The sequence below is a fragment of the Nyctereutes procyonoides genome, unplaced genomic scaffold (genome assembly GCF_905146905.1).
Source record: "Nyctereutes procyonoides isolate TBG_1078 unplaced genomic scaffold, NYPRO_anot_genome, whole genome shotgun sequence".
In the NCBI taxonomy this organism is placed as follows: domain Eukaryota; kingdom Metazoa; phylum Chordata; class Mammalia; order Carnivora; family Canidae; genus Nyctereutes; species Nyctereutes procyonoides.
The window spans coordinates 88,752,375-88,891,916 of record NW_026575140.1 but is presented as its reverse complement, the minus strand read 5'-3'; the positions used below and the strand labels follow the sequence as shown (position 1 = coordinate 88,891,916).

General features: G+C 44.2%; 2 protein-coding genes across 5 annotated transcripts; both read right to left on the bottom strand.

Annotated features, from left to right (window-relative positions):
- Positions 1-902: 902 nt before the first annotated feature.
- Positions 903-44,203, bottom strand: LOC129496589 (beta-galactosidase-1-like protein 3). Of its 2 annotated transcripts, XM_055304687.1 has the most exons (20): positions 44,081-44,203; positions 43,518-43,649; positions 43,202-43,417; positions 40,831-40,899; positions 40,179-40,274; positions 38,907-39,015; positions 34,896-34,988; positions 33,400-33,481; positions 32,523-32,587; positions 15,753-15,837; positions 13,953-14,090; positions 13,286-13,366; positions 12,519-12,625; positions 11,529-11,669; positions 11,119-11,190; positions 10,499-10,577; positions 10,031-10,118; positions 9,610-9,721; positions 1,385-1,501; positions 903-1,242 (listed from the first exon to the last, which is right to left on the bottom strand). In XM_055304687.1, the coding sequence occupies exons 1-20, from the start codon at positions 44,101-44,103 to the stop codon at positions 1,177-1,179; spliced, it is 1,971 nt and encodes a 656-aa protein (XP_055160662.1). In that variant the 5' UTR covers positions 44,104-44,203; the 3' UTR covers positions 903-1,176. The 2 variants fall into 2 exon arrangements, with proteins under 2 accessions (XP_055160662.1, XP_055160663.1); XM_055304688.1 differs by lacking the exon at positions 34,896-34,988.
- A 27,634-nt stretch (positions 44,204-71,837) lies between these two features.
- Positions 71,838-135,590, bottom strand: LOC129497083 (beta-galactosidase-1-like protein 2). Of its 3 annotated transcripts, XM_055305573.1 has the most exons (21): positions 135,182-135,590; positions 134,976-135,045; positions 133,993-134,237; positions 133,657-133,854; positions 121,284-121,352; positions 118,870-118,965; positions 117,514-117,622; positions 115,502-115,594; positions 99,814-99,895; positions 98,658-98,722; positions 87,293-87,377; positions 86,626-86,763; positions 85,970-86,050; positions 85,207-85,313; positions 78,263-78,409; positions 76,039-76,110; positions 75,467-75,554; positions 74,495-74,582; positions 74,013-74,124; positions 73,232-73,348; positions 71,838-73,120 (listed from the first exon to the last, which is right to left on the bottom strand). In XM_055305573.1, exons 3-21 carry the CDS (start codon positions 134,079-134,081, stop codon positions 73,022-73,024), a joined length of 1,935 nt encoding a protein of 644 aa, XP_055161548.1. In that variant the 5' UTR covers positions 134,082-134,237; positions 134,976-135,045; positions 135,182-135,590; the 3' UTR covers positions 71,838-73,021. The 3 variants fall into 3 exon arrangements, with proteins under 3 accessions (XP_055161548.1, XP_055161550.1, XP_055161549.1); XM_055305575.1 differs by lacking the exons at positions 121,284-121,352; positions 133,657-133,854; positions 133,993-134,237; positions 134,976-135,045; positions 135,182-135,590 and adding exons at positions 119,330-119,454; positions 119,771-120,039 and having other exon boundaries at positions 115,502-115,690; XM_055305574.1 differs by lacking the exons at positions 121,284-121,352; positions 133,657-133,854; positions 133,993-134,237; positions 134,976-135,045; positions 135,182-135,590 and adding an exon at positions 119,330-120,039 and having other exon boundaries at positions 115,502-115,690.
- Positions 135,591-139,542: the final 3,952 nt, after the last annotated feature.

The following is a 139,542-nucleotide window of genomic DNA, read 5'->3' as shown; positions in this document are numbered from 1 at the left end:
TCTTTGAGCCTTGGTTTCTCCATCAACAAGGTGGAAAAGCCACATGGTTGCTAAGATTAAAAATACCCTATACATTACCTGAAATATAATACATATATATGATCTTCAGGATTATTATTTCTGTTTCTCTCCTTTGGTCTATAGTTTATCCATAGATTTTATGGGTTTGAGTCTATAACCCCAGAGAATAGTTTTACATAGAAATTGTGTGGATGCATGATAAAATTCGCTTTCAATGAGCCAACCATTCAGATTATTGGGAGAGAAGATCATCTAACTCCTCAGCCCTCATCCCAAGCAGGAAGGTTCCTTCTTTTCTTTTAACACCAGATCATTTGCTAAATTTGTTGAAGCTCCTAGGCACCGTATCTAACTGGGTGATAAGATTTTGTTATAGTGCAATGGTTTGAATTTAGGTCAAGTCCTGTAACTTGATTATAAAAATGTAATTCATTTCCAATGGTGTCATTTGAGGAAATTTGTTTGACTAATATTTGTCCACTATCAGTAGGAGCCTTGACTATATCCAGATAGCTGAGGAGTAGTAAGACATAGAGTGCTCTATGACAGGCTGTGCTGTCATACTTGTCGGAACCAAGCAACCAAATTGCTACACCTTCTCTGATTGGATATGACCCACAAGGTCACCTTGGAGATACACAGGCTGTAGGGAAGTCCCTGAAGACATTGTTCATGGCACCTTGTATTCCTCCCTCCTACACACACACACACACACAGACATCCCAGAAATCTGCCAATCAGCATCTACAGTATTTTCTCTGGCATACAGCGAGCAGTAATTCTTATTCTCTCTTAAGCCAGAGACTCTTTTCTTCCTTCCAACTGAGTATGAAGAGTCAGAAATAAAATTTGTTATTATTTTATTTGTATCTCCCTAAAGGCACATTTGATTAGAGAATACAGATATGCTAAAGATTAGGCACTTAACTAGGTAAATCAGCCATTAAAGCCTTTGAAGACTTTTTAAAGCCTAAAAACAGGCATCATATAGATATACTATAATATTCATAACAATTTATTCGTTGATTTTTTAGGTTATTTTTACATTTATGCTATTGTAAGCAACACTGATATTCTCGACATAAATCTGCCTACTAAAAAAAAAATGCTTGTAGATGAACTCTAACGATCCAAGGAATGCGTTATGACACCGTCTCACAGTACGGGTTCATTTGTAGTTTGGATGTATGAACCACACTTCCTTTTCTCAAACAGGATGATCTAGGGAGAAAAGAAAAGTTGACAGTAAGAAGGAGGGTAAGCCTATTCAGGACAGGATGAGAAGGACACTAGGTTGCATTCTGGGGATGAAGGCAGATCTCAATGTTTATGAAACATGAAAGCAGGGGTAGGGGTGACTCACCTCATTGTCTTCTGGATGAAGCCAAGCACCAGGAAGGTAAAGTGTTCCCTGAGGTCCCATAATTGAATACCGCCCAAGGTTATGTCCATTGATAAACACAAATCCAGAATTCCAGGTCTGGAAGGAATGAAGTCTTGAGATATAGTAACAGACTCACACTGGCGATGTCTAATCTAAGGCACTCTGGGGAGTGAGTTTAAGACTCAATGCTTTGTGGCACTGAAAGCAGCAGAGTTTAGGACGGGATATGTTCTAGAAACTCGGCCAAGCTGGTCTAGGGATGACAGAGAAAAACATGAACCAAACCTTTAATGCTAACGCTACTGTTGTTCCTGCCCCATGATATGTAATGCTGTGGCTTTTTAAAAAGCAGTTGTTCTACTTCCAGAGAGAAGTACCATGTAATAAAGATGAATGCTAATGCTAAGAGCAGTTATAAAAGTTACACAGTTTTAAAACTCTGCTCACAATACAATGATGAGTGATAGACAGGACCAAGATCTAAGCAAAGAAAACTGAGAGGTAAGAAGACACTGAGACAGTTTTTCCCCTAGAGGCATCGCTTATTCAGGAAGAGGTGGCTGAGAAGCTTAGCAGAACCTTTTATAGCCTCACAAGTTTAGGGAACACAAATTGGATACCAAGGAAACTTATTAAATAATTTACACCCTGGGCTGTGATCCTGAGGGCCTATACCCAAAGAGAAGAGTAAACTAGAAATAGCCCCACCATTGGATGGAAGCCTGAATCAAATCATTTCCATCCTTATAATTATAGTAAGAGGATTACTAGTGTACCTAAGCCACTCCAGAGGTTGATGTACATTCTCTGACATCATCTTAGGCTTTAAGTTATCTCTAGCGGGGATCCCTGGGTGGCCCAGCGGTTTAGCGCCTGCTTCAGCCCAGGGCCTGGTCCTGGAGACCCGGGATCGAGTCCCACGTCGGGCTCCCTGCATGGAGCCTGTGTCTCTGCCTCTCTCTGTCTCTCTGTCTCTCTCTGTGTCTCTCATGAATAAATAAAATATTTTTTTAAAAAAGGGGGATCCCTGGGTGACTCAGCAGTTTGGCGCCTGCCTTCAGACCAGGGCATGATCCTGGGGTCCCGGGATCGAGTCCCGCATCGGACTTCCTGGATGGAGCCTGCTTCTCCTCTGTGTCTCTGCCTCTCTCTCTCTCTCTCTCTCTCTCTCATGAATAAATAAATAAATAACTTTTTAAAAAATAAATTATCTCTAGCATTTTTTATATATAATTTCTGGAACTCAAAAAAAATCAAGCAGATGGGGATGGGGAAGACAATATAATAAAAAAAAGTACAAGGAACAACAGACAATAAAAATAGATGCACAGGTGATGCAGATAATGAATTTATAAGTCCCAGGCTTTAACAGAATTATGCCTATTAAATTCGTATTTAATAGGTATCAAAGACAAGAGCTAGAATTTTGACAGAGAAATGGAAATTATTAATAAGGTTAAAGTTATAGAATGAAAATTCTAAAATGAAAAAACGTAGTAATTTTTTTAAAGATTTTATTTATTTATTGGGAGAGACAGAGAGCAACAGAGGCAGAGACACAGGCAGAGGGAGCAGCTCCATGCAGGGAGCCCGATGTGGGACTCGATCCCGGGTCTCCAGGATCATGCCCTGGGCTGAAGGCAGCACTAAACTGCTGAGCCACCCAGGCGGCCCAAAAAAAATGTAATAATTGAAATTAAGAATTTAACAGATGTTTTGAGTAGGAGATTAGATATAGCTAACTAGAGAATATAGCTAAATATAAACTAATAGGAAATAATAGGATTAATTAAATAGGATTAATAAACTGAATAATAGGAAATAAAGTTTTCAAAATTAAGCTCCATAGAAAGAAGAATGAGAAACACACAAGACAGGAAGACACAAAAGGAGATATAACAAAATGATTCTAACATATAAAATTGGAACCTCTGAAATGCTCCAGTTAAAAAATAAAGATTGCTGGACTGCATATTAAATAGAGCATTGATATTTATAAGAAAACCATCTAAAATATAAATGAATTGAAAAAAATAAAAGAATAACAGAAAAAATAAAATAGATAAACCTTAAGCAAAAAGAATTTGCTATAGCTCTATTAATATCAGAAAAATTTGACATTAAGGAAAGAAGCACTATGACAGATAGAAACATCTCCTGATGATAATATTCTTAATCTACTGTGAGTGATAATGACATATAGAGAAGCTAAAAGTAAGCAAAACTGATGAAATAACAGGAGAAATAAAATTCACAACGATAATGGAAAATTTTCAAATGTTTCAACAGCTAATAGATAAAGCAAACAGGAATCAGTAAAGACATAAAACATTTAAAATAAGGTGATTAACAAAGTGTAACTAATTGACATATATAGAACATTGATCTACTACATGCAGAACATACCTATTCTTTCAAGTATACATAATAATCTTTATAACTTGGCCTTATGTTGGACTAAGCAAATGTATTTTTTTAAGATTTTATTTATCCATTAATGAAAGAGAGAGAGAGAGAGAGAGAGAGAGAAAGAGAGAGAGAGAGAGAGGCAGAGACACCGGCAGAGGGAGAAGCAGGCTCCATGCAAGAAGCTCGACGTGGGACCCGATCCCGGGTCTCCAGGATCAGGCCCTGGGCCGAAGGCGCACTAAACTGCTGAGCCACACAGGCTGCCCAATATTTTAAAGTTCTCAGACCACAGTGCAACTAAACAAGAAATTGATAACAAAAAGATTACTATAAAGTATCCCAAAATTTGAAAATTAAACATGTACACTTCTAAATAATGCAGAGGCCAAAGCAAAAATCACGCAGAAAGTTAGAACATATTTGAGTTGATCGGTGATGAAAATAAAACATATAAGGACTTATGGAATATATATCCAGAGTAGGAAATTCCATAAACACAGGGAGAAAATTGTTTGTCAGGAGCTGAGGAGAAGGGAAATTGGGGAAGTAAAGTGCTTAATGGGTACAGGTTTTCCTGTAAGAGTCCTAAAAGTGTTTTGGATCTACATAGAAGGAATAGTTGCATTCATTGTAAATGTACCTAATGCCTCTGGATTGTTCACTTTAAAATGATTAATTTTATGTTAATGTAAATTTTACCTCAATAAATGTTTTAAACTTATGGGATACAACCAAATTCATACTTGAACAAAAAATTGTCTTAACTCATAAAGAAGAATAAAGACTAAAAGTCAGCTACATAAGCACTCATCTCAAGAAATTATAAAAAGAAAGAACATAACTTCTAAGGTTAAAAGTAGAATAGACAAAACACGGTATACCTTCAGAATGACTTGTATCAAAAGAATAAATAAATAAACAAGAAATAGCAAGTGTGGGCAAGGATGTGGATCAAAAGGTATCCGCACTGTTGGTGGGAATGCAAACTGGCACAGCCACTGTGGAAAACCGTATGGAGGTTCCTCAAAAAATTTAAAATAGGATTACCACATGATCCAGTAATTCCACTACTAGGTATTTACTCAAAAGAAAACAAAAACAATTCAAAAAGATATATGCACCTCTATATTTATTACAGTAATACTTTCATTAGCCAATATGGAAGAAACCCAAGTGTCCATGGAAAAGTAAATGGATAAAGATTATATATAATACATAGAATATTACTCAGCCACAAAAAAAGAATGAAATCTTGCCATTTGCAGCAGTATGGATGGAACTAGAGGGTATATTGCTAAGTGAAATAAGTCAGACAGAAAGACAAATACTATACAATTTCAGTCTTTGTGGAATTTAAGAAACAAACCAACAAATAAAAAAAGAGACAAGTGAAAAAATAGACTCTTACATACAGAGACGAAGCTAATGGTTGCCAGAGGGGAGCTGGGTGGAGGGATGGGTGAAATAGATAAAGGAGATTCTGAGTACTCTTATCTTAATGAGCACTGAGAAATGGATACAATTGCTGAATCACTATGTTGTATACCTAAAACTAATATAATACTCGATATTAATTATACTTGAATAAAAAATTTTAGAATGCAAAATAATAGGACTAGGTGATAGAGGAAATTATTAGTATTTAAGAGTTGTGGGGCACCTGGGTGGCTCAATCGGTTAAGTATCTTCCTTTGGCTCAGGTCATGATCTCGGGATCCTGGGACGGAGCCCCACATCAGGCTCCCTGATCCGCAGAGAGTCCGCTTGTCTCTCTCCTCTACCCCTCCACCTCACTTGTGTTTTATTTCTCTGTCTCTCAAACACATAAATAAAATCTTTTTTAAAAAGTTGAACAACTAAAATAGTGTGTTAGAAAAATACTAAAATGTCTAATATATTTCATATTTTAAAATAGTTCCAGATCTATTAACAATTTGCAAAGATAGTGCAGGATTTCACAAAAGAACAAAATAAAAATGATAATAATAATAAAGAAAATGGGAGAAATGAAACAGAAGATAACTATAAAATATGCTAAAAATTACAGCCAACCATTGATTGTTTGAAAGATTCATACACCGGAAATGTACAAAACGTATCAAGGAAAAAAGAGACGTTATCACAGATGATCTAGACATTAAAAATAAACAATTTAAACATAAAACATTGAAAATTCAGAGGAAATGGGAAAATCTCCCAGAAAAGTAAATTTTATGAAAACTAACTTTTAAAGAAACAAAATCTGACAAATACTTTAATCTTGAAGAAATTTAATCCACACCTACCAATTTTCCCACAGTGAAAATGTCAGCCCTACGTGGCTCCAGAAATCTACCAAACACGTAAGAAGTAATACCAGGCTTACACAGGCTACTTCCCAAATCGTTTATGGGGGTCCTAAAACTTAGGACCAAAACAGGACCAAAACAGATGTCTCAGTCACAAACATAAACACAAAAGAAGTCTTAATATCTATAACAGCCAAACACTGGAAATAATAAAAATACCTATCAACAGTAGGCGGGTTAAATATAGTATGGTATTTTATAAAGTGGGACCCCATACAATAGTGAAAATGAATAAATCACAGCCTCACTTAATGGTTGAATCTTAGCAACAAAAGAAACCCCATGGAAAAAGAAGGCACGCTATGCAATTCAATTTACATGAAGTCAAAAGAGGAAGCACTGACTTGGAGCATTAGAAGCCAAGATAGTGGTTCCCTTTTAGGGACAAGGAGGGACACAGATTGGGAGGGATACTGACAATATTTTATTTTTTTCATCTCAAAATAATTACAAGGCGTTCACTTGGCGATGATTTATTGCACTGTGCATTTATGTCACTATGTGTGTTCATACGTACAGAGCTATATATACCAGGTATAGTATTTTTGAAAAGGCAAGTTGCAAAATATAATTTAGGGAGTGAACCCATTAGTGATAAAAGTAATTAGTGCATATGTTTAGGCAAGGTTATATATGAAATCCCACAAACTCTTGGTGTCACCAGCCTGACCCCCTGACCTCAGGAAATTTCTAGTAGAAGCCTCTGTCAATGTTATCCCGTAGGAGCGGAACTAGAGGCTTTTGTCAACTGTTAATTTTAGCTTTTAGAAAGAAACTAACGGATTGCTAGAATAGAAAAAAAAAAATTTGAGGGCCACACCTGTGCAGATGAACCAGAAAGTGCCAGAAGTGACTGTAGCCTCACGACGATGTTAAAATCCCCTTCTGAATATTCACCCCAAGCCCTACTAAAAAGGTCTGCTTTCAAAAAAAAAAAAAGTGTTCCCTTTTCTCCGCATCCTCTCCAACATTTATTGTTTCCTGCCTTGTTAATGTTCCCCATTCTCACTGGTGTGAGGTGGTACCTCATTGTGGTTTTGATTTGTATTTCCCTGATGGCAAGTGATGCAGAGCATTTTCTCATGTGCTTGTTGGCCATGTCTATGTCTTCCTCTGTGAGATTTCTCTTCATGTCCTTTGCCCATTTCATGATTGGATTGTTTGTTTCTTTGCTGTTGAGTTTAATAAGTTCTTTATAGATTTTGAAAACTAGCCCTTTATCTGATATGTTATTTGCAAATATCTTCTCCCATTCTGTAGGTTGTCTTTGAGTTTTGTTGACTGTATCCTTTGCTGTGCAAAAGCTTCTTATCTTGATGAAGTCCCAATAGTTCATTTTTGCTTTTGTTTCTTTTGCTTTCGTGGATGTATCTTGCAAGAAGTTACTGTGGCCAAGTTCAAAAAGGGTGTTGCCTGTGTTCTCCTCTAGGATTTTGATGGAATCTTGTCTCACATTTAGATCTTTCATCCATTTTGAGTTTATCTTTGTGTATGGTGCAAGAGAGTGGTCCAGTTTCATTCTTCTGCATGTGGATGTCCAATTTTCCCAGCACCATTTATTGAAGAGACTGTCTTTCTTCCAGTGGATCCTCTTTCCTCCTTTATCGAATATTAGTTGACCATAAAGTTCAGGGTCCACTTCTGGGTTCTCTCTTCTGTTCCATTGATCTATGTGTCTGTTTTTGTGCCAGTACCACACTGTCTTGATGACCACAGCTTTGTAGTACAACCTGAAATCTGGCATTGTGATGCCCCCAGAAATGGTTTTCTTTTTTAAAATTCCCCTGGCTACTCGGGGTCTTTTCTGATTCCACACAAATCTTAAAATAATTTGTTCTAAGTCTCTGAAGAAAGTCCATGGTATTTTGATAGGGATTGCATTAAACGTGTAAATTGCCCTGGGTAACATTGACATTTTCACAGTATTAATTCTGCCAATCCATGAGCATGGAATATTTTTCCATCTCTTTTTGTCTTCCTCAATTTCTTTCAGAAGTGTTCTATAGTTTTGAGGGTATAGATCCTTTACCTCTTTGGTTAGGTTTATTCCTAGGTATCTTATGCTTTTGGGTGCAATTGTAAATGGGATTGACTCCTTAATTTCTCTTTCTTCAGTCCATTGTTAGTGTATAGGAATGCCATTGATTTCTGGGCACTGATTTTGCATCCTGCCACACTGCCAAATTGCTGTATGAGTTCTAGCAATCTTGGGGTGGAGGCTTTGGGTTTTCTATGTAGAATATCATGTCATCGGCGAAGAGGGAGAGTTTGACTTCTTTGCCAATTGGAATGCCTTTAATGTCTTTTTGTTGTCTGATTGCTGAGGCTAGGACTTCCTGGTGCAGCCACTCTGGAAAACTGTGTGGAGGTTCCTCAAAGAGTTAAAAATAGACCTGCCCTACGACCCAGCAATTGCACTGTTAGGGATTTACCCCAAAGATTCAGATGCAACGAAACGCCGGGACACCTGCACCCCGATGTTTCTAGCAGCCATGTCCACAATAGCCAAACTGTGGAAGGAGCCTCGGTGCCCATCGAAAGATGAATGGATAAAGAAGATGTGGTTTATGTATACAATGGAATATTACTCAGCCATTAGAAACGACAAATACCCACCATTTGCTTCAACGTGGATGGAACTGGAGGGTATTATGCTGAGTGAAGTAAGTCAATCGGAGAAGGACAAACAGTGTATGTTCTCATTCATTTGGGGAATATGAATAATAGTGAAGGGGAATATAAGGGAAGGGAGAAGAAATGTGTGGGAGATATCAGAAAGGGACACAGAACATAAAGACTTCTAACTCTGGGAAATGAACTAGGGGTGGTGGAAGGGGAGGAGGGCGGGGGGTGGGGGTGAATGGGTGATGGGCACTGAGGGGGACACTTGACGGGATGAGCACTGGGTGGTATTCTGTATGTTGGTAAATTGAACACCAATAAAAATCAATTTATTAAAAAAATAAATAAAAATAAATAAAAAAATAAAAAAAAAGGTCTGCTTTCCCATCTTCAGGGAGACAGACCTTTGGAAATTATTCCCCACAATCTCCTGGTTTGTACAAATAGAGGACTTATGAGGGAACTCCATTTGGTGTAGTCTGTCTACAATGCACCAAGAAGCGGCCCACTTTGGTCCAATGACACGGGCGGTGTTTAGTTCTGAAAAGTAGAAAGGAATCGGAATGCAGAGTGGGTTGGAAGGAGAAATTCCTTCATTTGCTCTCTGTACCTTATTATTTCTGGTTTTCCATTGTGTTTTACTATTTTTAAAATAACGATCAATTAGGAAGATTGAGAAATGTTGGAAGACTTGTTATAAAGAGGATGAGAAAAACAGAGAAAAACAGAAGTATCCCTGCCAGGAACACCATGGCTTTGCTTCCAAACTCTTCTGAAAAGAAGCGGTGATTGGGACACCAGAACTGAGGGGGGCAGCTCACCTACCCGTAGCCTCAGGAAGGTGTCCTTGGGCGAAGAGTCCACCTTTAAGGTACCGAGGTAGAAGGCGGGGCCCAAACAGGCCTTTGGGACAGGCCTCCAGGTGGCAGAGCGGAGCCTGGAGGAAGAGCAGAGCCTTGAAGAGGAGGAAGACCCTTCCCCACTCTGCTGCCAACACTGACCCTAGACTCCCCCACTCAGGAATTAAGATTCTGATCCAGGAAGACGTATTAGAGTAGAAGCATTAAAATCAAGAGTCAGGAGACTTGTTCTGGAGTTCTAGTCCTGACCCCAAAGCACTCTATAATCCTGGGTAAATCACGTCAGTTCTCGGAGTATTAGCTCTTCATCTGCAAAGTGAAGAGCTTGACCATCTGCAAGCCCCCCCGTCCCTCAGAGTGTCTCCCGGGTATAAGGAGGGATGTACCTTTCAAAGAAGCTCATTGTCATTTCCAGAGAATAGATAGCGAAACCCTGCAGGGGCGTGTTATTGATGGTAACTGATCCAGTTAGTCCTGCAGGGAAGGGGTAGGAGAAAGTACGGACAAGGACTGGACACTCTCCAGGGTCCCCAAAGATCATGCAGACTATAGACACCTATGATAAGGAATCAGCCAGGACGGGAGACGCTGGTCTGACCTGCTAGGACCCAAAGTTTCCTACCGTGTGGCTCCATATTGCCAAGAAAGCATCCCACTTAGTATCAGAACTTTCTCTGAAATTCCCAGTGGGGGACTGGGCCCCACTCCACAATAGGCCAGGGCCCAAACTAAATGTTCTGCTTTAACCTCGGTATCTCACTGCTCAAGGGGTTCATTTGTTCCCCCCAAATGCCACATTGCTCCAACCGTAGGATCCAAGTAACCACAAAGAGGGATTACAGCCTGTTTCCCACCTTTCCGTTGGTCTTGAATTTTCCATGAAAAATTGACTCGTCCTTGATTCTCTACCAGGATCCTCAGAAGTTGACATCTCTAAGAACAAACAAACAAGCAAAAGAATTCGGCGTTCCTCCTCGGGATAGACCAGCTCACAGAGACCACATGGTCTCACAGAGCTTTCACTCTAGAACTCATTCTTTTCTCCAAGTCCCAGATGGACAGACAAGCACATGGGAGACAAAGGGGCCCCAGAGTCTAGCAGTCCTCCTCTCTCATGAGGACTCTGTGCTCCTGTTCTCAACTCACTCTTCCCTTCCACTTGCTGGTCTGCCTTAGGAAAGGCAGAGAGATTCTGCTGTGGGCCTCTGATCAGGGACCCAGCCAGGGGCTGATGACTGACTCAGGGCCTAACGGGGAGATCCCATTCACACCGAAGCATGTGCGCTACACTCCACTACACTGGGGCCTGGGAGATGCAGTTCCGCTTACAGACCTAAGCCCTTGCTGCTGGGACCCCGAGTGGGAAGCAATTAAGGGCAGTGGCAGAGAAAGGAGGTGGTCTACCTCCGAACTGGTCCACGGGTACATTAGAGTCAGAGGTCTAAGGTAGCGCCCAGACTCTTGGATCACATACCGTCATTGTAGGAACAGTCAGTGTCTTCGCATGATCGTGCAGATGTCCTATATTTACCTCATTCAAAAACACCTGCAAACGAAGAGCCAGCATCAGACTGATCAGCCCACCCACCCGAAGAAAGGAGGCGAGAGGCTCTGGTTGAGGAGCAGGTCACCATGACGGAAGAGACCACCCTCGGCGGTCACAGATGCTGGAAGCGGAACAGAGGCCTTCACAGACTTAAGCTGCGGTGAAGCGGAAAGCAAGTCTCTCTGGTTTGACTTTATATTCCCAATGCCTCCCAAATAGCAGGTGCTTGAAAAATGCCACCTAATAGTACAGCGGACCGGTGACTCCCCGCCCCCCGCCCCATAACAGAGTCAGGCTAAATGTTCTCTTACCTCCACAGTCAGCCTGCGGACACCTACCTGTGCTGTATCGTGAACGTCCGCACGCAGAGAACCTCCGGAGCAGATCGAAGTCTCATAAAGCACGAATCCATAGGACTGGCCGTTCCCACCGTTTATAGGGAGGTTCTCCATGTTGACTGGTGTGTTAGACATAACTGGCTATGAGAGACACGGCAGAGACAGGAGCCAGGGTGACAAGAAGTTGGGATCCTTCTTCCTCAGGCCCTTGGCATTTTTTGTTGACCCTCCTAAGGGTCCCCAACAGTTCTCTGGATAAGAAGTACTAAAACCAGTGCTGTATGATGATGTGCATCATCCCCACATCTCCACTCTCCAGAAAGCTCCGGAGATGGTAGAAACATGGTAGAGAGAACAACTGCTGTCATCATGGGAATCAATGGAATGAACAAGTCTAATTTTAATGTAACTGAAGTTGAACAGGAATTATGCACTAAAGCAAACGTTTAGTTAGCATCTACAACATGCCAATCACTATATTTATCTAAAACAGTGATAGCAGGTGTGAACCTGCTATGAATTCGAGTTAACGTTTTTCCGAACAATTTTATCTCTTCTTCAAAATAGGACAGATAGTCTAATTTGAAAGGGACAGTATGGACCCATAAAAGTTTAGTGATTTGGCCTTTTTGATGGTGAAGAAGGTTCAGAAACTCAGTTTTACAGGTTCCCGATTCTCCGCCTTTCCAGTATGGATCATGTAGTCCCATCCAAGAGCAATGGTTCATCTAAGCTGAGAAACCGGATCCTCTAACATCCCCCTTCTCCCCCTAGGCCGACTCATTCTTTAAGTTCAAACCCTTTTACAGTCTATCCAGAAAGAGTTTGTGGTTTTTGCCTCATCATTCTAAATTTGGACAAAATCTAAAATATTTATTTTTACATTTCCCAATAAAAAGTCCTTGAAGGCATCTCTACTCTGTGGCCAAAAGCCCTCTCCCCCAAGCCCCCAGGAGCCAACCCCCCATTCCAGTGCCAGGGAGTACTCACTTCATTTAAGTACTGGAGGACATCCCACAGCGGCAAGTAGAGAGAGGGCTTCACAGAAGGATACTCAGCCTTGGGAGTGAGCTCGGGTAAAGGCGGCAGAGGTATTGCTGAAAGAAAACAGGCCATGGGGTGAGAAGCGTCCGAAAGAACTACTGCCCTCTCCCAACCTTCCCACCCCTCCCATGAACTCTCATACACCAGAGCCAGCAACAGAAGTGGGTCCTATCCTCGCGATGGGTTTACTTCCCCAAGAGTAAGGAGAAACTGGAAATAACGGAGTTGGAACCATTTTCTACGCCTGGAGAGCTGACAGATGGAGACCTCTGCAGAGCAGGGCCGGCCGTACAGACCCAGGGCTCCCGGGGGCAAGAACTCTGCCTTGGGCCCTCTGGCGACGCCAGCGCTCACCGTCTAGCACACAGATGATTTACTTTATTTAAATAAATAAAACTAAATAGGGTGGCTTTTGCTCTTGGATGTGAGGGTACTACGCCTTCATACTAAGAGCTCTACAAATAGTAACTTATGCAAATCTTCCCAGTCATTACGGGACATGCAGATCACTGTCTTCATCTTTCAGTGAAGAAACGGGCCTCAAGGGCTTGAAATACTCGTGCAAAGCCACTCAACTTTTAAGTGGGAAAACCGGGATTTGTTACCCTTGCCATTAAGGCTCCAAGTTTCTACCCAAAGGGGAACCTTCTCTTTCCTCATCCTTCCACTTTATGAGAAGAGCCATCCCTCAAATGGAAATGACTGCTGAGTACCTGAGACAGATCCAAAGAGTCTTCGAAGCTTGAAATATTTTTCTGTGTAATCCCCGGCCTCTGTGAGCACAGCATCATAGTCTGCAAGACACCGGGTATTGTTGCCAGCCAGGCAGTCGTCCACAACAGACCTTGTTGCAGCACTGCTGACATGACACAGGCCAGGGCTACCAGAGGCAATGGGAAGACACATCTTCCCCACCCCTCCGACTAGGCCATCCCAGGCTGGGCATGTGCATGTGTGCCGGGGGTCATGCCACCCTGGAAACACTCCCCACAACCCTTCCTAGGGGTCTGAGGCTGCCAAGATACTGGATTCGTTCTCTGTCTTACTTTCTAATGGACTCCTCTTCTCCCCTGGATTGCCCGGGTGTGCTGATCAAGCAATCACCATTGTGTATCTTAGAAGGTTCAAGTCAAGGGGTCAGTATATATGATGAATGAAGCAGGACTCTAGGTCTGAGGTGCCCCATCTGCTGCGATGGCAGCCTGTCTGGGGGTGTTACGAACATCACAGAAGAAAGCAAAAATAGGTAGGAATACCCTGAAAGCTCAGCACAGACTGTAGGTCAAGAATCCAGTGATGCTCAGAACATGCTTTTGGAGCCTCCTCTGTAAAGCTCCGTAGCACTTCTGCTGCGAGGTAACCATACCAGCAAGGACTTGCCATAGCTAGTGACAACACCTCGGTGTATCCCAAAATCTGTGGCCCCATTCATGAAACCGAAGTTGGTTCCACCGTGGAACATATATACATTGAAGGAGATCTCAGATGCAATAAATTTGGTCACAGTCTCCTCAACATCTGTAGGTGAGGAAGACAAAAACACAGGGAAAATTAAAAAGACAGAAGTCTCTGGTGAAATCTTATTCTCAACCCCACCCGTGATCAACTTAACTGTTCTTTCAACCCCCACTAAGATTCTAACCAGAAAATAGGTGAAATTGGCCACAACTCCTCCAGGAAACCAAGTCTTACCAATTCCAAGTGCCTTTTTAAAAATTGTTTTTCCCGGAATACGGACGTAATTTGGCTCCATGTTATACCTATTAAATAATAGCCTAAGAACCCTTATGTCACTTAAATATCTAATGTTCATTGAATTTTTTTGAAATTGTACAAATAATTAGTATAATCTCATTACTCCCTTCTAAGGTAAGATCTCTTTGTTTTGTTGTTTTTTTTTTTACAAGAGACTCGTTTTATTTTATTTTTTTATAAATTAATTTTTTATTGGTGTTCAATTTATAAGGTAAGATCTCTTTGGACGCTAGTTTAAAACCACTGCAATAGTCCACAGTAGCACAGTCCCAATCTTTAGCCACAGGAACTCTTATTTTGTCACCATGATTTTACCAGGTGTGAGCAACCTCCTACTGGCATCATAGGGAGTTAGTTAAAGGGTAGTTACGTGTGGGAGTCCACCCTGGCTGTGCTCTTTACTACTTGCATTGACTTGGAGAGCCCATTTTTCTCTTAGGGCCTCTGCTGCTTTATCTGCTAAATGAAAGTCCTAACTCCTACTACCTCATCGGGTTGATGAGAGAACATATGTAAGAAACATCCCATCATTGTGCCCGACGTGAAGGCGATCAGAAAACTTGTTTGTTAGTGGTGGGTTTTGTTTTGTTTTGTTTCAGCTCAAGCAGGCTTTCCTCAGTTACCTGGAATTTTTCATTGGTTTATTTCTGGTACAAGTGAGCTTGGTTTTGTTTTTTGTTTTTTTTTTTTTGTTTGTTTGTTTTTTAAGTGAGCTTGTTTTCGTAGTATCAATGGCAAAATATCTTTAGTAGCAAAATACTTCTATTAAGTCAACCTCTGCCAGGCACTGTTCTGAGTCGTTTATCACATTTAATCCTCACAACAACCCTATGAGGCAGGTTACATGATAATTCCTGTTTTAGGTGAGGACACAGGCTTAGCAAACAAGGAAAACTAGTCATGCAGACGAGCAGAGCTGAGATTGAAATCCTGATCTCTTTGGCACCAGGATCCATGCTGTCAACCATCATTGCATGTTGCCTCCTGATAACCACTACCACTTTGTTGACATTGCCATAGCAATGGCCTGCACATTTAGCAGAGATTATTCAGACTTTTAGCAAATGCATTCCCTTCTTCAGAGATGTTGCCTTTCAAGACCCTTTCCATGACCACCTTGCCTTACCTCTGCAGGCCTGCCCCTGTCTCTTCTATCACTGCACCTGTTTCTTTGCTTCAAAGTACTTGTCAGATATGGAACCCTTGATTTACTTAATTATCTGTCAATTCTACTAAGTAACAAGCTCTAGGAACCAAGTCGTTTTTATTCATCAGTGCACTCTCAACCTTAGCCAAGTCCTTGCACATACAGGTGTTGAATGAAGAGTTATGGTTGAGTGAGCTAATTAATTAGCAAAGAAATGTGTGAATGATCCATGACTCAGGCCCACCTCTATTTGGGGTCAAACACTGCAAAACACTTACCCTTAGGATTTTTAACCTTATGTTCACTTCCCCATGTGTCAAACCAGCCGACCCAGAATTCCATGACCATAATGGGCTTATTGCTCTAGAAACAAATCAAATCAAATACCAAGTCTGAGAAAATGTAAAAAGAAGATAAGAAAAACTAAGCACAACTGATGAGAATTTAAGGAACTCACGCTGTTCACTTTTTCAAAATTCAGCATTTTATTCTCCCTCCTTTCCCATCACCCATTAGACCTTTGCCATCATCCATAGCTTTGGTTCTCCACACCCCCACCCCCAACCCCCAAACATTCACATTCCTTATGCTTTATGTGCCTTCCTGCTGTACTTGGATAGCATCACCAATGATTCCAACTTTGTCATAAGTGAGGCTGGTTTTGAAAGAACTGGCTTTGGACCAAGGACCTGACTGAAATTCCTGACACGGAAACTGAGGCTCACATATACCAAAGGCCCACGGCTAATATCATCCTGAGGGCTTTTCCTCTATGGTCAGGAACAAGACAGGAATGTCCATTCTCACCATTACTATTTAATAGAGTACTGGAAGTCTTAGCCTCAGCAATCACACAACAAAAAGAAATAAAAGTCAGTCAGATTGGCAAGGAAAAAGCCATACTTTCATTATTTGCAGACACGATACTCTATGTAGAAAATCCAAAAGACTCCACCAAAAAATTGCTAGAACTAATATATGAATTCAGCAAAGTCACAGGGTATAAAATCAACATGCAGAAAGCTGTTGCATTTCTATACACCAATAATGAAGCAGCTGGAAGAAATATTAAAGAATCAGACTAATTTATAATTACACCAAAAATCATAAGATACCCAGGGATAAACCTAAACAAAGAAGTAAGAGATCTGTATGTCAAAACTATAGAATACCTATGAAAGAAATTGAAGAGGAAAAAGAAATGGAAAAACATTCCAGGTTCATGGAGTAGAAGAACAAACATTGTTAAAATCTCCATACTACCCAAAGTAATCTACATATTCAATCCAATCCCTATCAAAATACTACCAGCATTTTTCATAGAGCTAGAACAAACAATCCTAAAACTTGTGTAGAACCACAAAAGACCCCAAATAGCCAAAAACAATCCTAAAAAAGAAAATTAAGATGGGAGGCATCATAATTCCAGATTTCAAGCTCTATTACAAACCTGTAATCATCAAGACAGTATGATATGGCACAAAAACAGACACATAGATCAATGGAAGAAAAGAAGAGACCCAGAATGGACCTACTAATAATCTTTGACAAAGCAAGAAAGAATATCCAATGGAAAAAGGACAGTCTCCTCATCAGGTGGTGTTGGGAAAACTGGACAGCCACAAGCAGAAGAATAAACTGGACCACTTTCTTACACCACACACAAAAATTAATTCAACATGGAGAAACACCTAGATGTGAGATAGGAAATCAAAATCCTAGAGGAGAACACAGGCAACAACCTCTTTGACCTCTGTGGCTGTAACTTCTTACTAGACACATTGCCAGAGGCAAGGGAAACAAAAGCAAAAATGAACTATTGGGACTTCATCAAGATAAAAAGCTTCTATACAGCAAAGGAAACAACCAACAAAACTAAAATGCAGTCTACAGCCTGGAAGAGGATATTTGCAATTATCTGATAAAGGTTTAGTATCCAAAATACATAAAGAATTTACCAAACTCAACACCCAAAAAACAAATAATCCACTTAAGAAATGGGGAGAAGACACAAATAAATATTTTTCCAAAGAAGACATCCAGATGGCCAACAGACACATGAAAAGATGTTCAGGGGATCCCTGGGTGCCTCAGCGGTTTAGCGCCTGCCTTCAGCCCAGGGCGTGATCCGAGAGTCCTGGGATCGAGTCCCACATCGGGCTTCCGGCATGGAACCTGCTTCTCCCTCTGTCTGTGTCTCTGTGTCTCTCATGAATAAATAAATAAAATATTAAAAAAAAAGATGTTCAGCATCACTCATCATCAGGGAAATGCAAATCAAAACTACAATGAGATCCCACCTCACATCTATCAGAATGGCTAAAATTAACAAGTCAGGAAACAACAGATGTTAGTGAGGATGTGGAGAAAGCTAAACTGTCTTATACTGTTGATGGGAATGCAAACTGGTGCAGCCACTCTGGAAAAGCATAGAAGTTCCTCAAAAAGATAAAAATAGAATTACCCTATGATCCAACAATTGCATTACTAGGTATTCATCCAAAGGATACAAAAGTAAATATTCCAAGGGATATGTGCACCATGATGTTTATAGCAGAATGATCAACAATAGCCAAATTATGGAAACCCAAATGTCCATCAACTGATGAATGGATAAAGATGTGGTGTGTAAATACACACACACACACACACACACACACACACACACACACAGGAATATTACTCAGCCATCAAAAAGAATGAAATCTTGCTATTTGCAACAATGTGGATGGAGCTAGAGTTTGTTATGCTAAGTGAAATAAGTCAGAGAAAGACAAATACCATATGATTTCAGTCATACGTGGGATTTAAAAAACAAAACAGATAACCATATGGGAGGGGAAAGAGACAGGGAAGCAAATCATCAGACTCTTAATGTTAAAGAACAAAATGTGGGTTGATGGAGGGAAGTGGGTGGGGGTAGGCTAAACAGGTGATGGGTATCAAGGAGGGCACTTGTTATGATGAGCTCTGGGTATTATAGTAAGGGATGAGTCACTAAATTCTACTCTTGAAACCAAGATAACATTATATCTTAACTAACTAGAATTTTTAAAAAAGATTTAATTTATTTATTCATGAGAGACAGAGAGAGAGAGAGAGAGAGAGAGAGAGGCAGAAACACAGGCAGAGGGAGAAGCAGGTTCCATGCAGGAGCCTGATGTGGGACTTGATCCCGGGACCCCAGGATCATGCCCCAGGCTGAAGGTGGTGCTAAACCGCTGAGCCACCAGGGCTGCCCAAGTAACTAGAATTTAAATAAAAATCTGAAAAAAACAAACAGAATTTCAGTGGTCACATTGCTGGTTAAGGGGAGACAGAGCTATACCTCAAATCCAGGTCTAAGCCCAACTATCAGCTACTAAGTTATATTACCTAATAAATATTTCATTCCTTCTCTCCCTATCTTTATCTAAATTTTAGCCTACCTCATCTGGGTTGAAGGATCCATGTAATTCTGATGATCACACTCTATCTGCTGACTACTATTCAAAGTACTTGACTTACTTTGTTCTGCATAACAAACTATAAGGTAGATATTAGGAGTCTTTATTTTACAAATAAAGAAAATGAGGTTAGATAACCCATCCACGTTCACTCAGCTAGGAAGTGCTACAACCTGGACTTGAACTCAGCTAGACTAGCTCCAGACTCCACACTCTTAACCATTTACACCATACTGCATCTGGAATGTAAACGACTTATCACCTAGAACTGGAGGATATAACCAAAGCTATTCCATTTCTCAAAACTTCTGAATGACTCTTGCATAAAAGCACAGGCATCTCTTTGAACATTCGTATTATGGGCAACCTAAACTGTCCGATGCTATAGGCTTTTAGTCTGATACCTGCATTCCACTTCCAGCCTAAACTTTTCAATGCTGCTGAATAATGCAGGTTCTTTTTTAAAAAGCTGACATCTTCACCACAGCAGGACTGACAGTTGCTGTCCCTTATAAATTACCAAAGAAAATTACGGTGGGCCCCTCTTGGGGAATATGCCAGACATTCATAGTATGCATTCTCAGTTCTACTCCTGCTGGCCTCCAGCCTCTTGCCATGACCAAAAACCGTCACACTGTAAGCCCGAAGACCTGTCCTTCAAGGCCTTTTCTTCGCTGATCCCTGAAGATGATGTTTTCTGGATCCTATGTGTTCTTCTGTCTTGGTTTAATCCCTTATTTCTGCATCCTTCAAACATTTCCATAAAAAGGGTGAATAGAAAACAGGTAACCTGAGCCCTTAAGTATCTGAAAATATCTTTTTTTTAAAAATTTTATTTATTCATGAGAGACATAGAGAGAGGCAGAGACACAGGCAGAGGGAGGAGAAGCAGGTTTCCATGAAGGAGCCCGATGTGGGACTCAATCCAGCAATTTCAGAGGCAAAGGCAGATGCTCAACCACTGAGCCACCCAGGCATCTCTAAAAATATCTTTATTTTGCAATACACTTCCTTCATAGTTACACTGAGTATAAAATTCGAGGTGAAATTCATTTATCCTTAGAATTTTAAAAGTATATTTCATTGCTTTGTATCATCCAATGTCAATACTTTAAAATCCTGATTGTTAACTTATTCTCATTTTTTAATCACATTTTTATTTAGCCAAAAGACCCATGTAAATATATTAATATCTATGTAAATATATATAATGTGTATATGTGTCTGTGCAAACATATATTTTTATATATTCTGCACACACATTTAAACCAGAAAAGGATAACTGATACACAACGGACATATACGTCTAATAAAGACAGACGTCATAATCAGAAGAAAAAAATCAGCGTGACTAAAGCTGATTCTAAATGTCTACTGATAAACTGGCCACCAAAAAAGAATTAAATATGCCAAAGTTTCATGCAGTCAGCTTGTCATTGGCCTTTACTGATGTGACATTGTCTGATTCTTATCTTATTCTCATTGATTGGTATGTAGTAAGCCTATGGTTTTTCTCTCTGACGAATGTTAATTTTACAATGCAGGTCTTTTTAAAAATCATTTATTGTGTTGAACACTTGAGGGGCATTTTTCAATCTAGAGATACATACTCTTAAGGTAAAGGAAGTTTTCTTACATTAGTTATTTGTAATTTCCTTTTCTCTGTGTTCTTTGTTCTCTTTTCATAACTTCTAGTAGTTAGGGGTTGGGCCTCCTAAATTGATCTTATGAAACATTTATGTTGTCTCATATTTTATATCCTGTTGACTAGTACTATTTCTAGGAAATTTCCTCAACTTTACCTCCAACTCATATTTAACTTCTAATTTAAATTTTAGATTTTAGGGACACTTGGGTGGCTCAGTTAGTTGAGTCTGCCTTTGGCTCAGGTCATGATCCCAGGGTCCTGGGATGGAGCAGAAATCTGCTTCTTCCACTCTCTCTGCTCCTCCCCACCCACTCATGATCATTCTCTTTCAAATAAATGATATAATCTTTTAAAAATAAATAAATATTAGATTTTAATGCCCAAGAGTTCTTTTGGTTCTCTGAGTATCCATATACAAAACATTCCATCCAAGAGCAACAGAATATGCATCCTTCTCAAGTGTAAGTGGAACATTCTCAGGATAGATCAGGGCATAAAATAAGTCTTAATAAATTAAGAAGATTGAAATCACATCAAGCTCTTTTTCAACTATAATAGTATAAAACTAGAAATAAACTACAGGAAGAAAACTGGAAGATTCAAAGATTAAACATGCTACTGAACAATCAATGGGTCAAAAAAGAAATCTAAAGGGAAATTAAGGAATCTTGAAACAAATGAAAATAGTACAACATACCAAAACGTAAGGGATGCAGCAAAAGCTGTTCTAAAAAAGTAAGTTCGTGTGATAAATGCCTACATTAAAAAACAAGAAAGATCTCAAATAACCTAACTTTACACCTCAAGGAACTAAAAAAAGAACAAAGACCAAAGTTAATAGAAGAAAGGAAATAATAAAGGTCAGAGTAGGAATACATGAGAGACTAAAAATACAATAGAAAAGATCAATGAAACTAAGAGCAGATTTTTTGAAAAGATAAACAAAATAAAGAAACCTTTGTCCAAACTTAACAGGAAAAAGAAGACTCACAGAAATAAAATCAGAAATGAAAGAGGATATATTACAATTGATACCACATTAATATACAGAAAGAGACTGCAATGAACAATTATATGCTAAAATATTGGACAACCAAGATGAAATACATAAATTTCTAGAAACTTACAATCTGCCAAGACTGAATCATGAAAATATACAGAATCAAAAAATCCCAATAAATGAAAGTCCAGGTCCAGATGGATTAACTGGTGAATTCTGTCAAATATTTAAAGAATTAATGCCAATGCCTTTCAAACTCTTCCAAAAAATAGGAGGAACTATTTCTAAACTCATTTTCCAAGGCCAACATTACCCTGATACCAAAACCAGCCCAAGCATGCTGCAAGCATAGAAAATATCAGACCAATATACTTGATGAACATACATGCAAAAATCTTCAACAAAATATTAGCAAACTGAGTTCAACAATACAATAAAAGAATCATTCACCATGAACAAGTGGGATTTATCCTGGTAATGCAAGAGTGGTTTAACACCCACAAATCAAACAATGTACAACAGAACCGAAAGCCCAGAAATAAACCCACATGTATATGGTCAATTAATTTACAAAAAGGAACCAAGAATATAAAATGTGGAAAGGACAGACCCTTCAATAAATGGTGCTAGAAAAACAGGGACAGCCACGTGTGAAACAATGAAACTGAACCCCCATCTTTCACTTTACATAAAGATTAATTCATGGGGCACCCGGGTGGCTCAGCAGTTGAGTGTCTGCCTTTAGCCCAGGCTGTGGTGGTCCACGGGTCCCGTGATCGAGTCCCACATCGGGCTCTCTGCATGGAGCCTACTTCTCCCTCTGCCTGTGTCTCTGCCTCTCTCTGTGTCTCTTGTGAGTAAATAAACAAAATCTTTTTTTAAAAAATTAACTCATAATAAATGAAATACTTGGATGTAAGATCTGAAACTAGAATCCCTAAAGGAAACATAGGCAGTAAGCTCCTTGATATTGGTCTTGAGTCTACGGCCATACCACCCTGAACGCGCCCAATCTTGTCTGATATTGGTCTTGGCAATGATTTTTTAATCTGACATCAAAAGCAAAGGCAAAAAAAAAAGAAAAACAACAAACAAAAAAAAACAAAAAATTTTTTTAAAAAGCAAAGGCAAAAAACACAAAAATAAACAGTTGGGGCTACATCAAACTAAAAAGGTTCTGTTCAGCAAAAGAAATCAAAATGGAAAGGCTACCTATTGAATATGAGAAAATATTTGCATATAATCTGATAACCAGTTAATATCCAAAATACATAAAGAACTCATACAACTCAGTAGCAAAAAACAAAAACACCAAAATAACCTGATTAAAAAATGGGCAGAAGATCTGAATAGTTTTCTAAAGAAGAAATACCGATAGCCAACCCGTACATAAAAAGATGTTCAACATTACTAATAATTCAAGGAAATGTGAATTAAAACCACAATGGCATATAACCTCACACTTTTGTAAGAATGGCTCTTACCAAAAGGAGAAGAAACAACAAGTGTTGGTGAGAATGTAGAGAGAAAGGAACCCATTGTTGGAAATGTAAATTTGTGGAACCACCATGCAGAATAGTACAGAGGCTCCTCAAACGGTAATAAGAGAAATACCATATGATCCAGCAATTCCACATCTGGGTATTTACCCGAAAAAAATTAAAGCACTAACTCAAAAAGACATCCACACCTCCGTGTTCACTGCAGCATTACACAATAGCCAATGTATGAAATCAAACCAAGTGTTCATAGATGGATGAATGGATGAAAAAGATGTGATATATATATAAGAGAAATGAAATATTTCACCCATAAAGAAAAATAAAATACTGGCATTTGTGACAACATGAATGGACCTGTGGACATTACAAAAAGTGAAATAAATCAGAGATAGATAAATACCACATAGTCTCACTTGTATGTGGAATCTTAAAAAAAAAAAAAAGGTTAATAATTAACAAAAGTTAGACCTTGGAGAATCAGAACAGACTGCTGGTTGCCAGGCGGAGGAGAGAAGGGAAGAAGCAGGTATTGGGTGAAATGGGTGAAAGAGGTCAAAAGGCACAAACTTCTAGTTATAAAACAAGTAAGTCACGGGGGTGTAATGCACAGCATGGGGACTATAGTTAATAACACTGTATTCAAATTTGACCACTGCTGAGAGTAGATCTTAAAAGTGCTCATCACAAGAAAAATAATTTTTATTACGTGTGGTGATGGTTGTTAACTAAATTTATTGTAGGGATTATTTCACAACATATACAAATGTCAAATCATTATGTTATATGCTTGGAACTAATATAATGCTTTATGTCAATTATACCTCAGTAAAAAAATAAAAATCATAAAGAAAAAAAAGCCTTAGGAAAAAAAAAGAAGGGTAGAGGAATCTACTGAACACCCCTAAATGAGTGAATCCGAAACAGTTACAAACGATAGTCTTATCCTGAGTGTGGGTTATTCTCTTATCTTCCTTCATTTCTCTTTATTAAAGATGTGGGAAAGAGCACATAGGAAGACACATGGGGCGAGTGGGGGATGTGGGAATGGGAATTTCCCTGCGGCCCGGGTGTGCTGGCTCTTACACCTGTGTGCAGACTTTACTTCCACAGATCCCACCACATGTCCTGTGGAAAGACTGGGGAGAGTCCTCAGTAACTTTCTGTTCCAAGTGAATTGGGTCCCCTTCCTCAAAAAAAATCATATATTGAGTTCCTAACTCCCAGGACCTCAGAATGGGACTATATTTGGAGACAGGGCCACCAAAATGAGTGGTGCCCTTCTAAAAGACGAAATTTGAATGTAGACAAGCACGAGGGAAGACCATGTGAAGACAGGAGGAGGAGATGGCCGTCTACAGGCCAAGGAGAGAACCTCCGATAACAAGCGCCCTGTTGATACCTTGATCTTGGACTCTACGCCTCTAAAATCGTGAGAAGATAAATGTCTGCTCTAAGTACCCCGTCCGCGGTGTTCTGTTATGGCAGCCTAAGAAAACTAATACATTCATTTGGGGAATATAAATAATTGTGAAAGGGAATAGAAGGGAAGGGAGAAGAAATGGGTAGGAAATATCAGAGAGGGAGACAGAACATAAAGACTCCTAACTCTGGGAAACGAACTGGGGGTGGTGGAAGGGGAGGAGGGCGGGGGGTGAGGGTGACTGGGTGATGGGCACTGAGGGGGGCACTTGACAGGATGAGCACTGGGTGTTATTCTGTATGTTGGCAAATTGAACACTAATAAAAAATAAATTTATTATTAAAAAATAAAAAAGAAAACTAATACAGATTTTGGTGCCAAGAAGTAGGGTCCTGGGGTGATTTATTATTTGTTAACAAATACCTAAACGTGGAAGTGGCTTTGGAACGGAACGGGGTAATGGGGGGAGGCTAGATGAACCTTGAAGTCCTTGCTAAAAATAAGCCCACATTTCCTTGAGGGCACTGTTAATAGAAATACAGGATTAAAGGCAATTCTAGTGAGAGCTCTGAAAAAGAAGAGAAGCTGGAGAGCTTGTATCATCTTAGAGAATACAAACGTTATCATAAACATTGCTGTTAGAAATATCAATGTCAAAGGTGCTTCTGATGAGATGTCAGGTGGAAATTAGTAACTGTGGGCACCTGGGTGGCTCAGTGGTGGAGCATCTGCCCTCGGCCCAGGATGTGATCCTGGGGTCCAGGGATCAAGTCCCACATCGGGCTCCCTGCATGGAGCCTGCTTCTCCCTCTGCCTGTCTCTGCCTCTCTCTCTCTCTCTCTCTCTCTCTCTCTGTCTATAATGAATGAATAAATAAAATCTCTTTTTTTAAAAAAAAAAAAGAAAAATAGTAAATGTTATTGGAAACTGAAAGGGGAAGTTGATCCTTGTAAAATGGCAAATTTTTCCTTTTTGTGGAAAGCAGAACTTGGAACTGATGAACTTCAATATTTAGATGAGGGGATTCCTAAGAAAATGTTGAAGCATGGTCTGGTTCTCCTTGTTCCTTATAGTGAAATATAAGAGGAAAGAGATAAATTGAACAAAGAATTGTTAAGCAAAAAAGAACTTGAAGATTTGTAAAATTCTCAGCCTGTCTATATTGTAAAAAATAAGAAAAATGAGAAAGCATGTTTAGAGAGTATCTAAGATGTGGCGGGGCAATCATTTGCTAGAGGTTGCTAGAGGTGTGACTTATGGTTCCATTCAGCCATCTCAGCAGAGGCCAGGAATAGAGATTGGGCTATCTAGGAAAGATGTAAGGAGGACCCCCTTGTCTAATGGTGTGGGCTCCCATGAATTATATGGGAGGCCAATAGGTTTTTTAAAAATTTCATACAAGCAGAAATGCTACCGGCTCGTACTGAAGGAGACAGAGCTGAGACAAAATGAAGGAAAGCTATCTGAGCACTGGGATTCTAGGGGATGGGCCAACAGAGCTCTCCGGCTGCAAACATGCATTATCCCTCAACAAAGAAGGATGACTCTGAAGGTGGTTGAGAGGTCAGCAGCTGCCGCTACTACTGTGGGCACAAAGGCCCAGTGGACGGGGCTGTCTTATCTTTTTCTTGGTTCCAGGGGAGTCAGAGCCAATGCCCGGGGCTGAGGGCATGGGGCTATCATCCTGGTGAGTCTGGCAGGGAGGCCCACCCTGGTAGAAACAGAGAATAGAGAATTATTATTAAGCCTTAAAATCTAAGTATTATTCTGAAGCCTGAAATCTAATGGAATTTGCCCTACGAGATTCTGGACTTGCTTCCCATTGACAAACCCTTTCTTTCTTTTGAATTTCTCCCTTTTTGAATGAGATTGTCTATCCTGTGCCTAGCCTATGTCGTATTTTGGAAGCAGATAACTTATTGCCTGGTTTCACAGGTTCATAGCTAGAGAAGCATTTTGCCTAGGATGAATCATACCTGGGTCTCATGTCTACCTGTACTAGATGGGGTTTTGGATTCAAAGTTGATGCTGGAATTTTAAAAAAAAAAAGTTGGACTTTGAGGCTGCAGGCATGGAGTTAATATAGTTTGCATGCAAGAAAGACCTAAATTTGGGTGGAAAGCTATGGGCTGAAATGTGCCCCCCCTCACATTTATACTGAAGTCCTAACCTCTGATATCTCAAGAATATGACTATATTTTGGGAAACGGTATTTAAGCAGTTAATTAAGGTTAAATGAGATTACTAGGGTGGACCCTAATCCAATAGCACTAGTATCCTTATAAGAAGAGGTTATACACACACACACACACACACACACACACACACACACAGAGGGAAAACCTTGTGAAGATGCCCAGAGAGGTCAGCCACCTACAGGCCGAGGAGAGGAGCCTCGGAAGGAACAACCCTTTTTGACTCCTCGATCTCAGATTCTAGCCTCCAGAACTGAGAAGAGAAGTACTGTTTAAGCCAACAAGCCTGCAGACACTCTGGCTTCCTTCCTAATACTGGCTGGGGAAGGAAAGCCACAGCCATAGCCAAATCTCCCCTATCCTTCTTTTTTTTTACTATTTTTTTTAGTATGAAATATTATTTATTTATTTATTTATTTTTATTGGAGTTCAATTTGCCAACATATAGCATATCACCCAGTGCTCATCCGTCAAGTGCCCCCCCTCAATGCCCGTCACCCCAACCCCCCGCCCATCTCCCTTTCCACTACCCCTTGTCCCCTACCCTTCTCCTCTAGGGAACAAAAGACTTAACCTACAGAGATAAGAGCAACAAAAGCTGTCACTTTAAGGGCACAGGTGAAAACCTGAGATTGGAGGAGGGAAAAAAACAACAAAACAAAACACTCCAGTTAGGAGAGGAGCAAGAACCTGTGCTAGGCCTGGAACTAGAGTGAGGGGAGAAGCAGGAGCACTTGGAAAGGCCATACCCCTCAGACCCAGGCACATAGTGCCTGCTGGAGACTGAGGCTTAACTGGAGCATCAGGAGGTGCATTTCCTGCCTCACCATCAGGCTAACCAGGATCCTGGGGAGAGCAGGAAGAGACAGACCTTCTCTGAGGTGCAATGCAAAGGGAAGAACCAAAGCCAAGGGAAAATACCTCTGACAAACTAGCCCTCACACCAGACAAGAGATGTTACTAGAGGACTTTGAAGCCTATGATTCAAGAAGGATAACCTTAGCAACAAGAAACCTCAAATTCAGCCCAACTCCTTACTTGATTAACATAAAACCCCCATATTAAAAGCCTAGCAGAAAGAAAGATGTGCTTATCTCTAAGGTAGTATCTATGTCCCACACTGGATGTTCAGTTCTCATTAAAAACAACAGCAACAAAAACAACTATGAGCCCTACAAAAAGGCAAGGAAAAAAACACACTTTGCAGAGACACAGCAATAATCAAGAAACAGTCTCAGATATGACAGATATAATTAAACACAGAATTTAAAATAACTATGATTAATACAATAAAGGTTTCAATAGAAAAGGTGGACACCATGCAAAATCAGATGGGTAGTTTTAGCTGAGAGATGGAAGCTACAGGAATTGCATGGAAAAACTAGAAATCAAAAAACACGGGAGTAGAAATGAAGAAGTCCTTCATGGAACTCACCAGTAGACTCAATGGAGGAGAGGAATGAATCACTATACTTAAAGAGAAGCCAGTAGAAATTAACCAAACTGAACTGAAAAATAAAAAGAGTAGAAATAAAAACAGCATCTAAGCAATGTGAGACAATATCAAATGATCTTATGTACATATAATTGGACCTGCAAAAGAAGAGAGAAGAGAGGAAATATTTGAATAAGTAATGGCTGAGAATTTTCTAAAATTAATTACAGACACCAAACCACAGATCCAATCTGTAAGAACATCAAGCAGGATAAACTCTAAGAAACAAACCACACCTAAGTATATTATACTCAAGCTTCTGAAAACCAAAGACACAATGAAAAAATTCTGAAGCCAGTCGGAGAAAAAAAGACAAATCACCTACAAAAGCCACAGATAAGAATTAATATGGACTCTTCATCAGAAACGATGAAGGCGAGAAAACAAAACAAAAACCTCCCACAGTAGAATGGTATCTTTAAAATGAGGACTTAGGAATATTCTGTTATAAGATATTAACACTACATGTGAAGCAGTTCAGTATTTGAAGGTACATTCAGATTAATTTAACATGTATATTATAAATCTTTGGGCAACAGCTAAAACTTTAAAACCTGAGAAAAGGGATCCCTGGGTGGCGCAGCGGTTTGGTGCCTGCCTTTGGCCCAGGGCGCGATCCTAGAGACCCGGGATCGAATCCCACGTCGGGCTCCCGGTGCATGGGGCCTGCTTCTCTCTCTGCCTGTGTCTCTGCCTCTCTCTCTCTCTCTCTGTGACTATCATAAATAAATAAATAAATATTTAAAAAATAAATAAATAAAAATAAAACCTGAGAAAAGTAGTATAGATGAAATAAAATGTAATCACAAAAATAATTAATTCAAGAAGAGAGGAAGAGAGGAGAAAAAAGAAACATAAAAAGTAGAACAAATAGAAAAGAATTAGCAAGATGCTAGATTTTACTTCAACTGTATCAATAAGCATTTTAATTTGAATTATCTAACCACATCAGTTAAGAGACAAAACATACTGAATCTTTAAAAAAGTAAAAAACAATTATATAGGCTGTCTACAAGAAATCCATTTTAAATATAAATACTTTTTTACGGTTATTTATTTATTTGAGAGAGAGTGAGAATGCACTAGTGGAGGAGGGAGGCAGAGACAGGGAGAAGCAGGCTCCCCACTGAACAGGGGGCCTGACGTGGGGCTCCATCCCAGGACCCTGATATCATGACCTGAGCTGAAGGCAGACACTTAAGCGACTGAGCTACCAGGCACCCCTTAAATATAAATACTTAAAGAAAGGTAAAAAGTGCGGTGCCTGATAGCTCAGTTGGTTACCTGTGTGCCTTCAGCTCAGGTCAGAATCCCAGCGTCAGGCTGAGCAGGAAGACTGCTTCTCCCTCTTTCTCTGACCATCCACCCCAACTTGTGCTTTCTCTCTCTCTCTCAAATAAATAAATAAAATATTTTTTAAAAAGTAAAAAGTAAAAGGATAAGAAATACATCATGCAAACCACTAACCAAAAGAAAGCTGGAGTAGCTCTATTTATATCAAAGTAGACTTCAAAACAAGGAAGATGGTCATTACATAATGATAAAGGGATGAATTCTCCAAGAAAATATAACCATTCTAAATGTGTATATACCTAAAAACAGAGCTTCAAAACACGCAAGACAAAAAATGGATAGATCTGAAAGGACAAGTAAATAAATCCACAATTATATTTCGAGATATCAACACTCAGTTCTTAATAGTTGATACAAGAAGTAGGTAGAAAATTAGTAAGAATAGAGATTACCTGAACAGTATCATCAATCAATGTAAGCTAATGGAAATTCATAAACTAATGCAAAATTCACATTCTTCTCAAGCGTACATGGAACATTCACCAAAATGAGCATATTATGAACATTAAGACAAATCATAACAAATGTAAAAGAACAGAAAACATACAAACTATATTCTTGGATTTTAACAGTATTAAACTAGAAATCAACAACAGAATAATACCTAGAAAATCCCCAAGGACTCAAAAATTAAGCAACATACTTCTGATACATAGAATAAAGATGAAGTCTCAAGGGAAATTTTTTAATGTTTTGAAACATTTTTGAAAGTGAAAATACAGGATATTAAACAGTGCATTCAGGGAAACTTGCAGCCATAAATGCTCGTATTAGATAAGAAGAACGTTTCAAATCAGTAATCTAAGCTTACACACACACACACACACACACACACACACACAAGACAGAAAAAGTAGAGACGATTCAGTCCAAAGGAAGCAAAATGGAAACTGCTAAAGATCAGAGAAGAAATCAATGAAACAGAAAACAGGAAGACTATGAAGAAAAAAAAAAGCCAAAAGCTAGTTATCTGAAAAGATAACTGATAAACTGATAAACTCCTAGTCACACAGACTGAGAAAAAGAGAGAAGACACAAACTTACCAGTATCAGGAATGAGAGAAGGGCCACCCCCACTGACAACAAGGATATCGACAGAATCTTACCAACAACTCTGTGCCTATGAATTCATAAACTTAGGTGAAATAGAATAAATCCTTAAAAGACACAAACTACTAAAACTTGCTCAAGAAGAAATAACCTAAATTATGCTACATCTATTAGAGAATGAAATTTCTAGTTAAAAGTTTTTTTTAAAAAGAAACTTCAGGTCCCGATGGTTTCACTGGTGAATTTTACCAAACATTAAGTGAGAAATCCTATGGATTCTATACAACCTCTTCCAGAAAATAGAAAAGGAGGGAGTATTTCCAAACTCATTTTATGAGACCAACATTACCCTGATTCTAAAATAAAGACATTTCAAGAAAAGAAAACCAAAGATCAATATCCCTCATGACCATGAAAGCAAAACTTCTCAATAAGACATGAACAAATTGAAATCCACAGAATATAAAACAACACATCACAATCGAGTGGGATTAATCCCAGGAATACGAGACTGCATCAACTTTCAAACCCATGTTAACCATCCTGGTGTAGGAAAGAAGAAGGACATCTGAGGAGAACCTGCATGATCCTTGGCTTTGGCTATGACTTTAGACGTAGGACACAAGGACACAGTCCACCCGGCTCTCAGAAGGAAGGAAGTACTGATCCCAGCTAGAACACAGAGGAACCTCAAAAACATCAAGCTGCATGAAAGAAACCAGACACAAAAGACTAGATACTGTATGATTCCATTTATATGAAATGTCTAGAAAAGACACATTTATGGAGATGGAAAGCAGGTGAGAGTGCCTAGGGCTGGAGATGGGAGCAGGGGATTCACCACAATTGAGCATGGGGAAACTCTTTAGATTGTGGGGATGGTTGTAAAACTCTACATATTGAATTGTTTACTTCTAATTGGTGAGTTTAATCATGTATGAATTACACTTCAACAAAGCTTCTTTAAAAAAAAAAAGTGAGAAGAGAAAAAAAGAACCAATACCAAAAAAAGACACTTTCAGCCATTAAAAACTAGACAGCCATGGATCCAGCCCCCACAGAGTCCCTTCCATTTCCTAGGCCAGAAGATGTGCAGAAATTAGTGAGAAGAGGAAATAAGACTAATTTATTCTTTAAAACTCTGTGTAGAAGGGCGTAAGGCCCTGGGAGAAGCGCCCCAGGAGGCTCGGGCCAGCGAGCAGTGAGCCCCGTACTTTGCAGGGCTGAAGGCAGCCTCCGGGCCTCCAGGAGAGGAGCAGGGTGGGCCGCGCCGGGAAAGGGTACCGCGTCGGATCCCAGCCCGGGCATGGGGGGCCCCACAGAAGGGTCTTAAGCAGAGGAAAGCTTAACGACATTGGGTCTATAAGACCCCAATCCAGCTGTTCTGTGAAGAAAGGATATACCCCCAGAGGCACGGACTCCGGTTTGTCCATCTTTGAAACTATCACAGGGACCCCTGACGGGGAGGAGACAGGAGCTACTCAATCCACGGTCGTCAGTGAATCATGTACAACAGCTATTCACGCCCATGCTTTACAGAGTCTGGGTAAATAGGCCGACTCGGCGCAGCGAGGTAGGGGCCCTCAGCGAGGTAGGGGCCCTCTTCAGCAACGGCTATGGCCCATTTCTGAGCGCTGGCCTCTTGGAGGAAAATGAACCTCATCTGCCTTTGATGTACCTTAGAAAACCCTCTCACCTTCCCTCTAATCACTTCCAGGAGGTGCTTCGCTGACTGCCGTGATAGGAGCAGGACTTCCTTCTCTCTCACCATGACAAAAGGCAAAGACTCCCCACATTGCTTTGGAACTCGGCTGAGGCCCTAGGTGGGCGGTGGCAGGGGAACGGGGTGTTCTTGCCAAGCCCGTTCTCACAGCCCCACAGCGAGGGAGGCTGGGGCAGGCAAAGGAGCAAAGACTCCTCACCTCCGAGACATCCTTACCTGCACATAGGAAAGCAGCTTGAAATCACTCTCCTGAAAACTGTTCATGTTGATGGTGGCCAGAACTATAGAGAGAAGACACAGGCGTTGCGTGAGGGGCCGCGGCAGTGCCACTGGGGTGGGTGGGGGCCACAACTTGCACACAGAAGGAAGGGGTGCCAGGTAGTGAGGATGAGGAGGCGCTACTCATATTCCACTCCGCAAAGTACAAAGAGCTGCCACAGGTGTCCTCACATCACTGGACACTTGCGAGGACAATGCAAGATAAGGGCAGTTAAAATTAACCAACTTTGGTAGAGAAGCCGAACAGGCCAGGATCACACAACTTGCCCCAAGTTCAGCGCACTTCCCGCTGCAGCACTGCGGGGAGGAGCCACATTATACATGCGAGTCCTTGAACTCAGGACAGATGCTCCCTGGACTCAAAGGGCTGCGGACGACACCTTGGTCGTTTCCCTCACTCTCATCGCCTCAGGATCTGGTCTCAGCTGCCCTGTTACTTCACTCTCTAGAATGAACTCTACTCGGAGTCCGCAGGAGCCTCCCGCTGCAAGATCCCAGGACTGGAACTTGGCTTCGGCCGGCCTCCTGATGCGTGGCTCTCCACGCGGGTGGGGAGACCTGCCTTCTAAGCCCCGCCCGGCACCAATCTCTTAGCCCACGGGAAAATTATGCAGGATGCAAAAGTGTACTGAGGTCAGAAGAGCTCAAGCACAGTTCTGTTTACAGACAACATGAGTGAGGGAAGGAGACGGGGTTGGCGGAGTCCTCATCAACGTACATGGGAAAGAGAGACAGCAGAGACATACTTGGTTCAAAACTCAGAGTGGCTAATGAAAAGCTTCAGTTCTTCCTTAAAATAAGTCTAAATCTGTACCTCCTTTTATGTGGCCTTTCAGCAAATTTTCTGCATCATCTGAGGTCACGAGCAGTTCCACGATCCCTCTTTCCAGCAGGGCCTGTTGAGCAAACTGGACAAAATGAACCCACTTCCCTTGCTCGCATGAGAAGAAGAAAATACAAGGAAATTAGGGGGAAAAACAGAGCTTGGGCTCACTTGGGCATCATGGGAACTAGAGAGAAAGGTTTGGATTTAGAGTCTGACCATCTGCAATTCAGTACATCAGGGGAACACCGGTCTCTGCTGCAGGCTGGTCATTCCCAGGGTGACCACGGAGCAGCTGAGTAGGGACTCACAGCCTCGAGGGGAAAAACACGAGGCTGAGTGTTAGAGGAGGCACTTGGGGGAAGCTCTAAATGCAAGGGAAAGAGAGAAGGCCTCGGAGTACTTTGTGCTTGACGGGAAGAGGCCATGGCTGTGGGGATCCCAGAAAAACTCCATGAAACCTGGGTCCTGCCTGGTCACCCAAAGGAAGCAAGGAAGCCTGCCTTGGCTTCAGGGAAGGGGGAATCTAATTTGCAAATTGCCTTTACTCAGGGCTGAGGAGCAGAAAGACAGCCAGGGGGCGAGTGGACCCGGTCCGTGGGTCTTATTTGTTCACTGAGCCATGGCTGGGCCTGGCAAGGGAGCCGAGTAGTAAATTCTGAAAATCAAGGGAAAACAAGGCTACCCAAATGAGATTGAGTTGAGGGTGTCCGACGTGATGCGCCTGAGAAAAGTTAGAGAGGGGCGACCCTACAGACCTTGTCCAGGCCCAGAGGCCACAGCTGTAAGGCAGGAGGCGGGAGGTCCACCGAGCCCAGCCCTGCCCTTTCTCCCCCTCCTGTCACCACCGCCCCCTTCCCTACCCAGCCAGCAGCTCCTCCCCACTGCCTTCCAAGTCATGCCACCCAGGTGTCTGTGTGGGGACAGAGCTAACGTGACCCCTGTGTCCCGCTTAGCAGCCTGCGCAGGCGGTCAGTTCACCCTGGACCTCATCAGCTCCTTCGCTGCGGGGAAGCAGGGACGGGAAGGGGCCTGACCCGTCAGCAGGGCCACTAGGCAGGCCTGCAGTTGCTCCCTGGCCTGAGACCTCCCCTGACCCCCCGCAACCCCCCCCACCCATGGAGCAGCCAAGCAATGAAGGGAAGAGCGTTAACACTACGGGTCAGAAAGCTGCAAGATGAGAGCCACTGTCATCAAGCTCGTGAGTCATCACAGGCTGCGGCCCTAAAGTCAGCAGCCCCCAGGTTTAAGGGCAAGTGCGGGTCACAGCCCCGGCAACCGAGAGGAATGATCTTCCCGTGGCACGTTTCATCTCCCAATAGACCTGAGCGCCTCCCGACCACTCCACTCCGCCTTCGGAGGCGCTGCCCTGCGTCTCACAGATTCCCCCGCCCACAGCACCTGCCGCAGGGCCCCGGGCAGCAGGCGCGGGAAGTGATAGCGACGCCCCAAGCAGGTACCCATGCGGCAAGGCCAGCGCCTCCTACCTTTTGAAGGTAAGGCATGTAGCCTCTGTCCTCGGCGAACGAGCCGTACTCATTCTCCACCTGCACCGCGATGATGGGGCCTCCCCTGCGGTACTGAGACAAGTACCGAGTGGAGGCTGGGGAGTGGAGGCCGGGGAGTGGAGGCCGGGCAGAGGAGGCCGGGGAGTGGAGGCCGGGTGAGTGGAGGCCGGGCAGAGGAGGCCGGGGAGTGGAGGCCGGGGAGAGGAGGCCGGGCGAGTGGAGGCCGGGGAGAGGAGGCCAGGGAGAGGAGGCCGGGCGAGTGGAGGCCGGGGAGAGGAGGCCGGAGAGAGGAGGCCGGGCGAGTGGAGGCCAGGGAGAGGAGGCCGGGCGAGTGGAGGCCGGGGAGAGGAGGCCGGAGAGAGGAGGCCGGGCGAGTGGAGGCCAGGGAGAGGAGGCCGGGCGAGTGGAGGCCAGGGAGAGGAGGCCGGGGAGTGGAGGCCGGGCCTGCGGCCACCACACGCCCAGCACCAGCTGTAGTATGGGCAGTGCCCCACGCACCCCATGCTCCCCGTGCTCCTTGTGCACCACGTGCTCCCCGTGCGCTCCATGCTCCCCATGCTCCCGTGCTGCCTGTGCACCCGTGTGCCCCGTGTCCCCGTGCTGCCCATGCTCCCCGTGCCCCAGTGCACCCCATGTCCCCGTGCTCCCGTGCGCCCCGTGCACCACGTGCTCCCGTAAGCCCCCTCCTCCCGGCCCCACTCACCTCCTCCAGGGCCCGGGCACTCACACAGAGTCCCGCCTTCCCCCCCGGTGGGCGGCCCTCCACTGTCTCCCTGCCATCTCTCATACTAATTATCTGCTCACGGGCCATCGCCAACCGTCGGGCTCCCTCTGCGCCGGGCCACCGTGTCCAGCAGACAGAGGCACCCCGTCCTCCCGCCGCAGCACGCCTCGCCACCGCCCTGTCCCCTCCACCTCCTGTACTTCAGCCTGTCGTTCCAGGCCACCTGATGTCCACAGAGACCCGTTGGGAACCGTGGCATCAGGGAGGGGGGCACACATGGCGGGACCGCTGCCCTCCCAGCCTCGGGGGCTCCTGCCCAGCAGCCCTCTCCCCTGGTGCACGGCCACTGTCCCCTGCCCTCTCACTCTGCTGCTCTGTCTGCTTGTTTTGCTTTGTCACGCTGGCCCTGCCGCTCAGCCCCGCAGTGGTCCCCCAGTGCCCAGCCGCCACCGTCCCTAATGGCCACCTCGCGGGACGCACGGAGCCCTAAGCATCCAGCTTGATCCTCCAGTGTCCTCCCACGAAGGCACAGCGGCCCGGGGCAGCCCCACCACTTCACCGCCCACCCAACACGGGCTCCCATGGCCTATAGAGCAAGTGCCCACGTGGGTCAGGGCGAGGTACCCCCTCGGACACGGGGACAGAAGAGGACGAGCACTGCGGTGGGTTTTCCTCCCCAGCCTCCCCGCCTCTTTCCCACCTCATATCTATGCTCCACACAGAGCTGAGCTACTTCGAGCTCTTCAAGTGCCTCATCCTACCCCTGCTCCCTGGTCCCCACCCACAGACTCCCGGCCATTGCTAGTGCCCACCCACCCTTCACCTCACTGTTCCGGTTACTTTTTCTAGAAAGCCAGGCCCTGAACCTCCCTTTCTCCCTGGCCGCTACCCCTAGGAAGGGTGCCCTGCACTTGGTCCACTGCAGCAGATGTTCCTTATACTGTAAGTGGTCATCTGTCCCCCTGGGGAGGGACCACGTCTGCCCTTCTCACCATGGGAAGCTTAGCGCCCACCCAGCACCTGGCACACAGCAGGTGCTCAATAATTACTTGTTGAATTTCATTTGCACTTATAATTCCTTGCTTCTTTTTTTTAAGATTTTATTTGTTCATTCATAAAAGACAGAGAGAGAGAGAGAGGGAGGGAGAGACACAGGCAGAGGGAGAAGCAGGCTCCATGCAAACAGCCCGATGTGGGACTCGATCTCGGGTCTCCAGGATCACGCCCTGAGCTGAAGGCGGCACTAAACTGCTGCACCACCCGGGCTGCCCTAATTCCTTGCTTCTTAAAAAATTCCTAGGATTTCCTATCTCATGATTTCAGTAGATGCCTATAAATTCGCTTTGCTTGCTGCACCTGTACGAGTGATATGTGGCATTTGTACTCGTGCCTGAACTCCCAGCCAAACATTCAAACTCTTTCTAGTTTTAAGGCTCAGAGATTTTTGCTCCCACATCTGGTCCCACTTAGCTGGCAGAAATGCAGCCAGAAATAAATGGTTTTCAGGCCTTCTTATGAAGGATGCACCTCGATTCCGCCTAACAGACCCACAATTTAATCCTAAAGGTGATGCCCTCTTCCCGTCAGCATTGTTCATCTCTCCTAAAGCTGTACTGCCGAGACCTTACTCCTAATCTGTCTTCCCCTTTATCTCCACTCCTAATCTCCAGTTTCTTTTCTTTAAAAATTAGTCTAGGAGTAACTCACAGTTCATAATTGAGAATTAGTTACAAAGGGCTAGATCTGCATCATATTTCCCCCTCCCCCAAAAAAGAGTCTAAGATAATAAGCTATTGGTCTACTGCCTAAGAATGGTTTTTCCCCCCTCTCAAGTTTTACCAAGAGATATGCTCTTAATATAAGATTTATTTTTTTTTAAGATTTTATTTTACTTAGTTATTAGAGACACAGAGAGGGAGAGAGAGAGAGAGAGGCAGAGACCCAGGCAGAGGGTGAAGCAGGCTCCATGCAAAGAGCCCAACATGGGACTCAATCCCGGGTCTCCAGGATCAGGGTCTGGGCCGAAGGCGGCGCTAAACTGCTGAGCCACCGGGGCTGCCCCATAAGATTTATTTTTATTTAAATAATGACCATGTGCCTCCTCTTGTTTGGAAGAGAGGTGTATTTTAAAAATCAAACATAATAATTGAATAATTGCTGCCTTGTAGAGTGTAGGGTGTAATGTTCTTTTTCATCATAGACTGGTCTGTGTGCTGTGGGTACCCTGCCTAAGATCTGGAGACTCCATGAAGAAAGAAAAATGCATGGTGTCTGTGCTCTGTGCATTTATGAAACTAAAACAAACTGGAATGTAAGCAATAGCAAATATACTCACACAGGTACAAAATGACATGTGAACCAAGCTATGCATCACAGCATAAACTTGAAAAATCAAATGTCCATGATGAGATATTAGTTACATTAATTATGATATATCTGTATTGTGGAATACTATGCAGCCATGAAAAAGAATGGGCTTCAAAAATATATTTTTTAAGTGACAAAAAAAGCTCTGTAGGAATTGTGTATTTTTTATTAAAAAGTATGCATACAGATACACATGCGTGAATAATTCGCTTCTATATGTGTAGAAAATCTGGAAAGACACACAAAAAATCTGGCAAAATTGTTTATCTTCTGAAAAGGCATTTGAATGGCTTTAGCTCAGGGTAAGAGGGGAGACTTACTTCACCAGAAACCCCTTTGTCCTCTTTTGGGTTTTATCACCAAGGGCTTATGTTAACTACTTAAAACAACAAAGACAATTTAAGAGTAAAAATAAGCAGTATGAACATCAGTGAGTTTAATGAACGCTGAGGACATTCAGAACAATGATGACCACAAATAAATACCCTTTGTCATCCTTAGTATGATGTGTGTCTTTCTAGAAACCCTGGGGTAAAGGTCGCACTTAATACGAGGACCTAGAATTGAAAATTGCAAGAACGTCAGCTTCAATCCTCATAGAGACTGAGCACAGCCTGTTCTGTGAACAAGATGGAATAACTATTTTCCTAAAGCAAAGATAAGAAAGAAGGAACAGGGATCCCTGGGTGGCACAGCGGTTTAGCGCCTGCCTTTGGCCCAGGGCGCAATCCTGGAGACTCGGGATCGAATCCCGTGTCGGGCTCCCGGTGCATGGAGCCTGTCTCTGTCTCTCTCTCTCTCTCTCTCTCTCTCTCTCTCTCTCCCCCTCTGTGTGACTATCATAAATAAATAAAAATATTTTTTAAAAAAAGAAAGAAGGAACAGGAAATTTGCTTTACCTGGAGAGGAACAACTCTGGAAATCAGGTGGTCAAAATACTTATCCACTGCTTCAACAAAGCCACTGTAGGTCGTTCTCAACACCATCTTGGGGTCTTGCAGCAGCCAGCTGGGGGCAGAGAGGGACAAGCTCAGTGCCCGAGGTGGGAGGGCACAGGTGAGGGTAGGCCAGGGCGGGGCTGGACACGACCGCCTGCCCCTTCCCCGAGGCCTCTTGGGCAGCTCCACACCCTTTGATCTCACATCCATAGTCCTGGAGCACCAGGGGTCCTGAAGGAATGTGCCCAGGTCAGCCTTTCCAACCTTTCTCACAGATTTAGAAGAAAAAACACCAATTCCATTGACATGACACTTTACAATGTACTATCGGGGCTTGTACTCCCACATCTTAACCTTTCGTGGAATACTCTCCTCTATTCTTGTTCAGTTCATTTAAAGCATTTTTTCTTTTTAGCACAGCGTATACATGCTAGGCAGAGGGTTACATTTCCTCTAAGAGCTAAGGCTTCCAGCGCAGAGTAAGCACGTCCCTGGATCACCTGTAAAGTAAGCTGTGCCCTGAGCTGCTTCTCTAAAGCACCGTCTTCCTGCAAGGTCAGGTGATTTCTGCTCCTGAGCTGGAAGGGGAGAACAGGCTCATCTTGGTGAAAAGCAATGCCTTTACCTGACAAAGGGGAGTAGACGTGCTCCCCTGGAGGCAGAGCCCTGGACTAAACGGGCAGTCCTGCCAGCTTGCGACAATAACGGAAGCGCATTCTTGACATCTCACCCTGATCCTTAGGTGTTTGGATTGAGGACAAGCATCACAGATGAGAGCACAAAGAAAAATGAAGGGGTAAGGAAGGGATCTGAGGGCGGTTAGAACTTGGTCTTCCACTGACCAAATAAGAAAAATCCGGCATCGTCAGAACAAGCCCACCCTCCACTGCCTGAAACTTCCCTTCCCGTTCTTCCCACCAGAGGACACAGCTGGGCACAGGTCCCTCCAGTGGGGGGAGAAGATATTACCATCCCAACGCTTCCTCTCTCCCGGCACACTCATGGCCTCACGCCCAGAGCACCAGGAACACATCTCATCTATAAACCGGGGACCACAGGAGCATCCACACCTCAACATATTACAGAAACCACGGCCTGACACGACGTATATAAAGCACATACCAGTGCAAGACCCAGAGGATGTGCTCGTTTGTTATTAGACTGAAGCTTTACATTTAATAAAAGTCAATGACTTTACTACAACCACAACTCTGGCCTCACGGCCCGGCTCACCTGGGCAAGCCCCCGAGGTCGATCTCGCTGCAGATGTAGGGGCCTGGACGCAGGATCACCCACAGCCCCATCTCCGCAGCCAGCAGCACGAAGGCCCTGGGGAGGTCAGTGTCAGCAGCTCTCAGGACCTCAGGGGGGTGCAGCACAAGGGGGTGGGGCCGCCCAGCCCCTCTCCCCCCTCCCTCCCTCCCTCCCTCCCTCCCTCCCTCCACAGGCCCTGGGAGCTGGGTTCCCACCCTCCCCTAGCCCACGACCTTCTGCAAGCCCCACCGGGGGCATGAGGCCCAAGGCCATCAGACAGGGGGCAGGGGGCCCTACAGTGAACCTCACTCCCACGGCCCAGCTACCCTAGAGGGCCAAGCCCTGTGCCAGCCCAGGTGGCTGGACCGCACTGCAGAGTGGAGCCGACCCTGGGGATTGGGCCCCTCTGGGCTGCGGTGAAGAGGCCTGGGCTCAGGACGCAGACCCCGACCCCGCGAGCAACAGGGTCACGGCTGCCCGCGCCTGGTCCTGAGAACGAGGCTCCTGAGCCCAGCCTCTCTCTGCCCCTTCAAGCAGAACCACGACGGCCCCGTGGTCGTCATCAACCCCAAGGAGCCACCGCTCTGCCTCCCCACCCCGGGCAAGGCCGAGAAGCAGCAAGAGCACTTACTCCATGTCCAGGTTCCCGGAGAAGTCGAATTTGCCTCTTTCTGGCTCGTGCAGGTTCCATGGAACATAACTGTAATCGGGAAGGGGGAAACACAAGAAACATCTTCTGATTTCTGCCCCTAAATTCCTATATCAACTCCAAAATCATGACAACACCTGAGATAGCTCTATTTTGAAACAAACTGAAGTGGCTTAGCACTGCCTTCAGCCCAGGGCCTGATCTTAGAGACCCGAGATCGAGTCCCATGTCGGGCTCCCTGCAGGGAGCCTGCTTCTCCCTCTGCCTGTGTCTCTGCCTCTCTCTCTGTCTCCCATGAATAAATAAATAAATTTTTTAAAAAAATAAAAGATATAGAGAATATTAATAAGGCTACAAGGTAGTTCTTTGAAAAGACTCAACATTTAGGTAAGAAAATAAAGGTTAAATACACAATATGATGTACAAGTTCCAAGAAAGAATTTTTCAAAGTCCTGTCCATCCAAAAGAAGAAAGAAAAGGAAAAAAGATCTACCGATTAAAAATTGTCTATACTCTAGAAGAAAAAGCAATGAGCATTCAAGAAACTCACACTGTCCCCAAATCTTCACCTCTCAATACCGCCAACGGTAGTGACAGGGCTTTTCCAGGTGACTTTAGCAAACACTCTGAGTTAAGAGGATTCTATTGCAAGACAGTTTCAGAGAACAGGAAAACATTTATAGTCACTTGATACCAAAACTGGACAAGACAGTAACAGAAATACAGTTTTATTCTCTTTAAAATCTTGTATATTTATTCATGAGACAGAAAGACAAAGAGAGAGAGAGTCAGAGGGGGAGGGAGAAGCAGGCTCCTAATGGAGCAGGGGCCCGATGCAGGACTCGATCCCAGGACCCCGGGATCACGACTGGAGGGAAGGCAGACGCTCAATCACTGAGCTCCCCGGGGGCCCAGAAATACAATTTTAAATCAATCCCAGTTAAGATCATAAACATCTGTATCTGAACTAAGACACTAGTAAATCAAGTCCAGCGATCTATGGTGTGTGTGTGAGTGTGAGTGTGAGTGTGTGTGTGTGTGTGTGTGTGCGCGCGCGCCTTCCTGCGTGCAGGCCTCGGAGTCCAGCCGATTTATCCCAGAGCCCTGCATTTATCGAACATCAGAAAAACCATCAGTAAGATTTCCTACTTGCCTAGAGGGGCGAAGAAGAACCCTGTCATTTCCTCCGGAAGTGGAGTAGGAAAGGCTCTCCTCTTGACTCCGGGATTATTTATCATGAAATTCTTCGTAGCGTGGATGAGCCGGGGGTAGTGGGGGGTGACTGCCTCCAGCCTCCAGCCAGGGTACTGGCCCTGGGAGCACGTGTCCCCTGCCGCCCGAGGGCTGACCCACACGGGGGGGGGGGGCCTCGGGGGCTGTGCTGACCCACACGAGGAGGGGGTGGTGGCCTCTGAGTCCAGGGAAGGTTTGCACGACTCAGGTCTGGGCCCCAGGAGGTTAGGGCCTGTTGTGAGTACTGGGGCGCCTCAGGACGAGGGTGCAATTCCCCCAGAGGCGGAGAACTCAGCTACTTTTGAATTAACATCGTTTACTAACCGATGTAAACTTTACACTAGATGGGGATCCCCGGGTGGCTCAGCGGTTTAGCGCCTGCCTTTGGCCCAGAGTGTGATCCTGGAGACCCAGGATCGAGTCCCACATCGGGCTCCCTGCAGGGAGCCTGCTTCTCCCTCTGCCTGTGTCTCTGCCTCTCTCTCTCTCTCTCTCTGTAACTATCATAAATAAATAAATTTTTAAAAAATTAAAAAAAAAAAAGAAACTTTACATTAGACGCCCCAGGGCGGGAGGCCTGCGGGGCTCAGGGGTTGGGCGCCTGCCTTCAGCTCAGGGCGTGACCCCGGGGTCCTGGGATCGATTCCCGCCTGGGGCCCCACAGGGAGCCTGCTGCTCCCTCTCCCTGCCTCTCTCTCTGGGTCTCCCATGGATGAATAAATAAACTCTTAAATAGAAAACCAAGCCAGCATGTAATTATCTGTAAATATATCTGGGGCCTTTGTCATTGAACGAAGAGCTCCTAAAGACCCAAGGACTCTCCCATTAGAGAGGTTGGTTGTGTTTTTTGTTTTTGTTTTTGTTTTTTAAGATTTTATTTATTCATCCATGAGACACACAGAGTGAGGAGAGACCCAGGCCGACGGAGCAGCAGGCTCCCTGCAGGGACCCGCCGCGGGACTCGATCCCGGGACCCGGGGTCACGGCCTGAGCCCCGGCGGCCCCTGAACCAGCCAGCCGCCGGGGGCCGGGTTGGCGCCGTTCTCCGGCTCGCTCGGCGGCCCCGGCCTGCGGGGGGGGGGGGGGGGGAGGGCAGAGGTCGGAGCGCGGCCGCACTCACGTGGTGACCGTGTTGAAGCCGCAGGCCTTCAGCTTCCGCAGGCGGTCCCCCCAGTACGCCCTGGGCACTCGGAAGTAGTGGATGGAGCCCCCGAAGACCTGGAACTTGTGCCCCCCCAGCGTGAAGCACGGCTTGCGGCCGCCGGGGCTCTGCGGCTCCAGGCCCGCGGCTCGGTCCTCCAGCTCCAGGGGCGTCAGGTGGGACCAGTTGAAGAGGCTGCGGACGGCGAGGGGGCCCGCTGCAGGCTCGGGGGCAGGTCCGGGGGAGCCCGGGGAGCCCCCCCGCCCCGCCCGCCCCCCCCCCGCCCCGGGCCCACCTGGACGGCGCGGGCCGCGGCTGCGCACTGGCGCCCGGGAGACCCAGCTTCTGTCTCGGGCGGGGCGCGAACCCCGAGAAGATGAGCGGCAGGAACGCGACGGCCAAGGCCCTGGTCCAGCGACGGCGCCGGCTGCGGGGGGCGCGGTGAGCCGGCGTGCGCGGGGGCGGGAAGGGGCGGGGCCCCGGGATGGAGGCAGACCCTGCGGGGTGGCTCCGGGATGGGGGCAGACCCTGGGGGGCTCCGGGATGGGGGGCAGACCCTGGGGGGGCTCTGGGATGGGGGGCAGACCCTGGGGGGCTCCGGGATGGGGGGCAGACCCTGGGGGGGCTCCGGGATGAGGGGCAGACCCTGGGGGGCTCCGGGATGGGGGGCAGACCCTGGGGGGCTCCGGGATGGGGGGCAGACCCTGGGGGGCTCCGGGATGAGGGGCAGACCCTGGGGGCTCCGGGATGGGGCCCCCGGGTTGGCGCGCTCGGGCCACCCGGCAGCCGGGCCGGGCGGGGCGGGGTTGGGGCGCCTGGACGCGGCGGCCGGCTGCGGGGTGACGCCGGCGACCTCACCTGCTTTGCGCCCGAGGGCCCATGGTTGGCGCCCGCTGCCGCCGGGGTCCCGCGCGGAGGTGTCGGGGGCGCGGGAGGCACGGGCGGCGCCGGCCGAGTCCAGCCGCCGCGTGCGCAGGTGCCTTAGAGCCCTTCGGGGAGTCACGTGGGAGGGTGTGGCGCGGCCGGTCCGGGTTAGACGCGGGGCCCCCTGCGGACGGCGGGCGGGGTGCGGGGTGCGGGGCGAGCCGAGGAGGGCGCTCGGGTCGGTGCAGCCGCGGGGGTGGCAGGGGCAGGCCCTGGAGAGCCGCGGGCGGGCGGCGAGACGCGACACCGCGGGGCCAGCGCCCCCAGCCGGTGAGCCCAGGACGCGGGCCGCAGCCGCCCCGGGCCGCGATGCCGCGACGCCGCGACGCCGGGCAAAGGGCCAGTCGACGCAAGGGCGTTGGGGGAGGGAAAGCCGGTAGCTCCCGGCGACCGCCCGCGGGGGCAGATGCTACAGGAAGAGCCTGAAAGACGCGGGTCCAGCCAGGCGACTGCAGGAGATGCAGATGCGCTCAGGGAGCTGCGCGGCCTAGAGGCCTCAGGTGGGGCCTCGCGAGGAACCTGCTGGGTTGGAACCCCCAGGGATGAAGACGGCTCCTCCCGATTTTCCCCTTCAAAGCCTCTGCCTCTTCTCTCCCATCTGTAAGGACACAGCGTGTGGCATCAGGTTGAAATCAGGACCATAGTTTACAGGAAACATTACGGGTTTCCTTCTCTTGGCTCACTCAGGGCAGGTGTACTTTTGTCAGCAACTTCCAGGTTATCCATCTTTTTTCTCATTCTCACGTCGGAAGCGATGGGCTTTGGGACTTTCCACACCTTATGCAGAAGAAGCAGGGTGTGCTTCTAACTTCTTTGTGCTGTTTAACTTCTTTGAATATATATACCCTATTTTATAAATTTGGTTTAAACACCTACAGACCTTGGGATCCCTGGGTGGCTCAGCGGTTTAGCACCTGCCTTTGGCCCAGGGTGTGGTCCTGGAGCCCTGGGATTGAGTCCCACATCCTAGGTCCCATGTCGGGCTCCCTGCAGGGAGCCTGCTTCTCCCTCCTCCTGTATCTCTGCCTCTCTCTCTCTCTCTCTCTCTCTCTCTCTCTCTCTATATATATATATATATATATATATATATATATATATATATATCATATAAATAAATAAACAAATCTTAAAAAAATAAACACCTACAGACTTGGGATCCCCAGGGTAGCTCAGCAGTTTAGCACCTGCCTTTGGCCCAGGGGCGATCCTGGGGTCCTGGGATCAAGTCCCACATCAGGCTCCTGCCATGGAGCCTGCTTCTCCCTCCTCCTGTGTCTCTGCCTCTCTCTCTCTATGTCTATCATAAATAAATAAATAAGTAAATAAATAAATAAATAAATAAATAAATAAATCTTAAAAAAAAATAAACACCTACAGACCTTTATTCTTTGTCAAGATTTTAAAAACTATTCTATGGCCCGCACCTTTCTATATAAAATGTAGAACAGGCTTGTCTCTTTCTACAAAAAGCCATGCTAAAAGTCTGGATAGGAATTGCAGTCGGCCCACAGATCCAAGGGTGCAGAGCTGACATCTTGACTATGTAGAGTCCACAAATCCACGCACACACTATGTATCTCCATTTCTTTTGGTCTTCTTCCACTTTTTTATATCAGATTGTTGCGATTTTTTTTCCCCACACAGATCTTATGCATGTTTTGTCAGCTTTATACCTCACCATTGCAATTTCTTTTTTTTTTTAATTTTTTTTTATTTATTTATGATAGTCACATAGAATGAGAGAGAGAAAGGCAGAGACACAGGCAGAGGGAGAAGCAGGCTCCATGCACCGGGAGCCCGACGTGGGATTCGATCCCGGGTCTCCAGGATCGCGCCCTGGGCCAAAGGCAGGCGCCAAACCGCTGTGCCACCCAGGGATCCCCACCATTGCAATTTCTTTTGAGTGATTTTAAATGGTATTATATTTTTAAGTTTGGTTTCAGCATATTCAGTCTTAGCATTTAGAGATGCCATTCAGTTTCTTGTATTGATGCTGGATTCTGTGAGCTTGGTAAACTCACTTAATTCTAAGAGGTTGTTGTAGGAATTGAAAATCCAATTCCTTGAGATCTTCTACAGAGGCAATCTTGTCTTCTACAAATACAGTTTTATTTCTTTCTTTATGTCTTTTATTTCTTTTTCTTATCTTATTGTGGCAGCTAAAATTTCTAGTGCTATATTGAATAAGAGTGGTAAGAGCTGACATCCTTACTTTGTTCCTACACTTAGGTAAAAAGATATTCAGTCTTTCACCATGAAGTATGATGTTGGATGTAGGGCTTGTATATATGTTGTCAAGTTGACGTAGTTCTCTGTACTCCTAATTTGCTGAGAGTTATTTTATTTATTTATTTTTTTTTTTATTTTTAAAATATATTTTATTTGTTCATGGGAGACACAGAGAGAGAGAGAGGCAGAGACACAGGCAGAGGGAGAAGCAGGCTCCAGGCAGGGAGTCCGACCTGGGACTCCATCCCAGGTCTCCAGGATCACGTCCTGGGCTGAAGGCGGCGCTAAACCACTGAGCCACCAGGGCTGCCCCTGCTGAGAGTTTTTTAATGACTAGTGTGGGATTTTGTCAAATACTTGAATCCTATCTCCATTTTCTATAACATTACTCTCCTGATTTTCTTCCTGAAACATACTTTTGCCATGTACGGAATTTGCAGGCTATGTGATACAATGAGAAATATATATTTGGTCTTCATTCCCAGTTCCTGCTGCACGGCTCCTAAAATACTTGGAATTTCCTGAGTGAAAGAGATAAGAAGAACAGTTTTTATTATTCATAACAAGCCTTTTTCAAACACGTCTGAATTTATGTTAATGACATAACTTTTGGAAAGCCCTCTGGATGAGGAACTGGTTACCAGGGGACTGAACCACTGGTTAGAAGGTTGGAACTTTCAGCACCTGGTTCCCAACTCTGACCTCGGAGGAAGGGAGAGGGGCCGAAGGTTGAATTAATCACCAGTGGCCGATGATTTCATCAATTGTGTCCGCATGATGAAGCCTCCATAAAAACTCTAACTAAAGCAGTTCAGAGAGCTTCCACTGATGAGCATGTGATGAGGTGCTGGGAGGGTGGTAGGCCCAGAGAAGGTGCAGAAGCTTCATTCTCCTTCCTCATATCTGGGCCTAGGCATCTCTTCCACCTGGCTGGTTTTGAGTTTTATCCTTTATAATAAACTGCTAAACCTCAGTGTTTCCCAGAGACCTGTGAGCAGTTGTAGCAAATTATCCAACCTGAGGAGGGAGTCATGAAAAACTGATTTGTAGCCAATCAGAAGCGCCAAGTGACATCCTGGGCCTGGAATCAAATGGGGTAGGTAGGGGACAGTCAGGTGAGACTGAGCCCTTAACCTGTGGGGTTTGTCCCTTGGATGATTGCTTCAAAAACTTTGAACCCAACTCTCTTTCTCCTCAGCTGCTCAGACTGCAATGATCTAAATGTTAGATTTTTTTTTATTATTTGTTACTTTCCCACAGGTCCTGAGTTTCTGGATGATGATGATGATTATTATTATTATTATTTTGGCCTATTTGCTCTCTGCTGTTCAGATTGGGAATTCTATAATTCTCAAGTTCTTGGCCTTTCCCTCTATCCCCTGCTGTGATTATAGCCCTGCCTGCCCTGGTGTTTTTGGACGTGGGGGGAGTGTCTCAGGACTGCAAAGAGAGAGAGGGACTCCCCAGAGTGGCCGCTGCTGTTGCTGGAAGCTCTTCCTACTGTGCTTCCCTTGGTGTCACTGGATGGGGAAAGGGAGTCCATACTCTAAATGACTACTTGGTATTTTATTTGAAGTATTAGTATTGAAACCGAAGCCTAAAAGAAATGTGTACACCGTCTGTCACATTTTCAATTTTGGAAGAACTGCCCTACATATAGAAATTTAAAAAGTATTTATTTATTTATTAAAGATTTTATTTATTTATTCATGAGAGAGAGGCAGAGACACAGGCAGAGGGAGAAGCAGGCTCCCTGCAGGGAGCCCGACGTGGGACTCGATCCCGGGACTCCAAGATCATGCCCTGGGCCGAAGGCAGGCACAAAACCACTGAGCCATCCAGGGATCCCCAGAAATTAAAAAGTATTTACACTAAGATATAAGCAAGGATAAACTAAAAATATTTAAAGCCGTAACTGCTAGAACAGGTCATATCGGGTGATGCCTCAAAATTGAAATTCATGTATTTGAAGAAAAGAAAGTAGATTTTTTTAGCTTTTTTTGGATTGTATTCAAAAGGAAAACTTGTCAGATGGAAGGAATAAAATGCTATAATGACCTTAAGAAATAAGAAATGGAAATAATCTGTAATAGCAAATGTGTCAGATGCCTTTATATTACTGGGAAAATATTAGGACAGAATAACTGTAATGCATCTAGGATATAGTTCTCTCACTATTCTTCTAATACCTTCAAGAAAAAAGTTTAAATAAAGGATCGTGGTATTTGTTTTTGTGGGTAAAAATACACTAGCTGAAGCATCAAAATCATAGGCAAGAAATTATATTACATTATATATGTTATATTGATTATGTTGATCTTGTAATTCTTATTTAATTGTTCAGATTTAACAGGGGATCCCTGGGTGGCTCAGCGGTTTGGCGCCTGCCTTTGGCCCAGGGCGTGATCCTGGGGTCCCAGGATCAAGTCCCGCGTCAGGCTGCCTGCGTGGAGCCTGCTTCTCCCTCTGCCTGTGTCTCTGCCTCTCTCTCTCTCTCTCTCTCTCTCTCTGTTTATAATAAATAAATAAATAATAAATAAATAAATAAATCTTTTAAAAAATAGTTAAGATTTAATACTTAAGATTCTTAAAAAATCAGGCTTCTTGCCTGGCTCTCATATTTATACATTTTTTCTAATTTTTGAAAATTCTTATAAATTAATCCAGCACTCTTAATTATCCCTACCATAGCAAACTGTTTATAATTCAGTTTCTCATATTTATCATTCAGTAAATTTAGCCATTTAAATAAGATGAAAATTACAGCAGTTTCCATAGTCTTAAAATCTAGAGCTTGATCCAATCAAGATGTAATGTGTCACATCTAAAAAAATGGAACATATTTATACTTTTGCATAAACAGCTTGAAAACAGACCAGACAAAAATATTTAAAACCGTATTTTTCAGACATTGGACAGAAGGCAGCACAGGACTGTGATCCTTGAGATAAGGGATGCCACCCAGACAAGCCCTATGATTGCATGAGTCTACTGCTTGGGAGCAGGTTCCAGGTGCCGCCCAGGGAGAGGAATCCAAATAGGGGCCAGCATTCTTGCCAAATTGAGGAGATAGAGATTCGAATGCAGGAGGAGGAAGTCAGCTAAATTGTACTGAAGCAGCTACTTTGTAGAACAAAGTACCCAAGAGAAATCTGCACAGGAAGCTTCCGAGATCTTCAGAGAGGCTCCCAGGAGTCTTTGGCTGAGTTCTGAACTGGGCCTGCTTGTGAGATAACTACCAAGGCCAGGGAAAGAACAACTAAAAAGGATTTTAAGCAGAAAAAAACCTTAACCCTTTTAAGCTCACACAGGGTAAGGAGGAGACAGTGAGGAGACAATCCCCCAATGCCTGGAGAACCCAGTAGAGTCCAAATAAGGATACTGCAATATACACTCCCTCTAACAAAGCTGCAGACAATCCCCGAAATGATCAAATTAATTCCAAGTGACAGTGACAACCCAGAGCAAAACCCAAAAATACATAAAGAATGACGGCAAATCCAGCAAACCACGTGATATTCGCGATGTCCAGGATGCAATAAAAAATAACCAGGGAGGGGAGCCTGAGTGACTCAGTCAGTTGAACACCTGATTCATGATTTCAGCTCAGGTCATGATCCCGGGGTCCTGCGATAGAGCCCTGCATCAGGGTCCGTGCTCCGTGGGGAGTCTACTTGAGGATTCCCTCTCCCTCCCCCACCACCCCCTCCTTGCTCATCCTCTCTCTCTCTTCCAAATAAATCTTTTTAAAAAATTACAAGGGAAGTTATGATGCATAACCTGGAGAAAATTTAATCCATAGAAAAATACAAGTGAAGGAATTAGAAAAGAATGTTAAAAATAGCTCATGCTCCACGTGGTCAAGAAGGTTGAGGAAAACATGAGCATGATAAAGAGAAAACTGAAGATTTTGAATAGGTCTGAATGTAACGTTCAGCAATCAGAAACACAAGGCACTGTCCTAAGTACATCACATTCATTATGGCTTAACCCTCACAATCTTGTAAAGCAAATGCCAGCGTGGTCCCTGGTTCATCAGCGAGGAAGCTGGGCACAGAGGTGTCAGCGACCTGCGTAATGTCACCCAGCAGGCTGGGGACAGAACTGGGGTTCAGATGGCCTTTGGGGGGGGGTCTGCTTCCGTGCTGCCCGGGTGCCCACAATGCAGAGCTGGCCCGCTGCATGGGCTCAGCAGGTGCTGGGAAGAGCTGGAGGGAGTCACCCACAGGGAGTATGTGCATGATTACCAGGAGAGCATGGTTATGGGACTAGGGAAAGGGGCAGTGGAGTGGTTATGGGACTAGGGAAAGGGCAGTGGAGTGGTAATGGGACTAGGGAAAGGGGCAATGGAGTGGTTATGGGACTAGGGAAAGGGACAGTGGAGTGGTTATGGGACTAGGGAAAGGGACAGTGGAGTGGTTATGGGATTAGGGAAAGAGGCAGTGGAGTGGTTACGCGACTAGGGAAAGGGCAGTGGAGTGCTCCTAACTAGCAGACCTTCAGGACCAGTCACTGCGAATCTGGAAAGCTCTGTTAGCAACTGAGAGGCCTTGGAAGTTTCCCGCCTCCTTCCCTGGGCTCACCCTACTGCTCCCCTGGGCTCACCCTACTCCTTCCCTGGGCTCACCCTACTGCTCCCTTGGGCTCACCCTACTGCCGGCAGGAGGCAGTTGCAAGAGCTGATAACGGGAGAGCGTTTAAAGAACCCTACTTGGGTCACCGTGCGGTTAGCAGGCCTGTCTCGGGCGCCACCTGAACTGGCTGTGGTCATTGACCAGCATGTAACGTTTTGTTTCTGGACGAAGCTGGAAAATGCCAGAAACCAGCTCCAAGCATTCTGGTGTTGGCACCGCTTCCTTGCCCGCCATGGACCCCGTTTGGGAACTTTCTCCGAAAACAAAATTCAGGGTGCTTGTGGCAGTGAGTGTTCAGTAACGGGGTGTATTCAGCCACAGTCTCACGGAGCATCCTTGACGGGAGGGAACCAGGAGAGAGACTGACAGAACCCGCGGCCCTAACCGTCCCTCCCCTTCCCTCGACCCCTCGTCCGCCCGTTCTTGCCTGCAGTCACCTGCACACTCACCTTGCCTGCTTATCACACCTGCTGGCTGCTTAGGCCCCCCCCCCCCCAGCCCTCCTCAAACTCCGCTTGGCCGCGGTGGCCGAGGCCTCCACATTGCTCCTGATTACCAGCGTCTTGTGGGTCTCCCTGAGGGAGGAGAAATCAAAGGGCTTCTTCACCTGGCACGTAGGACCCTCTAAATCCAAGCTCAAGGTAGCTTCGGCCTTGCCTCTCCTGCCCACACGCTCCCGGGCCACGGGCAGCTGGAGAGTGAGCGGCCCCCTTGAACACAAGCTGCCCCCCCCCGCCGGGCACCCTGCGCGCGGGGAGGTGTCGCCTGAATCCATGCCCCCGCGTGAATTCCTCCCCCCTGGAATTTCCTTCCAGGTTCCTCCGGTCTGAAACGCTTTCTCCCTTTAACACAGGTTAATCACGAACATTGCAGCTCAATGTCTTATAATTTCCCTATTCAATTATCAGCCTTTGGAAGGCCGAAAACATGTTCTAAATCTGCCTTTTATCCTGTCCCCTTCCAGCATCTGAGTTCCTTAAATGGAGAATTCGCTCAAAATAAGACTTGGTGCAGTTAAAAAGCCGATTTTGATGTCCAAGTGCTCCTATGCGATACCACCCAAAAGATGCTCATTTTTATGAATGAAATTGTTCAGAAAGAGGTTTCTCAAGGTCTCTCCCAAGAACTTGCCAAAGGCTTAAATCAATCTAAATGATAAAAGAAAAGAACGACTGCAGAGATTGGATTAACATATAAAATAAGGGGAATTTGCATTGTTTAAATGGTAGAGCAAAGGCTGTGCTTTCCCCTTCTCCCCTTGCAAATAACCCCAAATGACAAGAAAATGAAGGCAAAAAAAAAAAATGCAAATTTGCATGTTCTTTGAAACTAAAAGATATCAAACGGACAACAGGCCCAAAATGGAGGCACTTAAACCAAGCCTCATGTCACCAAACTGAGACTTAGTTATAGCTTCAGCTTCAGTTCTCCCAGAATTGGAATCTTAAACCGCTCAATGACCCCAATCCCATCCCCTGTGGTTATGTGTAATCCCAACCCCTTCGCTCAATGAGGAATCAGCGACCAGCAGTGAGATGGTCTCTAGGATACGCCCTGCCTTCCCCTAAAGAAAAGAAACTTTGCATAAAGCAACCCAGCCTTTTGCCAGAATAATTTCCTTAAACGCCCTCCTTTCGGCCTATTAACAGTCTTTTATTTTGTGCGGCTCCTCAGAGCTGCTTTCTATCTGCAAGCCTGGGATGCTACCCAATTCGAACTTTTGCTCAAATAAGCAAAAAATGTTTAATATGACTCAGTCTATCCATTAACATCCTATGTCATGGTTCATGAAGTAGGACATACGGGAGTGACGCTGCCAACGACTGCACTGCTGTCTCCACGGGGACCTGGGCCTGATAGGATTCTAGGCTGTGAACAAGTAACACCCCATATCCCTTCCCGAAGTAGGGAGCCCAAGACCCCCTTTAGCTTATACTCCCCCAGGAGCTCACACCTTCTCCTTATGGCGGTGGCCAAATCCGCCTCATTTTAGTGTTAAATCTCCAGCCCACAGTGAACACCCGGAGTGTTACGTATGTGCTTGTTCAGTGCCCTGCTCCATCTTCCCTCGTGAATAATCCTAAATTTCCCTGCCCTTTCATCAATATGTGTGTAATCTCACCCCCTGTGGTTATTAAGACCTGAGGAGCTATTACTATTCAAGCTAGTCTCCGTCCCCTCCTTCGGGTGCCTCTAGCAGAGCCTTTCCTTGCTGCACGCTCTGCCTCGGCACTTGGCGCTGCTGCGCACCGGACGAACTTGGGTTTGGTTCCATAACTATCACCTGAAATGCTGTGTCCTAAAATCCCAAAGTTACGTTTGGCCAAAAATATGGTTTAGAAGGTGTTTTGAGATACGGTCTCCAAAGTCACTGTCCGGCTGCCACTCCACTCTGCCCACCCCGACATGGACAGTTCTTCGGTGCAGCTCATGTCCTATTATCTTGTTCTTTTACATTGTATTTTTAGCCACAGCATTTACTTTGCATTTTTCCAATAATTTTGTATTTTGGGTTTACATCAAGATAAGACTCATATATAAAGCCGCTCAGACTCACCAGCCTGATTGTTATTTTGCTTTTAACATAAATAAAAAGCCAATTTTTATGAGTGTCACTGAATGCAGGAACGTTTACACGTTTTGATTGTGTTCTTTTCTCTTTGTAATCAGAAGTAGCAAGTTTCAAGGCAACTGATGATTTTAACTAAAGCTGTTACATGAAAAGTGTGGGTAGCGGAGGCCCGTGAAACAAGTACAAATAAGTAAACATTAGCTGCTCTAATTAGATAATGTTCAAAAATTGGCCCCAAAGTCCCACGGAGGAGAAATTCACTGGGTGTCCATTGTTTGTAAGCTGGCTCTGGACAGCATCCTCCTCCGGGGAGTACCTCGCTGTCTCTAAGTCAAGGACTGACTCTGTGAATTTTATTACACGCGCTTTGGTAGACAACCAACTGATTTCTTCTGCCCCAAAAGAGGAGGAGGACTGGTGACAAATAACAATCTCCCTTTTCTGTTGAATATTAAAATTTGTAGAGAATAAATTCTCTGATCTAAATTCTGTGAGTAGAAAATCAAATCTGTTTAAGCCGTTAACAAAATCGAATAATAATTTTTAAAACTCTAAATTTTACCGCATCAGAGTTTGGATTGAAGTTAGAGAATATCATTTCAGTTGTTTCAGAGACTAGCATTTTACTGTATCTTAAAATGGCTTTTGAGAAAGAATGATGTAGCCTGGTAAAGTGTGTGACACGCCTCAACTGTATCTTAATGCCAGAACTTTCATGTTCCTTGCTACTCGTGGTGTGAAGACGTTTAAGTGAGACCAGTAAAAATATGGTCCCGTCCAACTCAGCTGGATGGAGGTAGATTTTGAGTATATATAGTCACAAAGGGCAGCTGGAGAAATCATAACTTTCCTTAGTTAGATGTGGTGCCCACTAAATTCAGGAATATGTCATCTGCAGTGCCCACATTGGTTTAGAATACAGGATTTTAAGATCCTCCAATATTGTGCTAAAATATTTTAATAAAATCATGCTATCTCTTAAAAAAAAAAGATACTCAATTCCCACTGTCAAAGAACAAAATTCAACTGGATAAATATCAAGATCCAATCGTCTTATTCAATGATTCGTGACTCGGGCAGCCTCCCATCTAGCAGATAGAAAAGAGTCTGAAGAATCGAACACGACCAGTGACTTTTATAGACATGAGCAGGGAGGGACAAGGAAAGAGCAGATCAGCTCATCTTTCTTTTGGGACTGGAAGGAGTTTGTCAGATGAATTAAGACAATAATGCTGACCAGAAAGTTCCATATTTACTGGTTTAGGATTACCTTCCGGGGAGGTTGAAACTGCAGTTAGGTCAGATACTCAGTTTTGGTTTGGCTACATGGGCTTAGCACAAGTGACTCCATTTGGGATCTGTTGTCTCTTTTTTAACACCACAAATTTCTGCTCTATGGGGGCAGAGACTGAGTGTCCAGTTCACTCTTGGATCCTAACACCTAAAAAAACATCCTGGCATATGAAAAACCTCCCACAAGTGCTTGTTGACGACATAAATGATTTAAGCAACTTCAGAAGGAGGGTTGGATCCTCCTAATATGAAGGAAATGCCAGCCCGAGGTGTGATGCACAGGCTCAGAGGGAGGGAAGCCTCTTGAGTCTGGGGAATGAGTTTTGGTAGCAAGAAGCAGAGAGCACAGGACTGGCCATCCTTTGAAATAAAAAGACAAGTTACTGGTCTTTGTGAAACTAGTTAAGTTAGGCCAACTAGGAAAAAAAATGTATGACTTAATAGGAATAGTATCAGAACCGAGTTATCAGAGTTGTCTTGCCTTTCCAAGAGTATTTCCACACCAAAATGAGTGTGCACTCTAATTTTACTAGGGAGGGTAACATTAATGAAAAAAATCTATAAAACAAAGAACTGTAGTTCACGTGTTTCCATAACTAATTCTGTGATCTGAAGTTAGTGCATTTTAAAATCCAAACTTAACTCAGTGGGAGCCAGTCTACACCTGCACCTCTCCCCACAAAGGAGAAGACTGGCATCCATATTACCAGGAGTGGGGGTGTAGCCCAGCGAAACCCATAAAAGAGTTTGTGGTCAGGGTGAGAACAGGTTTCAGGAACAGATGCTGAGTGCATATTTTTAAAGCATGACCCATAAAGTGGCTTCCCAATGGAGAGAAAATGAGTGAAAATAGCAGTGAGGGTGACAGAACATGAGAGACTCCTAACTCTGGGAAACAAACAAGGGGTAGTAGAAGGGGAGGTGGGCGGGTAGATGGGGTGACTGGGTGATGGGCATTGAGGGGGTGACTTGCCAGGATGAGCACTGGGTGTTATGCTATATGTTGGCAAATTGAACTCCAATATAAGAAAGAGAGAGAGAAAAAAAGTGGCTTCCCAGTTGCAAGAAGGAGACACCCCAAGTTAAGAAAACATCCAACAGCTGTCCTCAATGAAGCAGTTTCCTATTCGGTCACTCTAAGAAAGAGTGTCCACCTACAGTAGATTGGGAAACCATTCTAGCTAGAGACAAATCACTCCAATCCAAGGAAGAACCTAAACAATAAGGACTGATAAATGAAAAAGAGTAGCTTGATTTTCCACTAAGGCATCTTTCAAGTAGAACAGCTCTAGGATTGGGGTCTAGGAAGTTCCCTTCGGTTAAAAAAAAAAGTGAGGGTTGCCTGGGTGGCTCAGTCAGTTAAGCATCTGACCTTTGGTTTCGGCTCCGGTCGTGATTTCAGGATCATGAGGTTGAGCCCTGGTCTGCCCTCAATCGAGGGTCTGCTTGGGATTCTCTCCCTCCCTCTCCCTCTGCTTCTGCCCCGGCTCGTGCTCACTCTCTCTCTAAGATAAATAACAGTACATAAAGACTCCTAACTCTGGGAAACGAACTAGGGGTGGTGGAGGGGAGGAGGGCGGGGGGTGGGGGTGACTGGGTGACGGGCACTGAAGGGGGCACTTGACGGGATGAGCACTGGGTGTTATTCTGTATGTTGGTAAATTGAACACCAATAAAAATAAATTTATTATAAAAAATAGAAATAAATTTTAAAAAATCCTTTTTAAAAGTGATAAAGGATATAGCCAAGAGGCAAAATAAGCCAGAGGGTGAGGATATATAGAAGTAAAAATGATCTCAGGTATCAGTGAGGTCAGGTGGGGGCAGGTCCGGGACACACGCAGGGAGGTCCTGGAGGTGTGTGCGGGTGAAATCAAGCGGAGGGAATAGAAAAAGCCCTGGGGATGGTGACCAAGGCCACAAGCTCGTGGCCCGAAGGAAGGCAGACAGTGAGGACGGCCATCCCTTCACTCCCCCACCTCCTCGTTTAAATATATCCGGGGAAGACAAGGAAGGACAAACCACAGGGAATTCATATCCTCTATTTTCTTCGCAGGCAACCCGGGAACCTGCGGAGCAGCCCTGACCGCGCGGAAGTCAGACTCGGTGCTGAGAATGAGTCCCATGGAAGACCCTCTAGGCTGTGTGGCAAGTTTGCTGTGGCTGCTTTTTCTAATTACTGAGCAAGTACAGAGATGTCACCAAAGCCCCTCCATATGGCTGTAACAACTCAGCCCCAGCAAGCAACCTGACCCGAGAGAAATGTATCTTGACTACAAAGAGGACACAAAGTCCCTTTGATACTAAAAGTTATGTGAGGACACATAAAGACCTGGGACCTCTAGGCGACGGAGGAGAAGCCATCAACTGGTCCGCGCAGAGCTGGGGCCACCGAAGGGTTATTTGCAAAGAGAAGAAAAGGTGTGTCCCCAGATTGTGAGACCGGACACACTCACAGCCTCAGCTCGCCTGCCTCACGCACGACCTTAATTCTCTGAGATGCTTCTCCTCGTGGTTAAATTTGGTCTTATTTGCTACCTCCCCACTGTCTGCTGTGTCTGCTTGTCTATTATTACTATAATAGGGATGGGACAAGGAGGAATCCACAACATTGCCTTTAACCACAACATAGATATGTTTCCAAAAAGTCTCCTTACTTCCTGAAATTTAGAATTAGAGAAGTACGTAGAGAAATAATCAGATTCTTTTATTTGTTCAGAAATAGGGGTGTCACCTGGGTGACGCTGTGTGCCAGACTCAAAGGCCAATGATACGTTTCCTACCCTCAGGTTGTTTGAGTCTTGATGAGGTGATAATAAAATAAAGAGGAGTCCAGGGCAGCCCGGGGCGGGGGGGGGGGGGGGGGGGGCTCAGCAGTTTAGCGCCGCCTTCGACCCAGGGCGTGATCCTGGAGACCCAGGATCGAGTCCCACGTCGGGGTCCCTGCATGAAGCCTGCTTCTCCCTCTGCCTGTGTCTCTGCCTCTCTCTCTCATGAATAAATAAATAAAATCATTTAAAAAAAAAAAGGAGTCCAAGTCTCAGGGCAATATGTCAAGCTCCTCGGTGGAGAGGGCCCTGCACAAGGCCTTATGAGTAGAAAGGGATTCACGGAAAGGGTTTATTCACTTGAACAGGCTCCTGAAAAGTGAGAAATTCTCCAGGTGTATAAGAGTGGAAGGACTTCTAGGCCATAACAAAATGTGTAAAAATAGAATACCGAGAAATTACAAGGAATTTTCCAGAAGTAGAGAAATACAGGTCCTTGGAATTCCTAAAGCAGAACATAAAAGGTGATGGGCTTGGCAGCTGAGGTTACAGAGGCAGAAGGTTCAGCCTAGACACTCAGGAAAGAGAAGGGGGGGGGGATGGCGCTGGGGTGGGGGGATTGGAACAGAGAGACGTGCTCAAATTCCTTTCAGCCAGCACCTCCGGGTGGTAGCAGAGGGAATGCAATCGTGGGGTCCGCAGAGATTATAGCATAAAACCATTAAAACACAAAGATCAAACTAATGACATGGAAGCCAGGTCACAATAGTATTTGATTTAAAAAGCAAGTGACAGGACAGTCTGCGTGGCACCGTCCCTCGAACCTGAGTTGCTTGCTGAAAAGATCATTGTAACAGTTAGAGCTTCTCAGTTTTGAGAGCTCAGTGTGCTTCGAGCATTGTGCTGAATAATAGACAAAATATGCTGTTATCTCATTTTTGCCTCACAGTGACCGACCGAAACCGGTGCACTTTCCATCTGCAGAAGGACGGCTTTGTCTAAACAACTTGCCCAGAGAGGGAGGGCTTGGAACTGGATCCACAAAGCACCAGGGGTCCCCACTCAATTCCTGCACTTGCACCAAACTAAAATCATAGAAAAGGGATATTTTAACAGAATAAATCTGTAGAAATTGTAGGAAATATATGAATATTTCTGCAGTGAAACATCTGAACATTCATATTAAGGATGATAAATAAATATAATTAAAAAGTGTAAGGTCAGTTCATAACAGGTTTTGTTGATTAATTTTGTTATTTTCATCAAACTCACACTTGGGTCAAGATTTGCTGCCAGATGATTTGGGCGGAAAAAAACACAAAGCTTCACAAAATTTTGTAAACGTCAGAATTATGGATGAGGGATTACAAAACTTGAAAATTTTGACATTATCATTGACATAGAGTTCCAGTTTCAAGTTAGCTAAGTGGATACATCTGCAGTCTTCCTCCCTTGCACCAAGTGGTGGAAACGATCAAGAAGACAGACTTTATTTTCAATAAGTGAATAATAAGTAAACTCAAAAGCAAGGGGGGAAGATAGCTCAGAGGTCCAGAAAACAGCAATCCCATAGAAACAGAAAGCAAATGGGATTTTACAAGGGAGCATAGCCACTCAGGATGGCCGTGATGAGGGCCCCCCCGCAACAAGACGGGAGGAACCTACAGAAGCCCCAGGGTACAGAGGTGAGGTCCAGCTGCTGCCGGAGGCCAACAGTCAGAGGGTTTCTACCCAACTGCAGACCTCCCAGCCCTGGGAGCAGCTCACGCACTCCAGCCCACAGGCCTACAGGTGGAAGTGGCTCCCTCTCTCCTGCTGGTGCAGGCCCCAAGGTGCTCCCCCATCCCCTACTGGCTTTATCTTCACCCCTAACAATGCTCACCTCAATCACACCCCTTCTGAGTGCACTCCTCTTCCCTCGGATAATAAACCCTTAAAACGAGGTTTTAGAACTAGGTTACAAAGATGTTTAATAAACACTCAGACAACCTTCTTGACGGAGGGCAATGGGACGTCTTTGGTGTTGGTGGATGGCATGACTACTCCGATGGTCACCGTGGGAGGCACGGGGTGGAGAGCAGCTGGAAGGCAGGCCTGGGCGATCAAGCGGCTGGGCACTGGCTCCCATGGCAACGAAGACCGTGAACTAGGCAGGGTGTGTACACGGCCTGAGAAAAGTGGAGAAAAGACAACGTAAAAGCTTTGAATGCCCAGCTCAGGAATGGGGAAGAGGATCAGAAAGTCTTTGATGGAGGCTGGCACAGTAAGAGGGGACTCAGTCACGGCAGCAGCAGACACAGAGGAGCTGAGAACACATCCCTCCGACCTCCCCTTACATCCGCCGTCCTCCCCCCACCACGACCCGCTAGCAGAGTGCAAGGCCTGGTCTGGGAGAGAAGGGTCTATAGATAGAGTGTCGGGGTTTTACTGATTGGTATTAATAGGAGTCTGGGGATCATGTATGGGGTTTGGTTCTCAGTGTGTTAAGCCAGGCCTAGGGAGACGAAAATATAAAATTAGAGCACAGGGACACCTGGGTGGCTCAGTGGTTGAGCATCTGCCTTTGGCCCAGGGCCTGATCTAGGGGTCCCAGGATCGAGTCCCACGTCGGGCTCCCTGCATGGAGCCTGCTTCTCCCTCTGCCTGTGTCTCTGCCTCTCTCTCTCTCTCTCTCGCTGTGTCTCTCATGAATAAATCAATAAAAATCTTTAAATTTTTTTAAATTAAAAAATAAATAAAATTAGAGCACACAGAATTCACTGAAAGGATTTGAAAAAATATACAGATAGATATAGATGACAATGGGTATAGTAACACTCAATAAATGACAAAATAGGGTTTAAGGCAAAAGGATTTGATAGCATTACGGAATGCTACTGCTTAAGTGAGGAAAAGGAAATCTGCAAAGAAAACCTAACAATCCCGATCATGTGTAAATGTAACCATGTAACCGCAAAATACACAGCAGGCAACACACACATAGAATTAAAAATAATACTTTCAGAAAACTAGAAGTAGAGTGGAAATTCTCCTACATAATAAGGTGCTACATCGGTATAGAAGGGTTTTATTCAGTCGTCTTATAATAATATTTTTTTCTTTAAACAAGAAATCGGGATGAGAAGGACCCTCGGATCAGGTATTTCAAGGACACACTCACCTTCTCAGCCTTTCTCGTGTTTTCCACTGCCCTTTGGGGACGTGGACTGTCCAAGCTGGACCCATTGAGGCCGGGGGCTGCAGCGGCTTCAGGCATCGAGCACAGGCTCGGCCACGCTGGCGTGGACATCTGTTTGTGTTTCTCTTTTTAAAAGTGAGAAGGTGGGGATCCCTGGGTGGCTCAGCAGTTTAGCTCCTGCCTTCGATGCTGGAGTCCTGGGATCGAGTCCCACGTCAGGCTCCCTGCATGGAACCTGCTCTTCCCTCCTCCTGTGTCTCTGCCTCTCTCTCTCTCTATCATAAATAAATAAATCTTTAAAAAAAAATAAAAGTGAGAAGGTTTTCGGGCAGAACGTCCCTGACGTCTCCCGGCTCCTGAAGGCGCGTCGCCCGTCCCCAGAGCCGTGGCTAGCAGCACAACGGGGTCACTGCAGCTGGCTTCCAGCATCAAGACGGAGCTGGCCAGCAGGCAGGGGGACCCCCGCTGAGGCCCGGGTCCGCGGGAGACTTCAGCTTTCTGTATCAGGAAGAGTGGAAGGACATTTGGAAACCCCAAGCCCACAGCAGCACGGCCACCGCCCCCCAGGGTGACACAAGAAGCATTGCTGGGCACAGACACACGGGCCGCGAAGCAGTAGACGGGACGCAACTGCCCCCCGCTCTTCCCACCCCGGGGCGCAGGCCGAGTGGCCACCAGGGGCTCGACCCCAGCCCTCACTGCCCTCCGTGTTTAGGGGCGGAGGCGGGAAACCACCACACCCTGCAGATAAGGGATGTTCTCTGGTGCAAGAAGTGACCTTAGAAAACTCTGCGGTGGACGCCAGCCCGTGGCCGCCCGTGGCCACCCGTGGCCGCAGTCGGTGAAGCCACCTGAGGCGCGTCAGGCCAGTTTCTGCTAAGCTAATGAGCCACTAGGAGAACAGGAGCTCCAGGGCACTCAGATCAACCGCCTCTAGACCCACTGCCGGGTCCTCATTAAATAGAGTTACTATCTGTGCCGTTTGTCACTGATGCGGAGCACACTGCTTCCTGCAGCTCCGCCCAGGAGTGAGACACCGATGGCCCCACGCTCTGCGACCGACCGCGTGACATACCCAGCACGAGTGTCCTCATGATGAGTTAGTGCCCGCCCCAGGGGTGAAGGCTGCATGCGGCTCTTAGTCCCATTTCTGCAATAGGAAAAGAGAGAGTTTCTCACTCCACCTTTGTCCCAGATCACCTTTCGAGCTCTGACATACATATGGCCAACCAATTAAAGTTTATCGACCCCTCTTTTTTTTTTAAGATTATTTATTTATTTATTCATGAGAGACACAGGCAGAGAGAGACACAGAGGGAGGCAGAGACACAGGAGGAGGGAGAAGCAGGCTCTATGCAGGGAGCCCGACGTCGGACTGGATCCCGGGACTCCAGGGTCAGGCCCTGAGCCGAAGGAGGCGCTAAACCGCTGAGCCCCCCGGGCTGCCCTTATCATCCCCTCTTAAAAATAAGCCAGTCTTTTTGTCCAGAGCAATGAGTTCCACCATTGTCCTGCTGTTAGTACAAGTGACCGAAGAAGCCAAAGCAGGTGGCCAGAGGACAACCTGAGGCAGTCAATGTCCAGGTTCAAGTTTTTCCAGGTGGGTCTTGGTTCTGACCCATATGAGCTGTCAGACCATCCACTGACATCAAAGAAAGCACAGTGTGATCTGTATCCGTCTGTCTGCTGAGACTGAACAGGCACAAAGGAAAAAAAAAAGTGGGTACTTTGCCATAAAAAAAAGGAAGAGAAATGTTTTGTTCCTTCTCAAATTCTCATTATCCCCCAGCTCCTGAGTTCTGGGCCCCTGGGAGCTGAGCCAAGGATAGGGTGCTATGGCTACACGTGACACCTACGTGACTGATGAGGCCCAGGAGAGCTTACTCCATGGGGCTGCCCTTGGAGAGAACAGCGTAGCTCCTGCACGGGTCAAAAGAACTGTCTTGAGGGCTCTCAGTCTTCTGCGGCGGTTTCATAATAGACTTGATGGTTGTACACGTTTGGCTTTGTCAGTCCAGACACCTTTTTTTTTTTTTATTAGTCTCAGAGGTAGAATTTAGTTATTTATCAGTTGCGTCTGACACCCAATGCTCCATCAAATTCCCTCCTTACTGCCTGTTACCCAATTGTCGCTTCCCCCCCAGCGACCTCCTCTTCAGCAACCCTACTTGTTTCCTGGAGTTCAGTGTCTCTTATGGTTTGCCTCCCACTCAATTTTCATTTTATTTTTCCTTCCCTTCCCCTATGTTCACCTGTTTTGTTTCTTAAATTCCACACAGGAGTGAGATCATATGGTCTTTGTCTTTCTCTGACTGACTTACTCTGCTTAGCCTAATACCCTCTAGCTCTGTCCACATCATTGCAAATGGCAAGATCTCTTCATTCTTTTTGATGGCTGAGTAATGTTCCATTGTGTGTATATAGATCACATCTTCTTTGTTCATTCATCTGTCGATGGACATCTGCATTCTTTCCATATTTTGGCCATTGTGGACATTGCTTCTATAAACATTGGGGTGCATGTGCCCCTTCAAATCACAAGATAACTTTCTTTAGATGAAATTGCTTCATGCACACGTGCATTGTTGTATGCACACGTCACATAAAGACAGTACCTAGTGAACTGCATCTGTTTCCATAGGGAGGTCTTTCATAATCCAGCCCTAGATGACAGCTAAGATATTATTATTGGTCCACTGGTCTGTGTAGAGGTCTTCAGCCTTTGCTCCGAGGCAAGAACACCATTTGAAAAATCAGTCCACTGTGAAAGTAAGGAAAGTATAGGAAGGGAGGGATAGGGGGCTCTTGCCTAGGCTCCGAAACTATTATTCCTGGCAGGCAGAAGCACTAAGACAGAGCGAACATGAGATAAGGGAATAGACCAGGCCACCCGGCCCTGGCTGTTTGGGAGTGTTTTTCTTTGGTGGCTACACTGTAATCACAGAAAATACCAGACCTCAAAGAAGTAAGTCATGAAGGGTGTTATCAAATGGTCGTTGCTCAAACCAAGACAGCACAAGAATCTCAAGGCCACAAGCTTCTTGGTCAAGTTTTCTTTTTTTTTTCTTTCTTTTCTTTTTTTTTGGGGGGGGGTCAAGTTTTCAATAAAAGGCCTAAGAACCCTCAGTGGCAACTCATTCAGGACCCCTCTCACTCTAGAGAGCTTTTACTTTCCTTTCCGTTCTCACCTTCACTTAATAAACTTTCACTTCACGCATTTGTGTCTGTGAGATTCGTGAGGTAAGAACCCTGCAATCCTGCAACAGAAGCATCCAGTGCTGTGGGGGTATTAGCTACTCATCCCCTCTAGGTTAGATGTTGCAAATTCTTTTTTTTTTAAATATTTTATTTATTCACGAGAGACACAGAGAGAGGGGCAGAGACACAGGCAGAGGGAGAAGCAGGCTCCCTGTGGGGAGCCCAACGCGGAACTCGATCCCAGGACCCCAGGAGCATGCAAAGCATTTCACCTGTGAACCAGGCTGTCTTTTCAGGTGTTAAATCTTATAGACAAGACCCCGATCCAGTAATAAGCAAGGGTAGCTTGGGTTGAGGAGAGACCTCTGTATAGTAAGATGATGCTGCTCTTTGAGGCCAAGGGTAGCTCATAATAGGATGTATGAATTTCATATCACAGTGGAACTTTTTAAATTTATTTTTTACCGGGTGGAAATGTAGTTGTAAGAGGACCATTTTCTTTTTAAAGAAAATATTTTATTTATTTATTGAGAAATAGAGACAGAGCCGCAGGGGGAGGGATAGAGACAGAGGGAGAAGCGGCCCTCCCACTGAGCAGGGACCCCTATGCAGGACTCAGTGCCAGGACCCAGAGGTCATGGCCTGAGCCAAAGGCAGACACGTAACTGTCGGAGCCACCCAGGTGCCCCATGAGAGGCCATCGTCAGGATGTAAGCGCTGGGTCAGATATTCCTGACTGTTCCACAGCTTCTCAGAAAAAGGAAGAAGTCCTCAAGCCCAAAAGCACAGAGACCGATAATGCCAGTGGAGCCTTATTCCAAAGATTCCCATTGGCCCTGAGGTGGCCACAAATGCCTGTGATTCTGCGGAGTCGGAGAAGAGGTGATCCAGGGCAGGGATAGATTTACTCTCTCCTCGACTGCTTACAAGGCTCTTGGCTGTCTAGCGACTGACAATAGTTCATTAGCAAAATCCCCTAGTGTGAGATGTATTGTCTAGAATTTTTAAAAGAGGCCAATCAGGTGCTAGGCTTTTTCCTCTGTAATTAGTGGCTAAAGGACCAGCTATATAAGTGGTTGTATAAAGTATCTTCAGGCTGCAGCCCAGGGATTTTTCCTAAGATGGTCACTTAGGAAATTGGGTCTTGGATTTTGTCCTCATTCAATGCCCATCCTTTCTCAATCAGCTGTGCTTGGGGACCACGTAATGTTTCTGGAGTGCCCAAAGAAGGATGCTTTCTTAAGGATCGGAAATAAAAAGCCTATCTGTAGCCCCGACTCCCTCAGTGGCCACTGCCCTGAATGGGCAAGTCTGAGAGACTCCATTCATTTACCTTACTGGCCTGTACGTGCCATCATCTACAGTGCAGCTTCCTTCTCTTCTCTGATGATCTGTTCTTTTTTTTTTTTAAGATTTTATTTATTTATTTATTTATTTATTTATGAGAGAGAGATTGAGAGAGGCAGAGACAGAGGCAGAGGGAGAAGCAGGCCCCACGCAGGGAGCCCGATGTGGGACTCGATCCGGGGTCTCCAGGGTCCCGCCCTGGGCCGAAGGCAGCGCTAAACCGCTGAGCTACTGGGGCTGCCCCTCTGATGATCTGTTCTGAGTAATGTCATCCAATGGATGATGTCAGTCATTAGGTCAACATGATGCAGTTTTAAGGCCCAGGGTGCACTGGAGGGGGTGCTGGGCTTGCAGTAAAACCCGTCTGAGTCCGCTGAGACCAGTTTCACATGATCCTGACTCTGGTTCTTTAATACTTGGGTAGCGTTTGTTCCAGGGTCGGTGCTTACGACAGGCTTGGATGCCTCTGCGCTCCAAGCTCTGAAAGCAGAATGGATGCGTTTCCATCTTAAGACCAAAATAACAGCAGCTCACTCAAAATCTGAACCAGTAGAAGAAAGTTCTTCACCTTCACTTTCTGCCTTTTAAATAATGTCCGGGATTCCCTGATGCTCTACAAAGTTTTTTTGAAGTAATAGAATGAACGCCAGAAACTTCAATCTAACCAGAAGCATGTGCCAAGTGACAACTCTTCCATTTGTGGGGCTTGCGGGTTTTTCAGTATTTGTTGTCTCTAGGATTTTTCGTAAATAAAATTTGTCCTTAGCATAATAAGAATTAAAACTCTAGCATAAATTTTGCCACATCAGCATGTCTGCGAGGTGTTCTATTCCTTTCCTTTCCCGGGAGTCTCTCATGTTATGTCTTGGGGAGCAGAAGGAAACATTGATTACCTGTTTACCAGGAGCTAAATACAGTAAATTACTTATTTTGGAATTGCAACAACCCCAGAGTCTTCTCTTTCCTAATATTTTGTTTTTCTCACATGTAGACAGAATCGTTAATTGCAATGTCTTTTGCATATGCATTAAGCATTGAAAGAATTTTTTGTGCATCCTTTTAAAAATTATTAAAATAGAGAAAAATACAGCAGTTCTGTCTCCTGTTGCCTGACAAGATCTATACTAGCAAGTTTCCCAGCCCAACCCACAAAATATGCAAAGAAGTAATGACCACATTAGCTGACCTGGTGTGGAAGGAAACAGCAGCCCAGTGACGGAAGGGCAGGTATCAGGATTTAAGGATGGAGTGGGGATGGGGAGTGGGGCCGAGGAGGCTACGGAGAAATGTCTTTACGAAGCGTGTAAAGAGTCTGGCGGCTCCTTAAGATGTTCAACATAGAGTTACCATATGACCCAGCAGCGCTGCTCCCAGGAGGAATGAAAATATGTGTCCACACAAAAAACTCCCACGTGAGTGTCCAAAGCAGCACTATTCACAATAGCCCAAGAGTGGAAACAACTCAAGTGTCTACCAACTGATGGAAGGATGAACAAAATGTGGTGTATCCATACAATAAAATATTCTTCAGCTAAAATAATCAATGAAATTCACTAAAAAAAGAAAATAATTTTGGGCAGCCCGGATGGCCCAGAGCTTCAGCCCAGGGTGTGATCCTAGAGACCCCGGATCGAGTCCTGTGTTGGGCTCCCTGCATGGAGCCTGCTTCTCCCTCTGCCTGTGTCTCTGCCTCTCTCTCTTGCTCTCTCTCTCTGTGTCTCTCATGAATAAATACATAAAATCTTAAAAAAAAAAGTCAGATGCTTAACTGCACCACCCATGTGCCCCATGAACGAAATTCTGATACTTGCTACAACATGGATGAACCTTGAAAACATGATAGTAAGTGAAAGAAATCAGTCACCAAGACCACATAGCGTAGGATTCTATTTACATGAAACGTCCAGAATAGGCAAATCCATGGAGACAGACAGCAGACTACTGGTGGCCAGGGGCTGGGAGGAGGAGGACATGGGAGGTGACGCTATGGGTATGGAGGCTATGAACACGCTCTAGAGTTAGATGGTAGTGGTGGCAACACAACTCTCAATATACTAAAAGCCACTCAATTTTACATTTTAAAGGATTAATTTTATGTTATGTAAATTATGTCTCAATAAAAAATTTATTTAAAAAGAGAGAATATGGGCAGCCCGGGTGACTCAGAGGTTTAGCGCCGCCTTCGGTCCAGGGCGTGATCCTGGAGATCCGGGATCGAGTCCCACGTCGGGCTCCCTGCATGGAGCCTGCTTCTCCCTCTGCCTGTGTCTGTGCCTCTCTCTCTGTGTCTCTCATGAATAAATAAATAAAATTAAAAAAAATAAAAAGAGAGAAAAAAGAATGAAGTGAAGCTGTCACTTGAAGGATAACAACTGACGGTACTTGCTGCTAATGAAAAACTCAAGATTTCAATTAAAAATTAGTATTTTGGAAAACTTGTGTCCACCACCAGTACCTTGACAGCTCCTCAGATCTTGAAAGACATCTGTGACATTGGTGATGATATTAACAACTGTGGGCTTTTTCTATTCGATGCTGAAATGTGCCAATATTTTGAAGATTGGAATAATTCAGCGAACCAACGCATGATGTTACTATATCATTCTTGAGTGAAAGGTCCGTGCCAAGTAGACCAGTGGATCTTAATGTAACTGAGCTCAAGAAGTTTATGTGATTTTAGATTCCACATTTCTACTAATCATTAAGAAACTACCTCTTGTAAAATTTTGGTGTAATACCAAAGAAGAACATCCATGATAGTTGCCTGGTAAGGTTATTAAAATACTCTTCCTTTTGCAAGTTACAGATGGCTGGACTTTCTTCATATGCTTCAATCAAAACAATGTATCACAACAGATTGAATCTAGAAGCCGATCTGAGAATCCAACTATCACCCAATCCAGCCAAGATGTAAAACAATGATATATTTCTCACTGAACTTTTTAAGAGTACACTTTAAATTTTTTTTCATAAAACAGTGAGAGCTTATTGATTTTATTCTTAAGTGAATTAACAATTAAATATTGTTTTAACTCATTATCTGCACTATACTTGCAGAGTATAGTGATATGCAGAGATAGTGTATATTTGATAGGTATGCATACCTACCAAATCCTCTGGAGATGGGACCTAAACATCATTTTTATAACACTTCCCCAGAGGGTCTCAATGTGCAGCCAAGTTTAGAACTAGTACCTTAGTGCCTTAAAGCAATGTTCTCAAATTTCAGTTTATCAGCATCACCTGGGGAACGCGGTAAGACTACGAAGCGTAGGCCCCATGCTGCTTCAGTAAGCCTGGACCGCTGTGTTTGTCAGCAGCTGCCCAGGCGAGCTGATATACACCCAAACTGAAGAACCACTGTCTTACACAGGTCAAGAGCATTAAGCTCCTTTCTTAAGTCTGTCCAGATCCTGGACCTGTCTAGGATCTTCTAATCTCTAATCTCTTCTTTCCAGGAGATGTGGGTTCACTCTTCTTTTTCATGGGTTTCAGTAAGCAAAATATCAAAAGGAAATGCCCTACTTTTATTGGAAAGAGTCTTACTGCAAGTAGTGAAATCAAGCAGAGACACACCCCATCTGGGGGCACCACTGCCTGTCCTGCCTTCCTGAAGAGCCTCCCTTCCGGCCTGTGCCGCACAGTCCTGGGGGTCTGCCCCGGTCCAGGGGTAATAGCTCCTAAAGTGACTTCAGAGGGCGGTGCTCTGATGGGTAGGTGACAAGTGAATCTACCTCTCCTGTTTCCAGAAGACAAGGGCCTCTGTTGGGTTGGTGGTGTTGTATCTTCAGAGTATGGAGGGCTGCCACTCGGGATTCTCCTGGTCAGTCCGAACTCGTGAGACATTTGCTCATACAAATATTAGTAAGCTGAGGACGAGAAGTCAGTTATCAGCTCGACTTCAGGTTGGGGGGGGGGTTGGGGGGGGAGGGTTGGGACTGGCTGTAGGTATGTCCCAGGATAGCGTTACCCTGGCACAGCCATGGAGAGCAAGGTATCACCTGCAGGGACAGCAAGGTTCCAGAGGGCAACAAATATAAAGACCTTCCAGGTTCCCAGATTGATTAGCTTTCTCTCCTTCCATGCATTTGTCAAAAACTGAGCAGAGCTTGTGTTTTCTGTATAAATTTGGATTGCTTAAAAAGAGAGGGTGGGGGGAGGACTTCTAGAAAGCAGCTAAGCTTTTAGCAGATTACAGGATGGTTTCAGATTCTCCACTCCTTTCCCAGTAACAGATTTGTGTTCCTAACAGGAAGCTTATGGACTGAAATATTGCCTACTCTGCAAAGACATCTGTATGATACAGATGGACAGATGTTTGTCCGTCCCCAACCTCTTCAACCTGCCCCTTAGAAGAACAGAACAGGCATTTAGTTAGTCCCCCTGTTTGACTCTTGGTGCAAATATTCAAAATCCCTAAATTTTGCTTGAGTGTCTCTGTGTCTAACACTGATCGACTCTAAAGACACAACAATTAAAGAAGGATAAATATTTACACCGCAACTCACTTGGGTAGAGAAATTGCAGTTAGGCTATTAGGTCACCTGGTATTTTACCCAAGGCACTAACACGTCTGGTTGGGGGGGCGGATTACATCACCCTTAAAGCTTCTTCCAGTAGGATAGCATGGATTCGGAGAGACGATGTCTACATTAGCTGGACCCTGTGGCATCATGGAGACCAGACACCAGTCATGAGCTGTACCTTTCACAGCATCACATCATATTGTGCTTGTTTGTTTATAAACATAAGGGGACTAGTATTTGTAGAAACGTAATGGGATTTTTCTTTTCAGACAATGCCATATAGGATTTTAACCCCAGTTTACCCTAGGAATCCATTTTCCTTTTAAAAGTAGTACAAAAAAGAAAGAATAATCTGTTTAGCATTCAGAATTAGGATTATTAAGAAGAAAAACAGAGTCATAGACAGACTATGGTCTTGAAAGAGGATTTCCCCAATTCGGTCATCTTTGCTTTCATTCATACAGAGTTGATCCCGGAGGCCCCTAACTCTGGCGGTTTCCTGTGGGGTGGGGAAGGCATCGCTTCCAACTGGGAGAACCCGGTTCGCTCGGTGGCATTTCTCACCGGGAGGGATTTTGCCCCCAGGGGACACCGCACACATTCCGGCCATCCCAACTAGGGGTTGTCCTACCAGCATGTAATGCCCAGAGCCCAGGGATGCTGTTCAACACCCCGCAGTACCAGGCTGCCCCCCCGCCAGAATGATCTGGCCCAAAAGAGTAATAGTGTTGAGACGGGTTGAGATTCTGCTAACGGAGGTGCTCACAGTGTGGTCCCATACTGGCATCAACTGGGAACTCGGTAGAAATGCAAATCCTCAGGCCCCACTTCACATCTACTGAACCAGAAATTCTGGGCAGGGAGCCCAGCAATCCATGTTTTTTTTTTAAGATTTATTTATTTATTTATTCATGATAGATATAGAGAGAGAAAGAGAGAGGCAGAGACACAGGAGGAGGGAGAAGCAGGTTTCATGCCAGGAGCCCGACGTGGGATTCAATTCCGGTTCTCCAGGATCACGCCCTGGGCCAAAGGCAGGCGCCAAACCGCTGAACCACCCAGGGAGCCCAGCAATCCATGTTTTAACATGCCCTCCTGGTGATGTCCACATGAAGGCTTATGCTCCCTGGAAGTCTGAGGCTAACCTGGGGGACCACTGATACTCCCCAGGTCATGTGGGAGGGGAAGCGAGAGACAGCAGAAAGGAGCCCTGCTGCCCGCCTGCTGTGTCCCCCTGGCAGCTTTGGCCTGAGACATGCGGCAGTGGAGTAGATGCTGAAGGGAGAACCAAGCAGGGAGATCCTGTTCCGTGACCTCCTGGGGCTGCAGAAGTCCTGGCCCACCATGGGTGCTGCTGGGCCCCTGGCATTTGCAGACGAAAGAGTGGACTCAGGTCCTGACCCTGGGAAGACCGCAGCCTCTTACATGACTGGCCTGAGGTCTGACTGCGATTGCTTTGGCCGCACTTGGCCTCCCCAACAGCCCCCGATGTAGTGCCAAGTCCCACCCTCCCAAGCTGCCCAGAAGCCTGCCAGCCAGCCCCAGGGCCACTTTATCCCAGGCTGCAATCTGCAGCAGCTCTAGAAAGTGAAGCGCCTCCGATCTCCCCTCTGCCTGCCCAGGCTGTGCCACAGTCGGTGCACCCCGACACTGAAGTGGTTCCCTGTGTTCTCACTATGGCTCAGGCGGCTCGCGGCACCCAGGGCCTGGGAGCACAGCATGGAATCGAGCACAGCTGCATGTCAGACACCAAAGCTGGTAGCCAAGAGGTGGGTAAAGGATAAAACGGTGATAAGAAGGCGCCTGACCAGGCGGTTGGTTGCCATAAATGTCAGAGAAGCAGGCTCCCCCTGACCCTGGCAACGCCAGTGGAAGGGTATGGAACAAGCGCTGAAGCGCCAAGGCAAAGTACCTTTTTTTTTTTTAAATACATTGCAAACACAAAGTGAACTGCATTAACATTTACCTTTTATTTGATATCTTTGAAAGATCACTTTACACTCGTGGGGTCAAGTATTCTGAGTATCTCAGTTTTTCAGCATTTTATTTGGTGGTCAAACAGCCTTTATTGTAGCAACAGGACAAAGGGCATGCACGGAGTAGGCTGATTTCATTAGGAGCATCAGAAAAAGTTAGCTGACCCAGGCCCAAAGAGGAATATACTGGCAACTTAGGAAGTGGGTGGTCAGCCCAAAGCAGGGATTGGGAGAGTGGAGAAGCCAAGGTAGTCGCAGCAATGGAGGTGTCAGGATGGGTGGGTTGCTCACAGCCCCACCGTTGAAGTGACTCATCGCAATCCATTTCCTACGTTATGTCACACCACTCAAGAGTCAATATCCTGGAAAAGAGACAGGCAGAGACACAGGCAGAGACACAGGCAGAGGGAGCCCGACGTGGGATCCTGCGTCTCCAGGATCACGCCCTGGGCTGTAGGCGGCGCCAAACCGCTGCGCCACCGGGGCTGCCCTAATATCCTGGAAAAGAAAGTCTGATCGGCCTACTGTGCATCACATGCCATCCCCGGCACGGAGGGACAGCTGCAGGTGGGGAGAAAGGGCAACGTGATTATCAGTCCCACCAAGACTCTAATGAAGGGAACGTGAGTGATTCTCCTAAGGGACATCTGGATCCTGCTCCCAACATAAGGATCGGGGGGTGGGGGGTGCTGGGTACAGACACCAGGTATCCATGAGGGGCAGAGAGTCTGCAACCTTCTCACCTGTGCCAACTGGGCCGTGTGTTCCCTCCCTTTGGCAACTGAGGAACAGTACTTGAAAAAGTGCCTTGGAATCATCAGACATGACAGCACATGTCAGGCAGCAGGAAACGGGTTTCAGAAAAGGCAAGAAGTGGGAAATGCTGGGACCTTGGTTTACAATGAGGGAGGGATCCAGAAAGCACAGTGGAAATGTCTGGAAGGAAGGGAGGCCCAGGGAGTTGAGCTAGTCTGTTGGAGGAATGAGCTAGTTGAGTCATTTGGAAATGGGAGGTGATGAGTAGGGCTGTGTCGGGTATACGAGAAAACCTGGCCACCATGTAAAGGCAGTGGAGGTGGGCTCAGGTTACCGGGAGACAGTACGTTCTATCTTCTTTATCTCCAGTTCAGCTAGGAAGACCCAGAAGGATGGTCTCATATGCTGCAATTTGCCCTCCAGGGAACCATACCTAGATGAGACATATTTGTGAAGTGGATCTGCAGGCCGGGCTTAAATTCCTCAAACACAATAATCTGTCAAGAAGAAGGAGGTGAGGTGGCCGTGAGATTCAAGTTCTGACTCTTTGCAAGGCAAAGACTGAACAAGGTGGACTGGGATGAGAGGGGTGTTGTGGCGGAGCTTACTTCATTTGATCCAGGACGAAGCCAGGGTCCTGGAAGGTAGAGGGTCTCCTGGGGACCTATATTCCAGTAGCGTCCCAGATTTTGTCCATTGATGAATATTACACCTTTTGTCCAGCCCTGAAAAAGTTTGGAATGGAGGATTCTAGATATAATGACCCTCGGGCTCACACGCACGCCCTCCATCAACACACCGGATCATGGTCACAGACACGCCCCGATGGAGTGGCTTACCACACATGGCCTTAAACGGAATGTCGCCTGGACAGTTCTATGCTATTGCCCCTGGCCTGGGGTGGGCTCGATACCTCGGCCTCTAGAAGGGCGACACTGACTTCTAACTCCCCTCCCTTTATCTGTCCCAAGCCAGGGTAGGGTTATTTCCATGGACCATCAGGCATTCATCAAAACACACTGGGCCCGCAGAACTTCGCGTGCGTTAGGATCTCAGCTTCCCCACCGCAGACTGGATGTGTGTGTCCTAAAGGGCTCGGATTATGTCTGGGGCAGGGGGGTCACACTCACTACATTCCCCACGCGCTGCAGTCTATGGTTGTCCCCACTAAAACAAACTAAGGTCTCTGTCACAGTTGTTAAGTTTCCACCTCTCACCCTTGTCAACACCAGGGAAGGGGCGGCCTCCAGACGGCTGCGCAGTGGCTCGTGTCCCAGAGACCTTACATTTCCTTTCACAGGACAAGCCCATGCACCAAGGAGCTTTTTCTCAAATATCCTTTGGGGATATTTGGGCAGGGGAGGATGGGCAGGGGAGAAAATCACTAACCTCCATTTTTATGAAAGTGTCTCTGGGGTAATTACCCATTCTCAGGATACCAAGGAAGAAGGCAGGGCCCTGATGTTTGAATACGACTGGTTTCCAGATGTTAGGAAGGTCCCTGAGAGGGAGTCAAACAGCAGTGGAAATGTCATGCCCTTCATTGCGTGGCAGTTGTGACTTTTGAGGTAAGCCCCCCTTTTGCCCAAGCCTAGCATCCCTCTGATAGCACAGGAACACATCTCTAGGGGGCACGATGCAAGAAGGAAGAAAAGCAAAACCAGCAGGCCAGGGGCTGGACAAACGAGGGCATGGTCCCTACTCTGTCCCAGCAACTACGAAACTCGGGGTTATTTCCTTCAACACTACGGATCTTGCCTCTCTTATCTGAAAACTAAGGGGGTTAGTCTGTGTGGCCTCTGAGCTTCTTTCCATCTCTAAATGGGAACCATCTTTGATCAAGAGCCTGGACTCAATGGTCTGGCACCCACCTTCGTAGAAATTTAGTTTTCATATCCAGGCTGTAGATTTTAAATTTTCTTAAAGGAGAATTGTTCAGATAGATATCGCCAATTAAACCTGTAGAGGGGGGAATAAAGGGGACATGAAGAAGGCAAACAGGGATGGGAACGCACAGATGTCAACAGGCTGTGGCCAAGGTTTCCCCGAAGGAGGATGCGTTCCCGGCCTCATTGGGTGGAAGGTTTTTGCAAAGTCTTCCATAAGGTCCTCCATCTGCTACCCGCGTGCACCCTTCGAGTGGGCCGGCACGTCCCCCGTTAACCGTGCAGAAGTCACCACACTTCCTGCCGGGTGCGGCCCGCACAGCAGTCAGAACACTTGGAGGAGCGGAGGGAAGGTATGAGTGACTCTGTGCCCAGGAGCCCAGGGGGAGCCCAGGACGCAGGCACTGAGCTCCAGAGAAGGAAAAATCAAAGTTCCCAGGGAGGGATTCTAACCAGCTTCTCCTGCAGCTTTCTTCAAACCCCCCTGGAAGAGAAAGGCAGTGCTCTGGCTTGGAAATTAGAGAACACCCTTGAGGGAAGGCACCATCATCCTTTCCCATCAAAGCAAGACTTCCTCAGAGTCTCTACATACGGCTGTCTCGCTGGCCAAGGGACCCTGCTGTCTGCCAAGCCATGGACCGGGCCATGACTGTCCGCAGCCTGGTTAGGAGCAACAGGAATTCAGTGCCTCGAGGTCTCAAGCTTCTCCACCCTTGGAAGAAAGGGGGCCCACCTTTTCTCTCCTTTTTTTTTTTAAGATTTTATTTATTTATTCATGAGAAGCACAGAGAGAGAGAGAGAGAGAGAGAGAGAGAGAGAGAGAGAGAGGCAGAGGCCCAGACAGAGGGAGAAGCAGGCTCCATGCAGGGAGCCCGACGTGGGACTCAATCCCGGGACCTCAGGATCACGCCCCAGGCCGAAGGCAGCGCTAAACCGCTGAACCACCAGGGATCCCACCTTTTCTCTCCTTGTTGATGTCCTGCCCATAGGCAAGGCGGCCTTGATTCTCCACCAGGATCCGCAGCGTTGGGTTATTCTTGTAGACCTGTCCAAGACAGACCCACCAGAGTGGGTAACGCCGGGACTTTTCTGCAGACCTCTTAAGTCTCCTCTGCACTCTGATGAGGTTGTGGTCGGGGTGACTGACAGGCAGCAGGCCTCCAGCTCGGGCCAGGTAAACCCTTGGGCTCCTGCTCTTCCTACTCACCCCACCCTCACCCCCACCCTCACCCCCACCCCCTTACTAGGCCTTTTAGAAAAGTCACTCGAACATTTCACAAGACATTACTGAGGCTGGTGACAAACCCAGAGTTTTCTGAGCAGCAAATATCCAACACGTTGGAGTTCTTCTCACCCAAAGCATATACACCTATACTTTAGAAACGGCTCTCCTGCACCGCTGTTGGGTTCTCATGCAAGGAACATTCCAAAGAACAGTGGAGGAGAACATAAGCTATCACAGGGCCAGGCCCCGCTTACAATTGAGCCTGGGCGCTGGGGTATTAGTTCATTAACCCTGGATCATATACCATTTTCGTAGGAATGGTCAGATGATTAGTGGAATGGTCCAGGATCCCTATATAAATGTCATCCACAAACACCTGCCAAAGAAAGAGGAATGTGCCATTAGGTCTTCAGAAAGAAAGGGATAAAATGGTCCTTGGGAAAGCAAAGAAATGGCAGGTTCAGGGGAATGATTAACTCTGTCTCCCAGAATATTACGAGCTGACTATGCGTCCACAAAGACACAACACATTCAAAGCAGTACAGTCACGAGATGTAGGAGGCAAAGTTCAGAGAAGGACGTCCTGATGCCAATATACCAAATCTGGGCCTGGCTGCACCACGGGGCAAGAAGGGAAAGAATAACTGAAGAGACCTGCAGGGAATGAGGACAAAGGAAGGTAGGTAAGGGATGGATATTGTGAAAGAAGTGACGGCCGTAGGGAAGACAGGGCTCCAGGCACGGGAGGCATCTGTCTGCCTCGCCCGCATGGGTTCACTTCCATAATGGATCCCATCTTCCAGGTTTCTCCTGGCTCTTCTCTGAAGAGCCTGCTACCACCGTTATTTCTCTCCCTCTCTTAAAGATTTTATTTATGTATTCACAAGAGACACAGAGACAGAGAGAGAGAGGCAGAGGGAGAAGCAGGCTCCATGCAGGGAACCCGACATGGGACTCGATCCCAGAACCCTGGGCCCAAGGCAGATGCTCAACCACTGAGCCATAGGGCATCTCTATTTCCCATTTTAAGAATAACTTGGATGTAAATCCTTCTATATTCTATTACCTATTATATTGCTTCAAGCTCAGATGTAGTCACTAGAAGAATCGGCTCTAGCCATGCAGGGCCACAGAAGGATACAAATTTGCCCCTTAGGTTATTTGAGGCAGGTTATAATTTTCAAATTAAATTTGACTAGGAAACTATAAAAATTGAAATCCACAGATATTAAAAACACAAATATTGATGCCATACAGAACAGAATTCACATTGTAACCTATTTAGAGTCTAATTACAAGGTTTACATACTCTCTATTGAACACCCACTGAATGGCTTGGTCAAGGGGTCACCAAGCTTAAAGCGCAACTCCAGCCGTTGAGGAGCTCAGAGAGTAACACCGAGAAATTACTAGGACACTCCCCGGGAGCTACCACGAGCTGTGGACGGAATGTCATGGAGGCGCAGAGAAGGGAGCGGCAAGTCCTGATCCGCAGCAGGGTCCAAGCTGGTCGCCAACCTGATGACAGGTGACTAGGAAAAATCAACGGAAGGCTGCAGGCAGGGGGGCCGGCTTGCTGAGAATTTTCCTTCCTTGGGAGGAAAACTGGGGGTACGGCGAGGGGGGTGCAGCGAGGAGGAGGGGCACGGTGGCTCTGAAACAGGGGGCTCAGTTTGGGGGCCCTAAGAGCGGGGGCAAGACCCAGAGGCACTGGTGAGGCCCAGCGGAGCGCATGGGGCACGCAGGGCCCAGAACAGGGCTGGAGGGAGGGGAGGGGAGCGGTGCCCCCCGGGGGGGGGGCTGCAAGTCCAGGAGCTGATGTGAGGGGCACAAGATGAGCTCTATTTAGGAACTAATGAGCTTGGTTTTAGAGGAGATGAGCGTGAGAAGTGAGTATAATGTGTTTAAGTGAAGAGGAATGTTCAGCAAACCAGGGACCTGGGTGTGCAGCCCGGGGAGGCCGAGGAGGCCTGGAGGCTCGGGCAGGGGACCTGAAACTCAGGAAGAAGGTGACACGGACGGTGCAGTGGGGGCAAGAGCAGGGTCTGTCCAGGACCCGAGGAACCCGCCAGCTCCCAGCTTGGAGTCGGATGGTGACCGTTACCCTTGGCTTTGCTGCTCTCGGTCAAAAGCCTCTGGGAGGCATTTCCTTTCTCTGAGCCTTCTCCTCCATCTGCACATCTGAGGGGGGTGTTGAGAATTAAATGAGAGCTCAGCCCATTGGAAGGGGACGTGTGAATGCAGGGATGCTGCAGACCGCACAGGCACTTCCGAAGCTCCGCCCGGGTCTCCTTTAAAGAACTCCACCAACTCCCAAGGGCTCCGGGGGTACCCGGTGGCTCCCCGGGAACGGCTACACACCTCGGTAGCCTGCAGATCAAACATTTCACTGAAGGGACATAGGGTAAGAAACACTGATGATTCTTTGAAAGTGGAAAAGATTTGACTACCAGAGACACTCCCTTCAGCAACACCACGGGGTTCCACTCGCAGAGGAGTGCCACTGGGGCCCATCCGTTGTGCCCTACCTGACCTCGGTCTTGAAGATGACCCTTTGTGGTAAGGAGGCCACCAGAGATGATCATAGTCTCATAAAGAACGTATCCAGAGGACTGACCACTCCCCTGGTTCACGGACAGCTTTTCCATGCAGATCGGCTTGACAGAGCTGATGGGCTGCGGCAGAAACAGGAACAAAAACCGGGCTGCACGTTCAGGCTAGAGAGAAAAACTTCAGAAACTTGCACCCAAAGCCCGCTTCTCCAAAGGAATTGCACCAAGAGCCTTGAGGACAGGAGTATAAAAAGGGAATATGTAATGATAGGCATGCTTAAGTGTCACTTATAAATGCCCTTTTTTGTTTTCCAAACCAACTTTGTGTTTCTCTGCAAGTGTTACCCACTAATGCATTTTTCTTTTTCAGATGGAAAAGCTGAAATCAAGGAAAGGGAATGATCTGCTAACTTGCTCATCAAGTCATGCTAGAGCCTGGGCTAGACGCAGGAACTCCATCCGGGGCATGCCAGATTCCATCTAGCCTTGGTCTTCTCTTCTTGTTCCTTCACAGACTAAGAGAAATCATCCTAATCCAAGGTCTGACTGTGGCTATTCATGAATCTGCTCATCTCACACTGACCTAAAGCACTCGGTATCTGTTAACTGTCTGTTAGACTTCTCCTTCCAAAGATCCCAAGATGATTCCAATGCCGTACCTCCCAATTGACCATACTTTCCCATCCTACTCTTTTCCCTTTCCAAAAAGCAACACCAACCATTCAGTCAAAAAGGTAAAAAGCATAGACAATGTTTCTCCCTCTTCCTCCCATCAACCAATATCCCCCATCAACCAGTCACTAACCCGTCTTCACTCCCATTATCTGAGCTCAACTTCAGTGATTTCTACTCATTTTCAGTGTTCTAGCATGGTCCCACTCTATTCTACCCCCCATACAGCTACCAAAGAAATCTTTCTGAAATGCAAAGCTGATCCATCTGATTTCCAAGCCATGCTTTAAAATAGCTACCCACAACTTTCAGGGAAATGTTCAAATTTCTTAGCATAAAAACATGGCCTTTCAAACTGCCTTGGAGAAATACATGATTCCAAATCTGTGGGGCCACACAGCTTGAGATATCCTGGAGGATCAAAAAGCAAAGAAGGTATCAAAAGCTATTGAACTCATGTCAAGACACAGGAGCCAACTTAAAGGAAATGAGACAATTGGAATATCAAAAGGAATGACGACAATAGGTTCAAAACCTGTTTAATGGGTTTTCAGAAAGGTTTGTTTATTATTTATTTTTAAAGATTTTATTTATTTATTCATGAGACAGAGAGAGAGAGAGAGAGAGAGAGAGAGAGAGAGAGAGAGAAGCAGAGACATAGGCAGAGGGAGAAGCAGGCTCCATCCCAGGGACTCCAGGATCATGACCTGAGCCAAAGGCAGATGCTCAGCCACTGAGTCACCCAGGCGCCCCGTGGACCATTTTCTTATACTATACACAAAAATAAACTCAAAATGTTTAATTAAATACCTAAATGTAAGACCTGAAACTATAATACTCCTAAAAGAAAATATAGGTTGTAAACTCTTGGACATCAGCCTTAGCAATATTTCTCTGGGTCTGTCTCCCCAGGCAAGGGAAGCAAAAGGAAAAGTAAACTACATCAAATCTCAACTAAACTAAAAAGCTTCTGCATAGAAAAGGAAACCCTCAGCAAAATGAGAAGGCAACCTACTGATTGGGAGAAAGTATTCGCAAATGATCTATCTGATAAGGGCCTAACATCCAAAATACGTAAAGAACCTGTATAATCATCATCAAAAAAACATATAATTCAATTTAAAAATGGGCAGAGGATGCATACTGATGAAGATGTGGTGAAAAAGGAACCCTCATGTACTGTTAGTGGAAATGTAATTTGGGGCAGCCACTGTGGAAAACAGTAGAGCAGCTCATCAAAAAATTAAAAATAGAACTACCATATGACCCAATAATTCCACCATTGACCTGAAGGAAACAAAAACACTACTTTGAAAAATATATGTACCTCTATGTTTACTGTAAAGTTACTTACAATAGTTAAGATATGGAAGCAACATAAGTAGTCACTGACAGACGAATGACTAAAGAAGATGTGGGGGATAGATAGATAGATAGATAGATAGATAGATAGATAGATAGATAGATGATAGATAGTACTCAGCCATAAAAAGAATAAAATCTTACATTCACAACAATATAGATGGACCTAGAAGTATTATGCTAAGTGAAATAATACAGAGAAAAACAAATACCATGTGATTTCACTTATATCTGGAATCTGAAAAAAAATAAGCAAACAGAGACAGATTCATAAATATAGAGAAAAAATTGGTGGTTGCCAGATGGCAGGGGGTGGAGGGCCTGAGGAAAATAGGTGAAGGCCATTAAGAGGTATTAAATTCCAAGTATAAAATAAATAAATAAGTCACAGGGATAAAGAGTACAGCATAGGGAATATAGTCAGCAATTCTGTAATAACCTTGTATGGTGACAGACAGTAACTGTACTCACTGTGCTGAGCATTTTGTACTGTCTACCATTTTCAAATCAGAATCTTGCACACCTGAAACTTATATAATATTATATGTCAAGTATACTTCAATTGAAAATAAAAAATTTTTAAATTGTGAGTTTATAATCAAATAAAAACAAGAGCAAAATAACTTCATCAATCACTTTTTAAAAAAATTTATTTATTCATGAAAGACACACAGAGAGAGAAAGAGGCAGAGACCCAGGCAGAGGGAGAAGCAGGGTCCATGCAAGGAGCCCGACACGGGACTCGATCCGGGGACCCCAGGATCACACCCTGGGCCGAAGGCAGGTGCTAAACCACTGAGCCACCCAGGAATCCCCTCACTGGCCACTTTTGGAGGATATCCAAGAATAAATCCATTATTTGATAAGAGAAAATCCTTGAACTTCTGTCCTAACTTTTCTTTACAAACTGTACATTAAGGTAACGAGATAATTCATGAAGAAAAGTTTTTCTACATAGAGGAATTCAAGTGTATAAATGCAGAATAAATGACTAAATTAGAATAACATTATTTTGGGGCACGTGGGTGGCTCAGTTGGTTAAGCATGTGCCTTGGGCCCAGGTCATGATCCTAGGATCCTGGATCGAGCCCCACATCAGGCTCTCTGCTCAGAGGGAAGTCTGCTTCTCCCTCTCCTTCCCCGTCTGTGTCTCACTCAACCACTCTCTTGCTCTCTCTCTCGAATAAATAAATCTTTAAAAAGAATGACACTATTTTGAAAGCCTTAATGAAATATCGGATAAAGTTAATAATTGTCAATGACTGCTAAAACCATTAGGTAAAAGGCTGATGGGAAACTTGTTTGTGGATAACAGGGCTAATACTCCTAAACCCACTGGTCAATTATGAAAACAGAAATGACCAGCCATTACGTGCCTGGGATATGATGCATAAAAATATAACAGCATCACCTATGAAGTATACTTGCAAACAATTTTTTTAAAAGCACCTAACTCAAATTTCATCAAGCATCTAGACCAGTTTACTAAAAATGTGGGGAGTATAAAGACATGTTCCCAGATACATGGGGATCTAATTAGCAAAACCCAGAATGTAGGGAATTCTATAGTACAAATAATCTTGCTCTTCAACAAATAAATGTAATAAAAAGAAGAGACATCTTTCGATGAAAAGAGATTTAAGACACGTATCAATTAAATGCAATGTGTGGCTGACCTCAGTGGGATCCTGATATTAACAAATCAATGCAAAAAAATGTTATGAGATAATTGGGAAAATCTGAACACTGGAAATTTTATGATTTTCAGTGGTGGTGTGCTCCAGCCAGTCTGTACCAGCTCATGAGTGACAACTGTGCACATTTCTACCCAACCCTGTATTTTAATTCTGTATGCAGTATTGTCATGCCAGAGTCTTGAAATGACCATAGTGGGAATATTTATACCACAGGAATTGGCAAACACTACTAATCAGAGTTTTTCCCTCTAGAGACCCTGTTACTAAATATTTCCCAGGAAATCACTGACTTTTAGGGATTATTACTACTATCACCATCATCATCAAGAATGATAATGATTTTGTAGTTGTATTTTTAAAAGAGTTTTTATCTTTTCAGATACATGTTTAATTATAGTTGAAATTATATGATATCTAGGATCTGCCTTAAATTAATCTTAAAAATAGTAGAGGAAAAGGAATATGGGTATAAATGAAACAGTTTAGCCACATATTAATAAGGTTGAGGTGCATGTTGAGCACATAGGGGTTCACTACTTTTCTCACTGCCACTTATTCATGTCTTCAAAATTCCATAAGAAAACATTTAAAACCACAAGACGCTCCAACATGGGGTGCCCAGTCCCTTACTTGGCACTCCTTTACAAACACTTTTCATTCATCCTATTTGCAATTCCCTAAACATGCATTTCTTTCCATGTCTTTACAAATGGTTTCCACTATGCTTCAAATTCCTTTCCCTCCCCCATTCTACCCTACTATTCATCTCATTAAGCTTCTATTCAATCATTTGGATCTCAAAATCACCTCAATTGGGATATAATATTGGATCCTGTGACTGTCCAGCATGCTGAACATCTCTCTAAGTAATAACACAGCAGCTAGCACATGCTCAGCACTTACTACAGGTCACGTTCAAATATTAGCTGCTTAATCCACACCACAGTCCTATGAAGTAAGTGCAATTATTTGCCTTATTTTCCAGTAGGGAAACTTACAATGAGGTTAAATGACCACCCCAGGGTAAATACTGGAGCAAAGATTCAATCCCAGTCTTAGCCCCAGAGTTTATGCACGACACAATACTATGTTCCCTTGACAATGCTGTGCTGCCTTCATTCCTCTATCATGGGACCTACAACCCCTAATCTCTACTCACCTCTCCTCTGTATTAGACTGGAAGTTCCCCCAAAACAGCATCTTTGTAATACAGTTCCCCAAAGATTGTTTACTAAGTATTGTGTGAATAGCTACACAGGTTTTCCTATATGCAAATGGTTTTCAAACTATGTCCCTTTAAACCCTACAGGTAAGTCAGAAGTGGCATGTGAGCCATCCTATTATGTACCCCCCTAGAGAAAGGATGACAGACCCTTAGGATTCAAGTACAGAGAGTCAGAACCACCACCCCTGATTAACCAGTGCGTGCTTTATGTACTGAACACTGCAGTGAGTTTGAAGAGAGTCCCTCTACTAAACCAAAAGTTTAAAGATCATTACCCTAGATCTTCATTCTAACCAACTTCAGAAAGGAGGGATCTCTTCTTGGTTATGCTATTGAAAGGAAATTCTCCCAGTATCCTGCAACATTTACACTGTTTCTTTACATTTAAATTTTCTGAATATTCCTGGATTGGTTCTGGGTGTCTTATTCTGAATTGTAAAACCTATGGAATGGAGAAGATATTTGCAAACATCTTATCAGATAAATGGCTAGTATCTAAGATCTATAAAGAACTTATCAAACTCAACACCCAAAAACACAAATAACCAGTCAAGAAATGGGCAGAAGACATGAACAGACATTTCTCCAAAGAATACATAACATAGCCAACAGACACATGAAAAAATGTTCAACATCACTCATTGTCAAGGAAATATAAATCAAAACCACAATGAGATACCTCCTTACATCTGTCATAATGGCTAAAATTAACAAGTCAGATAACAACAGATGTTGGCAAGGAAGTGGAGAAGGGAACCCTCTTACATTGTTGGTGGGAATGCAAACTGGTGCAGCCACCCTGGAAAACAGTGTAGCTATTTTCTCCTCAAAAAGTTAAAAATAGAGCTACCCTACCACCCAGCAATTGTAGTACTAGGTATTTATCCAAAGGATACAAACATAGTGATTCGAAGGGGCACCTGCACCCCAATGTCTGCAATAGCCAAACTATGGAAGGGGCTCAGATGTCCATCAACAAATGAATGATTAAAAAAAAGGTGGTAAAAAATAAAAAAATAAAAAATAAAGAAGAGGTGGTGTGTATGTATGTATATATATATATATATATATATATATATATACACACACACACATATATTTGAAATGGAATATTACCAAGCCATCAAAAAGAATGAAATCCTGCCATTTGCAATGACATGGATGGAACTAGAGGGTATTATGCTAAGTAAAATAAGTCATTTAGAGAAAGACAAATACTGTATGATTTCACTCATATGTGGAATATAAGAAACAAAACAGATGAGCATAAGGGAAGGGAAGAAAAAATAAAATAAGATGAATTCAGAGAGGGAGACAAACCATAAGAGACACTGAACTCTAGGAAACAAACAGGGTCTCTGGAGGGGAGGTGGGTGCGAGTTTGGGGTAACTGGCTGATGGGCATTAAGGAGGGCACGTGACATAATGAGCATGGGGTGTTATATGCAACTGATGAATCACTAAGTTCTACCTCTGAAACTAATTTTAAACCCCAAAACAAAGCAAAAACAACCCTAAAAATAATCACTAGTTAGCACTGAATACAGTAAATGTTGCTTCTAAAATAGAGAAATTAAAAACAATAAAAAAATAAAATAGAGAAATTAAAGGAAAGAAAATACAGTTCATTCACGAAAAGAAGGAAGTATTGTGCAAACCTCGATTAAAATGATGGAACAATGTTTAAGTCAGATATAATTCTAGATCATTAACAGAGTAATTTCTCTTTTGAAAGATAAATTTCATTTTGTAAAACCAAATTCCAACTATGTGCTTCTCTCAAAAGTTACACCTAAAATAAATGACACTAAAACAAACAAACAAAAATCAGGAGAAGAAATTAAAACTGCTAAGAATTGCTTTTACTTCCCCAATAATTTACTCCCTATTCTTTGCTAATATTTTCCCTCCTCCCTTGTCTGTCCAAAGGCTATCCCATGCTTTTACACCCGGAAAATGCTTACCTCCTCCAAGTAGGGCATGACATCCCACAGGGAAATGTAGTATGGTGTTATCACTGACTTATATGTAGCCTTAGGTATAGAATCTGGTTGGGGATGCTTGGGAATCCCTGCAATTAAAAAACAGAAGATTGGACCATTCTGAGATCCTCTTCCACCCCCATTCAAGGCCACCACATACTCTGCTACCTCCAAACCACCATGAATGAGGGACCCAGTCAGTCACAGTACTGCTTTCCCAACTCCGGGAAGAATCGTAAGGTAGGCAGTAACTGAGTGGGATCCTTTCATATTTATAGGCTCTGAGGCAGGATGTCCTGCTGTCTGGGAAAAGGACGTGGCACATCAATACCACAGCTGGACCAAGAGTGCTCAACCCGGCCCGCTCGTTAGACTATCCTAAAGTCCGACGGGAAAATATGAACGCTCAGGTTCTGTCCTTCTTCCCCATCTCAAACAAGACATACTTATCTAACAGTGCTGGAAAAAAAAAAAAAAAACAGTGCCAGGATGGGCCCTACAAGTTCCAGAGAGGATTCCGATGCACAGCCAAGTAAGCAACATGGCCCTAGATGCTGAGTAACTAGAGGCTGAGTCCTGTATTCTGTGCATATGTGAACCCCCATGGCCTAATGGTAAAATAAACTGGAATAAACTGGATATCTCCCCAAAAGTCCATCCTTATCCATTCCATCAATCCCCTCTTCACAGGATAAGAGACCAGTTGAGAGGCTGAGTTATTATTCAGAGAGGTTGCTGTAGGTACCCAAAGAAAAGCTAAAAAAGTCTTGATACGAGAAGTACTCAGGAGTATATTCTCCATTCTCTGTCAGCAGTGCCCCGTAGTCTGAAAAATATAAAGAAATCTGTCATTTTCCCTAAGAAAGTTCCAACTGCAGCAAAGGAAGATATGAGAGCTCAGTACAAAGCAAAAAGATCCTTAAAACAGCTTTACAAGGAAAATTTTTGGCATTAGATAAGAAAATACCGTGTCCCAATTAGTCCAAACCAGGAGACACCTGCCATACCTCCCAGGGCTTTCACCTGAAGGCCAATAACCCCAGTCCCCGGATATCGAGTAAATCCGGCTGAGAGCCCAAGGCTACTCCAATCCAGTGGTTTCTCTTTTTTTATTTAATTTCTAATTAAACTCCCTTCCCTTCCCTTCCCTTCCCTTCCCTTCCCTTCCCTTCCCTTCCCTTCCCTTCCCTTCCCTTCCCTTCCCTTCCCTTCCCTTCCCTTCCCTTCCCTTCCCTTCCCACCTTCCTTCCCTCTCTCCCTTCTTCCCTCCTTCCCTTACTCCTTTCCTCCCTCCCTCCCTCCAGTCCCGGAGATTGCTCCCAGAGACCCACCCGAGGAGGCTCCAATCTCAAACGGTGGGGTGGCCTAGGTTGGAGATAGCTGCGGGGCACAAGTACTTGCCATAGCTCGTGATCATAGGGAGGTAATTATCCAAAGATGCAGATCCACCCATGAAGCCGAAGTTGGTGCCACCATGGAACATATAGAAGTTGAGGGAGAAACTAGCATTGAACATTTCCCGTACCTCTTTCTTTAACACTGCACGTAGGTAGGAGGAAAAGGATAAATGGGAGAGAAAATTAAAATTTGGGAACATTAATAGCCCCTTGTGGGCTGTTCAAACTGCACGTATCACACATTTGTTTATGCATCTTAGTCTTAGGTAAATATATGTCTAAGTACTTCAGCGTCCCTGAAGTACTTAGTAGCTTCTCACAGTGAGTAACTAAAATCATGGTGTTGGGAATATTTACCTTCAAAACACATTTTAATGGTATTTGTCAACTCTCCTGGAAGGACAAGGAAGCTAATCTGGGACCAGGGAACACTCGACTTCCACCCAACGCACTTTCATTGAATTGCCCTGTCAGAACAACTCTAATCGCTTTAATACAATCAGAGTGGAAACACTGCTCAAATTTCCATTGTGATTACAATGACCTAATGACCGGGGGGGGGGGGGGGGGGGGGGGGGGGGGGGGCTTCAGCCTTGTGCCCTGAATCTCAAGTGCAGACCAGTGCCATCTGTGTCTCTATTCTCCTGAGAAAGGATCTAGGAAGTACTCACTATGTGAATCTGCAGAATGGGGGGCAGTGCCCCATCCATCCAAAGATCTTGCTGTGTACACCATCATCAGTATGGGGCTCCGACCCTGAGAAAAATGAAGTGTCCATTTAGTCAAGTTTGCTACGGTTTAAAAGCTTTGAATTGCTTAGTAGGGACCTGCAAGGCCCAGTCCTCACAAACTCCCTTTATGACTCAGAGCATCCCCCCAGGGCTCACACACCCTGAGTTCTACTCTCTTTTCTCAGGTCATTTCCCTGGTCCTCTTGGGGTTTCTTTTTTTTTTTTTTTTTTTTTCACAGAGAGAGAGAGAGGCAGAGACACAGGCAGAGGGAGAAGCAGGCTCCACGCACCGGGAGCCCGACGTGGAACTCGATCCCAGGTCTCCAGGATCGCGCCCTGGGCCAAAGGCAGGCGCCAAGCCGCTGCGCCACCCAGGGATCCCCTCCTCTTGGGGTTTCAATGGACTTCTCCCTCAGGCTTTGGTAAAATCAACTACCAAAGCCACATATCCCTTTCTGGAACAAAGGATCTCTTCATTCCCTTCAGGGACCAGATTAGAGGCCTAGTAAGAATTGCCTGGCCCAGGAGAAGCACTAAAAATGATCAACAAACAAATGCTAAAAATTTTAAATCCCATTAAATAAGAATTCTCAATTCCCATAATTGTGTTTTGTTTTTATTCAAGTATAATTAAATGTTCTATTAGTTTCAGGTGTACAATATAATGATCAAAAATTCCATAGATTTCTCACTGCTCATCCTGTGTGCTTAATTCCCTTCACCTATTTCACCCAACCCTTGTCACCTCCCCTCTGGCAACTACAGGTGTAACACACTGGTCTTTAAGAGTCCGTTCTTGTTTTCTTTTTTTGTTTGTTCATTTATTTTGTTTCTTAAACTCCACCTGAGAGACATCATATTGTATTTGCCCTTCTCTGACTTATTTCACTTAGCATTATACCCCCTAGATCTACCCATAGTGTTGCAAATGGCAAGATTTCATTATGTACACACACACACACACACACACTATGGAATACTACATATACAAATAAAACAATCACATTTATGGACATATACATCATCAAAATACATAAACTTATAAAAATCACATTTTCTTTATGTATTTATCCACTATCACACACTTAGGCTGTCTCCATACCTTGGCTATTGTAAATAATGCGGCTATGAACATAGAAGTACAGATCTCTCCTCAGGATAATTATTTCATTCCCTTTGCATACATACCCAGAAGCAAGACTTCTAAATCATACTAAATCAGTTCTATTTTTAATTTATGAACCTCTACAGTGTTTTCCATAATGGTTTTTACCAGTTTATGTATCCACCAACAGTATACAAGGGTTTTCTTTTCTCCACATCCTTGCCAGCATTTGTTATCTCCTGACTGTTGATACAGTTTGTCTTAGTGTATTTGGTCTGATATAAGTATAGCTACCCATCCGATTTGTTTTGGCTTCTATCTTCATGGAATATCTTTTTCCATCCCTTTGATTTCAGTCTGTGTGTGTCCTCAAGGCTGACGTGAGTTTCTTGTTGCCAACAGATGGTTGATTCTTTTTTTTTTTTTAAACCTATTTAGCGGGGATGCCTGGGTGGCTAAGCGGTTTAGCACTTGCCTTCGACCCAGGGCCTGATCCTGGAGCCCCGGGATCGAGTCCCACATCAAGCTCCCCGCATGGAGCCTGCTTCTCCCTCTGCCTGTCTCTGCCTCTCTCACCCTCTGTGTATCTCATGAATAAATAAAATCTTAAAAAAAAAAAACCTATTTAGCCATTCTGTGTCTTTTGATTAGAGGATTTAGTCCATTTTACATTTAGTGTAATATTGTTAGGTATTATGTTAATGCTTTTCTGGTTGTTTGTAATTCCTTCCTTGTTGTTCCTCTCTTAATGTCTTCCTTTGTGGTTTGATGATTTTTCTGAATTGGTATGTTTATCAACCTTTCTTTAACTTTTGTATATCTACCACAGGATTTTGTTTTCTGGTTACCATGAGACTTACATAAAACATCCCATATTGATAGCAACCTATTCTACTAGTAACAGGTTGGTTAACTTCAAACACATACTCTACATTTTTAACCCTCTCCCTACATTTTATATTTCTGATGTCACAATTTATAATTTTATCTTGTGTATCATTAAAAAATTATTGTAATGACAATTATTTTTAATACCTTTGTCTTTTAAACTTCATACTAGAGTTAAAACTGATTTACCTACTAGGACATTAGAGTGTTCTAAATTTAACCATACATTTACCTTCACCAGTGAGTTTTATACTTTCATATGTCTTCCTGTTACAAATTAGCTTTTCCTGTTACTAATTAGCTTACCGTTTCTTTCAGCTTATCTTCTTTCAACTTTTGTGAAGCTAGTCTGTTGTGATGAAATTTTTTAGCTTTCCTATTTATTTTTTATTTATTTATTTATTTATTTATTTATTTATTTATTTATTTATTTATTTCAAGCAGAAGGAATGGCAGGCAGAGGGAGAGGGAGAAACAGGCTCCCTGCTGAGCAAGAAGCCACCACAGGGCTCAACCCCAAGACACTGGGATCATGACCTGAGGTGAAGGCAGATGCCTAACTGCACCACTTAGATGCCCCGAACTCCTTTAGCTTTGTCTGTCTGGCAAAGTCCACTTCCCCTTCTATTCTGAAGGACACTTTTGCTGGGTAGGGTATTCTGGGTTGGCAGTTTTTATCTTTTAGCACTTTGAATATACCATCCCACTTCCTTCTAGCCTATAAGATTTCTGCTCAAAAATCTGATAGCCATAAGGAGGGGGCAGATGTAAGATGGCAGGGTAGTAGGGGCATCCTGAACTTGCCTCCTCCTTCAAAAACAGCCAGATCAATGTTCAACTATTTGGAACACCTAGAAAGAAGATGTGACGATTAAGGAAACACTCTGCACAGATGGAGGGAGAGAACGTGGCAGATGTGAAGTTTGGATTGGGAAGAGGACAGCTGTGTGACCACAAAGGGAAGGGGACTCTTTGCACAGAGCAAAGTCAGGAAGAGGGAGAAAATGGGAAAGAGCCCAGAGGGTCAGGACTGCACAATAAGCCACAAAGAAGAGATGCTCAGGGTTGCACAGGAAGATCACTCTCCTTCCCAGAGGCCATTTGGAAGAACGTATTTTCCCTCTCCAAAGACAAAAGGCAAGCGGGGAGCCACTGAGCGGTGCTCAATAGTAGGGTCAGAGGTGTGTGCAGAGGGCAGAAAATCCCTCAACAACGTTTTGCTGTGAGTCACGTAGGCTTAAATCCTGTGTTGCACACCCAGTGGCTGCTTTTCTGTGGCAGAATTAAGCAGAAAGCAGAGACAGGAGCAGACTTCAGGTAACCTGGCCACCACTTTCCCTATCTGCCACCATAGATTCAAGCCTCTGTGACCGTTTTTCTGGAACAGAAGAGAGTAGGGAACTAAGTTGAGTGCAGATGCCCAACCTGGTTCCAGCTTTTTGCTGAGCATTACAATAAACTGTAGCCTCTGTGTACACTGTGCGACAGCTTTCTGGGGTCAGGATGGTGCTGGGAATGCCTGGAGCCTCTCCTCTGGGGCACAGGAGTGGGCCCACACCTCACCTGGACTTTAAAACTTGGAGTTTTGAATTCCAGCCACCAGCCAGAGATAAAATGCAAGAGACCTGTGGTGCTGGGTGTGCAAATGGCCCAGGCACAGAGAGGGTAAGGACAGGGAACCGATGAAAGCCTGGGGCACAGGACATTGTCTGCTTTTCTAAAAGGTCCTCCTGAACAGTGGTGGCCTGGAGTTCTGCTCCTCACGGACAAGAGGGTAGGGTGACCCCATACTCTTGCTCCTCCACCACTCCCCCCTCCTCTACTCCACTAGCATAGTCAGACATCAGAGAGCACCCCCAGTGGGGGCTGGAGTCCCCTACACTAAACCCTGCTCCCCTGCACTTGGCAGGAGCATCTTCACAAGGGCCAGCCAGCTTGTGGGCCAGCCCAGCAGGCCTCTCCCTCAGAACAGCACAAGCCACCACATCTACCAAGTCTATTGATTAAAGAAAGCTCCAAAACATCAGCTTCCAGGGGAAATAGGACCAGGCTTGCTTCCTTTTTCTTTCTTTCCTTTTTTTTTTTTGTCCTGTTTTCTTTATTTTTAAAAAATTGAAAAAAATTTTTTTACATTTCTTAATTTTTTTATTCTTTACCCTTTATTTTATAAATATATATATATATATTTCTCTTTACTATTATATTTTTGTATCAATGTTTATAATCTATTGTTCATTTGTTGGTCCATTTGTTTCCTTCTCTTATTTTTCAGGTCAGGCTCCTGTTCTCTCTCTCTCTCTCTCTTTTCCTTTCCCTTCTCTTTCTTCCTTTTTTCTTTTTAAGAATCAGGCTAATTGGGGATCCCTGGGTGCCTCAGCGGTTTAGCGCCTGCCTTTGGCCCAGGGCGCGATCCTGGAGTCCTGGGATTGAGTCCCACGTCGGGCTCCCGGCATGGAACGTGCTTCTCCCTCCTCCCGTGTCTCTGCCTCTCTCTCTCTCTCTCTCTCTCTCTCTCTGTCTATCATAAATAAATAAATAAATAAATAAATTTACAAAAAAAAAAAGAATCAGGCTTATTTATAGCTTATTTTTTATATCTGTTTGCATTTTTGTTCCGTTTCCTTTTCTCTTGTCTTGGACCAATCTTTTTTGTTTGATTTTTGTTTGTCTTTGTGTTTTTTCTACTTTTCTTTCTCTCTTTTGCAGGGTTATCTCGACAAACAGAAGGACACCTACCTAAAGGTCCAAACACTTCTCACTACAACCACTACAAGCAAGGAAGAGTTCTGTGGTGCAAGGACCAGTGGAAAGAGTAGCCAAAAGACAAGAGCAGAGTGTACACAGCATGTACCAGAAACACCTCCTGAAGTTTTTGTTGTTGTTGTTCTTATCACTGTTTTTACTGTTTTTTTTTTCTTTTTTTTTTTTTCATTCCTCTTTTCCCTTCTGGAAACAATGATTAGACCAAGAAATCTGCCCCAAAAGAAAGAACAGTAGGTAATACTTGGCATCAGGGATTTAATCAATATGGATATAAGTAAAATGTCTGAACTATAGTTTTTGTTTTAAGATTTTATTATTTATTCGTGAGAGACACAGGGAGAGAGGCAGAGACACAGGCAGAGGGAGAAGCAGGCTCCCTGCAGGAAGCCCAATGTAGGACTCGATCCCAGGACCCCGAGATCACAAGCTGAGTCAAAAACAGATGCTCAACCACTGAGCCACCCAGGTATTCCAGAACTACAATTTAAAACAATGATTACAATGCACTTTTTTTCAAGCCCGGCTAGTATCTTTATAATCATTGTTTTAAATTGTAGTTCTGGAATACCTGGGTGGCTCAGTGGTTGAGCATCTGTTTTTGACTCAGCTTGTGATCTCGGGGTCCTGGGATCGAGTCCTACATTGGGCTTCCTGCAGGGAGCCTGCTTCTCCCTCTGCCTGTGTCTCTGCCTCTCTCCCTGTGTCTCTCACGAATAAATAATAAAATCTTAAAACAAAAACTATAGTTCAGACATTTTACTTATATCCATATTGATTAAATCCCTGATGCCAATGTTTCTAGCAGCCATGTCCACAATAGCCAAACTGTGGAAGGAGCCTCGGTGCCCATCAAAAGATGAATGGATAAAGAAGATGTGGTTTATGTATACAATTGAATATTACTCAACCATTAGAAACGACAAATACCCACCATTTGCTTCAACGTGGATGGAACTGGAGGGTATTATGCTGAGTGAAGTAAGTCAATCGGAGAAGGACAAACAGTGTATGTTCTCATTCATTTGGGGAATATGAATAATAGTGAAAGGGAATATAAGGGAAGGGAGAAGAAATGTGTGGGAAATATCAGAAAGGGACACAAAACATAAAGACTCCTAACTCTGGGAAACGAACTGGGGTGGTGGAAGGGGAGGAGTGCGGGGGGTGGGGGTGAGTGGGTGACGGGCTCTGAGGGGGACACTTGACGGGATGGGCACTGGGTGTTATTCTGTATGTTGGTAAATCGAACACCAATAAAAATTAATTTATTAAATGAATGAATGAATGAATGAATAAATAAATAAATAAATAAATAAATAAAACAATGATTATAAAGATACTAGCCGGGCTTGAAAAAAAGCATAGAAGACACTAGAGAATCTTTTACTATAGAAATAAAAGAACTAAAATCTAATCAGACCCAGCAATTGCACTGCTGGGGATAAAAAAAATAAAAATAAATAAATAAATAAATAAATAAATAAATAAATAAATAAATAAATAAATAATAAATCTAATCAGGCCAAAATTTAAAATGCCATTACTGAGATGCAGTCACAAATCGAGGGGTTAACAGCGAGGATAAATGAGGCAGAAGAAAGAGTCACTGATAATTAAAGACAAAATGATGGAAAATAAGGATGCTGAAAAGAAAAAAGACAACTCCTGTATCGTGAAAGGAGACTTTCAGAACTCAGCAATTCCATAAAAGCAAAATATATCCAGATAATTGGGCCCCAGAAGATGAATAGGGCAAGAGAGGGACAAAAGGTTTATTTGAACAAATTATCGCAAACCTTTTTCCAAGGAAGACCTACAAATAGCCAACAGACACATGGCTTGACATCACTCATCATTAGGGAAATATAAATCAAAAGCACAATGAGATCCCACCTGACACCTGTCAGAATGGCTAATATAACTACTCAGGAAACAACAGATGTTGGAGAGGATGTGGAGAAAGGGGAACCCTCTTGCACTGGTGGTGGGAATGTGAACCGGTGCAGCCACGCTGGGAAAATGTGTGGAGGGTCCTCAAATTTTAAAAATAGACCTGCCCTACGACCCAGCAATTGCACTGCTGGGGATTTATCCAAAGGAAACAAACATACTGATTTGAAGGGGCACCTGCACCCCGATGTTCATAGCAGCAATCTCCAGAATAGCCAAACTATGGCAAGAGCCCAGATGTCCATAAATCCCCTATGCTTTCAGCACACTTTTCATTCTTTTTTCTCTTTCTCTTAAGATTGGATGAATTCTACTGCCCTGTCTTCGAGTTTGCAGATCCATTTTTTTCACTTCATCGAGTCTCTATTGAGCCTCTCTATTGACTCTTTCAGTTCAGTATTGTATTCTTCAGCTCTATGATTTGTTTGGAACTTTGCTGAAAGTTCTCACTTTGCACATGCATTGCCCTCTTGACCTCAGTAAGTATCGCTATGATGATTATTTAGAACTCTATAAGGCAAACACTTATTTACATTTCATTAAGATCTGTTTCTGGAGTTTCTTCTTCTGTTTGGAGCTTATTCTTCTGTTTCTTTCATTTTCTTTGACTCTGTCACTTTCTGTGCTTAGATAAAATAGCATTCCCTCCCCCGCTTGACAGAATGATCTCACGTAGGAGATCAGCCCAACCTAAGTTCCTGGCTGCCTCTCAAACTTGTGTGGTTGTCCAAGCAATCTTTTTGTATTTTAATGGCTCGCAGTAGTTGAGTGTGTGCCAAGAACTGACCATGTTCCAAAGGAGAAGATGACAATCAGCAAGCTCCTTCCAGGGACACACAGGGTGATGGGCACATTGTAGCTTGTTCCTCTGTTCTGGGCCCAGGTATACACAGCCACAGTGTGGGCAGGAGGTGCTTCTGTGCTTGTTAAGGACTTTTTGTTTGGTCTGTTGCTGCAGTACCCATGAGCACAGGCCCCACTGGCTACTAGAACCAGGTGATCCAGCAGCCTGTTCCTCAGGTCACTGCTGCAAAAGCTAGGTCCCAGATGTGTTCACAAGCTCCTTCCACGGAGATTCTGGGGACTTGATTTTATGAGAGTGAACTGAAAAGAAGGTGCGAGAAGTGTCTACCAGCTTTCCAGGACTGGGAAGACTGCAGCCGGCCTTTAGTGGCCCGTGAAATTAGAAGGCTGGCCTTCAGGCAGCAACTTTTAAAGTATGCAGATGTACCTCTTCAGGGACTGACTGGAAGATGGATGATTTTGCCTTTCCCTCTGTGTTAAGTCCTGACGGGTGGGGGTGGGGGTCAATCATGATTAGTGCTCACGAGACCACAACTGCTTTTCTTATAGTCTTGTGGGTCTCATGGCACAGCTTTCAGAGCTAGGTATTTGGAAGACCACACCTCCAATGGAAGTCTTGAAAGCTGGGGTGCTCAGTGTGTGGTCCCAGTCTTTCACTCCTCAGGGAGTAGCTAGGGGTTAGGGATTCCCTCTCGACTGTGGCACTGTATGGGGGTGAGGTTTATGGTGAGAATGTGTCTAGCCTTTCTCACCTATTTTGATGTGGGTATTTTCTCATTCTCACAGTATGTATAGTCACTCAGCTAGTTTCTGGACCTGTTTCAGAGAGAATTGCTTACGGGTGGCTGGACGTTTGGGAGTTCAAGAGTCTCCTGTGTCCCTCCAAACACCTTCACTCCAAACTACACTCTCAGTTCCTTCCATTCATTTTTAGAGAAATCCTGATTTATATTTCCTGGAAGCATTTCACTTCAGCAAAATATCTCCTAAGGCACAACGTTCTGAGCAGAAAAACAAATATTTCAAACATGCTCCTACCACTATGAAGAAATGTTGTAAAGTCACTCATAGTAATAAAATTCAAGCTTTCAAAACTATTGGCAGTAGATGCCACAGATTTGACTTACGTGAAGGCTGCCACCGATAGCATCCTAAGTGTCTTTCATATAAACTGTTACCAGAATGGATCTCTTCCTGTCTGTATTTTGGTATTTCAGCTTTGTTGCTGTTGTTTTGTTCTTAATTTTAATTTTAATGCAGGGACTTTATAATTACTCTGTGTTGACTTCAGCCTACTGTGACATAGCAGATACCAGTCAGAACAGAGCCAACGACAGAGCCCCGACAAGGACAAGGAAGACACCTGTTTGATCACCAGTCTATACCCAGAGCCTAGCACAGGACCTGGCACGAGGGACCCACTCAAAACAGTGTGCTCATTCTGATCTAAAGTTGAAACATCTAACTTCTCATCCACTTCACGCTTTCGTTCCCCTTTAACTATGTAGGCTCTACTTTGTCCAGTCAGAGAAGCAGCTTTTTGACCGAGAGGACAAAAACAAACGAGGTGTTCAAAAGCTCTGCTTTCTCCCCATATTCGGTTACATCTGTCCTAAGAATTGTGTTTCTCTCGTGTTCACTTTCTCACATAAGAAATGCACTGAAAATAAATTACAACGAACTTTCACTACTTAATTCCTATGACTGCTCCCTCACCACAGAAGGAACTTAATGGTGGATGATATAAGAAAGTGAGAAGAGCACAGGATCTGGAGGGAGAACTTTTGGGTTTAAGCCCAGGTTATTCTATTTCATGATTATTCACATGTGATCTCAAATCAGTACTTCAACCTTTCTAAACCACGGTTTCCTCATCTACAAAATGAGAATAAGATCAATAGGTTTTTACATGGTGATTTAAGAAATAAACATGAAGGGATCCCTGGGTGGCTCAGTGGTTGAGTGTCTGCCTTCAGCTCAGGGCGTGACCCCGGGGTCCCAGGATCAAGTCCCACATCTAGCTCCCTGCAAGGAGCCTGCTTCTCCCTCTGCCTGTGTCCCTGCCTCTCTCTGGGTCTCTCATGAATAAATAAATACAATCTTAAAAAAAAAGAAACATAAAAAATTGGGAAGAATAATAAGGTAAAAAAATGTATATAAATGTTATCATCTAATGTTTTTCTAGCTCTTGTTACTACCTCATACTCTACATTTGCCTTCATTTGTTTATTGTCTGTCTCTTATCACTAAAATATAAGCTCCAAAACCTCTGCTTTTAGAGATCTCATTCACTGCTTTATTTTTTTTTAAGATTTTATTTATTCATAGAGACACAGAGAGAGAGAGAGGCAGAGACACAGGCAGAGGGAGAAGCAGGCTCCATGCAGGGAGCCCAACGTGGGACTCGATACCGGGACCCCAGGATCACGCCCTGGGCTGAAGGAGGCGCTAAACCACTGAGCCACCAGGGCTGCCCTCGTTCACTACTTTATACACAATGACCTGAAAAGTGCCTAAGTGGCACATAGTAGATGCTAAAAACATTTACTGGCTGACTCAATGAATAAACAAATGACCTCATTTTCAGCACTTTGCTAATTACAGACAGCTTACCACTTCTAACTCTGGATTCCACCGGTTTTATTGCCTCCTCATTCTTCTTCCATGATCAATGTTATTAGCATCTATTTTAGTGTGGACTCTGCTGGGAATTACAGTCCCTCCTCCTCTTCTCTTGGAGTGCACTCGCCCCAACCCCTGCATGTCTCTCAGCTACTTGTACTGCTTCCTGATTTTGGCCCAGTCATCTGAAGGCTGGATACCCATCCCTTTGTACTCTTCTCTAAATCTCTGCTGTCTTAGACTACAGGGAGGAGAATCAGGGATTTGACAGTTTTTAGAACCCCAGGCATTATTTTATATGGACGGCAACTAACAGATGCTTTTTTGCTCCTAATACCACATATCTCAGTCCTGTGCAAAGTGAAGCAAGTAACCACGGATCTCAGCTGATGCTAGAAGCCAATGCTACCCTCTGATCTCCAGTTACCCACTAATAGTTTTACTACAAGTAGCATTTCCTATCTTATGTTTATTTACACCCATGTCTTTCTCACTGGATCAGAAGTAGTTACAGGTGGATGGGGCCATGAATGAAGGGTTAACATAAACCTCTGTCTTGGCCCATGCAAACTGACTTCAGGTCCACTTGAAAACCAGATCAAGGCAGAATGTTATCCACGCTATCAGGTAGATCGTTCTGGTTAAAATGGCCTCCGATTAGCAAACTGTATCTGGGTTGGACGACTATAATCCTAGACAAATCCAACTAGAGACACAGCTTCCTGCCTGCAGTGTATCTTGGAACCAAGAGTTCCCTGTAGGACACCCAGAATCTGCACCCATGGGGCTGTGACAGGGGTACCACTTGGTTCCTCTCACGAGACTGAGGCTTCTCCGCCAGGAGGACTCCCATTCCCTGAAACCCGAGCTATCAGTTTGGGCGGGCAAACCCCCAGGACTGCTGTGAGGATTCCTACTGATGCTGCCCTGCTGGCAGGCAATGCTTCTCGTTCCATGTCCTTCTACGGGGCAATGGGCCAGGCATTGTAAGCACTGGGGTTTTATTCAGTTCCACCGCAAACCACCGAGTGCAGGCATTTCAAAGGTCTAACAAATCCAAGTTTTCATTGAACTAATCCCTGATGAGAATGTCCCTCCCCCCCAAAAAAATGAGCTAAAAGTTCCTCGCATGAGCAAGAATCAGAACAGCTCCCGTCTCTGCAATGTCCTTACCTGGAGTGAGAAGAGCGTGTCGTAAGTCTCTTTCTTTATGTGTCTCATGTGAACGGTGGAGAGTGCTGTGGAGGGAAGGGGTATCATGCCAGGTCCTGCACGGGCGCCGCTGGGCAGAGGCCCCACGCTTCCAGGTCCTCCCCCAGGGCCCTCACGCTCTTCCTGTGAACACTTCATGCATGGAGGTTAGCACTAAAGAAGCTGATGCCCACTTGCTTCAGACAAAGTGCTTTCACATGCCTCCCTTCATTCAGCATTTAAATGAGCCCCAGACAGTGAGAAGGGCGGTGGAGTACGTCCCACTATGCTGATGATACATGAAGGCCAAGTGGAGCGACAGCCCAGGGGTGACCAGCCAAGGACCTGGGCTTCACTGCAGGCTCCTTGGCTTCCAACTCAGAACACTGACCTGCCTTCCTGCAAGATGAGGGGCGCCAAAGGGGGGCCGTCAGCAGAGGACAACACGCCTGACAGGCAGCCGGTGGAAGGGCCAGGGGCACTGCCCTCCCGTTCTACTTCTTGGCTTGTCAACCTCCTTCCATTTCCCTAAGTATCAGTCCACATTTCCTCCTTATGATCTGATTCCATGTTTATCTACCACATTCATTCCCCAAGCGTATCTGCCCCCTGAGCTCCTGGGCTCAGGCCGAGGCAGCCCTTTCTCTACCGCTGTCTCCACTTCCTGTTGTTCTTTACGCTGACCCCGGCCAGGCCCCACTCTGGCCACTAAGCACTGGAGAGGACGGAGCAAGTGCTCTGCGTTGCTGTTGCTCTGGACGTAATGGCTGCTGACGTGGAGATGGAAGCACTGGCTCCCTACCTCAGCCCCACCACTTTTTCCTAAAAACTATGGGGCCCCAGGGCACCTGCGTGGCTCAGGCAGGGAAGCGGCTGACCTCAGCCCCAGTTGCGATCTCGGGGTCCCAGGATCGGGGCATCAGCCTCTGCGCTCAGCGGGGAATCTGCTTCTCTACCCCTCCCCCTACTCACATTGTCTCTCTTTCTCTCACTCAAGTAAATAAAATCTTTAAAAACAAAAATCCCAAAAAACCTATGGGGCCTCATGCATGGGAAATGGAGAAATAAAAGCATCAGAAGGACCGCTGTTGTGTTTCCGACCTCACGGTACAGGAGACAGAGAAAAGAGAAGTTGTACCCTGTGTCAAGTGGCCTCTGGTCAGCGCTTCTCCGTCATCTCCGGTCATAAGCAACACCTTAATCCCTCTCGTAACCAGGGCCTGGGGAGAAAGTCGGTAAGGTAAACGGACTGTCTCTGGTCCCATGGGATGCCTTCTCTCTAGGAAGAAAAATCATGGTGATAAAAATACTGGAATGATACTGGGAAGTGGAGAAAAAGGCTGAATTCCCCATCCAACTACTTGTAAGTTAGTAAATTGGAACAAAAATGTCACCCCTGCCTCAGCCATGCTCGGGGACACCAAACTGACAATGCAAATGTCCCGCCTAGAGGAAGAAGCAGGGGACGGTTCGCACCCACCTTAGCCCAGCGCCTTCCCCTAAGGACCCGAGCCCTACGCCAGGACACAGCCCAGGATCCGGCCTTCCCCCGGGACAGGCAGAGGCCGGGAGGGCCCAGGACAGCAAGGACGCTCCTGCCCCGAGCTGAGCAGATCAGCGGCCCCGCCCGGAGCCTCCAGGCCCTGCAGACGGAGAGCTCTGGAGCTACTGCGGGAGCTGAATCCAGGGCTCCAGAGCTGGCCCCGCCACTGGGGTTGTTCCTCCTGGGGCCTCACGGGGTAAACAACCCCTACTGAGCCCTGCACCAGGCAGAGGCAGATCAGCTCCCCCAAGTGCTCACACTTGAAAATCAGCACAGCAGGCCCCTCCCCCAGAAGACCAGCTGGACGGACCAGTTCCAGGGGAAGTCAAGGGACTTAAAGTCTACAGAATCAGAAGATACTCCCCCGTGTTTTTTTGTTTTTTTTTTTCTTTTTTCTTTTCTTTTTGATTTCTGATTGCTTCCCCCACCCCCGTTTTTTTCACCTTTCTTTCTTTTTCTTTCTCTTTTTCTTCTTTTTTTCCCTTTTTTCTTCTTTTTCTTTTTTCTTTTTCTCTTTTCTTTCCTTCTCTCTCTTTCTCTCCTTTTCCCAATACAACTTGTTTTTGGCCACTCTGCACTGAGCAAAATGACTAGAAGGAAAACCTCACCTCAAAAGAAAGAATCAGAAACAGCCCTCTCTCCCACAGAGTTACAAAATCTGGATTACAATTCAATGTCAGAAAGTCAATTCAGAAGCACTATTATACAGCTACTGGTAGCTCTAGAAAAAAGCATTAAGGACTCACGAGACTTCATGACTGCAGAATTTAGATCCAATCAGGCAGAAATTAAAAATCAATTGAATGAGATGCAATCCAAACTAGAAGTCCTAAGGACGAGGGTTAACGAGGTGGAAGAACGAGTGAGTGACATAGAAGACAAGTTAATGGCAAAGAGGGAAACTGAGGAAAAAAGAGACAAACAATTAAAAGACCATGAAGACAGATTAAGGGAAATAAATGACAGCCTAAGGAAGAAAAGCCTACGTTTAATTGGGGTTCCTGAGGGTGCCGAAAGGGACAGAGGGACAGAATATGTATTTGAACAAATCCTAGCTGAAAACTTCCCCAATCTGGGAAGGGAAACAGGCATTCAGATCCAGGAAATAGAGAGATCCCCCCCTAAAATCAATAAAAAGCGTTCAACACCTCAACATTTAATAGTGAAGCTTGCAAATTCCAAAGATAAAGAGAAGATCCTTAAAGCAGCAAGAGACAAGAAGTCCCTGACTTTTATGGGGAGGAGTATTAGGGTAACAGCAGACCTCTCCACAGAGACCTGACAGGCCAGAAAGGGCTGGCAGGATATACTCAGGGTCCTAAATGAGAAGAACATGCAACCAAGAATACTTTATCCAGCAAGGCTCTCATTCAAAATGGAAGGAGAGATAAAGAGCTTCCAAGACAGGAAGGGACTGAAAGAATATGTGACCTCCAAACCAGCTCTGCAAGAAATTTTAAGGGGGACTCTTAAAATTCCCCTTTAAGAAGAAGTTCAGTGGAACAATCCACAAAAACAAGGACTAAATAGATATCATGATGACACTAAACTCATATCTGTCAATAGTAACTCTGAACATGAACGGGCTTAATGACCCCATCAAAAGGCGCAGGGTTTCAGACTGGATAAAAAAGCAGGACCCATCTATTTTCTGTCTACAAGAGACTCATTTTAGACAGAAGGACACCTACAACTTGAAAATAAAAGGTTGGAGAACCATTTACCATTCAAATGGTTCTCAAAAGAAAGCAGGGGTAGCCATCCTTATATCAGATAAACTAAAATTTACCCCGAAGACTGTAGTGAGAGACGAAGAGGGACACTATATCATACTTAAAGGATCTATCCAGCAAGAGGACTTAACAATCCTCAATATATATGCCCCGAATGTGGGAGCTGCCAAATACTTAAACGAATTATTAACTAAAGTGAAGAAATACTTAGATAATAATACACTTATACTTGGTGACTTCAATCTAGCTCTTTCTACCCTCGACAGGTCTTCTAAGCACAACATCTCCAAAGAAACGAGAGCTTTAAATGATACACTGGACCAGATAGATTTCACAGATATCTACAGAACTTTACATCCAAACTCAACTGAATACACATTTTTCTCAAGTGCACATGGAACTTTCTCCAGAATAGACCACATACTGGGTCACAAATCGGGTCTGAACCGATACCAAAAGATTGGGATCGTCCCCTGCATATTCTCAGACCATAACGCCTTGAAATTAGAACTCAATCACAAGAAGAAGTTTGGAAGGCCATCATATACGTGGAGGTTAAGGACCATCCTGCTAAAAGATAAAAGATCCTGGTCAACCAGGAAATTAAGGAAGAATTAAAAAGATTCATGGAAACTAATGAGAATGAAGATACAACCGTTCAAAATCTTTGGGATGCAGCAAAAGCAGTCCTGAGGGGGAAATACATCGCAATACAAGCATCCATTCAAAAACTGGAAAGAACTCAAATACAAAAGCTAACCTTACACATAAAGGAGCTAGAGAAAAAACAGGAAATGGACCCGATGCCCAGCAGAAGAAGAGAATTAATTAAAATTCGAGCAGAACTCAACGAAATTGAGACCAGAAGAACTGTGGAACAGATCAATAGAACCAGGAGTTGGTTCTTTGAAAGAATTAATAAGATAGATAAACCATTAGCCAACCTTATTAAAAAGAAGAGAGAGAAGACTCAAATTAATAAAATCATGAATGAGAAAGGAGAGATCACTACCAACGCCAAGGAAATACAAACGATTTTAAAAACATATTATGAACAGCTCTACGCCAATAAATTAGGCAATCTAGAAGAAATGGACGCATTCCTGGAAAGCCACAAACTACCAAAACTGGAGCAGGAAGAAATAGAAAACCTGAACAGGCCAATAACCAGGGAGGAAATTGAAGAAGTCATCAAAAACCTCCCAAGACACAAGAGTCCAGGGCCAGATGGCTTCCCTGGGGAATTCTATCAAACGTTTAAAGAAGAAATCATACCTATTCTACTAAAGCTGTTTGGAAAGATAGAAAGAGATGGAGAACTTCCAAATTCGTTCTATGAGGCCAGCATCACCTTAATTCCAAAACCAGAGAAAGACCCCACCAAAAAGGAGAATTACAGACCAATATCCCTAATGAACATGGATGCAAAAATTCTCAACAAGATACTAGCCAATAGGATCCAACAACACATTAAGAAAATTATTCACCATGACCAAGTAGGATTTATCCCCGGGACACAAGGCTGGTTCAACACTCGTAAAACAATCAATGTGATTCATCATATCAGCAAGAGAAAAACCAAGAACCATATGATCCTCTCATTAGATGCAGAGAAAGCATTTGACAAAATACAGCATCCATTCCTGATCAAAACTCTTCAGAGTGTAGGGATAGAGGGAACTTTCCTCGACATCTTAAAAGCCATCTACGAAAAGCCCACAGCAAATATCATTCTCAATGGGGAAGCACTGGGAGCCTTTCCCCTAAGATCAGGAACAAGACAGGGATGTCCACTCTCACCACTGCTATTCAACATAGTACTGGAAGTCCTAGCCTCAGCAATCAGACAACAAAAAGACATTAAAGGCATTCAAATTGGCAAAGAAGAAGTCAAACTCTCCCTCTTCGCCGATGACATGATACTCTACATAGAAAACCCAAAAGCCTCCACCCCAAGATTGCTAGAACTCATACAGCAATTTGGTAGCGTGGCAGGATACAAAATCAAGTCCCAGAAATCAATAGCATTTCTATACACTAACAATGAGACTGAAGAAAGAGAAATTAAGGAGTCAATCCCATTTACAATTGCACCCAAAAGTATAAGATACCTAGGAATAAACCTAACCAATACCCTCAAAACTATAGAACACTTCTGAAAGAAATTGAGGAAGACACAAAGAGATGGAAAAATATTCCATGCTCATGGATTGGCAGAATTAATACTGTGAAAATGTCAATGTTACCCAGGGCAATTTACACGTTTAATGCAATCCCTATCAAAATACCATGGACTTTCTTCAGAGACTTAGAACAAATTATTTTAAGATTTGTGTGGAATCAGAAAAGACCCCGAATAGCCAGGGGAATTTTAAAAAAGAAAACCATTTCTGGGGGCATCACAATGCCAGATTTCAGGTTGTACTACAAAGCTGTGGTCATCAAGACAGTGTGGTACTGGCACAAAAACAGACACATAGATCAATGGAACAGAAGAGAGAACCCAGAAGTGGACCCTGAACTTTATGGTCAACTAATATTCGATAAAGGAGGAAAGACGATCCACTGGAAGAAAGACAGTCTCTTCAATAAGTGGTGCTGGGAAAATTGGACATCCACGTGCAGAAGAATGAAACTAGACCACTCTCTTACACCAGACACAAAGATAAACTCAAAATGGATGAAAGATCTAAATGTGAGACAAGATTCCATCAAAATCCTAGAGGATAACACAGGCAACACCCTTTTTGAACTTGGCCACAGTAACTTCTTGCAAGATACATCCACAAAAGCAAAAGAAACAAAAGCAAAAATGAACTATTGGGACTTCATCAAGATAAGAAGCTTTTGCACAGCAAAGGATACAGTCAACAAAACTCAAAGACAACCTACAGAATGGGAGAAGATATTTGCAAATAACATATCAGATAAAGGGCTAGTTTCCAAGATCTATAAAGAACTTATTAAACTCAACACCAAAGAAACAAACAATCCAATCATGAAATGGGCAAAGGACATGAAGAGAAATCTCACAGAGGAAGACATAGACATGGCCAACAAGCACATGAGAAAATGCTCTGCATCACTTGCCATCAGTGGCAAATCAAAACCACAATGAGATACCACCTCACACCAGTGAGAATGGGGAAAATTAACAAGGCAGGAAACAACAAATGTTGGAGAGGATGCGGAGAAAAGGGAACCCTCCTGCACTGTTGGTGGGAATGTGAACTGGTGCAGCCACTCTGGAAAACTGTGTGGAGGTTCCTCAAAGAGTGAAAAATAGATCTGCCCTATGACCCAGCAATTGCACTGTTAGGGATTTACCCCAAAGATTCAGATGCAATGAAACGCCGGGACACCTGCACCCCGATGTTTCTAGCAGCCATGTCCACAATAGCCAAACTGTGGAAGGAGCCTCGGTGTCCATCGAAAGATGAATGGATAAAGATGATGTGGTTTATGTATACAATGGAATATTCCTCAGCCATTAGAAACGACAAATACCCACCATTTGCTTCAACGTGGATGGAACTGGAGGGTATTATGCTGAGTGAAGTAAGTCAATCGGAGAAGGACGAACAGTATATGGTCTCATTCATTTGGGGAATATGAATAATAGTGAAAGGGAATATAAGGGAAGGGAGAAGAAATGTGTGGGAAATATCAGAAAGGGAGACAGAACATAAAGACTCCTAACTCTGGGAAACGAACTAGGGGTGGTGGAAGGGGAGGAGGGCGGGGGGTGGGGGTGAGTGGGTGACGGGCACTGAGGGGGACACTTGACGGGATGAGCACTGGGTGTTATTCTGTATGTTGGTAAATTGAACACCAATAAAAATTAATTTATTAAAAAAAAAAGGACCCGAGCCCTAGTCATCAGAGAATCTGGCCAGTGCGCCAGAGAGCAGACGGACGCCCTCCTCCGCACGCTCAGGGTGACCACACGCTGAGGACCCACCCACAGGATGACCAGGGAACACGCACAACTGCTGGCGGCACTTTGGTCAATGGCAAGTTCTAGTCAATCTTGGTTTAGCCAGTCTGTGGCCATACTTGTTGCAGGTGAGCCTTTAAGGCCTCTACGTTCAAAGATAAAGAGAAAAGGCGAAGACACGGATCTGTTTTAAGATAAAATACTGAGACTGCGGCCCTGAGCACGGAGAACGGCCAACTTCCTGGGCCTGTGGGTCACAAAATGTGGGAGGTAAACGGTTCCTGCAATTACACCAGAGCCGCTTGTCGGGCAGGAAGGGTGGTCTGCTTCCACCCAACTCCTGGGAAAGGCGGGAAGCCTGAGAGGTGAGCAGAACGAGCGCAAGGGGCAGCGGGTTCCTTTTTTATTCAATGCAATTTGCCAGCACGTAGCACGCCACGGCGCTCGTGACTCTTCAGCCGTGGAGAGCCCTCGGTGCCCGTCACATCACGCGCCCCCCTTCACGCCATCACCAGATCACCAAGTCCCCTCGTCCCCCATCGTCCAGCAACCCTCAGTAGGCCTCCTACCGTTACAAGTTTCTACGGATTCTCTCCCTCTCTGGCAACTTCCCGTTCCCTCCTTCCCCTGTGACGCTCTGGGCTGTTTCTTATATTCCTCACATGAGTGAAACCACAGGACAACTGTCTTCCTTGGTTGACTTATTTCCCTCAGAATAACACCCTCCAGGTCCACCTACATCGAAGCAAGTGGCAAGTGTTCATCCCTTCCGAAGGCTAGCGTTCCACTGTAGCTGTACACACATCTCTCTCCACCTGTCGCAGGACACCTCAGCTCCTTCCACAGTTTGGCCACTGTTGCTAGAACTCTGGGTGTAGGTGCCCGTTCTGATCGCCGGCATCTGTATCTTTGGGGTAAACACCAACCAGTACAACTGCTGGGTCATAGGGCAGCTCTATTTTTAACTCTTTGAGGAACCCCCAGACTATTTTCCAGAGTGGCTGCACCAGCTCACATTCCCCCCAACAGTGCAGGAGGGTCCCCTGTCTCCACATCCTCGCCAACACCTGTTGTTTCCTGTCTTGTTAAGTTTTGTCATTCTCACTGGGGGATGATAGATGGGATCTCACGGTGGTTTGGATGTGTAGTTCCCTGGTGGCCAGTGATGTTCAGCATGTTTTCACGCATCTGCTGACCATTGCTACATCTTCTTTGGAGAAATGTCTGTTCATGCCTTCTGCCCATTTCTTTTTTTTAATATTTTATTTATTTATTCCTGAGAGACACACACACACAGAGAGGAAGAGACACAGGCAGAGGGAGAAGCAAGCTCCATGCAGGGAGCCCGACGTGGGACTCCATCCCGGGTCTCCAGGATCAGGCTCTGGGCTGAAGGTGGCGCTAAACCGCTGCGCCACCCGGGCTGCCCATTCTGCCCATTTCTTGACTGGATTATTTGGATTTTCGGTGTTGAGTTTAATAAGTTCTTTATAGATCTTGGATACCAGCCCTTCATCTGATACATCGTTTGCAAATATCTTCTCCCATTCCATAGATTGCTTTTTATTTTGCGGTTTCCTTTGCTGTATAGAAGTATTTTTATCTTGATCAAGTCCAATAGTTCATTTTTGCTTTTATTTCCTTTGTGTTTGGAAATGTGTCTAACAAGGAGCTGCTGTGGCCGAGGATGAAGAGGTTGCTGCCTATGTCCTCCTCTCCAATTTTGATGGAATCTTGTCTCACATTTAGATCTTTCATCCATTTTAAGTTTATCTTTGTGTCTCATGTAAGAGAATGGTCCAGTTTCATTCTTCTGCACGTGGCTGTCCAATTCTCCCAGCACCATTTATTGAAGAGACTGTCCTTTTTCCAGTGGATAGTCTTTCCTGCTTTGTCAAATGTTAGTTGACCATAGAGTTGAGGGTCCATTTCTGGATTCTCTATTCTGTTCCATTGATCTATGTGTCTGTTTTTGTGCCAGGACCACAACTTTGTAGTATGACCTGAAATCTGGCATTGTGATGCGCCCAGCTATGGTTTTCTTTTTCAATATTCCTCTGGCTATTCAGGGTCTTTTCTGATTCCACACAAACCTTAGGATTATTTGTTCTGACTCTGTGAAGAAAGTCCATGGTATTATGATAGGGCTTGCATTGAATGTGTAGGTTGCCGTGGGGAGCACTGACATTTCACAACATCTGTTCACAACAACATGAGCATGGCCTGTTTCCCATCTCTTTGTGCGTTACTCCATTTCTTTCATAAGTGTTCTGTAGTTTGTAGAGTACAGACCTCTTACCTATTTGGTTGGGTTTATTCCTAGGTATCTTATGGTTTTGGTGCAGTTGTAAATTTCTTTCTTAATTTCTCTTTCTTTAGTCTCATTGTTAGTGTATAGAAATGCAACTGATTTCCATGTGTTGACTTTATATCCTGTCACATTGTGGAATTGCTAGAAGTTCTAGCAATTTTGAGGTGAAGTATCATGTCATCTGTGAAGAGTGAATGTTTGACTTCTTCTTTACCAATTTGAATGCCTTTTATTTCTTTTTGTTGTCTGACTGCGGAGGCTAGGACTTCCAGTAATATGTTGAGCAACAGAGGTGGGAGTGGGCATCCCTGTCGTGTTCCCGACCTTAGGGGAAAGGCTCCCAGTGTTTCCCCATTGAGAATGATATTCCCTGTGGACTTTTTGTACATAGCTTTTATGATTTGAGGTATGTTCCCTCTATCCCTACATTGTGGAGAGTTTTATTCAAGAAAGGATATATTTTGGCAAATTCTTTTTCCGTACCAATTGAGAGGATCATATGATTCTTGTGCTTTCTTTTATTAATGTGACGTATCATGATAATTGATTTGTGAATGTTGAACCAACCTTGCAGCCCACGGATAAATCCCACTTGGTTGTGGTGAATAATCCTTTTAATGTACTGTTGGATCCTATTGGCTAGTATCTCGGTGGGAATTTTGACATCCAAGCTCATCAGGGATATTGGTCTTCAATTCTCCTTTTTTGTTGGGGTGTCTGTCTGGCTTTGGGATCAAGGTAACCCTGGCCTCACAGAATGAATTTGGCAGTTTTCCTTCCCTTCCTGTTTTTTGAAACAGCTTCAGAAGAAGTGGTATTAATTCTTCTTTAAATGTTTGGTAGAGTTCCCCTGGGAAGCCGTCTGGACTCCTGTTTATTGGGAGATTTTTGATAACTGCTTCAATTTCCTTGCGGGTTATGGGTCTGCTCAGGTTTTCTATTTCTTCCTGTTTCAGTTTTGGTAGCTTAGAAATTTCCAGGAATGCATCCATTTTTTTTCCAGATTGCCAAATTTGTTGGCATATAATTGCTCATAATATGTTCTTAAAATTGTTTGTATTTCCTTGGTGTTGATCCAGAGCTTTCCTCTTTCATTCATTATTTTATTAATTTGAATCCTTTCTCTTTCCTTTTTGACAAGTCTGGCCAGGGGTTAATTGATTTTATTTTATTTTTTTAATCAATTCTTCTCCTAAAGAACTAGTTTCATTGATCTGTTCTCCTTTTCTTTTGGTTTCTATTTCATTGATTTCTGCTATAATCTTTATTATTCTCTTTTCTTGCTTGGTTTAGGTTTTATTTGCTGTTCTTTCTCCAGCTCCTTTAGGTGTAAGATTAGCTTGTGTGTTTGAGAGCTTCCTAATTTTTTGAAAAAGGCTTATATTGCTAAGTACTGCCCTTTTAGGACCACCTTTGGTATACCCCAAAGATTTTGAACAGTTGTGTTTTCATTTGTTTCCATGAATTTTTTTAATTCTTTAAATCTCTGGTTGACTCATTCATGTTTTTAGTAGGATACTCTTTAACCACCAAGTGTTTGAATTCCTTCCAAATTTCCTCTTGTTTCCAAGCTTTTGGTATCGAGACCTGATTTGTTACTCATTATATAATCTATTCTGGAGAATGTTCCATGGGCACTTGAGAAAAATGTGTATTCAGTTGCTTTAGAATGGAATGCTCTGTATATAACTGTGGAGTCCATCTGGTCCAGTGTGTCATTCAAAGTCCTTGTTTCTTTATTGATCTTTTGCTTAGATTATCTGTCCATGGCTATGAGTGGGATGTTAAAGTCCCTCATAATCAATAATCAATATTGATTATTATCAATGTGTTTAATTTTTTATTAATTGGTTTATATAATTGGCTGTTCCCAAGTTAGATGTATAAATATTTATAATTAGATCTTCTTGTTGGATAGATCCTTTAATTATGATATAGTGTCCCTCTTCATTTCTTATTACAGTCTTTGGTTTAAAATCTAGTTTGTCTAATATGAGGATTCCTACCCTAGCTTTCTTTTGATGTGTATTTGTATGATAAATGGCCCCATCTCCTCACTTTCAATCTAGAGGCAACTTTAAGTCTAAAATGAGTCTCTTGTAGACAGCAAATAGATGGGTCTTGCTTTTTTATCCAGTTTGATAACCCTGTATCTTTTGATTGTAGCATTTAGCCCATTTACATTCAGAGTAACTATCGAAAGATATTAATTTAGTGCCATTGTATTACTTGTGAAAGTTCTGTAGATTGTCTCTTTCTCTTTCTGGTCTGTTATTTTTGGGCTTTCTCTTCACTTATAGGATCCCCTTTAATATTTCTTGCGGGGCTAGTTTAGTGTTCACGAATTCTTTTAGTTTCTGTTTGTCCTGGGAACTCTTTATCTCTCCTTCCATTCTGAACAACAGCCTTGCTGCATAAAGTATTCTTGGCTGCATATTTTTCTCATTTAGTACTCTGAATATATCATGTCAGCCCTTTCTGGCCTGCCAGGTCTCTGTGGATAGTTCTGCTGTTAATCTAAGATTTCTCCCCCTCTACGTTAGGAATCTCTTATCTCAACCTGCTTTCAGGATTTTCTCTTTATTTTTGAAATTTGCTTTTTGAAAAAGCTTCACTATTATATGGTGGAGTGTTGATCTATCTTTATTAATTTTCAGAGAGATTCTCTCTACTTCTTGGACTTGAATGCCTGTTTCCTTCCCCAGATTAGCTATGATTTGCTCAAATATTATCTTCTCTCTCTCTCTTTATTCTTTTTCAGGGGCCCCAGTAATTCTAAAATTGTTTCACATTATTGTATCTCTGATTTCTCAAAGCCTCCCTGCATGGTCCATCAATTGTTTTTTTTTTTCTCATTTTCTCAGCTTTCTTCCTTTCCATCATCTAGTCTTCTATTTAATTTACCCTCTTGTGCTTCATCTACTCTAGGTATTAGAACATCTATTTCAGACTGCATCTCAGGTAAAGCACTTTTAACTTCAGCTTGATTATATTTTATTTCTGCACTAAGAGATTCTCTAGTGTCTTTTATGCTTTTTTCAAGCCCAGCTAATAACTTTATAATCATTATCCTGAATTCCAACTCTGACATATTACTTATATCCATACCAATTAGATCTGTGGTTCTTTCATTGTGAATTATCTCTAGTCATTTTTCCCAGAGAAGAATGAAGAGAACAAAAGCAAAAATATCAATCACAACCTACACAAAATACACACTAGACAAATCTGAAGGTGTCAGAAACCAAAAAAGAAAAGAAAAAGAGGGCAACCCTGGTGGCGCAGTGGTTTAGCGCCGCCTGCAGCCCAGGGTGTGATCCTGGGGACCCTGGATCGAGTCCCACGTCGGGCTCCCTGAGTGGAGCCTGCTTCTCCCTCTGCCTGTGCCTCTGCCCCCCCCCCTCTGTCTCTATGAATAAATAAATAAAATCTTTAAAAAAAGAAAAGAAAAGAAGAAAAGAAAAGATAAGAAAAAGAAAAAAAGGGGGGAAAGAACATAACCTCCCAAGTGGACACAACAGAGTGTTCCACTTGGTCCTGGGTGTATTTTGGTATATTTGTTAGAAGACACTAAATCTCAGAATTGAATACACTGAAAGAAAGCCAAAAATGAATAAAATATCTATAAAATGCAATTGTAAAAAATGAAAGTGAAAAAAAGGCTTACAAACAAAGAGTTGATAAAACAAGAAACTAGTTGAAAAGGAAAACTTTAAACTGAAAGATAAAAGAAACATGAGGGGGAAAAAATCCCAAAATCTATATACTATTTTCCCCTAGTGCTAGAGTTTTGCAGTTCTGTGTGCCTGTAAACTCAGTATCCACCTCATGTTCCAGCTGGTCTTCTAGAGGAAGGGCCTGCTGCTCTGATTGTCGGGTGTCTTTGCCAGGGTGGAGTTGCATTACCAGGGGGCCAGGCTCAGTGTAAGCTGCTTCGGGTTGCTCTATGTGGCTTTTGTTCCCCAAAGGCCTTACTTGCTGCTTTAGAGGATGAAAATAAAAATAAGTGCACTCCGGAGCTGAAAGATCACAGCCCTTCTTTTTAACAAACCCTGAGGGAAAAGTAGTCTGCACCTCTGTGTGCACCAAACTTTGCAGATGCCTACGGAGCACAGCCGCTCCAAACCCCCTGGAGGTGGGGAGGAAGGTCACCACGGGCCTGCTGCTTGCAGGGCTCCCCAGAGAGAGTCGTCAGCTTGTGACACACTTTGTGGTTTATGGCAAACTGAGAGCCCACTCCTGGATTCCCTGACCATAGCTGGTTTCCCTGCCCCAGTAGTTGAGAACTCTGCAGCTCAAGCACCCCCCTTCTTTGTGTGGCCCCAAGGATCCTGAGGCCACACTGTTCTACCTGGTACTCTGCCCTGCTTCGCCACTTGAGCGCCTTCAGGGAGGGATGTCTCTCACTGGAGCAGACTTCTAAAAGCTCTGGTTCTGTGCTCCGGAGCATTATCACTTAATAGGAGCCAGCTTACAGAGGCTCGCTCCCCATCGCCTTTGTCTTCTCATATGTCCCTCAGCTTCACTCTGCCACACCTCCTACCTTGCAAAAAGTGGTCACTTTTCTATTTGTAGAATTCCAGCAATTCTTTTCTTACATATCAGGTTGAATTCATAGGTGTTCAGAATGATTTGAGAGTTAAGTAGCTAAATTTAAGGGACCAGATGAAACGAGGCCCCCTACTTTTCTGCCATCTTGCCTCCCTCCCTCTCTCAACTAACCAGGGAGACAGCATTTCATATATTAATTAAGTCAACCTTCCACCACCATAGGTTCTCTTAGATGCAATGGTGCATGTGTCTAGCCCCAAGCAAGCAATATGGCTCATTGGTAGGTGACCATATAACTTTTCATCTAAACTAGAGTACTTGAAAATGACAAAGGTGTTAATCAGAATTCATGGACCATGACTCATAGGGATAACAACAAGTTCCACTTTTAGGGACAGTGGGCTAATTTGTCTCAGACCTGCTAATAACAACTAGATGAACTGGGAAAAAAATTAACCTATTTGAAGATACTGGATCTATATCAAGGCAAGCCTTGACGAGTCAAGTTTCCAGAGAGGCAGGCGGCCTAGAGAGGTGAACCTGGCACATCTTACACTTTTTCCTTGAGACACTGTTTGATTCCCCAAACATCGGTTGAGAGGCTGAAAAGCTGAGCATATCCCCCAGCAATTTATGAGATGGAGGGAAAGAAATTGCAGTTCATAGACTACCAAGGTAGAGGAGGGGCCATAGCAATTTTAGGCTTTCAACTGGGACCCAAAGGGCTATCCCCTAGAAGAGAAGGTAAACAAGAATTAGACTTGCTCTCATAAGAAACAAAGCCCAGCTTTGAATCATATTACTTTCTGGAAGCAAAAATAAATCTGTCTGTATAGTTTCAAATGATTTAAATCATGTTTTCATAAATAAATTGGATTGAAAAATGATTAGGCATACCAGAAGGTATTACTTTACTGAAACCATGAGAAAAACAGACAACAGAACAGATACATAGGAGATTAGACATTAAGCCTCTTAAGCATAGCTTTGAAATAACTATAATATGTTCAAGGAATTTTTTAAAAAATGGAAAATTTTGGCCAAAAAAGGGAAACTATGGAAAAGAATCAAATGAAAATTCTAGAACTAAAAATCATGAAATCTGAAATTAAGACTAGTTTTTTTTTAATTTTTTTAATTTATTTATGATAGTCACAGAGAGAGAGAGGCAGAGACACAGGCAGAGGGAGAAGCAGGCTCCATGCACCGGGAGCCCGATGTGGGATTCGATCCCGGGTCTACAGGATTGTGCCCTGGGCCAAAGGCAGGCGCCAAACCGCTGCACCACCCAGGGATCCCCAAGACTAGTTTTAACATCAAATTAGACAAAGCTGCAGAGAAAATTCATAAATTATGAAGAAAAAATTATCCAAAAAAGAACAAGACAGTTATGAAGAAAATACCTAATTTTGTATAACAGAAGTCCCAGAAGAGAGAGAAAATGAAGATGACAGTTGCTTAAGATTTTCCAAAACCAATTAAAGACTTCAAGTCACATAGTGAAGGGTGCAGACAAATGTAAGTAGAATAACAGTAGAAATAAAACCACACCTAGCCAAATCTTAGTGAAGTTGAAGAAAATGAAAAAATAAATCTTAAAAGAAGCCAGAAGAAAAAGACATTTTACCTTCAAAGGAACAGTAATTTTATTTATCTCTGGCTTCTTAATAGAAACAATGTATACCAGATAATCATCAAAGAAAATAACTGCCAACCCAGATTTCTACATATAATACAAACAGCCTTCAAAATATTGATGAGCTAGACACATTTTCAGGTAAACAAAAGGTTAGAGAATTTGTTAACAACATAAAACCTGCAACAAAAAAAGTACAAATAGGTGTTCCTTAAGCAGAGGAAATGATAAGAGAGATAAAGCTCAGAGACAGAGAGGAGAGAAAAGCAACAAAAAGAAAATTATGTGCATAAATCTAAACGACTTCATACAATAAAAATAATAACCTGTGTGTCTAAAATATATATAGCATTAAAAGAAATAACAGTTCTGAAGAAAGAAAGGGGAAAATTCAACTAAACTGTTCCCAGGTGCTTTCTTTGCCTTGGAGCTGGCAAACACACTAATTTATATTAGATATTAATAATTCTAAGGTGAAAAGTAGTTTCTATGGCCAGCACTAGAAGAAAAGTGAAAAATGCTTAACAAGCTAATACAGGAGAAAATGGAATAATAAAAAATACTGCCAATCAAAAAGAAGGAAAAAAAAAAGAAAGAAGAGAAAAAGAGCCATAGGACAGGTAGGACAAGTAGAAAGAAGGTAACAGGATGGTAAATTTAACAACAACTATCAGTAGTTATATTATACGTAAATAAGCCAAATACCTCATTTAAAAGACAAGAATTTTCATGACGGATGAAGACAAAAGACAAAACAAACTCTAATTATGTACTGCTTACAAGGTATGTTCCTAAGGCAAATGAATCCAGAATAACTGAAAGTAAAAAGATAGAAAAGTACATATTATACAAACACCAACCAAAAGAGAGCTGTGATGTTCACAGAAAGGAAAAATATTCCAAGATCACTCTTTGCCTCACATGAGAGGTGTGTAGTTAGTTCCTTGTCCCTTCGCTAGGATGCAAATGCATGGAAAAATTAAACAGGACCTTATTCAACTTTATATCCCATGGTATCATGCAAGCTGTAGCTACTCAGACTATGTTTGCTCCACAGACTCGCAAAGTGAGATAAGAAATATGTAAATATGGTGGAAAATTAAAGGAGCACTTACCTTTTTAATATATTTCAGGTATCTTTTATCCTGATGATATGAACCATATTCATTCTCAACCTGCACAGCAATGATGGGGCCTCCCTTTGCATACTGAGGGTCAAGGAGATGAGAGTTTGAGAGTGAAGTTACTGGTGGGAAAGGCTGGATTTTCTCAAGCTGCTGTTGCACACACATATTTAGAGTGCCCTAAAAATAACATATTCCTAAAGTCAACTCCAAATTACACTATAGTTCAGGCAATTTCTCTCACTCCGCAGTCAGCAATCAATTGCTTGTAGAATCCTACCTTTTCTAGTACTCCCTGTCAATGGACTCCCACCCTTTTCCCTCCTAATTCAATGCATTAAGCATGATGCTTCAAACCTCCACTTTCATCCTTTCTACCTTAGCACCAGTTACATGAGTCAAGTGTCATCCTAAAGGTTGTCTCACCTCCTTCCCACTTCTCAGGAACTTCACTCTTTTTGGAGTACCCTTCTGTCTTCTGTGTCATCATCTCCTTTTTTACTAAACCTTTCCTATCATCATTTAGGACTCAAATTCCTCTGTTAAAATTAACTTGTTTGGACCACTTCCTTCTCCAGTTCCCATTATTTTGCCCTTTTCACTTAGACAAACTCTAAAATATTCCTGTACTCACTCTTGACTTCTTATTCTCTCATTTCCTCTTTTACTTACTTCCATTCTTTCCATTCCACCTACATTATTAACATTACCTTCTCTTTGCTAAGTACAAACAATACATTTTAATCCTAATTTACTGTCTCTCTGAGCAACATTTGACATTCTTGGCCTTTCCTTCTGGAAACTCTTCTGGATATTCATGATAAAATGCTTCTGGGGCCTCCCAACCTCCCCCTCCTCCTCCTCCTCCTCCAGCCCTGATTTTGTGGTCACTAAGCAAGGTTCTGATTACTAATTTAGTTTTCCAGCAGTTTCAAGACTGAGAACTCTGATTTGGAGTGGGCTGAGTAATCGAGTTCAATGCTGTCCAGCAGAACTTTCTGATGATGAAAATATTCTGCATTTGCATTGTCCAATATCATAGCAACCATCAACATGTGCCCACTGAGCACTGAAAATGTCTAATATAAATGAGGAAATGAGTCTTTAATTTTATTTGATTTTAATTAAGTTTAAATAACTGCATGTGGCTGTGGCTACTATGCTGGACAACACAACTCTAATCTTAGTAAAGGATGATCTCTACAACCCCAACAGCACACTGATTGACACTCTTAAGTCACTTAGTGGTTTTGATGGCTTTCCTGAGTCTGATTAACTCTGAGATACTCACAGTGTTAGGAACCAACTCTGCCCATAATAAATTCAGATTCACACTCTGTGAAACCCTCTTCTAGCCACATACAAGTTTGCTATTGCCTCTATTCACGAAATATGCTACGCAAACGTTGATTACCTCTTAGAAAGCTTAATATGCAATAGATATTATAGCTTTGCTCCTTCCCTCTGTTCATTTCCTACCTAGTATATAGTCCTTTTTATATCTTTCAACCATTTTAGAAATACAGTAGCACTAAGCGATGATTATGTTCCCCACCACGATTTTATTTGGTGGAGGGATGTTAAAAAAACAAATGAATTGCAACTTCTATAAAACTGCTAAGGTCACCCAGACCTAATCTATTATGTGTGAAGGACTGCCAAGTAGCTACCTTTAGCAGCCAAATTAAAACATTTTGAAGACTAACATTAATTTCCCATTTATGGTTACTGAGGGCAAAGATATAATGGAGAAGAGTAAACAAAAATATATAGAATGCAATTTCAAGTCCACTGCCAAGGAAAAGGCTTCCAGTTGGGCAGTAGATAGGAAATAGGCACAAAAGCAGGGTAATAAAAATCTAGTAGTTCTTAAATAAGGAATTGGAACAACCTGCTATACACACTTCCTATTTCTGTATGGCAGGAAATAGGCTAGCCCTTTCCAGGAAATCAGTTGAGGCCATTATTTCCCTTGGTCACAGGAATGGGGAACTGGGATTTACCTGGAGTTGTACTATCATGGGAATTATCTTATCAAAATAGTGATTCACTGCTTTAGTGAAGCCCTTGTAAGTTGTTCTCAGCTTCATTTTTGGATCCCGGAGTAACCAGCTAGGATTGAAAAGGTAGGAATCACTCTTGGGGTGGGAAAAAGCAATAAGAAATACTCAAACATGAGGCTGGAAAACAAATACAGTCACACGGGAACAGTATATTGTGACATCTTAATTCATCTTTAAGAAAAAGCAATCTATGTTCTAGTTGCAAATAGGTCAGCACCTGAGCCACCACCTCTATCCTCAATACACACATCAGAGTTGTGTAATAATGAAATGATCCTGAGCAGAGTAATCAAACTGCAGCCCACAGGCCAAATCAGAGCCATTGTCTGTTCCTGTAAATAAAGTTGTATTGGAACACAGCCATACCCATTTGTTTACATATCGTCACAGCTGTGTTCATGCTACAACAGCAGGATTGAGTAGTCACAACAGACAGTGTATGTGGCCCTCAACACTGAACATGTGTATTATCTGGCCTTTTACAGAAAAGGTTTATCAACCCTTAGTCTGGATGGAGCTTTTATAAAGCTGTTTCAAAGTTTTTTTAAGACACGTTCTTTGATGGAACAATATTTGGCCATAAAAGAGGAATGAAGAACTACGTGCTATACCATGGATGAACCTTGAAAACATTATGCTAAGCAAAGAAGCTACTTTAAAAAAGGTCACATATCCTATAATATTCCATTTATATGAAATGTACACAATAGGCCAACCGACAGGGTCTGAAGGTAAACTGGTGGTTGCCAGGCGCTGGGGGAAGGAACAATGGGAGTTGACTGGGAATAGGGCTTCCTTTCGGGTGATAAAAAGTCTGGCCCTAGAGAGTGGTGATGGTTGTTCAGCATTTTTTATGTACTTAACTGCCACAAAACGGCACATTTTCAAATGGTAAATTTTTATGTTATGTGCATTTTACTACAATAAAAAATGATTCAAAGCTAACAAAAGGGAAAACCTCTCTTTAAAGAGAGATAATCAACCCAATTTCTTACTATCTCTACTGCCTCCACAAAAACTAGAACTCACAAAGATAGTGCTTAAGTGGCTGCCACTAGTTTTTACTTAAAGTACTGTATCTCATTTGTACTGCAGAAATGAGATGGAGGTTTAAATAAAACAAATACATACTATATAAATCCCAATATATCAAAATTCATTTTCTAGGTCATTAAATGGGGAAAAAATAGTGTAGTTTAAAAATGTACACCGAAATCCAGCACAACCCCTTTGCTCTAACCTCCCCCGAGTATGCCCGGGGGCCCACGTGGAGCCAGGGGCCTGGGTGACACTCACCTGGGCAGGCCTCCAAGGTCCAGGTCACCGCCAACATAGGGGCCGGGACACAGGATAACCCACAGCCCTGCCTCCGAAGCCATGGCTACGAAGGTCCTGCAAAGCGGAGCAACGAGGTCGTGCGGCCTCCCGGCTGGAGGCCCAAGGCGGGGGTGCAGCGGGGCCTGGGCCAGGCCCCCCTGCCCTGGGGCCTTACAGACCTGGCTCTCCGACCCCTCCATGTCTCCTACTTCCAGTCACCAAACCACGTTTATTCCTTTATTCCTCCTGCTTCATGTTTTCACACGTGAGACCTAGTTTGCGGCGCTACCAGGTTTACTGAGGGCCGCAGGCTGGCACCGGGCCTAGGGCGCCGCTTCCTGACTGGCTGCTCCCCTTCCTTCCTTCTCCCCTTCTCCCCCTGTCCCCCCAGTCACATCAGTCATCATCACCGACAGCAGAGAGAAGAGTGCTCTTCTACCTTGTCTCGGCCTCTGGAGCAACGGCCTTCCTTAAGACTATTTTTTTGGACAACTCAGTGAGGGGAGTATCGATATCATCTCCGTCTTACAGATCAGGACATAAGCTTCAACGAGCCAGAGCTTCCTGCAGATCACATTTTCAGTAAACAGAAGAACTAAAACCACAAGCAGGCAGAAAGCTTCCAGAAGTGAAATATCAACTACATGTTAATCCACCTCCTTCAGATGCTGCTAGCACAATCTTTCTAAATGCACAAACCTGCCAAATCAAAACTCTTCAAATGACTCCCAGTGACTTCAGGAAAGATCCCAAATTCTGGTGCATGGTAAATATAAAGAAAGATGTGGTCTATCCTTGCTTCCGCTTTATTTTGTGGCATTTTCTCTATTTAAACCAGCAGGAGAACCACACAGCGTTATTTGCAGTTCCCAGAAAATACCTGTGGCAGAAAGTTAATCGCCAAAGCCATTCCCTTTCCTTCCTGGGCAGAGAGCTCAAGCGCATTTTGCAGCCCCCCCATGCGTTGAGGTGTTGCTCTGTGACTGACTTCAAGCCAACAGAATGTGAACAGGAGCAGAGCATCCCAATGTCCTGAAAACACTCTCCCTGCCTTTCTTCTGCTTCTGGCTTGACACAGACAAGAGTAGCAGCCTCCACACTGTGATGAAGATGATGAAGCCACAGACAGAAAGACCTTGAATCTCTCAATTACTCCTGGGAAGAAAGACACAATGCTTACCAGGAATTCCTACTTTAGATTTTCCCTAAATGAAAAGAAACCTCCGTTGTTAAAGACGCTGAGGCTTACTTGTTACAGCAGCTAACACCACCTTAACAAACTCAAAAATGCTTTCTCACGTTGCTGACTTTGCCCTCGCTGGATCCTCTGCCTAAAACACCACTCAGTCCCCTCTAGCAAACTCCTGCTTAACATTTCAATTTACTTCAGCTATGACTTCACTGTCCTCTTCCCTGGGTTGTGTGTTCTTAGTATGTTATTTGTCTCTCCCTCAGAGAATACTTAGCCTTGACAGCACAAAGTGCTTTATCTGTCCATCTCTTGCACGAAAGTCAACGTCTGAACTCTAGCAGATAGCTAATGCTTATTTTAGAATAAACAACTATAGATTTTCCTGAACTTAAGATGGGCTTACATCCCAATAGGTTCATCATACATTGAAAATATTTTAAGTAAAAAATGTGTTTAATGCACCTAACTGGCTGAACATCATAGCTTAGCTTAACCTACTCAACAATGAGCTCAGAACACTTACAGTAGCCTACAACTGGGCGAAATCAGCTAACACAAAGCCTATTTTATAATAAAGTGTAAAACGTCTCATGTAATTTATTGAGTACTATACTCAAACTGAAAAACAATGGCTGTATAGGTACAGATGGTTGTATATCACGGTCTACTCTCATGACTGCCAGCCTGACTAGGTACTATAACTAGTGGCTACTGTCCAGTATCATAAGAGTACAGAGTGCAACATATTGTTAGCCTGGGAAAAGATCAAACTTCAGAATTTGAAGCACAGTTTCTACCAAATGCTCTCACTTTCACACCATTGTAAAGTCAAAACATCGTAAGTCAAACCGTTGTAAGTTGGGGACCATCTAGACTCTGTACCACATATTAGAAGCCTTCCAAATTATAGGCCAGAATTATCCTCTTATAACTGAGAAAGTAGGCTCTTCATAATAAACCACAGCATGTAGACTTTCTAAACCATACGGTTCATAAAATGCACCACAGACGCTATAGTCTAAGCTCCACTGCAAATAACAGATTCACTGCGCCAGAGGGTTTCAATCCTGGGAACAAAATGATCAGATCTTCCTGATGATTTCTCAAACAGAAAGTAAGGTGCCCTTGTGCAACTTATCCCACAGAGTCTAAACCCTGTCTTCAAGCCATAGAAACAGGCAACTTCAGCATTAAGACATACACGAAATCCAGGTTTGCAGTAAAATAAAACCAGCCTTTTCTTGGCTCATGAAGGTTCCAAGGAATATGCCTGCAATGGAAAAAAGAGAAACATAAAAACCTTTTATTTGCCCTCATTCCATATTGATTCCTCCAGTTTTAATATAGCACCTGGGCTACCTCTACTGTGAAGGAAACTGAAGATTTCAGTAGCCAAGCCCCTTTCTGTGTGTAAATGAACTTTGTATTAAATTTAAAATTTCCCCTTTCAAATGCCCAGTGCAGATTCAAGCAGCCAATACTGTTCCTTGATGCTGAACTTCAAGTGAGAAAGATGTATATGTAACACCCTCTGGAGTGTAACCACAAATTTCTTTTTTTAAATACTAATCAAAACATATGAAAAATTTAAATACGTATCTATAATGGCAAAAAAAGAAAAACCAGAAACTGTTTTTATAACAGAAACCAGAAAGAGCTAAAAAGTTTATAGAACTAGATTATACAGTTTTCTTTAAATGAATAAAATGAAATCCAGCAGTCAACAATACAAGATTCGCAATAGCCAAGAACCATTACGAAAATTGCTAGGCATGCAGAAAACAGGAAACTGTGACACAAAACAGAAAAAAAAATCAATAGAAACAAACCCAGAAATGACATATAAGATGAAACTAGCAGGAAAAAAAACTAAAAAGGTATAACAAATTTTACCATATCTCTAATTAGTAAAGGAATGCTTAACCACAATGAGGAGAAAAGGAAGATATAAAAAAGACTCAAATGGAACTTCTAAGTTTTAAAAATATAGCATCTATAATAAAAAAATACTCTGGATACTATTAACAGCAGCACGTGAAAAATGTATTGGCTGAGACTAACAGCAGAGTAGATAAAACAGAATAAATTGTCAGAACAAAAGAAACTATCCAAAATGGAAAATAGAAAAAACGAAGACTAAAAATAACAATGAACACAGCATCAGTGATACATGATTCCTTATCAAGAAGTCTCTATATATGCAATTGGACCCCTGGAGGAAAAAAGGAGAGGCAAAAATAGTAGTAGAAATAGACCCACAATTTTACCAAATTTGATGAAAACTATAAACCTACAGATCCAAGAATTTCAGTGAACCACAAGTAGAATTTAAAAAAAAAGATCTATACCATAGCACATTAGAATCAAATTGCTGAAAACGAATGAAAGAGAGAAAATCTTAAAAGCAATCAAAGGTTGGGATGGAGGCAGATAAGAAGTACAGCAGATTTGTCCAGATAATGTGCAGGTCAGGAGTCAACAAAAAAACTTTTTAAGGTACTGAAAATAAAAAACAAAAACAAAAATAAACCATGTCAACCTAGAATTCTCTCTATACTCAGTGAAATTCTCTCTCAAAATAGAAGATGGAAAAGAATCAACTTTTCAAAGAAACAAAAGCAAATAGAATTGATTACTAATGGACTTCCACTACAAGAAATGTCAAAGGCAGTTCTTCCACAGAAAGAAATAATACCATAGGAAATTAAAATCTATATAAAGAAATTGAAGAGCACCAAAAATGGTAAGTATGTGGTAAATAAAAAAGATATTTTATCACTTTAAATTCAAATATAACTAGATGTTCAAAGCAGAGAAATAACAATATACTATGAATTTTGTAGTTTTTAAAAAACAAAACACATGATACAGCACAGCACAAAGGATTAGAAGAGTGAAATGGAACTATGCCATTGTAAGAGTTCCTAGTACTAGCTCTATATGTCTAGAAAAAAATTCCTAGATTAAATTAGGAATTTAAAAATTTAGATATAGAACTTTACATAAAAACTTTGGAAACAAATCCAGGATCCTTAAAAATGATTTAATTCAATATCACACTTTCAACAATGGATAAATCATCCAAACATAAAACCAATAAAGAAAACACTGGACCTGAACAACACGTTAGACCAGATGAGCCTACTAGACATATATAGAACATTTCACCCAACAGCAGCAGAACACACATTCTTCTCAAGTGCATGTGGAACATTCTCCAGGACAGATCACACGTTAGGCCACAAAACAAGTCTTAATAAATCTAAGAAGAATGAAATCATACCAAGCTTGTTTCTGGCCACAACGGTATGAAACTAGAAGTCAATTATAAGAAAAAACTGGAAAATGTACAGATATATAGAAATTAAACAACATAAATAAGTGGAAAAATATTCCATACTCTAGGAGTGGAAGAATTAATGATTGTCAAAATGACCACACTACCCAAAGCAAACTATAGATTCATGCAATTTCTAACAAAGCTACAATGGCAATTGTCACAGAAAAAAAAATCCTAAAATTTGTATGAAACTACAAAAAGACAATGGATAGCCAAAATAATTGAAAAAGAATAACAAAACTGGAGGCATCACAATTCCTGATGTTAAAGTATATTAAGCTACAGTAATGACAACAGTAAAGAATTGGCATAAGAATAGACATATAGGTCAGTGGAACAGTATAGAGAGCCCAGAAATAAACTCCTGCCCTATAGTCAATTAATTTATAACAAATCAGTCCAGAATATACTGTAATAAGTGGTGTTGGGAAGCTCGACGGCCATGTGCAAATGAATGAACTAACCCTCTATCTTACACCACACAAAAATCAACTCAAAATGGTTTAAAGACATAAATATTAAGATGTGAAACCATAGAAGTCCTAGGAGAAACAAGCTCCTTGACATCGGCCTTGGCAATGATTTTTTGAATTTGACACAAAAAGCCAAGGCAACAAAAGCAAAAATAAATAAGAGGGATTACTTCAAACTAAAAGATCTGCACAGTCACAGAAACCAGCAACAAGATGAAAAGGCAACCTATGGAATGGGAGAAAATATTTGCAAATGTGCAAATCTAATGAAATTTGCAAATCTGATTAGGGGTTAACATCCAAAATATACAAGAAACTCCTACAACTCCATAGCAAAAAAAATAATCCAAGACAAAAATGGGCAAATAATCTGCATAAACATTTTCCCCAAGAGGATGTACAAATATACAAGGGATACATCAAAGGGTACTCAACATCCCCAGTCACCAGAAAAATGCAAATCAAAACCACAGTGAGATACCACTTCAGAGCTGTTAGGGTGTCTATCATCAAAAAGACAAGATATAACAAAGTTTGGTAAGGGTGTGGGGAGAAAAGGAATACTTGTGGCACTACTGGTGGAACTATAAGTTGGTTCAGCCATCACGGAAAACTGTGTGGGAGTTTCTCCAGAAATTAAAAATAGCCCTATCCTATGATTCAGCAATCCTATTTCTGGGTATGTACCCAAAGGAAGTGAGCATTACCGCAAAGAGATATCTGTACTCCCATGGTCACAGAAGCATCATTCACAATAACCGAGCTATGGAAACAATTTAAGTGTCTGATGACGGATAAATGATTTGAGAAAAGGCGATAACGCATACAGGCACACACACAGGAATAATTTTTAGCCTTAAAAAGAGGAGGAAATCCTGTCACTTGTGACAACATAAATTAATCTAGGGGCATTATGGTAGAGAAGTAAGCCAGGCAGCATGACAAATACCATCTGGTATCACTTATATGTGGAATCTTAGAAAACAAAGAACAAAATGAACACATAGACACAGAATACAGTGTTGGCTTCCAGGGCCTGAGCATGGAGGAAATGGGGAGAGATTGATAAAAGGATACAAACCTTCAATTACAAGATGAGTAAAGGCTGTGGAGCTAATGTATACCGCGGTATACAGCTGGTAATACTGTACCGTATAACTGAAATTTGTTAAGGGAATAGGATTTAAGTGTTCTCACCAAAGCACAAACGAAGATAAATATGTGAGGTGATGGATGTGTCTATTAACTGGATTATAGGTTAGAACCATCTCACAATGTCTACTTTAATCACATGTATACTTTAAATATATTACAGCTGCTCCCTCTGGGGGATCGTGGACTCTGGCTTCAAGGAGAGCATTGCTCACAGTGCTCAGCCAGAGGCAAGGAGGCCCAGGTGGCCTCTTCAGTGCATCCCACTGTGGGGCAGCTACCTGGCCCACCTGCCCGGCCTGAGCCTACTCAAGCGCCCCAGCTGAGGAGGGTCCTCCTGGATCTGAGAGTGGACTTTGGTCACAAGGAAGCCTCATGGGGTGCAAAGGTAACTCATCAGGGAAAGGATGGAGGACTCTGAGATGGGGGCTTCGGGCTGGGGCTGAAGATGCTGTAGGTGCTGGAGCATCCTTGCTGAGCACTACCATGCCCTACGACCTGCAGGTATGACCTGTAGGTATGACCCTCTACCTAGCTCTTACCAGCTACAGGAGCTCTGGCCCCACAGTGATCGTGGCCTGCAAAGCCCTGTCTGGGAAGGGCCCAACATGGTCTACACCGACTCAGTTGGCACCACTGTGGAGACGTTATCATCCACCCCAGCAAGAATGTCATCCACACCAGAAATTCTGTGGAAGGGGCCGAGAGAGAGATCCAGCTATGGTTCCAGAGCAATGACCTGGTGGACTGGGCACACAAGAACCACCCCAGCAGCATTTACCCAGCCCGAGCACTAAAGGTGCCTTCAGCTGCACCAGCACCCACCCAGGACAAACTACCTCTGTGAACAAGAACTTGAGGCCACATCCACATTCTGCTCATCTGTATAAATTACCTCCCTATCTACCTCCTGCTCTAGCCCAGCCCACAGGAGTCTGAGCTGTGACCTTTCTGTGCTTTTCAGTGCTCTAAGTCAGCAAGATATTGGGCCAAATCCTTTCTGTGCCAGACACCTACGATTGTCTCCAGAAGCAGAAAGAGTAATCTCTTCCGACCAAAGGGGGAACACTAAAATTCACTATGCTGTGCAAAACAATAAAAATAAAAAATAAAAAATTACAATTTCTCAATTATATCTCAATAAAGCTGAAAAATTACTTTAAAAATGGGAAAATAATTAATGAGAAATTGGAAATTAAAGAGAAATAGAACTAATATGGTAAAGGATATTAAAGTAGCTTAAAGAATATAACGTTAAAAATGTATACAAAGAAATCTGGAACTCTCTAGTTGATGGAAAATCTTGTTAAAAAATAAAAATTGCGGGTAGCCCAGGTGGCTCAGTGGTTTAGTGCTACCTTCAGCCCAGGGCCCATTCCTGGAGACCCAGGATCAAGTCCCATGTCGGGCTCCCTGCATAGAGCCTGCTTCTCCCTCTGCATGTTTCTCTGCCTCTCTCTCTCTCTCTGTCTCATGAATAAAAACTTCAAAAAAAAAGACAAATTGCCTATTTCAATAAAAGCATAAAATTTGGTTAAATTAGAAAGTATAGATGAAAGCTATAATAACTAAATATTCAAATCCTTGTACCAACACCATTATCAAAAATGATATTTTTAGTAAATTATTCTCAGTTATAAGAATCAAATTCCAAGATGCTGTATAATACATGTCAAATCAAAGTAAACTCATTTTATAAAGTTAATATAATAACTGAAAACAAAAGAAACAGACACAAGCCATTCAGAAACCTACTAATTCAGGCGCTATTATAAGCACCAAAGATCATCAAAACAGTCAAAAAAATTCCTGCCCTCACAAAGCTCACAGTCTAGACACTAAAATTATAAAACTCTGAGAAAAAAAACCTTTTGAGAAGGCTTCATGACATAGGATATGGCAATAATTTCTTGGATATGACAATGAAGGTACAGGCAAGAAAAAGAAAAGTAGACAAGTTGAACTTCATGAAAATTTAAAACTTTTGTGCATCAAAAGATACTTTCAACAGAATGTAACTCATAGAAAAGAAGAAAATATTTGTAATCACATATCTCATAAGATATTAATATCCAGAATATATGAAGAATTCCAACAACTCAACAATAAAAAAACAAACTACCCAATTCAAAATGGACAGAAGTGGGACGCTGGTGGCTCAGCGGTTGAGCATCTGCCTTCAGCTCATGGCGTGATCCCAGGATCCGGATTGAGTCCCACATCCAGCTCCTTACAGGGAGCCTGCTTCTGTCTCTGTCTCTTTCTCTGTGTGTGTCTCTCTCAATCAATAAATAAAATCTTTTTTAAAAATGGACAGAACATAACTATTTGAATAGATAGTTCTTCCAAAAAATATATATAAATGGTCAATAAGTACATGAAAAGATGCTCAGCACCATTAATCATTGGGGAAATGCAAATCGAAATCACAAAAAGAGACACCACTCCACATCATTAGGATGGAATGCTTGTCCATTGCTGGTAGAAATCTGAAACAGTGCATCTTCTGTAAAAAAAAAACAAACAAAACAAAACAAAACAAAAAACCAGAGCATTCCTCAAAAAATTTAAAATAGAATTACAATTTGAGCCAGCAATTCCACTTCTGGGAACACACACAAAAGAATTGAAATCAATAACGCAAATAGATATTTATGCACCAGTGTTCACAGCAGCATTGTTCACAACAGCCAAAAGGCAGAAAGAATCCAAGTGCGTATCCACAGATGAATGGATAACAAAATATATTTTGTTGAATGTTATTCAACCTTAGAAAGGAATGAAATCTGATATGTGCTATAACATAAATGAAGCTTGCACGTTGTGCTAAGTGAAATAAGCCAGACATAAAAGGACAAATATTATATGTTTCCATGTATATGAGGCACCAAATATCAAATTCACAGAGATAGAAAGTAGAACAGTGGTTACCAGGGAATGAAGGGAGAAAAGAATGAGAAGTTATTTCTTAATAGAGTAGTATGGGATAATGAAAAAGTTCTGGATATTGATAGAGGAAATGGTCACAAAACAACATGTATTTACATAATGCCACTGACTTTGGAATCTGTGGAAAACTAGTTGACATTATTCACTAAAACTAAACATACATCTATCTTATTGTTCATCATATTCATTCCTAGATGTATATCCAACAGAAGTGTTTACATAGTCTCACCAAAAAGACAAGTACAAGATTGTTCACGGCCCTACCATTTCCAATAGCTAAAAACTGAAAATATCTAAATGTCTATCCACAAAACAAATACATTTTGGTATTATCATCAATGTAGTTCCATACAATTATGAGAGTGAACAAGCTAAAATATGTGGTAATAAGGATGAATCTCATAAACACAATTTTGAACAAAAGATATTAGACACAACAGAGTACATATTGTAGGATTCCATTTACATAAAGTTCAAAAACAGGCCAAAGTAACCTATGTGTTAGAATAATGAGTAATAGTTATCTTTTGGAGGGAGGTCATGACTGTAAGGGGGATGGGGGAGCTTCTGAGATATTGGTGTACTGTGAGGTTTTGGGGGTTGGTTACAGGAGTAGGTTTCCTTAATCAAAATTTACCAAGCTAAACCCTTAAATACTGAATACTCAAATCAAATATTACTTTAAGATAAAACTAAAATGAAGAGGAATAGGAAAAAAAAGGAATTGAGAATGTTTACTACCAGAAAGATAGTAGGTAATTTGGGCCAAACCTCTTAATGAGGAAAACAAGAAAAAGTGAGCAAGTTTTTTATTAACTGACAGAGGCATCAAAAAGATTTCCACTTTCTGGCCCGAGAAGTAACAAAGAGCCTAGAACAAAGCTGAAAAACTGGAAGCTGTTGAAAAGCAACAACTCTTCTTATTCATCAGAAGAGAGGTCACAGGGAAGATTGCTGCCCCAAAAGCCAGAGTGAGAGACAACTGATGTAATGGTTAATTCTACATGTTGACTTGACAAGGCAATCAGCTGCTCTGACACTTGGTCAAATGGTATACAAGTGTTTCTGGAAAAGATTAACATTTGACCTGGTGGACTGAGTAATGTGGATTGCACTCCCTAACCAGATAAGCCTCATCCAGTCAGTTGAAGACCTAAACAAAATAATGGTTAATATAATACATCATATCAAGAGGCTATAGAAGAAAAACAGTCACATAATTTTATCAATAGATGCATTAAAAGTATTTCAGAAAATTTAACACCTATTCATGATAAAAAAAAAACCATCAGTACACTAGGAAAAGAGAACTGCCTCAACTTCATAAAGAAATAGCTCTAGAATACCTACTTAAATAGCTAATACCAAATAGCTAATACCAAACTTAATCATAAGAAATCAGAAGTTTCACTGCTAAGATTAGGGGCAAGGCAATTTGTCCCTTATTGCCACTCTTTTCAGTATTGTACTACAAAGCATAATCAATGCAATAAAACAAGAAATTAAATAAAAAGTATACAGATTGGGCAGAAAAACATAAAAGTTTCTTTGTTCACTGATGATATTTGTCTATTAAATTCAAAACAATTGATGAAACAAACCTCTCAGAACTACTAAGTGATCAATAGTGAGGTTGCAGAAAACAAAGTTGATATACAAAATTCAATCATTTTCCTGTATAACAGCAATGAACAATTGGGCAAACAATACTATCTAACAATGAAAAATCATTCAAAACTGAAAAAGTAACCTATCAAATCATGAAAATAATACATAAAGGAAAATTCAATGCATATTACCAAATGAAAGAAGCCAGTCTGAAAAGGCCCCCTTCTGTATGATTCCAACTACATGACATTTTGGAAAAGGCAAAATGTGGAAACACTGGAAAGATCAGTGGTGGCCAGGAGATAGTGGGGACGGAGGATGAACAGGTGGTGCACAGGATTGTTAAGACCGTGAAACTACTTTCTGGGATACTGTTAATGGTGGATAAGTGTCATTATACATTCAACTAAACCAGGAGTGAACTGTAAGGCAAACTATGAACTTTGGGTGATTAATGATGTGTCAGTGTAGGTTTGTTGAGTATCATTTATGAACCACTGTGATGGGTGATGTTGATAGTGAGGGTGGTTCTGGTGGGTTGGGGGCTAGCATTATACGGAAAATCTCTGTGCCTTCCTCTTAATTTTATTATAAACCCCAAACTACTTACTCTAGAAGTTAAAGTCTTTTCTTATTGAAACACTAAAAAACAAAACAAAAAACCTAAACTAAATATAAAGAAAAAATTGTGAAAGTCCAGAGAGAAATGATGCATTACTTATAGAGGAACCCCCTTGGAGTTACAGTCAATTATGAGACATGGAATATAGCCTTATTCTACGGAGTCCAGAAGGAAGTAGCACAATAGGTTTTTAAGTGCTACAAGAAAGGAATTGTCAATTTCAAGGAAAATTTGTCTCGTTCTAGTCACACAACAGTTCTGACACCAGATATGCAGGCTTTTCCCACCCCAAGCAATTCTCCAATTCCAGCGGATACCAACTGGGTGTCCTACAATTTACCTGAGCTCTAACACTAACCGCCCACAGTTAGCAGGGCTAACTGGGCTCAGTCCCACATGATGACTCCCTCACTCCTCCATTTCACATAGCAGTCCCGGGTTGTCACCTGTATTTCTGATCAGTCAGCTACAATCAGGGGTTTCTATGATCCCCGTCTCTGAGTTTGATAATTTGCTAGACAGAACTGCGCACAAAACTCTGGGTAATAATTAGCTTTTTATCAGTCTATTTTAAAGGATACAACTCAGGAACTGTCAGATAGAAGAGATGCATAGGACAAGGTACAGGGAAGGAACAGGGAGCTTCCATGCCTCCCCTGGACACACCACCCTTCCAGCACCTCAGTGTGCTCACCAACCTGGAAGCTCGACAAACCCCTTCAGTTAGGATGCTACAGGAACTTCATTTTTCAGGAATAGTTAGTTTATTAAATCACTGTGCATTGGTAAACTAGCACAACATCTGGCTCCTCTCCCTTCTCCAGAAGTCAAACTCTCCACTTTCTGCTTAATTTTGTTGTGAACCTAAAAATCCTCTTAAAAAGAATGTCAAATAAATAAATAAATAAACAAATAAATAATAAAAATAAATTAAAAAAACAAAAATAATGTCTTTTTTTTGGGGGGGGAATCCTTCAAGTCCTCAAAGCAACTAGGGAAAATGATATATGGCCCTCTAAGGAGCATCAGTTAAGGGACAGCTAGCTGACTTTACCACGGAAACTGAAAGCCAGAGGCACTGGCATTATCTTCAAAATGCTAAAACACCTGCCAACCTAGAATTTTATACCAGTGAAAACATTCCTCACGAACAAAAGGAAAAGGAAGACATTTTCAAATAAACAAAAGCTAATAAGAACTTTGTCACCAGCAAATCTACACTATAGAAAATTCAAAAGTGTGTTCTCCATGCATTAAGTTTCCAGAACAGCAATAACAGTTCTGTTATTTAGAATTAAAATACCTAACAATAACATGCACGTGAAGAAAGAAAAAACTGAGACAAAGCATTTTAATGTCTTTATAGTGTAAAGTGGGTAAAAGTATTCGAAAGAACTAGTTGACAGATTAAGGTTGAGTGTTATTTATATAAACTCTTGAGCATCCAGCAAAGCAAAAAATTCAATTAGCAAATAATTCATGAAGCAGGCAATAAAAGGCTGAGAAACTAAAACAGAACAAAAATCTAGAAACCCACTATCATATTTGGAAAAAGGGGAAACTAACACAACTAAAACACAAAGAAATAATTAAGTGTTATGATAGTCCAAGAATGAATACATAATACAACGGAACCATGAGTAGCCGGGAAATGAAATTTGGGGTTGCATTCTCCAACAGTGGTCAAGATCTACTGATACTGAGGTGAAGTTTCTGTGAATCCGTAGTGAATGTCTGTAATGACTGAAAACCTGTTCAGGATGGAAAGAATGGAAACTAGTTTGATGGAAAAAGAAAAACCAGTCCTGCCATTTTTCAGACTGGGAGGTAGACACGGATAATAAGAGACACTGTGGCTGCCAAGGGGGTGTAGCAGTTGTAAAATGTCACCTCTTTGAGTGAGCATTACTTTCTCACCAGTGACACCCCCAGATCCTGTCTGCTATACCCATTTACTTCTAGGGGGCCCCAATTGCTAAACTACCCTCACCTCGTGCCAGAACCCAAGCCTGGCTAGACCCGCTGTCTAATCTTGCATTGGAATCAAGCAGTCTGGACGTCGTGCCTGCTTTCCTCAGACTCCCTTCAGGATCCTGCACCTGGGGCCTAACCCTGCAATCTCTCCCCCTTTGTCTCCATTGAGACTGGCACTTCATCATTCCTCTCGAACTCCCTCCCTCCCTGAAAGTCAGCAGATCTGATTTTGTCAGACCCTAGGTTTGTCCCTGCAAGACCCTGGCTGATTAAGTGTATATAGCTTTTTTTTAAGGCAATGCAGTCTTTATATCCTAAATGTCTTTAATGTAGAAGGCTGCCTTCCTTCTGAGACAATGCTCTCTTCCTCTGAGACACTTAGAATGTCTCATAGTTTATGAAATAAGGGTGACACTTCCTACTTTTCTAAGCAACAGTGCTAAAAAAACAAACAAAAATGGAGCTGTCTTATTTAGACCACACTGTCTTTAAAGTTTTAATAGTTTACAAAATTTCAGCGTGTGAATCACTGCTATATAAAGGGACAAAATAATGAGGGGCAGAAAAGAGGGAAAACGATGTGATGTGTAAAAGGCATTATGACAGTTAGAGGTAAAGGCTTTCATTTATTTTTTTAGATTTATTTATTTATTTATGATAGACATAGAGAGAGAGAGGCAGAGACACAGGAGGAGGGAGAAGCAGGCTCCATGCCAGGAGCCTGATGTGGGACTCAATCCCGAGACTCCAGGATCGATCCCGAGACTCCAGGATCGCGCCCTGGGCCAAAGGCAGGCACCAAACCGCTGAGCCACCCAGGGATCCCTGGTAAAGGCTTTTAAACATCACTCTCGTCATTCACCAAATCTAATTCCAATTAAATATTTTTTTCTTTTAAACCTATATTTTAAAACTCAAACCACGAAAGAGAACTAAAACTGATATGAAAACAGTAATGCATAAGCACTTTCCAAGTTTAGAAGCCTAGAAAGAAATGACTAATTTTAGTTAATTTCAGCTTGTAGGATGATGATACTTATATTACTTGCCAGACCTGGCCCCCCGCGAAACCTATCTTCAAAGACAAAATCTTCTGGAACTGTTCTATCCTGGGCTCATCACTGCAACGGAGGGTATCCAGGGAGGAGAGAGGCTGCCGGGCCTGAGCTCCTTGAGTAGTCGGGGCCACTGACCTACAGCCACCCGTACTGGCCGCTGCCTCTGGAAGGCAGACTTCTGCTCGCAGGCCACAGTGACCCTGTTGAGAGGGAGGCTCTTCAGAGCAATGGGATCCTCTAGCCACAGGATGGATATTCTGGAGATAGCAAGCGGAGACTCGGACATTCGAAGGACAAGGAAGAAAGCACTAGAAGAGTCAACCCTTAGACTGGTCTAATAAAGTCTCAGAGGTAGGAATTCAGACTATACGTTCTTGAATGTAGGGGCCCGCACTCACGTGGTGACCGTGTTGAAGCCGCAGGCCTTCAGCTTCTGCAGGCGGTCCCTCCAGTACTCCCTGGGCACCCGGAAGTAGTGGATGGTGCCTGCTATGATCAGGAAGGGGGAGCCGTCCAGCGTGAAGCTCGAGCCTTCTACTTTCAGACCCACACCACGATTTATCATGCGGGAGGGAGTCAGGAAAATCTGATTCATCCTGCAAGGACAAAGGAGCGTGTGAGGTCCTAAAGATGTGACCCATGGGGCCCACGGGCAGATAAGAAAGGCCTTTCCTTCAGGGCCCTAGGTGCACCTCCAGGGCAAAGGGAAACTTCCCAGCCCTTCCCAAACATACCTGGGTGAAAAGTGTCCTCTAAACTGAGCTAGTACCAATAATCCTGAAGACAGGTACAGGATGCCCACCGGCCTCAACAAGGTCAGCATGCTAGGCGGAGAGGACAGAGCGCAAGTCAGACACTGCGGACGCCCAGGAGGCTGCGGGAGCTGAGTGAGGCCTGGCGGGTGGAGGTGGCCTCCCTGGATGGCAGGGTTCCGCACGTGGTCCCCGGGCTTCTGCACACAGTCCCCGGGCTTCACCACCTGCACTCAGGACAGACAGCACCTCAGGGACACGTCTACTGGCTGCAGGAGGGGGCCAGCGCCCCAAAGAACCTCCTGAGAGTCACTGGGCTTCCGGGCACCACTTATTTCTTAGAGAAGATCGGGCGGTGGAGGTTTCCCAGAAGAGAGGACAGTGTCTGGGAGTGTGCACGGGGCCCCCCTGCCCCCTAGACACGAGCCCTAACAGTCAGCGGCTAGCAGAGAACCCAGGGCAGAATGCAGGGGCCTCTTCTGGAGCAAGGTCCCAACCTGCCCCGGCAGCCCAGCTACCAGCCGCTCTGCTGCTGTGGGGCGCTCGCCTCATCACCCCCAACACCCTCTCCTCTGTCCCCGTGATCTTTTTATTTTTTTTAAGATTTTATTTACTTATTCATGAGAGACACACAGAGAGAGAGAGAGGCAGAGACACAGGCAGAGGGAGAAGTAGGCTCCATGCAGGGAGCCGGATGTGGGACCTGATCCCGGGTCTCCAGCATCACGCCCTGGGCTGAAGACAGGCGCTAAACTACTGAGCCACCCAGGGATCCCCTGCCAGCGATCTTTCATTTTTATTTATTTTTATTTTTTTTAATAAATTAATTTTTATTGGTGTTCAATTTACCAACATACAGAATAACACCCAGTGCTCATCCCGTCAAGTGTCCCCCTCCGTGCCCGTCACCCATTCACCCCCACCCCCCGCCCTCCTCCCCTTCCCAGCGATCTTGACGCGCTCACCTGCACCGGCGGCAGACGCTTTCCTCCTGCAGCAAAAGCCCAGACCCCAGGTGCGCAGAACCAGGGCGGCCTAGCACAGACGGCGGGGGGGGGGGGGGGGGCGGTTAGGGGGGCACCTGCCTGCGGCGCGGCTCTGTCCTCACCCACCGCAGAGCCTGAACCACCCAACAGGGGTTTTCTGAACAAAGGCAGGAGACGCCAAACACCTGTGCGGCCTCCGTGAGCTTCGGCTTTCCCGCCGGCGTCCTGAGGCTTCCCCCGGGTGGAGGTGGGCGCAGAGGCTGGAACCGCTGTCAGGAAAACCGATGTAGACGCAACGGGGCCCCGGGATAGAGACCGCGGAGCCCCCAGGACGGAGACCGCGGAGCCCCCGGGATGGAAACCGGGAGCCCCGGGATGGAGGGAGTCCTGGGGACCGCTCGCGCTCGGCGGCCGCTCGGGAAGTCCGGGGGGCGCACAGAGGGACACAGCGGCACCCGGAGCCCGGAGGAAAAGTGCAGAAAGTGCGGGAAGCCGAGGGGTCGCCCGCGTGGACGCGGCGTGGGGCTGCCGGGCGGGCCCCGAGCTGAGGGAGGCCCCGGGGCTGTCGCGGCTGCGCTCCGGGGGCGCCGGGGCCGAGCTCGCCTTACCCTGCGCCCCGCGCTCCGCAGCTCGCTGCAGCGGGCAGGACGCGGGGGAACCTGCCTCCTGGGCGCTCCGCCCCCCGCGGCCCCCGCCCCCAGCCCATCCCCTCCATCCCCCGCGTACCCTCCATCCCCCACGCCGCGCCCCGGGTCCATCCCCTCCATCCCCCCCACCCGCCCCCGCACCCCGCGGGCAGACGCAGCCACCGCCAGCGGCCGGACCCCGTGGGTCCGCAGCGGGGTGGGGCGCCGCAGGGAGCTGGCCCGGCCCTCTCCGCCCCGCCGCTGGCCCCCGGCCCCGGGCTGGCTCCCGCCTTCAGGGGGCGTCACCGGCAGGGACAGCTCAGGCTGCGGGGCGGTGTCAGCGGAGTCAAGGCCGCGGAATACAAAAAGTAGTGGAAGGGAATAGAGGGGAAGGGAGAAAAAATAGGTGGGAAATATCAGAGAGGGGGACAGACCATGAGAGACCCCTGACTCTGGGAAACGAACTAGGGGTGGTGGAAGGGGAGGTGGGTGGGGGGTGGGGTGACTGGGTGGTGGGCACTTGGGGGGGCACTTGACGGGATGAGCACTGGGGGTTATTCTGTATGTTGGCAAATTGAACACCAATAAAAATTAATTTATTAAAAAAAAAAAAAGACCGCGTTCCCTCCGCGCCCCGCAAGCCCGCGCGGCTCACCCCGAGTGCTGCCCTGGCGCCGCCTGCCCCTCTGCCCCCCACGCCCGAGGGGACCCACACGCCCGTCCACACCCGCGGGGACCCACACACCCGCCCACACCCGCGGGGACCCACACGCCCCTCCGCCCCCCACACCCGCGGGACCCACACAGCCGTCCACACCCGCGGGGAAGCCGGTGCAGCGGAGCCACCCACCGGCACCCTGGCTGGCCGCCGTAGGTTGCGGGCTGGGGGCAGGGGTGCCCCGCTCCGCGACAACCGCAGCCCCCCCCCCCACCGTGTGGATGGCCTGGGCACGCGTCCCCGGAGGGCAGCCCCCGGCTGGGCCGGGCCGGAGCACACGGAAGGACGAGCCCTCGCCCCGGGGCGCCCGCCGCGCTGGCAGCCTGGCGCCTCCAAGCGGGCTGGGAACCCGTCCACACGCAGAGGCTCGGTCCGTCGGGGGTTCAGGATCTGGGGCTGTGTGGGCGGCGTCGGTGTTCGAGCGCGCACCCTGGGGCACGCGGACTGGGGGGCCCCGCCTGCAGCCTCCCTCTGCCCCGTGCGCCCCACCTGCGGGGAGCCCCGAGGGCACCTGAGGCCGGCGGGGTCAGGAAGTGGAGGAGCCGCGTCTACACCCGCCTGTCCGGTGCGCAGCGCCTGAGCGCTTGGGGTGGGCCCTTCCTTCAGCTTTGGCCCCGCAGCTGCCCCCAGCCACCCCACCCCCCGCCCCGGGGTGGGGGGGGGGTCAAGCGCCAGTTAGAGCCCTCAGCTGTGCGGCCACTGCTGCTGAGAACCTCGGGTGCGGGGCCCCTCCGGATGGCGGCATCCGTATCTTTGGGGCGAACTCCCGGAGCGCCTGGCGGGGCCTAGCGCAGCTCTATTTGAAGTCCCTGAGGCCCCGCACAGTTTTCCAGGTGGCTGCGCGGGTGGCCGCCTCCCCCTTCTCGTCCTCAAGCTGGATTGTTTCCCTGGCAAACCTTAGCCCTTGTGACAGCGGCGGGCGTGTCTCCTTGTGGTTCTGTTTGTATTTCCCCGATGCCAGGGATGTGGGGCATTTATTCATGTGTCTGTTGGCCACGTGTAGGTCTGCTTTGGAGAGATGCCTGTTCATGCCTTCTGCCCATTTCTTGACTGGATTGTTTGTTCTTTGGGTGTTGGAGAATTTCCCAATAGATCTTGGACACCAGCCCTTTATCCGACATGTCATTTGCAAATATCCTCTCCCTCTGCAGGGTGTCGGTTAGTTTTGCTGACTGTTCCCTTTGCTGTGCAGAAGCTTTTTATTAATGAAGTCCCAAGAGTTCATTTTTGCCTTTGCTTCCCTTGCCTCTGGAGATGTGCCCAGCAAGAAGTTGCTGCAGCCAAGGTCAAAGAGGTTGCTGCCTGCGTCCTCCTCTAGGATTTTGATGGATTCGTACCTCACATGTAGGTTGTTCATCCATTTCGAATTTAGTTTTGTTTATGGTGTAAGAAAGTGCTCCAATTTCATTCTTCTGGATGTGGCTGTCCAGGTTTTCCAACACCATCTGTTGAAGAGACTCTTTTTTCCGGGGGATAGTCTTGCCCGCTTTGCTGAAGACATGTTGACCATAGAGTTGAGGGTCCATTTCTGGGTTCTCTGTTCTGTTCCATTGATCTATGTGTCTGTTTTTGTGCCAGCATCATACTGTCTTGACTATCACAGCTTGTAATACAGCTTGACGTCTGGCATTGTGATGCTTCCAGCCTTGGGTTTTTTTTTTCTTCAATATTCCTCAGGCTACTCAAGGTCTTTTCTGGTTCCATACAAATCTTAGGATTATTTGTTCCAGCATGAAAAATGTTGGTGGTATTTTTTTTAAGATTTTATTTATTTATTCATGATAGACAGAGAGAGAGGCAGAGAGAGAAGCAGGCTCCATGCTGGGAGTCCGACGTGGGACTCGATCTCGGGACCCCAGGACCGCACCCTGGGCCAAAGGCAGGCGCTAAACCGCTAAGCCACCCAGGGATCCCTGCTGGTGGTATTTTGATAGGGATTGCGTTGAATGTATAGATTGCTTTGGGTACCAAAGACTTTTTCACAATATTTGTTCTTCCAGCCCATGAGCATGGAATATTTTTCCATTTCTTTGTGTCTTCCTCAATTTCCTTCATAAGTGTTCTGTAGTCTTCAGAGTACAGATCTCTTATCTCTTGGTTAGGTTTATTCCTAGGTGTCTTATGGTTTTTGGTGCAGTTGTAAATGGAACTGAGTCCTTGATTTCCTGTTCTGCTGCTTCATTGATAGTGTATAGAAATGCAACAGACTTCTGGGTATTGATTTTATATCCTGCCACATTGCTGAATTGCTGTATGAGTTCTAGCACTTTTGGGTGGAGTCTTTTGGGTTTTCCACATAGAGTGTCATGTCATTTGGGAAGAATGAGTTTGACGTCTTTATTGGTTTTTTTTTTTTTAGTTATTTATGATAGTCACACACAGAGAGAGAGAGAGAGAGAGAGGAAGAGACACAGGCAGAGGGAGAAGCAGGCTCCATGCACTGGGAGCCCGACGTGGGACTCAACCCCGGGTCTCCAGGATCACGCCCTGGGCCAAAGGCAGGCGCCAAACCAATGCACCACCCAGGGATCCCTCTTTATTGGTTTGAATGCCTTTTATTTCTTCTGTCTGACCTGAGGCTAGGACTTCTAGTCCTATGTTGAACAACAGGGGTGGGAGTGGACATCCCTGTCGTGTTCCTGACTTTAGGGGAAAGGCTCCCAGTGTTTCCCATTGAGAATGATATTCCTTGTGGATTTTTTGTACATGGCTTTTATGATGATGAGGCATATTCCCTCCATCCCTACACTGTGAAGGGTTTTTATCAAGAAACTTGTATTTTGCCAAATGCTTTTCCACATCTGTTGAGAGGATCATATGATTGTCATATTTTGTTTTATTAATGTGGTGTATCAGGTTGATTGATTTGTGAATGTTGAACCAACTTGCAGCCAAGGAATAAATCCCAGTTGATTCTGGTGAATAATCCTTTTAATGGACAGTTGGATCCCATTAATTAGTATCTTGGTGAGAATTTTTGTATCTGTATTCAGCAGGGATATTGGTCTGTAATTTTCCTTTTTATTGGGGTCTTTGTCTGGTTTGGGGATCATGGTAATGCTGGCCTCATAGAATGGATTTGGCAGTTTTACTTCCTTTCCTATTTTTTGAAACAGCTTCATAAGAATAGATACTAATTCTTCTTAAAATGTTTGGTAGAATTTAGCGGAAAAGCCATCCAGCCCTGGACCCTTCCTTGTTG

Bases quoted from the DNA above. Each gene is read 5' to 3' on its own strand.
- LOC129496589 (XM_055304687.1), bottom strand. From the start codon at position 44,103: ATGGGCCCTCGGGCGCAAAGCAG. The intron at 40,900-43,201 runs GTGAGTGCGGCC...TCCCGATTACAG, and splicing joins GGCTTCAACACGGTCACCAC to TTATGTTCCATGGAACCTGC. The intron at 10,119-10,498 runs GTGGGAAACAGG...CCTTCCCTGCAG, and splicing joins AATTCAAGACCAACGGAAAG to GACTAACTGGATCAGTTACC.
- LOC129497083 (XM_055305573.1), bottom strand. From the start codon at position 134,081: ATGCTGACCTTGTTGAGGCCGGTGGGCATCCTGTACCTGTCTTCAGGA. The intron at 98,723-99,813 runs GTACAACTTCTC...TTCCCTCCACAG, and splicing joins CAGAGGCCACTTGACACAGG to CACTCTCCACCGTTCACATG. The intron at 75,555-76,038 runs GTATATGATCCA...TGTCTTGGACAG, and splicing joins TGACCATTCCTACGAAAATG to GTCTACAAGAATAACCCAAC.